Source organism: Solanum dulcamara, chromosome 6 (assembly GCF_947179165.1).
Source record: "Solanum dulcamara chromosome 6, daSolDulc1.2, whole genome shotgun sequence".
Classification (NCBI taxonomy): Eukaryota; Viridiplantae; Streptophyta; class Magnoliopsida; order Solanales; family Solanaceae; genus Solanum; species Solanum dulcamara.
The window spans coordinates 9,588,421-9,716,382 of record NC_077242.1 but is presented as its reverse complement, the minus strand read 5'-3'; the positions used below and the strand labels follow the sequence as shown (position 1 = coordinate 9,716,382).

The 127,962-nt window shown below is 33.1% G+C and overlaps 5 protein-coding genes across 6 annotated transcripts; 2 read left to right on the top strand and 3 right to left on the bottom strand.

Moving 5' to 3' along the window:
• Nucleotides 1-26,351: 26,351 nt before the first annotated feature.
• Nucleotides 26,352-30,066, bottom strand: LOC129892037 (uncharacterized). Its single transcript, XM_055967562.1, has 3 exons — nt 29,626-30,066; nt 28,543-28,566; nt 26,352-26,986 (listed from the first exon to the last, which is right to left on the bottom strand). The coding sequence occupies exons 1-3, from the start codon at nt 29,846-29,848 to the stop codon at nt 26,640-26,642; spliced, it is 594 nt and encodes a 197-aa protein (XP_055823537.1). The 5' UTR covers nt 29,849-30,066; the 3' UTR covers nt 26,352-26,639.
• Nucleotides 30,067-31,581: 1,515 nt separating this feature from the next.
• Nucleotides 31,582-39,170, top strand: LOC129892281 (probable lipid-A-disaccharide synthase, mitochondrial). Of its 2 annotated transcripts, none has more exons than XM_055967845.1 (9): nt 31,582-31,690; nt 33,467-33,714; nt 34,280-34,379; nt 34,542-34,647; nt 34,748-34,968; nt 35,489-35,567; nt 35,935-36,173; nt 37,333-37,559; nt 38,468-39,170. In XM_055967845.1, the coding sequence occupies exons 2-9, from the start codon at nt 33,479-33,481 to the stop codon at nt 38,658-38,660; spliced, it is 1,401 nt and encodes a 466-aa protein (XP_055823820.1). In that variant the 5' UTR covers nt 31,582-31,690; nt 33,467-33,478; the 3' UTR covers nt 38,661-39,170. The 2 variants fall into 2 exon arrangements, with proteins under 2 accessions (XP_055823820.1, XP_055823821.1); XM_055967846.1 differs by lacking the exon at nt 31,582-31,690 and adding an exon at nt 33,266-33,368.
• A 1,518-nt stretch (nt 39,171-40,688) lies between these two features.
• On the top strand, nt 40,689-46,639 carry LOC129892238 (uncharacterized). Its single transcript, XM_055967799.1, has 3 exons — nt 40,689-41,086; nt 42,148-43,385; nt 46,130-46,639. Exons 1-3 carry the CDS (start codon nt 40,760-40,762, stop codon nt 46,326-46,328), a joined length of 1,764 nt encoding a protein of 587 aa, XP_055823774.1. The 5' UTR covers nt 40,689-40,759; the 3' UTR covers nt 46,329-46,639.
• A 10,616-nt stretch (nt 46,640-57,255) lies between these two features.
• LOC129892450 (cell differentiation protein rcd1-like) lies at nt 57,256-68,591 on the bottom strand. Its single transcript, XM_055968019.1, has 9 exons — nt 68,382-68,591; nt 66,052-66,123; nt 65,654-65,743; nt 65,199-65,241; nt 64,791-64,897; nt 64,234-64,338; nt 58,305-58,504; nt 58,132-58,201; nt 57,256-57,504 (listed from the first exon to the last, which is right to left on the bottom strand). Exons 1-9 carry the CDS (start codon nt 68,589-68,591, stop codon nt 57,430-57,432), a joined length of 972 nt encoding a protein of 323 aa, XP_055823994.1. The 3' UTR covers nt 57,256-57,429.
• Nucleotides 68,592-74,595: 6,004 nt separating this feature from the next.
• On the bottom strand, nt 74,596-83,162 carry LOC129891917 (cellulose synthase-like protein H1). Its single transcript, XM_055967400.1, has 9 exons — nt 82,745-83,162; nt 81,795-82,119; nt 80,875-81,003; nt 79,052-79,168; nt 78,076-78,288; nt 77,765-77,876; nt 77,088-77,281; nt 75,953-76,303; nt 74,596-75,232 (listed from the first exon to the last, which is right to left on the bottom strand). Exons 1-9 carry the CDS (start codon nt 83,005-83,007, stop codon nt 74,690-74,692), a joined length of 2,247 nt encoding a protein of 748 aa, XP_055823375.1. The 5' UTR covers nt 83,008-83,162; the 3' UTR covers nt 74,596-74,689.
• Nucleotides 83,163-127,962: the final 44,800 nt, after the last annotated feature.

Here is a 127,962-nt window from a genome sequence, read left to right as displayed (position 1 = left end):
ATTTTGGACTATTCGATAACTATGGTCATTTAATTGAGGGGTGAATTTAAATAATTAATTAAATTGATGGGTTAAAGTGGTAATTTATTTAATACCCTATACCACTTATCCCATATTTACTAAACTAGAGTTAGTAGGTTTATAATTGTTAACACCACAAAACAATGCGGCAGACGTGAGTATTCCTCTTCGAAGAAAGAAGAACTCTTTCAGGTAAGATTCATCATCCAAATATTCAAATCTTAAATCTTATAATGGTGTAAAGGGATAGAGGATATTATATTATAATATTAAAGTTGAATTGTTGAAAGAAATTGGAAATTGACATACGTACTGTTATGAAAGCATTGTTGGAAATTAGGAGAATACAGTAGGTTAGTTTGTTTATTTTACTTTATTTTATTTGGTTATCATATTATAATTCAAGTTTTGACATATTGAGATAGGTAATTAAATATTAAGTGTATTATGTTATATGAATTTCATCAAATTTGTGACATTGGAGAAAATTGAAACTTAACCCTAGACTTGAATTTAGGAATATGAGACTTGAGATATTAGTTGGTATCAAAACTTAGGAATTTGATTATAAATTTGGATGAGTTGTTGGGTCTAGGTTAAACATATAAATAATATTGGTGTCTACGGACTAGTTTACTTATAAATAATATATATTGATAGATTGGAAACGGTCTGAGGCATTGAAGAAAGGAAAGACATTGGTGGATTAGCTTGCTTTACTTCGGATCTTCGATTGAGGTAGGTTATGGTTTTTATTCTACATCATAGATAGACTCTTAATAGTGATTGATATTCATCGAGTAATATGTGTGAAGTTTACTATGCATTTAATTGTTGTGGTCTGGATGGTTGATATGTTATTGTGATTGGTCTAAAATCCCGAGGCCATGAAATTCATAATCTTGAACTTGCCCTATCAAAAATGGTGCCTTGAATAAAGAAGGCTTGATGAAATATTGTTAATGAAGTGGAATATAATCATAAGGAATGATAAATTAATTATATTTGGATCGGGTGTCACGTTCCGACACGGTATATTTGGATCGGGTGTCACGTTCCGACACGGTATATTTGGATCGGGTGTCACGTTCCGACACGATATATTTGGATCGGGTGTCACGCTCCGACACGGTAATATTAAAGGGAAATAAATTAAAATTTCTTAATACTACCCAATCTCCAAAAACTCATATTTCAAAAGTGTGTGATGTGGAGGCTTGAGTCCTTATGTGTGATCTTGATATTATTGACTGGTTATGTAATTTTTCATTGGCTGCCACCTGTTAAGTGTTGTTGTTGATTTTTCACTATTATTCTATGTATATTAATTTCTATTTTGAGTTGGCCGATGATACCTACTCAGTACATGTTGTCCTGTACTGACCCCTACTTGTATTTTTTTTCTTGTTAAATTTTGTGGAGTGCAGCGAGTGTTCCACAGACTTCGACTCGACATCAGCTCTAGTCAGTCTCAAGATCATCGGATTTCAGGGTGAGCTATCCTTCTAGCTCGTGATGGATTCTCTCGGTTATGGCATAGTGTCTTTAGTTTTCGGACATATTTTGTTATTTGTTTATTTTAGTATTTGATACTTTCAGACTTAGTTTTAGAAATTAGATGTCCTTAATGTGATGACTTTCAAATTTTGGGGAAAAATATATTTATTTGAGCTTCCGCGTTATTGTTATTAGTTGGAGTTTGTATCGTTGGTTCTCCCACCCAGGAGGTTAAGTGTGGGTGCCACTCATGGCCCATTTTGGGTCGTGACAAACTTGGTATCAGAGCTTTAGGTTCGGTGATCTCATCACATAAGGACAGGTCTAGTAGAGTCTTGCGGAACGGTACGGGGACGCCTTTACTTTTCTTCGAGAGGCTACGAGACTTTAGGAAAACTCCATTCCTTCTTTCTTTCGTGCTATTACTTGAATCCAATTGGTATCTAGGTGATACAAATTGGTATCTGACCTTCTTCACTCTATTTTCGCAAATGTTCAAAACTAAAACAATAGCATCGCCTGAGCCAGCCATTAGGGTTGTAGCTAGAGGTGGTTAGTAACGAGAGATCGTGGTAGAGGTCGCAGAAGAAAGCCCACCAGGGGCAGAGATCAGGCAGCTAGGAAACATCTTCTGACTTCTTCATAGAGAAGTATATCCCCTGGACCTAGAGGGACAAGAGGGGAGATGAGTTCCAAAAGATAGAGCAAGGAAAGATATTCGTTGTAGCCTGTGAGATCAGGTTTCGTGCCTTATCCAAATATGCAACTTTGCTTCAGTCTAGAAGTGTAATGACCCTCAAGGTCATTTTTTTGAAATTTTTGTAAAATGACCATTTTACCCATCCCTTTAGATGCCCCGAGTCATTTCTAATTGTTATCGAGTGTTGATTTTTAGAAAATCCTATGAAAAGTTAAGTCCTTGGAAATTTTGAGTTTCATAAGTTTTAAGTGTTAAAAAGTGGTATTTGGGGTCAATCGGAGCTACAGATCTCAGAACGGAATTCCGTCGATTCCAGCAGCTCTGAAATGTCTAAATTGGGTTAGGAGACTTTACGGAATCAGTTTTGGAGCTGTAACGAAGATTTGAGGCCTTGAATTGAGAATTTGAGGAACTTTAAGCCAAGGTTTGACTTTGGTCAACTTTTGGAGTTTCGATGCTCGGAATGGAATTCCGACAACTCCGCTGGATTCAGGAGATGGTTTTTGGTCTAGAAGAAGTGTTGGTTGAATTTTTAGAGGTCCCGAGTCCATTTTGGTATTTTAAAGGCCTAAGTTAGTTTAGTTGCGACTTTTTAAGTTTTGGGCTAACGAAATCTCGAATTCAAATTCTGATGGTTCCATCAGCTCCGGAATGACCAAATTAGGCTAGTAGCACTGTTGGAATGACTATCGAGTCAATCAATACGAGTTTGGGGCTATTTGGCACTTTTGACTTTGAAACTTAGCCTATAGTTGACTTTGGTCAACATTCTTGGAAAATGCGCTCGAATAAAAATTCTGACAGCGCGGTTAGTTCCGGAATGTTGATTTTGGTCTAGAACGACCCTTCGTTCGCTTTTTGAGGCTTCCGGACTAATATCGAGGCCTGTTGTGGAATATGACTTAAAATGACTCTTGGGTGTGGGACCCACTTTTTATTAAAATGATCTCGTATGGAAATTCTGAATGCGCCATTGAGTCCGGAATATCGAATTTAGTAGGGTAGCATATCTGGTTTATTTTTATCGGATTCCGAACGAATTCCGAGGGTCCATTCGGAGACTTTAAATTGTGGTAAAAACCAGAAAAATCTGCAGCAGTGCAGAATATTTTCAAATTTTTCTCCTCAACTTTGAACCCTCATTTCTTGAGTTCTAGAGCTCCAAATTGGGTGATTCAAAAGGCAAAATTGTGAGGTTTTTCGTGGAGAACGCATTGGAGAGATTGAAAACTGATTTGGAGCATTTGATTCAGGTAAAAATCGTGATTTTATTTACAGCAGTATCCATTTTCGGAATGGATTTTTGAAGAACTTTGACAAGTTATTTCTTGACCAATATAAATCCGATTTGGGTGATTCCAGAGGCTATCTTGCGTGGAAATTTAAGGAGAACATTTTGGAAGTTACAGAATCTGTTTTTGGCACGTCGTTCGAGGTAATAAATTGATTTTTAGCTGCAGATTTAGTGATTTTCGGAATGAAATTTTATTGAATTTTGAAAGAGTGTATCTTGGTCAATATAACTTCGTTTTGAGTGATTCTTGAGGCTAGATTGTGGGGGTTTTCGCAAGGATCATCATAGTGCAATTTGTTTGGGTTGAAAGAGTCTCGTATTTCCAGAATCTACTGATTTCGATGCTGCCATTTTTGGTCCTTTAGTCCGAATTTATGAGTTTTGGTTGTTTGATCGTCTTGCGTAATTTCCCACCCCGAATTGTATTATAAATCTGATTTTTGAGCTTGGGGTGACGTTTAGAACCTGTTTTGGGGGTCAAATCCGGAATTTCGTATGTGGGTCCCACAATTCCCGTTTTCGACCCAAAAATTGGTCCATTTCCAAAAATTATGAAATTAGTGTCGAAACGACCGTATCGATGTTGTGGTTCTATTTTTGACAGCTTGGCAGCGTTACGAGGCCGTTCGAAAGGGAAAAGCTCCAGCATAGTGATTTGGAGCCCGCGTGTTTGGCCTACAGGTAGGCTACGGTTTACCTTTCTTTAGATTGAGTTGGAATGTGTGAAAGCATGTTGAAATAGTTGGGATTTTGGTTGGGTAGTTTAATTGTATATCTCAGGTGTTAGAAATCATGATTTAGGCTTGTTATCGGGTTTTTCGGGTATTTAGAAGCAGATGTATCTTGTCGTTATTTGTTAGTATTATAAGGAGAGTTGAATGAGCATGTTGTTGATACTGTGGAGTATGTTGGCCTTAGTATAGGTGTTAGAAATCATGCTTTAGGCTTGTTATCAGGTTTTTCAGGTATTTAGAAGCATGTGTATCTTATCGTTATTTGTTAGTATTATAAGGAGAGTTGAATGAGCATGTTGTTGATACTGTGGAGTATGTTGGCCTTAGTATAGGTGTTAGAAATCATGCTTTAGGCTTGTTATCAGGTTTTTCAGGTATTTAGAAGCATGTGTATCTTATCGTTATTTGTTAGTATTATAAGGAGAGTTGAATGAGCATGTTGTTGATACTGTGGAGTATGTTGGCCTTAGTATAGGTGTTAGAAATCATGCTTTAGGCTTGTTATCAGGTTTTTCAGGTATTTAGAAGCATGTGTATCTTATCGTTATTTGTTAGTATTATAAGGAGAGTTGAATGAGCATGTTGTTGATACTGTGGAGTATGTTGGCCTTAGTATAGGTGTTAGAAATCATGCTTTAGGCTTGTTATTAGGTTTTTCAGGTATTTAGAAGCATGTGTATCTTATCGTTATTTGTTAGTATTATAAGGAGAGTTGAATGAGCATGTTGTTGATACTATAGAGTATGTTGGCCTTAGTATAGGATGTAAACTTGCTTTATATGCCCGGCGTCGCTCCGGTGGACTTAGATCCCTGTAGAATGGTGTAGCGGGCTAGTGCCTAGTAGTTGGCCTTAGCTAGGCGATACCCTTGCTCTTAATAACACTCCCACCCATAACTCGGTATAGTCATAACTTTTGAGATGCGTTGGCAATACTAGAATTCATGATCGTTTGGCTTCGGCTCCGGTTCAAGTTTTGGCGATATATCAGTTGACACATTGTGGAGGAAATTCTCGGTACTGTTGTTGATTAGTTGGAAAGGATATATTCGAAACCATGGGATAAATTATCTATGAGCATCCGGGTACCCAGGCCCGGCCTCCGTTTTGAATTATCGGGGAGCATCCGGGTACTCAGTCCCGGCCTCCGCCGACTTGCTAGTATGACGAGCATCCGGGTATCCAGTCCTGGCCTCGATCATACCGATGTATTACGGTGAGCATTCGGGTATACAGTCCCGGCCTCGACCGCACCGATGTATTACGGCAAGCATCCGGGTATCCAGTCCCGCACTTATGTATTATGGCAAGCATCCGGGTACCCAGTCCCGGCCTTAGCCACTTTGAATATTCGGGCGAGCCTCTGGGTCCCAGTCCCGGCCTCGACCCCTAAGTCACCCCTAGATCGATTGACTCTTGGAGATTCTGGGTTTTGGAAATGATACAGTACTTCGGTTCCTGACATCGCATATTCTTGGTTCCTAGCCTTGGTAGTTGTAGCTATTCTGTGTACTCGGCGAACTTATGGGGGTTCGTTCGGGTTTTTATTTAACTTGCGTACGAGTGTCCCAGCTGGGCTTATGGGGGCCCAGTTGGGTATAGTTAGCTGTAGCTCTCGTAGATAGTACTTTTTTCACTTTAGATGCTTATGTTGATTCCTATTTAGGCTTATTCCTCTTTTTCATATTGTTTTCACCTTTTCTGCTCAGTCGGCTTATGATGCCTACTGGGTACCTGTTGTCTTGGTACTCATACTACACTCTGCATCTACTTTCGTGATGCAGGACCGAGCACCAGCTACTGTCACAAATAGATCGATCTTGTTGTAGTCAGATTCAGAGACTAGGGTGATAACTTGGCGTTTTTGGATCACTTCTGTCTCCTTCAGAATGGATGGCCCGTCTTTTGCCTTCTGAGACTAGCCAGTTGTTTTATATCTTTTTGGTCCACTTTCGGGACTTGTACTCATATTTTATTTTGTAGCAGCTCTGTACTTGTGACTTCCATGTTCTTGGAGGGATGTTTAGTTGTTTAAAACATGTTTTGGTTTACTTCCGATTATTCATTCTGTTTACTTTTATAATTCAATGCTCTTATATAGTTTTTGCCTTCAAACACATTACTTGAAGTTCTGGGTTGACGGGTTGGCTTACCTACTAGAGGGTTATAGTAGGTGCCATCATGACCTGATGAAAAGTGGGTCGTGACAAGAAGAGCGGATTTTGCCACTTTGTGAAAGGATTGTGGTCAGAATCTCTATTGCAGTTTCATAGATTGAGTGTATATCAAAAAGGGTCAGGATATGACTACTATAATGATATCGATGCTTACTTGGTTAGATTATGGATTGTGTTACTTCTGCTAGCGACCTGACCTATGAAAAAATATATATCGCTTTGGATAGAGATAGAATGGGTCGAATTTGATAATGTTTTGTAGTTATTCAATGAGTAAGAAGGTGCAGATCATTTGAGGTACGGTCTTCTCGATAGGTATAATGTGTTCTAGGGGTATATCTTAGATACGATTAATGTGTTTATGTTGTTGAGTATATTTCAAACATTCTAAATAAGGATCGGTGACTTTATTGTAAGCTCTAAGAGAGTGGATCGATATAGAAACAACAAGACTATGGGTACAGAAAGACCCAATAAGTAAACTTGGCTAAAGGCAATCGAAGATTTTAGTAAGAACGTGCATATAAAATTGGGTTAGACCTTTGGAAATGGTTGATTTTATGATAGAGGTGGAGGGGGTGAATCCAGATAGCTTCGCTACAGAGCCCATTGTTATGCTTTCTCTGGGATGTCAGAGGCAGAGACATTCGATGCTGTTATCACAGGTACTCTTCTGGTCTGCGATCGCTTGGCTTTTGTATTGTTTGATCCTAGATCCATATTTTTTTATGTATCTTCCACATTTGCTGATGGAATCAATTTACATTGTGACTTACTTAACATGTCTATTCGTGTTTCTACTACTGTTGGTAAGTCTGTGCTAGTTGAGAAAGTGTATAGGTCTTGCCTTGTGACTTTTGTGGAGAGCAGAACTTATGTAGATTTGATTATTCTGGAGATGGTTGACTTTGATGTAATCTTGGGTATGACTTGGCTCTCTCCAAATTTTGCTATCTTAGATTACAATGCTAAGACTGTGACATTACCCAAGCCTGGGATGGATCAATTGGTATGGGAGGGTGACTATCTTCCCACTCCAGGACGGATTATCTCTTTTCTTCGTGCTAAGAGGTTGGTATATCTGGGTTTGAGGTTGTCATGTCGATGACAAGGTTGACTTGTGGTGATGGTAAGAGCTATTGAGCATGATGATAACAAGAGTTCATGATAGATTGTAGTTGGGATGCAACTATATGCTAAGAATTTTCGATTTAATAAATTTGGTATAATAATAACGACTTGCGAATATCTAAGATTGTGGTTTGCTACTATTTGGTTAGTCATGTGGTCGTATGGAAAGTTATAGGATGTGTTGAAACACCGCTAGAATAGAATTGAAAGGAGCTAGAGTCATAAATGGAAGAAATTAGTGGGATGTTGTTTAACCTTTGGAAGGAGGCGAGAATGAGGATAATTACTCTGACTGCAAGGCCAAAGATGTATCTTCAGAGAGAGTGGAGAATTGAATTCAAAGACACGTGGTTTCATCTGTTTTGCTCTGGTTGTGGTGATAGTGTTACATGTCATTTATATGCGTTAAAAACTGATGGATAGAATTTGAGGGGAAAAAAATCTACATGCGTTCAACTAGAGTGTGGTGATAAGTTTTGTTTGTGTGTGTGGTTTTGAGTTTGGTAACTGGTACAGTTGGGTTTTTAACGAAGGATATATTAATATCGATAGAGAGACAATCAATGATAATCTAAGATACGTGAATTCATAAAGATCTTCAAGGTGTGAGCTAATGTTCATAGATAAGAGAATTAGGTGACACATTCCCTTAAGGACGTTAGTTAGAATATGATCATAAAAAGTAGAGCTATGTGTATATTGATTCTTGAGATGTCAGTATGTACTATAATGAGCCAATCTCAAGTGTTTAAGTGGCATGCTGATAGTATTATTTAAAAGCTATATAAAGAACATACTTAATTGAGTGATTTTTAATAGGTACTCTACCTGTTCTATTGATGTTCTGGTATAATATCCGGATTGATATTGCAGAGATCAGCAACATCTCAATCTGAGTATAGCCACATGAATCTAATCTCTTAAAATGAATTACCATACAAAATAGCTAGTGAACCTGTAGATACTCAGTTTTGGATTATTAATTACGTTGGTGTCTCATTGGACTTGGAATGATTTTTTTTTTCTTTTCCTCAAGGATCTATTTTACATTGGCATTTGACTTGTGTTTAACATAATTAGTATTTTTACCGCTATGTCGATACTAACGCTAGTCAACTGAAATGATGTGAACTTAAAGTACTTGCCAGAAAGTTCCTTTTCTCCAAACCTTGAAAGTTGATTTGGAAGATGGAGCAGTTATCTTTTTAATATTGTAAGAGGTGATGAAGATGGCAATGCATGTGGCAATTAAAGGATTTGGTGCAAGGTGTGAGTCTGTTGAGTATATGTAAGTCGTTAACACGGTTGGTATGTCCAAGAGGTTTTATGGTAGGTGCAGGGGTTGATAAGATGGTAGAGATTGACGATAAGCAAGCCTTTGATGTGGCACAAGTGAAATTTCAGAGATGAAATGCTGCTTTGAGAATACATAAAGAAAGTACGAGTTAAAGACCAAGTGACATGTGGAAATACAAAATTTTAACTAGGATCGAGAATATACCTGTGATATCCCTCCTGAGCTAAAAAAAAAACAAAAAAAAAAAACCTAGAACTAACTTACCCAAAGGGAAAAGAGAAGTACACTGCTAGCATTATGTGGTGTTTTTGGACAGAAAGGAACATCTATGGTGTATCAACTCCAAACCACTATATTAAAGTTAGATGCTTTTTGTACTTATTTAGTTGGCACAATTTGCTCCCTGTAGGTTCCCCTGAGCTTTTTATTGAATCCCTGGTCCTAGAATAGTCCCTTATGTAATGGAGCTAACTCGTTATATTTTGAAACCTCTTTTGTAGTTCTTTAAAACTTTATGATGCCTTCAATGAAGATTCTTACTTCATCAAAAAAAAATCTATCTCAAACATACGAGGTGTTAGTGAATATAAAGTGCTGTGGAACAAGATGGAATAAGGAATATGATCTGTAGAATAGTGGAGTGCATATGATTTACCAGTGTTTATTTATCATTCAGCTACCCTATTTTGTCCGGAAGTGAAAATTAACTCAAGACTCTATGTATCACACTGGGATTAAGTAGATCCAGTCCAATTATCACAATGGTGTATGGAGAGTGTCATGAATATCTGCATCTTGGCATACAGCGAAAGTTCTCTAGAGGTTGAGGTAGTAAGTTTTCATCACTCATGATATGTCCTGAACTGGTGTTCAGAGAGTTACTTAGTAGTTTACTGTGGTAGTCAAACGACTAGTTGAAAGGCGATTAAAAGGGCAATTATGAACGTAAAGGTAGACTTTAAAGTCAAAAAGGAAGAGAAAATTTGCTTGTTCAACTTGGATTTCCGTTTGAGAACCATTTACTACTTGAATGGTTAAAGATTGATGCAAAAGAATAGTAGCGAAAATGATTGATCACCAATAAGGTGGTTAGAAGGTTCAATGGAAGAATCGTCCAGTTGAGGAGTCCACTTGGGAGACTGAGGCGGATATGCGTGGAAGATATCCACATTTGTTGTCGAGTCAGGTACCCTTTTCAACCCTCGCTCTTATTTTGACCGTTCGGGGACGAACGGTGGGTAAATTGGTATCTGTTGTAACGACCCGTTAGGTCGTTTTGAGTATTAGGACTTTTTATTTCATAAATGACTCACCCCGTAAATTTTAATGGGTATTTTGGACTATTCGATAACTATGGTCATTTAATTGAGGGGTGAATTTAAATAATTAATTAAATTGATGGGTTAAAGTGGTAATTTATTTAATACCCTATACCACTTATCCCATATTTACTAAACTAGAGTTAGTAGGTTTATAATTGTTAACACCACAAAACAATGCGGCAGACGTGAGTATTCCTCTTCGAAGAAAGAAGAACTCTTTCAGGTAAGATTCATCATCCAAATATTCAAATCTTAAATCTTATAATGGTGTAAAGGGATAGAGGATATTATATTATAATATTAAAGTTGAATTGTTGAAAGAAATTGGAAATTGACATACGTACTGTTATGAAAGCATTGTTGGAAATTAGGAGAATACAGTAGGTTAGTTTGTTTATTTTACTTTATTTTATTTGGTTATCATATTATAATTCAAGTTTTGACATATTGAGATAGGTAATTAAATATTAAGTGTATTATGTTATATGAATTTCATCAAATTTGTGACATTGGAGAAAATTGAAACTTAACCCTAGACTTGAATTTAGGAATATGAGACTTGAGATATTAGTTGGTATCAAAACTTAGGAATTTGATTATAAATTTGGATGAGTTGTTGGGTCTAGGTTAAACATATAAATAATATTGGTGTCTACGGACTAGTTTACTTATAAATAATATATATTGATAGATTGGAAACGGTCTGAGGCATTGAAGAAAGGAAAGACATTGGTGGATTAGCTTGCTTTACTTCGGATCTTCGATTGAGGTAGGTTATGGTTTTTATTCTACATCATAGATAGACTCTTAATAGTGATTGATATTCATCGAGTAATATGTGTGAAGTTTACTATGCATTTAATTGTTGTGGTCTGGATGGTTGATATGTTATTGTGATTGGTCTAAAATCCCGAGGCCATGAAATTCATAATCTTGAACTTGCCCTATCAAAAATGGTGCCTTGAATAAAGAAGGCTTGATGAAATATTGTTAATGAAGTGGAATATAATCATAAGGAATGATAAATTAATTATATTTGGATCGGGTGTCACGTTCCGACACGGTATATTTGGATCGGGTGTCACGTTCCGACACGGTATATTTGGATCGGGTGTCACGTTCCGACACGATATATTTGGATCGGGTGTCACGCTCCGACACGGTAATATTAAAGGGAAATAAATTAAAATTACTTAATACTACCCAATCTCCAAAAACTCATATTTCAAAAGTGTGTGATGTGGAGGCTTGAGTCCTTATGTGTGATCTTGATATTATTGACTGGTTATGTAATTTTTCATTGGCTGCCACCTGTTAAGTGTTGTTGTTGATTTTTCACTATTATTCTATGTATATTAATTTCTATTTTGAGTTGGCCGATGATACCTACTCAGTACATGTTGTCCTGTACTGACCCCTACTTGTATTTTTTTTCTTGTTAAATTTTGTGGAGTGCAGCGAGTGTTCCACAGACTTCGACTCGACATCAGCTCTAGTCAGTCTCAAGATCATCGGATTTCAGGGTGAGCTATCCTTCTAGCTCGTGATGGATTCTCTCGGTTATGGCATAGTGTCTTTAGTTTTCGGACATATTTTGTTATTTGTTTATTTTAGTATTTGATACTTTAAGACTTAGTTTTAGAAATTAGATGTCCTTAATGTGATGACTTTCAAATTTTGGGGAAAAATATATTTATTTGAGCTTCCGCGTTATTGTTATTAGTTGGAGTTTGTATCGTTGGTTCTCCCACCCAGGAGGTTAAGTGTGGGTGCCACTCATGGCCCATTTTGGGTCGTGACAACATGACTTTTTAGGCAGTTCAAAAATGCATTTGACGAGTAAGAAAAGATGTGTATTATATAGGACATAAATGAAAGTATCATGAAGAGTGTCGGCATTGTATTTTCAAATGTTCCCCAGTATGCTTGTATATGGCATATTTGGAAGAATGTTTGTACTAACTTTAAAAGAAGTAGGACAATACTTAGTGATTTATTCTACTCAATGGCAAGGTTTATAGAAAAGAAGATTTTGATATATTGATGGCTAAAGTTGATAAGATTGATCACAGGGTTACGAATTATCTTGAGAATGCTGGGTATGAGAAGTGGTCAAGAGTTCATGCAACAATAAATAGGAGGAGAATGATGACTTCAAACATTGTAAAATGTATCAATGGTTGCCTAGTTGAGGCACGACAGCTACCGAAAATAGACTTCTTGAAGGAGGCAAGAATTCTCTTTGATATTTGGCACTGCAAAAATAGAAAAATTGCCTCTTATACAAGGAATTTGTAAAATCTTCTAATTTAAAATATTTGTTAATTTTTTCAGGTTGTTCCATCACCTGAATTTATTTTTTCAGTTTATGAAGAAGGAAGAAAATATATTATTTGTCTTGAACGAAAAATATGTAATTGTAAAAGATTTCAGCTAGACGAGATACCTTGTCCACATGCAATTGCCGTTTTAAAAAGCAATAATGTTATTGATATGCATTCATAGTGCTTAGATTACTAAAAGCCAGATGCATTAGCAAAGATTTATGAAGTTTCAATGGTCCCAATGACATATAAATCAGATTGGTCCATTCCAGATTGTATTTTAGATGAAGTAGTGTTACAATCCAAATACAAGAGAATGCCAAGTCGATCAAGGAAATGAAGGAAGAAGAATCCAGATGAAAAGATAAGCTCAAATACAAATTGTTGTGGCCGTTGCGGACAAGAAGAGCACAACTGACGTATTTGTACTTTCTTTTTCAATAAAAATTGACAATTATTTTTACATATTACAAAACTACTAATAAATATAATTTTGAATTGTTCAATTAGTTTTCAATGCACTTGCAGATTGGAGTGACATTTTTCGATAGATTAACTTTCCTTTGAATTGGAATTTGAGCATGAAACATAGACATGTAAAGTATATAAGTTTAGGTTCATGTATTATACACTGTTTCAGCTTCACAGAAGCTGAAATTTTTGTATTTTTGATACAATTAAAATTGATACAAATATAAATATAAATAAGAATGATATAAAGAATCGTACTTGATTCAACGAAAGTATAACTATAAAATTTCAGACCATTTAAAATAAACAGATTTGATACAAGAGACTTTGAAATATGAGCTTTTTCCAACTTGTTCCAATTAAACAATTTTTTAAAGAATATCGTTAGATACATGAATAATATAAGTATATACTTTAAATTGATACAAGAAAAACTAATAAATTAAAACAAAATAGAATTATACTTGATTCAAGATAACATAATTTGACATAAAAATTAAAATTTGGTACAATGGAAATTGAAGTATAAAATTGTACTTGAAACCGGGTAAACTAAGAGTTTGATACTTGATAGTTGAAATTGATACAAATAATCAAAATTGATAGAATTAACCTTGTTATAACATAATCAAATTCGATACATGGATAATATAAGTGTATAGTTGCACTTGATACAACTAAAACTAATGGTTAGAAACTTGAAAAAATTATACTTGATTCAAGAACAAAATCTGACATAAACTATAAAACTTAATACAATTAAATTTGAAATATATAGTTATACTTGATACAAGTAAATCTGAGATGTTTGAAACTTGATAAAATTAAATTTGTTTCAAAAAAATAATTTTGATATAAACAAAAAAACTTGATACGTGGATAATATAAGTATTTAGTTATACTTGATACAAAGACAACTGATAATTTGATACTTGATATAATTATACTTGACTCAATAAATGTGAGATGTTTGAAACTTGCAAAACTAACTTAGATTTAAAAAAAACTCGATACAAGCACAATAAAAGTATATATTTGTATCTAATACAATGAAAACTGAGATGTTTGTAATATAAAATCTTTTTCACATATAATAAAAGTAAATCTTTTTAAAAAAGAGTATTTATAAGCAATGAATATATTTTCATACACCAAAAGGCATCATATTACAAATTCAAAAGGTTTAAAAGTAAATTTAATGACTACATCATCATTAAAAGGATTTTCAAATAAGAAAAAAAAATCTAAACTTAAATATTACACATAACTACTCAACAAAAATCAAATTATCTTGATAGGGAGGTATTGAATCACCTTTGACCTTCGAAGATCACCATTTTCGCTAATATAGCCGCTCTTAGCCTTTTCAGAACCACAAATCCACAATAGCGTAGTGTATCTAGTACGTAAATAATCAGCAGCAATTTCAGAAGATGGGGCTTTGATATCTTCACTAAGATATTCGGCAAAAACTGCTACAAAGACACCACAATCCCTGAAAAATAACAATAAATGCATACTTTCACGTTCTAAGCAAATTTATAAGATATGAAATTTGTAAAATATTAAAATAAACATGAGATTTGTAACGAAAAACAAAATCCTTATAGGCTGTCACATTGTTGTTGAGCAATCCTTTGAACATTCTCAACTCCAAAGGGAATTCGGGATCCAATAAATTTGCCAATTGACTTATCTTTATAAGAATCAAGTAACGTCCAATCAACACGGTCTTTATATTAAAAAAATCCACTGTTTTAAAGATAGGTTGGTAACATTAAGGCTAACTTTTGCATTTCGATCGATGGATCTCTTTTTCTTGTTCCCGTTATTGAATCATAAATCCGTATAATTCTCTCTCTCAAAACAATTATTGTCAATACCCAATGTTATTCACCATCGCAGTTTAATGGAACGTATACTTCATCAACTTGATGCCAAGGTAATCCAGTAGGGATGGAATAATTTTTATTGGTATTTTTAATAGATCTCTCATTCTCGAATACAATAACAGAACGTTTGAAGTCTTCTTAGGTACTAAGACCAGCATCTTCAAAATAGTACCTTTTGTGTGCACTATTATGTAGGTTTTGAAAAGACAGTTGACAGTTGTATACCTGTATTGGTTACCAATTTGATTCTTTGATTTCTTCCGAAGATAGTAGTAAATCACATCAACGTCTGCAACAAGTATCAAATGTATAAGTTATTGTGCTATTCAAAAGCTGATACATAAGCAACTCACATGAGGTTGTATCATGTTCCCATGCCACTGATGGAGCGGTTATACAACTAATACTTAATAATAATAAATCTGATACAAACATAAATTGATACAATTTAAATGATGAATCAGGTATATAACTAATATAAACATAAATTGATACAATTTAATTGTACACATATAAACTGATGTATCAGATATACAGCTAATAATTATTAATAATAAATCTGATACACAATAATAATCCAAATACATGTAGTTAGTATAATATTAAAAAAAATATAAGTGTGAAACTATAATACTTGATACAATATATAAGTTAAAAAATTTAACTATTATAGCAGATACCCCATAATAGTGAAACTGATACATAAAATTTAAAAAACTAGAAAGAAAAAAATGAAATCAAAACAAACCTCATCGTTCCAACATCTATTGGGTTGAGACATCAAATAAAATCAATTCTTATCTTGTGGGAAGGCAACAACAAAATTCATCTTTTCAAAACCTAAAGATGAACATTTAGCTCGATAATGTTCCTCTTTTGATTTCTTGTATAGTTATTAGTTGATAAACTAAAATCGAAAAACCAAGTTATGAATTAAAAAAAATCAAACTAAATAAGTTATGAATGATCAAAGAAGACTTGTCAACTTATTTGTTTGCATGAGATCGTAACAGACCTTTATCTATCCATTGACAGTATGAAGTAATAAGGTCAGATAGACATTTATAATAGATGCCAAAACATTCGAATGGGTTGTTCAGTTATTTTTGTGGTGATTCTTTCTCCTTTTCCTTTTCACTAGAACCAACTTTGTTAAATACGGGGACCAGAGAATCCTTAACGGCATCCTACTATGTGGAGCGGGTGTCTTTGTATCATCATGCAAAGAAGATTCTTTTTTTGGAAGGCAAAGTGGTAGATAACAGACTATCGCCTCTAAGAGACTGATCATCAGCTACAATCTGTGGCTTAACAATAGTCAATGATTGTAAAATCAAGGGTAATTGACTATCTCGAAGTCCCTCTATGATTTCATCTATTTGTTGCTGAGTATCATCGGCTATTGAGGTTGAAGTTTCTGATTCCTGTATAATATACATTAGAATAATAACTAATCTAATAATTATAAATTTGTCATAGGGTAAGGTATTAAACTTCACTTGCTATTCACAAATATTTGATGCATAGTATGTATTATGTAAGACAGGTACATAAAATTTTAACTTTTAATTTACTTTTTCTGAAGTTGGGGGAACTTCATCTATTGAAACTTCAGTAACAGTTACAGCAGAGGGATTTTCTTGAACATTTTATTGACTTTTGAAATTTAGAAATTCTCAGTTATATAAATATATATGTCTCTAAAAAGTAAATAACACTCATTAATTGATTGATAAATAGAACTAAAAAAAAGAAAAAGGCAGTGCACATTAAGTGCGGTATCTGAATACATATTGAAAAATAAAAATAACTCTTAAACTTGGTGAAGTATATTACATAATGATAAATTACCAATGTATCATATTGTGAGGTATCACTTTTTCTATGTCCATTGCTACATGTTCACTGATAGTGATTGATTCAAGTGATGCAGATTTCTAAATGTGATGTTTCAAGTTATATAGGTACATATTATGGGTAGAATAAAAATAATGTAACTCACAACATCAAATGAAAAGATATTGCCTTTTTTATGCATGGAGGAACTTCTTCAATAGTCGAACAAGTGACGTCTACAGTAGATAGATTTTCCAAAATCTCATCAATAATTTGTGATTTTTTGAGTGTATCGTCAAGCTATATAAATCATAATGTATTAGTTAATAAATGTAAAAAACAAATATATTGTATATTTTTATAAGAATTAAAGAATTGATAAAAATTCTTAATAAAAATGAATCAAAGATATTGTAAATTATCAATGTATCTAGCTATAATGTATCAAGTTTATATGTGGTGATTGATACATCTTCATATACATTAAGGGAAACTGCAAAACCATACTCAAAATGGAATGTATCAGATTAGCTACTTAATATTTGAAAAATAATTAAAATTTATACAGTATCTTGTCTCCACTCATCGCAAAAACTTCCCTTTAGACATCAAAGTCTTGTACATTCAAAAGATTTGATGCTAAATTCGGCATGATTATTGTTGATATATATACATTGGTGGTGATGTTTGTTTCTTCAATCTCTACGTTTCAACAAAAAAATGAGTTTAACTATCAAAAATATAAATCAATTAACAAAAGTATCTAATGCATGATATATAAATTCATGAAATTAAATGGAGTTTGAATTTTTTTTGTACAAACAAAATGTATCAAACTACCCAATTTAAACAATATGAACATCTTCTTGTTCTTTGTGGGCATCTAAATGCTTGAGATCCTTAATTGATTGTTTAAAAAAGTATTTGTTGTTCAAAGAGAACACCATCTCTATATATGTCATTCATATCCTGCAACTACAAAAATAGTAAAATTATAATTAGTAACAACCTAGATAGATAAGTTTTATTAGAAATTACTATCTTCTGAGGAGAATGGACTTCCTTTGCAATGGCTTGCAAAATCTTCTTGTGATTGATTTTGATTAACTACTCAATTGCATTGAGCTTTTTGTCACTCATTTTGATTAACTCCTCAATTGCATTGGGCTTTTTGTCAACCTTATTAAAATAAAGAATATGTGGATTATCATATTTGGAAGATCCATAGAGAAAAATAATAAAAAAATGTCAAAAACTTACATATTTCTTGAGATATCTCTTTACTTGCCTATTAATCGATTTGACATGAGGTTCGGTCACAACTGGTGAAGGATGAGAAGGACCAGGTACACCTGCATTTGTGTTTGATTTTTTTGGTATCCGTTCAGATTGTTCTGACTTTTTAAGCTTATCCGCACTTGCTTAAATGTTTTTTTTTCTAAACAATACGCCTTTTTTAAGGGGCGGTGGAGAAGACGCTTCAGCAATGCGCTTTGACTTTCTTAAAAGATGATTATGTGGAACCGTGCTGAAATCCTCAAATCTAGTCGATTTGTTCACCACGACTTGCTTTGACTTCACATTTATCGCAGAAGGAATGAATGGTGTAGCAGCTTCATTAGGTGAATGAGGAGCAGTACCAGGAAGATCTAGTGATGCCAATTCTTCGACTGTGGAGAATATATTGGTGCAGGCATTCCGTTAAAAATAAGAATTTAGGTTATATCAAAATTCAAACCACATTATATCAATAGTTATAATTACAAGTGTAAGATAATCAAAACGTATCTGATACAATAAGAAACTAAAAAATTATGACATAACTAATTGATATAAATGTAATTACTTATTATTAATACTTGATACAAAAACTGTAATATTTGGTGCAAATAACTGATACAATAATCAAGTGTATCTGATACATTAAAAAAATAAAAATTAAAAATTATCCACATGTATCAAAAAAACTTTAAGATTTGGTGCAAGTAACTGATACAATAATTAAACATATCTGATACAATAAGAAAACAAAAAATTAAAAATTGACACAAAAAATAATACATATTACTAATTAATTATTACTAATATCTGATACAAAATACACTTCTATCCACATGTATCAGATAAACATTAATATTTGATACAAAATATTAAAATAAAACACACACACACATATATATATATATATATATATATATATATATATATAATTACCCTTATATTTATTTTGCATAAGGTACTATGAAAATAAATGATATATTCATGAACACAAATAGAAGTATCTGGCAGTTACCTATACTTTGTATCCTGTATATAGAAAAAGATGATTCATGAGATGTTGATAATAAATATATATTTTAATAACAGATTATTACCTTTGTGAACAAGGTTGCCATGAAAGTCTCATATTTTGGCCTAACACCAGTAACTTGCCAATTCAAAATCCTAGGGATGTGACTTCCAACCTTAACAGCAAGCTCTTCATCTGTCACGCCCCGAGAGGGTACCTTAGGCGTGGCCGGCACTCTGAAATCATCTCTGGCATCCGAGAGAACTACTTGGTCTCATCACTCATTCGTTCATCAGCGGAAGACTTAAGTGAAAATAAGAATACTTATGTGGGCTCGCCATCATCAACATCAAATGAAAGAAATAATCCTTAGAAGAAATAGTTTCAAAGGAGAACTACTCCAATTACATCATCAAACTCTGTCTATGAAGCCTCTAACACTATCAGACGGTGCCAATGACATGTCCATGGCTACCTCAAAGTAAATATAATACTTAACAAAAATAAAAGAATAAAGAGTTCCTCCGAATACAAGAAGGACTCACCAAATAGTTGGAAAGTAATGATCTTCAACGATGCACCTGTTGAGGATCTCTAACACCTGTATTTGCATCATAAAATGATGCAGGTCGAATGACGTCAGTACATGAAATGTACGAGTATGTAAAATGACAGAAAAGTAAGGGCAGATATCAAAAAACTCCTCTCGGGAAGACTCGACTCAAAACTTAACATCAATATGTAATGCAAGTTTAAAAATAATAATAATAAGCAATTCTTACTCAGTTGAGAGTTTTTCTAACCGACAACCATCACTTATGAGCTAGTGATGATACAACGAAGCGATGTCGTTGCTACATCCATCCAATACCTTGCTAGGGTAAAGGACATCACCATCTTGGATCCAATCATCAAAGTCCTCTTTTTGGGACTTAAGAGGTATAGCCTCCATCCTACGTTGGCTACGTAGTTCTGGGGTTTGAGTTAATTAAACTCTTACCCAACTCAGTGTTCAATACTACTCTCAAAATATGTGCTCATATTAACATCATCATCTAGTCTTATTGGAAAAAAACATCAAACTCATCTTATTACCTCTTCATCAATTATTACACTTCTCATCAAAACATCTTGCTCAAAACATCATTTACTCAAATTCATTTAAACTCAATTCTTTTGCTCTTTCAAAACTCAATAAAATACATATATCGTATTAATTCAAATCACTCTTTTTGTCAATAAATATTAAAAGCTAACATCTTTACTCAAAACACGTGTAAAAATATTCATGACATCAAATCAATTAGGGTTCATAGAAAAGTAGCCATGAACAATAATTCCAATGATATGAGAGATAAAAATAATAATAATCTCAATGCATAAATATATCTAACTTAATAGAAGAAGAATTAGCTCATTTAGAATTCAAGAATTAGGGTAAAACTCAACTATAACTCAATTATGATAAATTTAATTATTGGGCGCATGGACAAACTCAATCCAATGCTATGAATAGCCTTATATACCTAGAATTTGAAGCTTTATTCTGAATTGAAGAACTCAATGACCACTCTTGAACTCCTAGCCTTTTCTCTCCGTCGGAACTTTTTGTGTACTATCCGGAGTATAAGAATCACCGAAATAGTATTTTTACACTACTAAAAACTAAAACTATATTTGAGAATGATTAAAGAAGTGTATAGAGAGAAGAGTTGCTTGAGAAAGCTTGATGAATAAAATGAGAAAATAAGGTTGGTATTTATAGGTGTGGAGGAGGGACCTAACAATAAATAAAAATAATTACAAAGGATGATCTTGAAAATTCAACGGAGGATTGTGATCTCATGGATGATGTCAAATGGATCTAGATGTTTCCATGGTTGGTGAGATGAACCTTTTTAAATGGAATACCCTTTTTCGGAGCTGCATTTGAACAAGATAACTTCCTAATTAGGATTTGGTGTCTCATATGAATTGTAGATCTAGAAGTATACTTTTATGTCGTTCAAGAATCAACAGATTTGGAGCATCCTACCGTGAGATATGATTTTTCTTCTACAAATACTCCATTTCATCAAAGCACTATGTGTTGTAAAAATTAATTTATTTGACCTATGTATTCGCCGAATCTTAAGATATGATGTTCATAAAAGTTATAGGTAATGCCGTTGGGGTTATTCAAAAATTTGAATCACCTAATATGGACTAATTTATGAAAATTTATGCCCAAAATATAAAATTAGTATCATTTTCATCGAGAATTGAAACACCACATACAATGTTTTAGGGGGTGTTACATCATCAACTTTGAAAGCACATTCATATATCCACACATTGAGTGCGTATGCCATGCCTAATAATCGATAGAGTTGTTTAGCAACTCTAAACTCTTACCTGAAACTCTTCATCAACTTATTAAAAGCAATTTGACCTCATGGATAATCTTTGTACCGGCCATCTTCCATAATTTTGAAATCATCTATTGATATGGGTGATTCACTAATTTGGGAATAGAGAAAGGTATGGATAAAGTACAATATGCCCATCTGGACAGCATCTTCAATGTTGTCCCAATTTTCCATCTGAAAGCGCTGAACCAATCGGCCTTTTATAACACCTGAAAGGGCACCTGGAAAGTACTTTTCCAACAGCCTACTAGGAGGAGAGTTGGGATATCGAAAGACGACAGTATTTCTAGTGCATTTCAATCCTGTTATAAGAGCAAATTCCTTTATTGAAAAATGAAGGAGAGTTCCATTTGCATGACGGATATGCAAATTCATTCAGATTTTTCTGCTCTAATTCTAACAAAAGAAGGCACTTTATAATTTGTCCTTGGAAATTGCATTGAGAAATGTTTAAATAAGGACCAAAAATTATTTTTCTGAACAATACAATTCCTTCATTTTCAATAGATTTGTGTGGATCACCAATGACATTTGCATTGTATGATGAACCAAACCTTAAATAATGCTTTGGGATCTATTTGATGACATAGTTCATATCCTACATAATAAAACTTGTATCAAAGAGAGAAATGTGAATTTGATACATTAAAAAAAAAACTTCTTTGCACATGATACACTCAAATTGATACAAAGAAACTACAATAACAGACAACATGATACAAATACAAATAAACTTGATACAATGAACTATAATAACAAACAACTTGATATAAGTAAACTTTGATACAAAAATCTTGATACCATCCAACAATATACAATAAACCTTGATACACTCAACTTGATACAAATAAAACTATAATATCATACAACATGATACAATTTTGTTTTTGATACAATGAACTATAATAACATAAAACTTGATACAATAAAACTACACTAACATACAACCTAATACAAATAGAAGAAAACTTGATACAATAAGCTCTAATAACAGACAATCTCATATAAATAAACTTTGATACAATAAATTTTGATACCATCCAACAATATACAATTAAACTTGATACAATAAAACTATAATATCATACAACATGATACAAAAAAGAAAATTCGATATAATGAACTATAATAACAAATAACTAGATATAATAAAATTTGATACACTCAAATTGATACAATGAAACTACACTAACAGACAACTTGATACAAAAAAAAAACTTAATAGAGTGACCTATAATAACAACAATCGGATACAAAGAAACTTGAGAATGAGACTTGATACAATGCGATTCGAACAATGAGGTTTAAATTGATACATGAAAAATGTAACATAACTACATCATCAAAAGCACATACAGTGTCCAGAATTATGATATTACTGAATTAATAAAAATTTAGATACATTACAAAGGCAATACATTGGGTAAAGAAGAGCGCGAATTTTCCGCTTTGATTTTTTTTCCTTTCTGCTTATCTTTTTTTTTACTGATAATTTTGAACTTGTAGAAGCAGGTTTCTTCGATTCCTCTTGTTGATGTTTCAATGCTAATAATGGATCATGATTTTTTTAGATCTATTTTCATGAAACCCTAACTCAACCGAATCAAAATTGCGCCTCGGTGGGTGAACTTGAGGAACTTCTTCAACTTGAGGATGTTCATAATTTTGAGAAACTTCCTCAGTTTGTACATCTTTTTTCGATTGAAAACGAACACCAATTTTATGAACAATTTGGGATTCAGTGACTTGAGGAGGATGACCTATTTGTGTAATACCTAGACTGAACGATGGATTAGAGTTCATATTAGCACCGATATCTATGAAGATGAATCCCAAGAACTTCTACAACAGAAAAAATTGAAAAAGAAGAAATATGAAAAAGAGAAATTCTTCAGTTGTTTTCTTAGATTTCGATAATAGTGAACAAAATTTGGAAAAAGAAAGTTGTAAAACGGACGCGGGAATATAGCCTCTAATTTAGGAGTATATTTATCACGTCAGATATTTTAGAAGAGTACGAAAAGTCATGTACCAAGAGGTTGGAGAGAGAAATATAAAATAAGGGATTATTGAAATATTTTGAAACGATAGGGACAAATAGAAAATATGATTTTATAAATTGTGTATTTTGTAAAATTTCCTATAATTTAAGTGGACCCACATTTTATTGTAAGTATTAACAAAATAAATTTATTTGCAAAACAAATTTAATTTTTTATTTGCAAAACTAATTTTCAATCAAAAAAACAAGAAAGAATAATATTTCATCTTCCGCAAAAATTGAAAATTTTCTCTTGGTAATTATATGCATAATTAGTTTTTATTCTCATTAGTCTTATTTAAATTCGGGCTCTTATGAACTATCACCATCTCTATGGTACTATGGCTATACAACTACAGTACCTTGTGAAGATATTTTTCAATTTTTGTTTTGTAGAGTAGGGAGTTGTCTATTTTTGCAAATGTTCTAAGAGTTACTAGTGGAGATATGGGTAGGGATAGGGTTGCTCAAAATCGAATTAAAACTGTTAATTCAATTATTATTTTTTAAAAGTTATTGATTTATCGATAATGGATTATTGGTTTAGCAGTTTTCGTAACGACTTTTTTTTTAATTATCAGGTTATCAATTCTTAATGATTGAGGTTTTTTCTTGTTAACTGATAACCCAATAATAAATTAATACATTATATTTATATCATTCAGAATATAAAGTTCTTGACTTAGGGTTAAGTTTCATACTTTTATTTTTGGTTATCTCAAACTCTCGGTTATTCTACAATGTGTTAATGTTTGCTTTTGAACAATATGCAATTTACCACTCATGTGCATGGTTCATTTGTTTTTTCACCTTGTTTAAAAGTGATTTTCAATGATTTTTTGCGCGTCAAATCTTAATGGTGAAATCGATAACTGAATCGATAATGATCAATAACCGATAAACCTATAACTGATAATCGATAAGTCAATATTAACGATTCTATAACGATTTAGCATGTCTACAAACCAATAATCGATAAGTTGAACCGATAAACTTCAAAATCATTACTAAGGGATTGTTGAGTTGTGAACAAGTTATCTAGATTAATTTTTTCGAAATAAATTATATCGAAATAACTTATTTCATCATATATATGAGATAACTTATTCTGTCACTATAATAGATAATTAATTCAATGACTATTTAATACCTTAAACCAAACACAGAATAAAATAATCCTGCATTTTGTTTGAGCATTATTATAATACATCGCATCAAAGGACTCCAAAGGGTAATGAGGTTTAGTCTGACTCGTATAACACTACGTGAAGTGCCTGAACAAGTAGGGTCTTATGCTTGTCGCCAGGATGTATTTACTCTACAAATCATGAAGCATGTGAACTTATTGTATCTTCTCCAAATTAAATATTTTATGTACTTAAATTCTTAGCATTGATATAACATTATTTGTTGGCATCCATGCTTCTAAAAATTTAAATAATGCACTTGAATGAATGATGAGTTATTTACCCAAATGAACAGGGATCAAATCCCTCTTAATATTCTTTTTTTGTCTTTTTTATTTATTTAATGATGCACCCACATATTAAAAATCTTAAATCCTCCTCTGTTTGTCGTTAGATTCATCACCTATTGTTGTTTTTTATATCAATATCATTATAGTACTCCCAATTAAAGGTAAAATCTAACACGATTTTGGTTAAACTTTTAAGCTAAAAGAGAACTTTGAAATGCATCCTTATAATTTATAGTTGGATGGAATTTAGAAAACAGGTATTTTTATATATTTATTTTTGCTAAAAAATAGTTTTGTCTTTTCTTTTCTTATTTGAATTGTTATTTGCACTCAAATATCGCCTAACCTCTTTTAATTAGTTATCATACTACACACTTTATAATCTTAGTTGATTGTCAAAAAAATGTTTAATAACACAAATTTTAAATTGTGTTAGTGTTCAATAGGTACAAATATTAGTTAAGATATTTGTCGATGTATTTCACCTTAATCCTAAATATACATCAATACATGCCCCATGACTCTGGTTTATTGATAAGCATGCAGAGTGTGATGTGTGAGTTAGGCTCATGTCACAGGTAGAACTGTGTGCTAGACAAAAACATAATATTTAAGTGGAAAATATTAAAGGAACGTATCCATTAACCACAGTTAACCCTCAAATTGGTCGATTTTATCAAAGAAAAAAAGTACTTCAATACACACCAGTGTTGTTGTTACTTGAGCTAACAATGGATCAAATACCAAACCCTAGTTCGAGGACAAAGAATTGTGAAGTTTGTACTTGCCTAAGGGTGACCTTGGTCTTTCAAGGTAGTATAGCTTAGCAAGTGACCAGCCAAGTGGATCCAGAAATCAGTCTTTTTCTGCCTTTGTTTCTGATTTAGGAATATCGGAAATAAAAAACAACAATAATATCTAGTGAAATTCCACTAAGTGAGGTAAGTTGAAACACATGGTTGTAGACTTGTAGACACTGAATTCCAATCTTTGTATTTCATAGATGCAATGAGTGATGAAAAACTAAGACAAATTACATGTTCAGGATTACATGTTTTATAGTAAAGTATTAGTAACTCACTTGACTTGAAAGATAAGTTCCCACTCACTGTGCTCATAGGTGCTAATCTCTACTAACTTTAATCTACATTTATAATGCTTTTGTCGCCATCAGTTTCCCAGAGTTTGGGCCAGAAGTCAAGAACACAGGGACAAGGTTAAAGTCAAGTCATCTCAACTTTGTCTACTTCAGCATAGCAGGCAAATCAACAACAAGAGTGGGAATAAAAGTTATAAACTAGCCTGTAAAAGATTGCATCACCTGCCTAAAAGACACAAATAAATAGAACGAGTTGTGACACTTCACGGTTTATCTTCACCTCCATAGATATAAAAATGTTGACAAATGACACTCAGCCAGATGAAAATTTTGCAAGGCAGTTGATAGCAATCCACTCAATCTTTTACTAGAGCAATTTCAACTCAGTAGGATATATAGAAAGGCTTTGCCTTATAGTGTAATTAATGGCAATTTGTCTCAGATGACTAGGCATATAGAGAGAGATATTACAGTGGCCTCTAAACTAAAATCAGGCATATGTTCAAAACAAGTGGAATCCATTCATATGCTAACACATTTTGAGCTGGGACTCAATTATGGACAAATTTGTTGCACCAGAACCTGGCATCAGATCAAGTCGAGATAAGCTACTTGAGGCCATGCGCATTTTACATAGTCTGTACGTTCCCCCGAGACTGAGTTCGAGACTTGGCTGCCCCTTCTTTCCATCCTTTTTGACGAGCCCTCATCTCCCATGTAGCAGTCAGTTTCTTTTGTGCCAATAAAAGAACCTCAGCTTTTTCCCTTGCCTCTTCACATGTCTCCATTCCAGAATTGCACTTGTCTGCTTCTTTCATATATTGGGATGTCAACTTTTTTGCTTCAAGAAGTGCCATGTCAGCCTTCCGCTGATTTTCTGAGGCCTCAGCTTCTCGCAATTTAAGTTCCTCAGACAACAAGTCAGCAAAGTTCTTTTCCGTGTCTTCACCAACTTCTGGATCATGCTTAGCACAATCTGTAAAACATAGAATAAGAAGGGAAATCCAAGATTTTAGATCTCAAGTCACAAAATATAGATTTCAATCCTCAAAAAAAAAGAAGAGAAAATGGTTACTTCAACAAAAGAACAATAAAATATAGGAGGTTCACATTTACTCTATGATATTTTGAACATATTCAGCTTGTTAAGATGTCAAGCATCTGCAGTCTTGCAGATCATCTCGATATTTGCACAGTTTCACCTCATTACAGAATCAAAGAAATCATGCCACAAGTCCTCGAACTCAACCATCATATATGAGATGGTTGTTTATTGGATGCAACTAAAAAATGTTTTTACAACAATAAAATTCCGCAAAATATCCATTTTAAATAACAGTTGTTTCTTACCTACCAGTACTAAAAAGTCTCGTATCTGAAGTCATACAATATGCTCTACCAAATCACAGATTAGATGAATCTGACATAAACTCATAAGAACTCTTTCTTTTTCTTGTCCACTTATAGATTTCAAACCAAAAATCTCAAATTTATAACAATACATGTTATGTGTCTCCTCAGATGATTTTCACAACTAAATTAATCGCATATATGATGTGATCCTTTCGCTTCAAGAAAAAAAGAGTGGGTAATCTACTGCAGAATAAGTATGGTACCATCGTTTTAGTAGCCAAAATAAATTCATATTGAGGGAAGGAACAGAGTAACTGAGAAAAGATGGAGAGGGGGAAGGAGGAAGGCATATCCAGTAATTCTTCGAAGTTGTTATCAAGCTACCGGTGGAAATACTCAGAGAATTTGGAGGGGAGGAATACTTGTCTAAATTTTTGGATCCACTAAGTTATTGTAAGTTGTAACTTTTATATCAAGCTACTGCCTTTTTCATGTTAAAAGCAGTTGCGTCGATCAGAGGATCCATCAAAAGTCCAAAACAATGCCCATGAGGAAGGCAGGTGTCATACAAGGGAAAACCAAATCTTATATCACCACAGGTTAGTTAAGTTGTCAAAGCAAATATTTTCACGTGTCACGTAATATCTTCCAATCAAGGTATCATTCGGACAGTCACAACAGAAGAAATCAGGTTATTCAAGAAAACATAAGGGTTAGATCAGTACATAAGCAGGTTATTCAAGAGAAAATAAGTGCTCATTTTTTTATTTTTTTTTCCTTATTAAAAAAACACAAACCAAATTAGAAGCCCTTAGCCCCTTACTAATGTTTCATCTGCAGGTCTATTCACATTAAGGTACTTACGGAGTCTAAAGGAAAATCTCATGAGTTGACATAACTTTAGAAGGAGAGAGCATTTGACAACACCAACCTAGAATGCTTTAGATAACCCTGAAGCTCAAAGCTGAAATACTACCCAAACATAATTCCTATGATAATAAATTCATGAAAAAGTAGAATACTAAGTATTGATGATCTCAGTGTTAAGAAAGGTAAGGCATCAGATAACAACTAGAAGAAGAAAATGATGACTTAATGAAATCTTCCATCAGATCACAAAATAAATGAAACCTTAATCAAAGAAAACTAAAGAACTGCCAAAGATCTCATGATGCTAACCTGTCAAAGAAGCATTGCTCAAACCTGCAAGACATACAAAAATAAGAGGTCAATGGGAGCGGTTGCAATTCTTGACAAAACCAATATCCTCATGTGACCAAATACTCTAAAGTCTAAAGAAGCCTTACAAAAAGACATGGTGTCCAGATCATAGGAAATGACAACTCCACAGTACAAGCAGAGAAAGGAAGCAAGAGGAATTTTCCATGACTCTACCTATGGCCCATTCACAGGACAAAGAACCAAAAGCTATCACTAAAAATTTCTGAGTTTTAAGATAGTTGAGATCCGAATTGTTCAAGGGTTATTAGATTAGTAAAAGGAAAACCAGAAGGATTTTAATATATCTCGAGCTCACAAGAAATGTGTGAAGGTCGGCCAAATTAATTAACCATAGTAGCCTCAACCTTAAGATAATAGGCGTCATAAGAGGAAAGCTAAATAGTATGTTTAGACAATCTTTAACGTTAATAATAAAGTTTCTAACCCATACATCCTGACTCCTGTCCTTCTTCCAAATAATCCCAAACTACATATAGCAACAAGCAGGATGATTGGGGAATATTTTAATTTAGGTTAACACATTCATGAGTCAAGGCATGGAAATATTGCCAGAAATATAAAAAGGACAGACAATGATTAACAAGAGTAATAACAACTAACAATCTTCAATAATTGAACTTCAAACAGTATGAACTTCCCAATTTGGCCTGAGATTAGAAGTTAAAAAAACTATACTTTTAAATCACAGTGTCATTTCAGCAAGATTTTGACTCGATATATGCAGCATCAGAAAACAGAAAGCAAAACTGTGACAATCAATCGGATTCTGCTTCATTTAGAAAGCAGATCCAACAAAGGTACAAATCGTTGAGATCTTTCAATTAAATGACCAGATTCACAAATGAGTCTTTAAGCAAGTGAGCAAATTTAACAAAAGGGGTCTTTAAATAACCATATCCGCAAATGGGTCCTAAACCAAATTCACAAAAAGGGCATTCTTGACAGTTAATGGCACATATTACAGCAGATCAGGCAAAAATCAAAAGACGAATAATAATAATAATAAGAAGAAGTGTATACCTGGGGGAATGAAAAAGAAGGGTTCGGAATTGCAGTCACAATTACAAGGAGGACAAGTAGTAACGGAAGAAGAACGGCTAACAGCAGCTAAACCTTCCATCAAGTGCCAATACAAAGGTGGACCCAAAATATAGGCTACTAAGCTAATTGCCATGAGACCTAATACTGATTTCAACACCCTGGGACTACATGGTGATGATCTCCCTGCTTGATTCAACGCCATTGGTCGTCCTGTTTCTTTCTATAATAATGTGCAGTAAGCAGAGACAGAAAGTTGGGCCTTTTTTTTTTTTCAATTTTTTTTTTTGAGTTTAATTGTTACTTTTGTGCTTACCTATGGAGACCAATAGCAGATGCATGAAGATCAGCTATTTCTCTTTCCTGCCTTTCAACAGTCCTGACGCGTTTGGGAATCGTAGCCCAGATCCGCCGACGCACTCAGTGAACTTGAAGTTAAATTATTACTGTAATAATTTATTTTTTAAAAAATAATTATCTCGAATTATTTAGTAGCATTATTATCAGAAGTTTAAAATAAAATTTGTTATTTCTTTTCAACTTTATCCCTAGAAGAAATATATGAAGATATTCGATAAGATGAAAGTTGCGTTGGTGGAAGATAAATGTGAAAGTAAGATTGAGATGATTTGGATATGTAAAGGAGAAATGTGTGGATTGTCAAGGGCGAAAATATGATAGATTGGCCACGATTAATTTATGAGAGATAGAGGTAGGTCGAAAAAGTATTATGAGAGGTGATTAGATATGATATGTAGTAGATTCAACTTATCAGGGACATAACCTTGATATTATTAGTAAACTGTGTTTAAAAATAGTAAATCAGTAAAGTTTTATATACTCGAATTCTGAAAAAATAGAAACTTTTATTTTAGAAAATATTCAATATCATAGAAGTTACTGTGTGCTTTTAAGAAATTTAATCCCCTCTTATACCCGAGGTGATGGATTACTTCCTCCTGTAATGAAACAGATATACCCATTGCAACCCTCTTATACATAAGGTAATGGATTACTTCCTCTTGAAATGAAACAGATATACCTTTGTAAGAGTAGCACTACCTCAAACGTTTGCAATTTCGTCGAACTCAAAGACAGTCTCAAATGACACAAAGACTCTATTTTTATTGGTAAAAAAATATTCAGAAGTAACTCATAATTCGATGTATAAAAATGAGGGTAAACTAATCTATTTATAGCCATGAGTCTAAGTTGAAATTGGTGCGAAAACACTTGTTTAGAACATGTTTGGTGTCTGTTTCGAAGGGACAAGTCCTTGTAATTATTCAGTGAAATTTAAATGATATTTAGCGCGAAAATAGTATCAAAAAATGAGAAAATAAATAAATAAATTTAGTCCAAAAAATTTATCAGTCTAATCATTTTATTGAATCCAAATCCAAATTTAATTCAAAGCCGAGTGAAGACAAGTGAAAGGGACTTTCATCTCAACTCTTTATTAACTAAAAGAAGTGTTTCTATATATACGCGTACTAGTCTTACTTTCCACCACCAACAAAGAAGAAAATTTCTATCAAAAAGCGTCTAACCATGAAATTTTTGTTACTTTTTTTTTAGTTGAACTCCAAAAGACATATTTGGCCATAAAAATTTGAAAATCAACTTGAAGTTGAATTCCAAAATTTTTCAGAATTTTAAAAGCAACAAAAAAATATTTTCACTCCAAATTACTCACAATTTTTTTTAAAAAACTCCAATTTATATTCATCGCCAAACACAACTGGCCAATTTCCAAATAACATTTTTCACTTTAATTTTTTTTTCAAATTTCACAATAATACATTTTTAGTTTACCATCATAAAATCAATTTTATTTATACTTTAAATAAATAGAATAGATTATAATTTGAGAATAATTTGATTTGAACCAAATGACCATTTGGTCCTTTTGGTTAAATATCTTCTCTGGTTTCTCATAGGGATCCAAATTAAATTAGAAGAAGAAAGGATATGGCCGGTGGGGAAAAGAAGAAGGTGAAGAAGTGAACGCTGTGTCTAAATCACTCTCTCAAACTCATCCATACAAGTAATTACTCTACTCTAATAAACTCCTTAAATTTAATTGTTTGGTTAAATGTCGAACTTCAGCCCCTTCGAGTTGGCCATGGGGTTACACCCTCTAACGCCCCACAACATTGCGACAAGAGGGGGGCTTGCCCATCAGCCTAAGCGCATCTCATTTGTTTGTTGTATTTGTTGTATTATGTGGCTTTACGATAAATTAAGTACTGCCTGTCAATATTGTTTATGCAAGATTATTGCATTGATGTAATGAAGCTCCAAAATTAATGTGATAAGTTTTAGTGAAGAAACCGATTCACATCACTCAAATTGGTTACATTGTATTATCATATGTTTTCCTTTGGCTTATAATTAGCAATGAACAACGTCGAGTATACAAGTATAGAAAAACTAAAGGTTCGAGTTGGTTACAATTCAATTAGATAAGAATTTTCATGTAATCATTAAAGTTCCTACACATATGCTACTGTGGCTTATGTTTTTTACATTAATATTGATGCATAATTTAGTTTTAAAGTATAATGGTCCATTATATCAACTTTAGCGGATATTTTAATATCTTAGCATTTTAATTTAGAGATTAATTATCACTTTTTGATTAATATAGATATAAATTCATGTAGTATTTGCATAAGATCTTGATCATGACATAAAATAAAATGAAACAAAAGAAGCTAGCTCGAGTGGCAAGGGGTGGACGATTTGTGGCTTAGGTCACAAGTTCAAGCCCCACACCATGCAAAGTGAAGCTTGGTATTTAAGTGGAGAAGGGTAGAGCGGTGGGCACATTATCCACCGAGTTTAGAAGGCTATGATTGGTCCAAAGGGCGGGTCACAGATGGATTTCTCGGTTATCAAAGAAAATAATATATATACACACACACACACACATATAATACATAATTTGTCCATTTATTTTGTTTTGCCTTTAGCATCAAATTTGACAATGTATCCTCTCTTGTTTTTATGTAAATTTGTAGTATGTTACATGTATTTTGGAATTAGTCTTGGTTGGAAGATTTTGATTGCTTTTTTGACAATACATAGCATGAAGTGATGCAACAATCGAACAGACATCAACCTTGGTTGAGGAAGGTCGATAATGGAAATAAGTTTACCCAAAGTTATTTTTATGAAATTATGCAATCTGACTTTAATGATTACATGAATTCATTGATTGGACTTTCTGGCATAAGAGCCAAGGCAGAGAAAGCAGACAAGTTTATGTAATTAAGAGAGTGATCCAATCGCAACTGCTTAGAATTCTATTCAAGATAAAAGATGGAGTTTGAAGTAAAAATGATTTGATTGTGAATTTCTACACATTATTTGTTTTTCTTTGAGTGTGATAAAATCAAGTTATTCGCAGATTATCCTTCTATTGCATACATTATATAGTCCTAAACATTAATTTTGTTGGACCAAAATATTGTAGTCCTTAGTCTTAAAGATAGCGAATAATTTTTTCATATCCAAATATTGTTTATTAAGAAGTGCTTTTAGGTTCTTTACTTTAATTGACACATCATACAATGTCTTAATTTTTTTTTGAAACAATCTGCGCATTGCGCGGGAATGTATGCTAGTTAAATTAGAAAGGAAATAGCCGGTGGGGAAAAGAAGAAGGGGAAGAAGAGAGTGAGCGCTGTGTGCCCTTTTCCAGACAAAAAAAGAAGAAACAAGTTCAGTGATTTGATGAAATTCCCATTTCATTTACTACTTTAGTACTTTCCAAAATAAGGGTTTTACTAAAATTTTGCGTATATTATTTTGATGATAGGTCATCAAAGATATGATTTTTAGAAGAATTTGGAATGTGAATACTGAGATAAACATGAAGTTGATGCGGCAAATGAGAAGAGCATTCTCAGTTTCAAGTCAATCTGCACTTGATTTTGCTTCAAAAGATGGTGAACTCAGGGTCTTCATTGTTGCTGGGGAGGTTTCTGGTGATACAATTGGTTCCCGTGTAATGAATTCTCTAATAAAGCTATCTCCTTTGCCTGTCCATTTTTCTGGTGTTGGAGGGTAACTTTTCTCTTTCTTTTACTTTTCTGTGCATCACATTTTCTGCCTTTTTCTGGTCTGCCAAGAACAGTTTGCAACTTTGTATGTAACTTTTAATTTAAGTAGAAAATTTGAGGTACCCTCTTAAGATTCTGAAAGAAAACTAATATGGTGTTCATATAATTGATACCTATGCCTTGGGATGTTTTCACACTTTCTGGGTACCCTTATTTGTTGAAGAGTCCCACATGACTTTGGCAATCCTTCCCTCACGAGCTACTAACTTTTGGGTTGAGTTAGGCTCATGATCAATTTCTTTACTTGGTATCAAGCAATACCCATCCCAATTATTGTGTATCGATGTTGGGCCCCCATATTAAATTGCCCACACACCAGATGTCCATCCTTGGGTGTGACGTGGGGTGTCGAAGAGTCCTCCATTTCCTTACATTATTGATGATTAGTATCTTGTTAAAGTTACTAATTCAAAATTGGAATTATCTTATGCTTTTTACTAGTCAATAATGCAGTCAACTTGTCAACTTCTTAATTACTATCATTATTCTTTCTGTGTATATACTATTAGGAAGATGATGTCTATGCAAGGGTTGAATTCTCTGTTCCCAATGGAGGATATTGCAGTAATGGGCATTTGGGAGCTGCTGCCGTATCTTAATCAGTTTAGGGTATGAATACTTATGAATATCTGCTTAAAGAAAATCAATTTAATAGCTTTTTCAAGTCATTTAATTGAAGTGATACTTAAAAGAAAATGAAAAGATTCATGCTGTCTGAACGGTTTGATAGCTCCATGAAATTTGGACCTTATTTGGATTTTAAAATGGCAGGTTAGGCTCAAACAAACTATAGAAGCTGCTCTTTCTTTTAAGCCTCATGTCGTACTCACTGTAGACGCTAAAGGATTCTCCTTCCGTTTCCTAAAGCATTTGAGGGGTAACGCTCTGTAGCTTTTGTGAGTTCGAAAGAGATTTTCAAGTTTACCTTTGCACTGGGAAAAATAAGGTAGTAGGAATACAGGAAATACATTTTGCAGCTACTTGTGTTCAACAGGGGATGATTAATCCGCTGCACTTCCATTATGTATCACCATCATTTTGGGCCTGGAAAGGCGGTGAAGCAAGACTTAAAGGACTTCTTCAGTTTGTGGATCATGTATTATGCATTCTTCCATTTGAGGTAGAAGTCTGTAGATCAAATGGCCTAGCAGCAACCTTTGTTGGTCATCCCACCCTTGAAGATATTCCGGAATTCCAGGTAAATCAGTATTTTGATATGTGTTGTATTCAACGTGTGGTACATGACATGAAGTAATAACGACTAATGACGTGGTAGTGTATCCTTCACCACTCAAATTATGCGTTCTAAGTTCTAGTACTATAGTCTGGGTTTTTAGCTTTTGAGCATGCAGATATTCTTTCTTTTCAAGGAAAAAATTACTGAGAATTCATGTAGGATTTCACTGGTATGATAGAGATTTTCCTATCAAGAAACAATCCACTAACTATTTTGTATGATTTTCCTGTTCTGATGGAGTGGTTCCATCATAATGTCTTCAGGTCAGAGTATGGTTTTTTAACTTTTGAAATTGCATTTTACTTATTAATTCTGTATAAATCCTGATGAATCACATCAGGGGAGCAAAGAAATGAGAAATGAATGAGAAAAATGAACAAGGGAACAAATTTATTCCACCACGCAACAGTGAATTATAATCTAATGTAGTTTATGACGGAAGGATAATTTAATATTAATGTAGTTTTATATTGAATTTTAGGGGAAGGATGCCACTGAAAGAAGGTACAGAATTGAAGGAAATGCTAAAGCGTTTCTAACTGATTATGGAATATCATCGGGTATGTTAACTTGTAAGATACTGTTTGTAGAAAGCTTCTGCTGTAACTTGATAGACTATATTTCTGCATATTATTACCCATTTTTATTTTCGTGATGAACGTACAAAGGTGTTTAATGTGTGAAAAGCTTTCGATTTTTTTGAACAATATATATTTCTATGCTTTTGCTGTAATTTGTCATTTATCCAGCAATGCAAGATCTTGCTCCCCATGTTCACTCCTCATTTGTTAAAATCTGTCTCCTTCCAGTGTCTTACCTAAAAAAAATGGATATTGATTTCCTTTTCATTGGTTGGTTGTGTGCTAATCCCTCAGTTTTGATTATATTCGTCAGCTTTCTAATTATGCTTTCTTGTTTAATTTGAAGGATCCCCAGTTATTTCCTTGCTTCCTGGAAGTAGATTACAGGAGGTTACTCGAATGTTCCCCATATTCTCAAAAACTTTGGAGCAATTAAATGTTTCTTTTCCGAACTTGGTAGCAGCAGTTCATTTGGCACCTAATCAACATGTGGAAGACTACATCAGTAAAGCTGTTCGTAAGTGGCCATCATCTGTTGTATTGGTTTCTGGAGGATCACACCAGATGAAATATGATTCATTTAGTGTAAGCACTTGAGCTTGTACCTATACAGTTTATAGTTAAGTAGCTAGAACTAAAGTTATGCCTTCTGTTCTGGCTTTGGGATTTTGGGGCTCAGCAAATAGTTTGAATGTTCACTATTCTAGAATAGCTCAATTATTTTGAGACATACTGTGACCAAAGTGACCCAATTTGAAATATGGTGTAATTGGAAATGGGGCAAGTCTCTTGGTGGCCTTCATAAGGCACAAACCTCAATTATTTATGCCTTGCAACGGAGTGCTAGCATCTTTTCATTCTTCTTTGCATTGAGTTGTTCCTCACAATGCTGAGAGGATGATAGTCACTGTGAGTTGGGAAGAGCCAGCCACTTGGCCCACATTGATGGGTCTGGATGGGAGGATCTAATAGCTAAGGATGATAACCTAGTCTTTGCTACTAAAGGTTGGCCAACTGGAAACCTTGATGTCTTGTTCTAGTTTTGTCCTTGATGATAGGTAGCATATCAAGCTTTTGGCAGATTGAAGCTTATTAAAAATCCAGAACAAGAGTAAGTGAAAAGGACTTGACGCTTGGCTTACGAGCTTTTTCAATTGGTAAAATCTATCACAAAATTTATTCTTGTCTTTCTTTTTCAAGTTGTTTCATTGCTTTTAGTAATCGAAAGAGTTCTAATGTGGATTAGATTCTCAACTGGTGTAGGATGTTCAATTGGTGTAGGGTGTTTCAATAGTCAGTAGTTACACCAAGATCGGTTTTAGATAATCTTTGTTTAACCAACAAGACTTTTCCTAAATATAGTTCTTCCTGAACTCCGTGCTGAGTCAAAGTATGTCACATAATTTGAAGCGGGGGGAGTAGTTCATCTGTATGAATAAAAATGATGTTAAAAAGTTACATAGGTTAAATACTTTAACTGTGGGTATAGGTTGTGGAGTCCATATTATTATTGTTCACTTTCTGCCATTGACATCTGTACTTCTATAACTTCTCTTTTGAGTTGAGGGTCTATCAGAAATAACTTCCCTACCATGCAAAGGTAGGGGTAAGGCCAGTATACATCCTACGCTCCTCAGACTCACTTGTGGGATTACACTGAGTATGTTGTTGTCGAATATCTAAATTGTTGTGCCATGTTTCAAGGTGAAGTTGATAACTCGAACTGCGTTTCTGCATAATGCAGGCTAGCAGTGTAGCACTATGTACTTCAGGTACAGTTGCAATGGAGATGCAGCTTGCACGACTGCCATGTGTTGTTGCATATCGAGCCCATCTCCTGACGGAATGGTTCATACGTTACAAAGCTATTATACCATACATCTCTCTTCCTAATATTCTATTGGATTCAGCTGTAATTCCTGAAGCTCTATTTCAGGAATGCATACCTTCGAAATTGGCATCATTGCTCAAGTAAGCTTCCCCTAAATGGTCCTCGTCTCTTTTTGGTTTCTCGCTCTATCTGGAGCAATTTAGCTAAACTTTGATGATGTGTAAAGTGACTGTCTTGGACAATATCTTCCAATGAAATGCTTAAGCTGCTTGCCCTTATTTGGGGTACTATTACAATAACAACAACATACCCAGTGTAATACCACAAGTGGATTCTGGGGAAGGTGGTGTGTACCTGTACCATACCCCTATATTGTGAAGGAAGAGAGACTGTTTCCGACAGATCCTCGGCTCAAGTAAAACATTTCAAAGCATGTTTGAAAAAAAAAACACTAGTGAGGAAGCCACGTTGGAAATAATGGAGAAAAGAACAGTAGCAACATCAAAATAATACGATAACTGAAGCAAAAGAAACAACCGTTAACAATAAAATCGAAGAAAAAGATAATAAGAGAGTAATAACAATAATACTAATATGGAAAAGAAAGCGTAGAATTAGGAGAGAGTATTGAAGGAAAAGCTATATTTATACACAGACTGAAGTATAAGTCCTTGTATTTCCTGGAATTTTGGTGTAATCTTTTGAATGCATATGAACATGGAGTCCATGCTAGCCTTTCTCAGCTCCCTGCAATTATTAGGAACTTAGCTTTTGTACCGCACATACCCTGCACCTTCTTGGTGCATTTTTTCATCAAAAGAATATATTCTAAAGAAATGGATGAGTTGGCCATGAGGCAGGAGATTATACTTTCTTCTACCTTGAAGTTTGTTATTTTTTCCTGTGTTAGCAAATGCAGATGAAACCAATCATATGGAAAGATGAAAACTAGAGAGCTGCAATTGTGTGCCTATGTGTGTGTGTGAAAGTAAATGCTATAAATCTTTAAAATGGCTTACATTATCACTCGGGAATCTTGAAATTGCAGAGATTTAATACTTGATGAAAACCTTCGAGAAAAACAAATTATTGCTGCTGAAAAGGTCATTAAGCTGCTAAGGCCTCAAGAGATTAGCTTTGGTTGTTCAACCCAGGTGGAGATGAGTGTTCCGCTTTCTGATTGTAGACCAAGTATGGTTGCAGCATATGCAATACTGTATTATCAGAGGAAGCTGGAATAAGATCTTTGGTTCTAATTCAAGCAGTTGTCATGAGCAAAATGGAGATAAGATGCACGCTGAATGGTTTGAAGATAATGTTTTTGGAGGTTAGCAACCAAAAGGCAGTTGAATCATTTCAGTTGTGGGTTATTTTTCAACTAATGTTAATTTTGTCAGCTAATTTCCTTCGTCAGTTTTTAGTTGCATATAGATTCAATCTTGAAGAAGCTCAAGTTGTATCTGAAAGCTGTGTGAATTAGTTTATGAAAGTTTTCCGGTCTTAGTGGATCTTCCTTCTTCCTCTCTCAATTCTTGATAGCACTTATTCAGATTAAGGACTGTAACAGGTGTTTGAATTGGATTTATGAAGTGAGAAGTCCAAGGAGATGGGAAATATTTCTAGGAGATGTTGGATTTTAATAGTATTATGGTAAATCTAATATTGGTTTACTATTTCTAGTGATGTAGACTACGTCTTGGTTTATACAATCAACTGATGGAATTGGGAGGCTCCTTTAGATATTGTTGTTGTTCAAAACTTGCATTTTCTTAGTATTATGGAGGTAATTTAGGAATGATTTGAGTAATTTCGAAAACCTTTGAAATGAGATTCCCAAATTACCATAATGCTGGTGTTTTTTACTAAATTCTTTTAGTTCTCCCAAAAACTGGTGAACTATAATTTGATAACTATAAATAGTTTGAGATTCTAGTTAACAATTCTAGTTTACATAATACTTCTAGAAATGCCTAATAACAACAACATTAATAATGTTGGAAGCTCTTCGTCCTCGCACCACACATTGCCTCCATCTCTCTTTGCTTGGGCTTTTCAAGAAAATAATCACAACAAATTAATTGTAGTTTTTGGGCAAAGTATAGTGTACAACAAAAAATATGTTATCATTTGATAATTTATTGCTATAACAAGAAGAGAAATTATCACGTGAATATGTCTGAAGAAATTTGCAAGAATCTATCGCGTGACTATTTTGCAGCAAGAAGAGAATAAAAAGCTGCCCAAAAAAATTAAAAAAAAACAAAACTGTAGTTCGGACATTTTTGGGCAAACTATATAAAAAAAATTGAATTTTTGTTCGTTTGAAAATGAGCGAATCCCTAAATTTTTTTTACATTTGGAGAAGACGGACGTTAACGGTTTAAGAAACGATTCACTCATTTTTTGGGGAGGTGTCTATTTTGGACCTTTGGTGTATGTTTTTAGAGAGGATCTGTTGTGATAAGTTGTGTCAAAAAAGTATGTGTTTTGATGCTGGACTCTATTGTGAACCTCAATACTTGCATTAGTTATATATATGTTAGAAAAAGTATACCAAATTACCAAATAAAGAATTACTAATACTAATACTACATGCATTATTTTCTTTGATATTTTTTTTTGATTTTTTATCATGTGTTTGATACTCGCATTGAAATTCGACTGATACAAAAGAATCAAATTGAAAATCTCTGATTAAAACAAAAATAACTCCATCCATTACACTATATTTATTGATGGTTCTCTAGTATCTTCTGCTAAACGACAATAAGTCAAAAACTGGTCCAAAAAATTACTACTTGTAATTGTACTAAACTATTTATTTATATTGTACTGTGCTAATTGAATTGAAATAAATATAAGATTAAACTGATAAAAGTATTATCGTGATAGGAATTAGAAAAACGAGGAAATGAAAGCAGATATCTAAATTGAAAATGGAAAGAATAATATGCCAATGACAAAAATAAAAGAAAAAAAACTATATATACATCTGAAAACGGATAGTAGATTTAACTTGAGAAAATACTCAAATATGTTATCAAACTTTGAGAAAAGGCTCATTCATGCCATTATTTATAAATTAAAAATATTTTTTATTTTATAAAATTATTTTGTACACATAGTCAATTATGATTCGATCATATCATTAACTAAATTATTTTTTAAAACAAAAAAAGTTTAAATATGCCATAAAATAAAAATAGCATAGATGAACCAAAGGGATGACATAAATAACTCCTTTTCGGCATACTTGAATCTTTCCTATTTAACTTTTAAGTTTTAGGAAAATAAATAAAATCCCTAACTGAACACAACACTCTGTTCAATTTGCTCGACAATGGCGTTCGAGCTCCCAAGTGATCTGATCCAGCAAGCCAAAATCTCGACCCGAACCGAAGCGGGTCTACTCGACTTCCTCCCTGATGACTCATCACTTCCGGCTCTGCCTTCTCTTTCCGCCACCGTCGCTGCCTTCGATCCTTCTCCACCTTATCTCCGCTGTAAACGCTGCCAAGGTAGGCTTCTCAGAGGGCTCCAATCCTTGATTTGCATATATTGTGGACACAAATTGCACCAAAACCCTGACGTTGCTGCTGACCCCATTTCATTTAAGTCTACTGTTGGCTATCAATGGTTTCTCCAAGCTCTTCGCCTTGATGGATCGGTATGTTGGGTTTTTCATCCTGAAATATACCCAGTTTGCTTATTGCTTTATGTAATAGTGTTGGTTACGTCCTGTTGTGGAGTATCTATAAAATGCAAGATTAGATCTTTTCTATTATGTTTTGCAGATTAGGATTTGAATTTTATTTTGAAAATTTATTGTATTTATACTGAATTCGAACCCATTGTGAGTTGTGACCTACGATTAGTAAGTGCTGCAGTTCTTCAAATCTACTAACTTAGTATTGTTGGTTGATCGTATGGCGTGTCCCTTCTACTTTGTCTCGAAAACACAATCTGCTGCTTATTGCTTTATATGGGTATTAGTTTATACCACCAGCTTTCAGGCACTTCCACTAATTCCATGGGATACCTGCCACCTCCCTCCTACCACGTAAATCTTCTCCGCCAAGGAGAGGACAATGGAAAGAAATCACGTATTGATTTGTCTATGCTAGGATTTGACTCTGAGACCTTACAGTGCTCAACCCACTTCATTGATCACTAGGCCACACCCTTGGGTTTTATATGGGTATCCCTACCAGTTATGGGATAATGATAATGAAGATGAAGATGAGGATTTTTTTTGTTCTTTTTAGAAACTAGTATATTTACACTAAATTCTAATCCTTGGCGAAGAATTAGTTAGTGCAGTAATCCCTTGCTAGATTATCTTGGGTTTCTCTTCCTCTATCTCAAATCACAATTTACTCATTGCTCTATCTCAATGTCTTGATTGCTTCCAGATATAGAGGGCCTATAATCCAAGACTGGGTTCCTTTGTGTTTTTTTGGGTCATTACTATGATTTATGCTTCAGTCCTATGGCTCGATATATCTTTCTGTAGCTATGCAGGTGCAGATATGGGACGATCTATATAAAAAAGACTTAGTGGGTTGAATGGTACTTGAATCCACTAACTATAAAGTGTATAATCCTGCATCAGCCTCTGTTTCTCACTTTCATTATTTTTTTCTTATGCCTTCTAGTATTTCTGATAGACTTTTGTTAACTTGTTGAATTAGGAGTATGTATTAAGAACTTGTCCCATTTGGTTTCCAGGAGAAGGTTGGAGAAGCTACTGAAAAGAATCAGGTACACAAGGGGCCGAGTTCACCACACGATGAATTTCTATTATCTGATATCCTTGATCTGAAAATAAGATGGCCAACTGAGCTGGAGACAGACAACACTATCATGAACAAGAAGCTAGAGCTATGCAAAAGCTCTTACGATCCAACTGGATTTGACCTGGATAACTTTCTTTCTTTTCTAAAGAGGGAGAACATATCCAGTGTGTACAAAGAACACACAGTCATAAGCGATAATATTGGGTCTGCAGCAAATAAAACAGTTGGAAGTCACGAGGATCTTAGTTTGTTTGAGAATCTCAGATCCTCTGAACCAGCCGTGACCTCTTCTACTGTCCAAACTAGTGATGACTTTTCTGGATGGGAAGCAGATTTTCAGGGTGCTGGTTCAGGAGAGCAGAACGTGTCCAACGAATCTAGCTCTCCTATAAGTTCTGCAGCTGGTTCTGGAGGTCAGCATGCCTTTGCAGCGTTTGACACCTCTACGAGTTCCACAGTTGGTTGTGGAAACCAGCACGAGGTGTCCAAATCAACTGATGCTTTCATTGGCTCAGATATTGATCTTTCTGCTCAGTTAGACACAGTTTTTGGAACCGCAGAAGGCCCAACAGATGGGAAACTGAAGGATGTTATAGCAGTTTCTCCTGCAACTAATGACTGGCCAGCAGTTGACCTATGGGATAGTGCAAATCCGGAAGCATCACAGAAAGCTGGGGAAATTCTTCCAATTTCCAGACCCAAAGATGCTGAATTACAAAATAGTTCAAGCGACCCGTCAACTAGCATTGATTGGTTTCAAGATGACACATGGCAGACTCATAATGCACCTGCACCTAAACACGATACAGCAAATGGAGATCATGATTCTTTTGATGAGTGGAATACTTTTACCTCCTCTGCACCCACTAAAGATCCATTTGAGAATGTACCTGCACCTAAACTTGATAGAGCAAATGGAGATCATGATTCTTTTGATGAGTGGAATACTTTTACCACCTCTGCACCCAACAAAGATCCATTTGAGAATGTGCTGGTGCAAAGCAACAATGACAATAACAATAACACAGAACTAACAAATTTCAGTTCAAATCTTGAAGATATGGATTTTGGCAGTTTTTCGCAGTCAGATCCTTTTTCAGGTGCACCTGATAAAGAGGGTGTTTCTGCGGAAGTGAATGGAAATATTTTGGAAGTTCCTACCATATTCAGGTGTGCACATGTTTTTATTATTTTTGTAATATGGCCTCAACATTGACGGATTAGGAAAGACTTTGTGGAAATGTTGAAGAACATAGACATCTACTATGGCTCTTATACTGTGGTTGGGGTGAAAAGAGAAGGGGCTGGAGGATTGGAAGGAAATGTGGGGATTAGGTTAAGTTCCCTTATTTAAGAGTAAAGGAGGTGAAGTAAATTTAAAGGGGCCAGAATATCCCTCCACATAAGCTCTTCCCATATGGAAGGAAAGTAGAAATATTTTGGATTTACTTCCTTCTATACAAAATGATGGAAGTAAAATTATCAGAATCTTATCTTGGGGAAATAATCAAGTTAATTTCTCTCTTTCACCTCCCTCTCCCCTTACTAGAGCCAAACATAGAGTTAAAGTAGAAATAGAGGCATTAGATATTTCCACAAAGTGGAGTTTGGGGAGTGTAGAGTGTACACAGACTTGATCTCTACCTCAGAGGTAGAGCGGCTGTTTCCGATAGACCCTCGGCTCAAGATAAAAACAGTCTAGAAAAAGAAGTAATGGAAATAAAGGGAACAACTGACATAAATAAATCGACAGATAGTAGCAGAACAATATTACAACAACAACAACAACAACAACCCAGTGAAGTCCCACAACATGGGGTCTGGGGAGGGTAGAATGTACGCAGACCTTACTCCTACCAAGGTAGGACGGCTGTTTCCTGGAGACCCTCGGCTCAGTAAAAGCATAAATGCATAAAAAAAATGTTAGATAAGAATAGGAAATTAAAAGCTTTATGAGAAAAACAACAAACAAATAACGAATAGATAACAAATAAATACAAATAAATAAATACAAATAACAAATAACGATTAAATAAATAATCATAGCGTCACAGGTTCAATAGAGTAATCAAAGCATAGAAAGTAATAAATAATAACATAAATAACAGAAATCAGAATTCACAGCGCAAGAGATCGTAATGCACTACTACGCCTATGAATAGAGAAGAATAACGAGACTATGAACTAGCATTCTACCCTAATGTGGGTCCTCCACACCCTCCTATCTAAGGTCATGTCCTCCGTAAGCTGTAACTGTGCCATGTCCTGTCTAATCACCTCTCCCCAATACTTTTTCGGCCTACCCCTACCTCTTCTGTAACCATCCATGGCCAGCCTCTCACACCTACGCACTGGGGCATCTGTGTCTCTCCTCTTCACATGTCCATACCATCTCAGTCGCATTTCCCGCATCTTGTCTTCCACCGAGGCTACTCCTACCTTGTCCCGAATAGCCTCATTTCTAATCCTGTCGCTCCTGGTGTGCCCACACATCCCTGGTGTGCCCACACATCCAATTACAACAAAATAATACTATAATCAAACTACTCGAAACAACATACAATTACAAAAATCGAAGAACAAGAAACAAGAGTAATACTATGACTACCAGAATGGAAAGCAAGTCAATACACTCCTACGGTCCTACCTACTACCTTAATCCGTGTCCTCCATACCTTTCTATCTATGGCCATGTCCTCGGTGAGCTGCAACTGCCCCATGTCTTGTCCAATCATCTCTAATCAATATTTGTTTGGTCTATCTCCACCTCTCATGAATCTATCTATAGCCAACCTCTCGCACCTCCGCAATGGGGCATCCATACATCTCCTCATCACATGCTTGAACCATCTCAAACTCGCTTTCCACATCTTGTCTTCTATTGAAGTCACTCCCACTTTGTCTCGGATATCCTCATTTTTAATCATGTCTCTTCTAATATAACCACAGATCCGTCATAGCATCCTTGAAGAAGCTAAGCGTATAATAAGCTTAAGACAACTTTGGAAGTCTTATGGTTCAACTTTAGTGCAAATTTGAGACCGAAGTAGGAAATGGATATTGAGCGGTGAGTGTCTTACATCCTTGAGGTGCAAGGTCCGATTCTCACTAGACTCCTGTTCCTCTTTGACCTACCCAGTGCCTCCCTCACCTCCCTTACCTGAAAACAAGAATTTCAAAGAATGGAAAAAAAGATACAGCCATGTTCATAGGGTTTTACAATTTTGTAATGGCTTCGAGATTGAAAGGGAAACGCCTGGAGAAGTAAGATTATGTGTTTCCTTGTCCCAGAGGAGTAAACTCACAACAATAACAACGATGGTTCAAATCCAGAAAAAAATCGAGAGATATTATAGTGATTTCATTAGGGCAAAGTAACTCCACCCCCTGCTCACTCCCCAACAACATACCCAATATAGTCCTAAAAGTGGGGTTTGAGGAGGGTGGGGCGTACGACCCCCCACCCCCACCCCCCTGCACCCCCAAGAAAAAGAAGTTACGCATTTCTAGCTTGTCAAAAGAAGAAAAAAGGCCTGTTAGAATAGATTTGATCTCTGTCCGGTTGGTTTTTGTTAGTTTGCTGGTCAAGTCTTTCTATTGTTCTTGAGATAGATGTAACCTTGGGATGTGGCTAGAGTATCCAAGGTGAAGTTTGAGATTGTCTATTGTTCTTTGGGGGAGTCTAACTTAGGGACACTGGGCAGTAGACTACCTGAGACGAAACAGGGGAAGAAAGAGACCCAGAAATAGATGGGAAAGGGGTTTTTAACAAGTTGGCAAAATAATGATACATCTAACCTTTGAGAGTTTTACCTTGTTAAATCATGATTGAATTCATTACTGCTATTTAACTGTTATCTTCTTACACTCGATTTCAATAAACAAGTTCTTACATTCCATTTGGCATGTTTTAGTGCCGTTGATACACCAAGCAAGGTTGGTGACCATGCTGGACATGCTTCAGAGAATGCAGCCAGTTATGCTGAATCGAATCCATCGAAGAATGATATGGATATAGAAGGTATAATGTCGCAGATGCATGATCTTTCTTTTATGCTCGAGACCAGTCTATCCGTTCCCTCAAAATCCAATGTTTCTCTTCCCAAGGATTGATACATTGCTTTTCATGTGGGTTGACTTCAATATTCATGCAATCAAGTTGTACCTGTTCATGTATTTTATTATAAGAGAATATGATTGTTTTTGTAGCTTATTATCTTAAATTGCTTGAATGGCTGCAAAGGAGTGGCACGTTTGTCTCCGGATATTTTGTTGTAACTGAAGAGAGAAGTAGAAGAGCTTGCCTTTTTTATTTTCTTTGGAGAGGTAGAAATGAACTTTCTGTTTAATATGATATTCTCAATGGACCACTTTATGGGATACCTCTAGCAAAGATATATAAAAAGCAGATTATGTTCTAACAATGATTTTGTTTTGAACTCTGTATAGATAGGGTTGTGTTTCTCACAGAGATTTCATTATTGATGCACGGTTGGGAATTCATTGTGACTTAATACATAATACTACTAACTATGTTGTGAATACTTTGACATGTTTTGATAAATTACTTGGGGGTGAATATAAGGAAGAGAATAGAAGAAGGGAAGACAGGCAAAACGCAAGTTTTTGGCAATCTGGTTTACTCTTAAAACAAACTTTTTTTTTTTTTTACCAACGAAACATGAGAAAATCCACCATACCGAACACACCCTTTTAATGTTTTCTTTTAAAAAAAAAAATATTTCCCAAAACTAAAAATTACACGCACATTTGTTTTCTAGATAAAGAAGAAACAAAACCAAAAACCCTTTACCTGTCTATGGTAGTTTCTTGTGTCCTTATGGGGCTATCACACTACATGTAAGCTATATTAACATTCTGAACTAAACAGTACGAGAATTTTTTAATTTTGCCTTTTGTAGCACATATGCACAGGCGAACACATAAAACTATGAAGGTTTTCGAGATATAACAGTATCTATATATAATATAAAGCTAGATAAAAAGAAGGTGATGTGGCATTTTTCTTTGACCAAAGATTCTATTTATCTTTTTTCTTACGGACAAGGGCCTAAAATGCCCCCGAACTATTGAAAATGGTACAAAAATGTCCCTCATTCATCTATTGGGCCTAAAATGCCCTTGACATTCACCTTTACGTCCAAAAATGACCTTTTCTTTAACGGAAAAAGGCATTTTAGGCCCAATAGATGGATGAGGGCATTTTTGTACCATTTTCAAAAGTTCGAGGGCATTTTAGGCCCTTTACAGTAATTAAAATTCTGTTAAATAAATTTTGATTTATAATTAATTTTAAATAATTAAATTGTAACCAACAGATTGCCGCCACGTTTTTAAAAAAATTATTCAAATTATTTAATTAAAATTCTGTTAAATAAATTTTTTATTTATAATTAATTTCAAATAATTAAATTGTAACCAATAGATGACCACCACGTGTTTAAAATAATTATTTAATTAAAATTCTATTAAATGAATTTTAATTTATAATTAATTTTAAATAATTCAATTGTAACCAATAAATGGCCGGCACGTGTTTAAAAAATTTATTTAATTAAAATTCTGTTAAATAAATTTTCATTTATAATTAATTTTAAATAATGAAATTATAAACAATAGATGACTGCCATGTGTTTAAAAAATTATTCAAATAATTTAATTAAAATTCTGTTAAATAAATTTTGATTTATAATTAATTTTAAATAATTAAATTATAACCAATAGATGACCGCCACGTGTTTTAAAAAATCATTCAAATTATTAAATTAAAATTATGTTGAAAGAACCTAAAATGCCCTTGAACTATTAAAAATGGTACAAAAATGCCTCTCATCCATCTATTGGGCCCAAAATGCTCTTTTCCATTAAAAAAGGTTATTTTTGGACGTAAAGGTAGATGTCAAGGGCATTTTAGGCCCAATAGATGAACGAGGGACATTTTTGTACCATTTCCAATAGTTCGAGTGCATTTTTGGGCCCTTTTCTATTTTTCTTATTTTTTTGACAATTTTTTCTATTTAATTAATTTTTATTATTATACAAAAATGAATGTCTCAATTACTACTCCATTTATTCATTTTCTTCTAAAAATTTAATTGTCTTTATTTCCATTACTCCCATACTATTGATAATCATAACCCCTAAATCATATTAATAGTCATATTCATGATATCACTTGGTATTCCATATTATGTCTTATAAATAGAGGCATAAGAAAATTTTGTTATAAAAGAAATGATCAAATTTATATGTAAAGTTAGGGATTAACTAGGTGACGTCTGCTCATCTTTTTGGCCAAGAATCGTAGTTTTTTTTTATAACTTTATAAAATAAATATTTTATAGCTTATATATTGCTTTCAGATTTTTTTACTTATATGAGATTTGTTTATTTTATTGCAGATGTTTTTTTTGTTGAATGAAAAATTTTTCACCTTCTTCATGATATTCTTTTGATAAACAGATCGAACTTCAATCTAGCAATTTAGTGAGAAAAATTTAAACAGGCTCCTGCAAGATTATTGGCAAAAAGGTATAATCCTTTTCTTATTTACATGTAAGTCGTATTTTTTTATTACATGAATTTTATTGTAAGAACTTGACAAGAGTTTTAAGTGATGTGTATATTATGTCAATAAAAGTGTTGACTAAAAAATTATAAAACAGACACAAAGATAAATCCTATAAAATCAAAAAGCTTAATTAAGAAAGTTATAAAAAAAAAATACAGAAGAGGAAAGCTAGCTTTTGAATTTTTTTTTTACATAACCATGTAAGAAAAAGAGAAGCCAAATCGTTGTGCAAATAAATTTTTCCATCAAACTTTGCTAATGGCTATATTTTGACCTTTTTATAAGTTTTGGTAATTGCTTTGTAGGATAGAACGCTTATCCTATAAATTTTTATTGCTTTGTAGTATAGAAGAGGCTCTTTAAATGACCGTTATGATAAATACATTACAAGAGAACAATGATAATTTATATTTATATATAATAACAAAACTAGAAATATAAATTTTTCCATCAAATTTTCCTAATTGTTATACTTTCACCTTATATAAGAATATTGTGCGTTGATTTTATATATTTTTTTTAATGTTTAACGATTAAGATCATAATAATGATGTATTATTTATTTATTTATTTATTTTAGTTTTCAAGATTTTTCTTTCTTTTGTATTTTATATAAAGTTTTAATTGTCGTAAATTTATAATTTCTTTTAGTTCAAAATAGTAACTTATAAGTTATAACTTTGTTGCACATAATTATCCATTTTTTTGGCCTTTTACTTCCTTGAAAATGTCTAATTATAATTCTTTTTTATGAATTTTCAATTAGAAATCCTTCATTATAAGCTTTAAATAACACTAAAATCACTCTTGAGTTTATCATCTTTATTATAACTCTATATTAAGTATGTCAATTAACTGTCCATTCATCTTCTTTAATGCAAAACTTAATGGTTTTTATTTTCATAGCTCTCATAATTTTTATTATCATAACCCCTAAAATAATAAATAGTTATATTTATGACATTATTTGGTTTTCATATTATAGTCCTATAAATAGAAGCATTGTAAGACTTTGTAGAAATGAACACATTAGCCTATTAATTTCATATTTTTTATTTTTATTTTTTAATGATTAAGATGGTAAGAATAATGTTTCATTATTTATTTACTTTTTGTAGTTCTCTTAATGATTTCTCTTTATTTTGTATTTTATATAAATTATTTCCTATAAATAGAAGCATTGCAAGACTTTGTAGAAATGAGCACATTAGCCTATTAATTTTGTATTTTTTCCTTTTTTATTTTTTAATAATTATAAGAATAATGTTGCATTAATTATTTATTTTTTGTAGTTCTCTTTATGATTTCTCTTTATTTTGTCTTTTACATAAAAAAATTATTATTGTAAGTTTGTATTTTCTTTTGGTCCGTAATAGTATTTTGATCCGTATTTGTAACTTATGACTTTGTTGGAAGTCATCTAATTACTAACCAAATATTTTTCTCTATAAAATCAATTATATGTCAGGATAAATATATCTTGACATCTTATCATTTTTCATAACCGCAGGAAGCGTGGACAAATTCACTAGTTTTCTAATTATGCTTAGGATGTATGCAACATACAAAAATAACACACCTAGTGTAATCCTACAAGTGCAGTCTGAGGAGGATGATGTGTACACAAATCTTATCCCTACCTTGTAAAGACAGAGAGATTATTTCCAATAGATCCTCCTCCGCTCAAGTAAAGCATAAATGTACATTGAAAAAAAGATATTGACAAAGTTGCAATGCAGGAAAATGCTTAATTTTCAGCAACTTCATTTCAGCTGAACAAAGCTACCACTCAGTACACAGCAAAGCAACCATTCAGTACACAACAAAGCAAAAGTATCAATTTTAACGAGGCTGAAGAAGTTTTCGAGCTTTTGACAACAGTTGAACAGTTAACTTAAAACATTCTTCCCTCTACTGAGGTCATTGTTTGCGGTCTTTCCCGACAGAACAAATTCACTTCTTTCTCTTTCCCTTTCCCTTTCCCTTAACCTTTGGATTTGTTGTAGCCTTCTTTGCAATCTTTTTTCTGTCTTCACTCGGCAGAAAATGTAGAGACATCCATAAATATTGAGATGTAGCAGTCACCAACAAACAAAACCCACAATCAGCAAGCTCTAGAACTCCGAACTCTGAGCTTCTCGCGAAACCAGTCACATCTAACAACTAAAGAAAACCCAGCTCCAGTGAGGGGCTTTTAGATCCGATGAACTGGAGTAAACCATTGAAGGATGAAACAGTCCGGCCCTTCTTCCTTTTATGATTTTTTTTAACAGGTGGTTTGATTAACAACGACGAACTAGAGCTTCATCAGGCCCTCCAGTTTCAACGGACAACCCTGTCAAAAATCTATATTCGGCGAGCTCTGAGAGTCTCTACACCTCCATCACTGTTGCGCCTAGAAGGAACCAAATTTGGATGAAAAACATATCACTCCGGTATCCATAATATTTGTTCTACCACATTCATTGTTTTGATTGAAATCATCTACGATTATTTCTTAGTTGCTAAATTGTTAATTGATTTTTAATTTTCTTGTTGGTTTAAGTTAAAATTGGATAATGACATGCACTGTTTCCTTTTGTTCATTTCTGACTGTTGTTGCTTTTTGAGATTAATATTATATTTTGATTTTTTTTGTTGTTTGTCAATTACTTTCACTACTTTTTTACTTTATATTCAATTGTCCTCATGCTTTATTTAGATTGGTATTGATTGTGTTTCTGCATTAAAGTGTTTTTCATGAATATTTTGGATTCTACTCAATAGTTATGTTGATTTATTTATTTTTAATTTTGTCATCATGTTCATTAGTTATAGTGCGGAGTGTTAATTTTTGAATTGCTTTTGACCATGTTTTTTTTTTTTTTAGTTGAATGAGAAATATACAAATTAAAACTGGCCATCGAAAAAAAATCTTTTTGTTGGTTTTTGAGGACTCCTCATTTTAAAAAAACAAAAATTTTAGTTTAAATTTACATTATATATAATATTTTACTAGTTAAAATGGCTGATGAAAAAATTATTATTGATTTTCAAGACCTTTCATTTTCATAAGATGAGTTTTATTTTTGAGTTCATTATTATTAGTAGAAATAGTATTGTTAGCCATTCTTTTCCTTTTTTATACATCTGTAGTTATTTTAATATTATTGCACTTTTAACATGTTAGTACAATCTCTTTCATTTATTGTTATTTTATTATTGTTAGCCATTCTTTATATATATATATATATATATATATATATATATATATATATATATATATATAGTTATTTTAATATTATTAACCATGTTTGTTAACTTTTAACAGTACTAACTCTTTTTTATTTATTTATTGTTATCCCATGTTTCTAAGATGGATTTTTATTTATTCCTTACTAACACTTTTATTAAGTGTCTTGATAGGTATCCAGAGTTTCTCTCCGAGAAAGCTATTCGAATTAAGTTCAAATAATATTTTTAATTTACTATTGTGTATATTATTGACGTTAAGAAAAATTTAGGTTGTAAATACTTACATAAAGAAATCTAATTGATTTAACTATTTAATCAGTTAATTCATATTTTTAGACAATATTAAATAATCTTTTTTCTTTAAAATATTTTTCATAATTTATTCTCTCATTGGCATTATAAGTTTAAAATGTTATTTAAGAATACTTTTTTTTGTATAAAAAGAAGTATTTTTTCTTTTCACCCATTACAAAAGGTGTTTTTCTTTTCATATGGTAAAAAACTTCTTTTTTTTAATAAAGAACAATTCTCTTAATAATGCATAAAAGTTACTTTTTATGTATATACATTTATATCGTCTTTCTCATATTTTCATACACATAGTTGACAATAATATATATTATTTAGTTTATACATACTCTTTTATACATACATTTTTATACAATTTTAGTACATTTATATATGTGTTATACTTGCAAATAATAATTTTATTCCCTTCCTCTTTGATAAATTAAGTCTAGCCGGATATCACATTTTGTGGATTTTGAAGGATGTCTAACATCTTCCCTTTGAAATAATGTAAACTCTTACCTAAAATCTAAACTGGTTTTTCGTAGATTGAAATGTGAGTGATAAATGTCATACATCAAATAGATTTTCTTATTTTTCTTAATAAATTAGGTGGCAACTCTATACAATAATTCTTTTAGAGTCCATAAGTTGTGTTTTATTTAATCTTGGTTAAAAATGGGGCATAACAATGACCCAAAAATTGAGGTCATGATGACACACATTCCAAACCCTATCCCGATGTGTAAGTCGAAAAGTAAAATCATATGATACTCCCCAAAGGTAAGTTAGGTCACAAATAAACACTAAATAAAGGGCAACAATGAAATTATCCCACAACCTGATGTCATAAGTTTAAGCATCTAAATACAAATATGAGTCTAAATACACAGTTTAAGTCACCGAATATTGAAAAGACTGTAAATGAAAGATGGACTAGCGGCGATCTGGATCCCAAGATCTCACCAATGATTCGATGATAATGTAACCGGTGGAATCAACTACCGTGCTGGACACCATGTCTAGTATCTGCACCAGAAGTAAGGGTGAGTACAATCCACATTTACTCAGTAGGTGTAACCGACTGAGTATAAGAAATTAGTCAAAAACTATGAAATAAACTAAGGAACGCTTCCACCTGCATGCAGAAAAGTCTCATTTCAGCTACGTTTTCGCCAATTTAAATAGAACGACGTAAATAAAATAAACACGTAAATACAATTCAATATAGCAATTAATAGATGGAACAAATATCACAGGTATCAATGCAATGCAATACACTATGATGATGCAATGATATAATTGTATGGTGGGATCAAGGCTGTCACACAACCTGTCGTATACACCTGTTGAGTTGTTCTACCAAGCAACATCCACGAGGGTCTCGCAAATCATATACTTTATCACAATCTCAATGTATCAACTACCCCTCCCCCACCAAATTCGTGGCCAAGGACTCTTGATACTAATGTCTCGTCCGCTTGCCACCTACTCGTGGTCAAGGATATATAAAAAGTGTCACATTTTCTTTCTCAAAAAGGGCTTCCACAATTCTCAACTTCCCAATGATTAATGATAATATTTATGAGGATGAATGCATTTACAACATATAAATCATGGAGGTAATATTCAACTCAACATGCACCACAAGGTTCAAAGTTCTAAAAACTTAAACTGCGCATGACATTCACCCTCAATAGACAGTAATGGGAAGAAATTACATCATATTAAGTGCTCACCCCTTTCCCAATAATATCTCAATACTCAGGCATACTCAACACCCTCAACTCAATCCCTCGGGCGGGCATTACAAGTCAAATAACGTCGTCACATCTCTAACTCAATTAAGTCATGGATTACACAGTTTCAATCATAGATAAAATATCACGTAAGGCCCTAACACGGCCCCTACAACACATATAAGCTCTCACACGGGCATCACAATATAAATTATCAGTATTGAACTACACTACAACCCCATCCCAAAGTTTATAACATAAAATCTGACTAATTACCCCGACTGAGCCCCAAGAAAGATAGCCAAACCTACCTCTATAGCTGAAACCGCACTCGAACACCTCTATCGGACAATTAACTCTCGAATTCAATACCCAGAATGAAAACTCACTATCAAAAATGAAATACACGCATCATAAGGTGTTCAATGACACCCATATTGATAGGTTTTGGAATCGAGAGTAAAACAGTCCAAGAATTAATTAATTTTGAAAAGGATCAAATCTGGAATTTTATTAAAAAATCATGTTTTACTCATAATAAGGAACTCGTGGTTAAAAAACCCAAAAAGGGAGTTCAAAATGTGTTAGAAATCACCAATTTCCATAAATTTAGATTAGGGAAGAACAAGAGATTTTGGAGTTTGAAACTAAAATTCAGGAATTAAAATCATCAAATAATTAATTAAATAGGAAGGTTTTAGGTTAAAAATCACTTACCTAACGATTTTACTCGAACACCTCTTCTTAAAATCGCCCCAAGAAGCTCAAGAACTCAAAAGTGGTGAATGAGATTTCTCCCGAAGTTGAACACTATTAGGTCAAAAATGACCTTTGCGATCGCGAGTCACTAAACCTCGCGGTCGCGAAGAGTACTGGGCATAATAACTCATCACGATCGCGGAGCTCATCATTGTGATCGCAAAGCACACTAACCCCATCACATCACAATTGCGTGAACTAGGGTCGCGATCCCGATGGGTTAAGTCACCTGTACCATAAACCTGCAGAAACTCAACTCAAATTCTCCGATCAGACCCTCGAAATTCATTCGAAATCTTGTGAACACAAACCTTATATGCACTCCCACTAAATTTGACATTTTGGACTCAACAGAATCATCAAATTTTGAATTCAAGGTCTGCTTGATCCGTAATTCGATAAGTCACAACTAAACTTGTTTCGGCACTTGAAATTCTCAAATTACCCTCGGAACCTCTAAAAATTGCAATGAAGCCACTTCTAGCGTTAGAATCATCCCCAAAACTATTGGAATCATCAAAAATTCATTCCGAGTCTTCGAACTCGATTTGTTGACCAAAGTTAAACTTAACTAATTGAAAACTAACTTTCCAACTTGGGACCTCAAATTCACATGTCAACACCAAAATTGATTCCGACAACTCTCCTAGATTAATTTCCACATTTCAGAGCTGATGGAACTGATAGAATCTCGTTTCGAGACCCGTAGCTCCGATTGGTACCGAAAACCACTTTTTCACCTCTTAACTCTATAAAATTCAAGAATTGGCCCTATTCACTAACTACTAAGAATTTGACACATTCAACCATACAAACTGAATAAATAACACTAGAAAACACTAATGATAGGGGTAAAATGATAATTTTACACAAAATTTTAAAAATGACTCTCAAGGTCAGTACACTTTTTTAGACTCTTCTAGAATAACTTTTTATATGTGGTTACAACAATTCTAATATTTTACAATTTCAGTCCTTAACATACTTGTATAAGTAAATAATATGTTGTAGAGTTTTAATTTAGAGAAGAAATTATATCATTAGTTTATTAAGAGTTTTACGTTTTGTATGTAATGGAATAAAATAATTTTCCTATATGTAGATCACGATCAAATCATAGTAAATATTATGCTTCTTTTATTATAGTTTTTTTCTCATTTGATTTATCGCCACTAAGATTTGCAATTATTAATTTTTCGTGTGACGCCTTGTTACTTCAATTTCAACAAGTGGTATCAGAGTTAACGATTGAGCGAGGTCGAAGATTAATTCAAAGTGGGTTTAGATCAAGTAGTAACCAATTTGACGATAGTGAATTGAAGTGTTTTTTGTAAAAAAAAAACAAAAAAGAAAGAAAGGTTTAAATACTACACGTGGAGATAAAATTTCAATCATATGAAAATATATTCTGCTTCATTTTTTAAAAACAAAAAATAATTTTCAATTCATACATGCCCCGCTCACACATGCTTACTTTAACGCATGCGCTCGATTTTCAATTCTGCTCACTTTTGACATAGGGCTCTAATATTATTAACACATCTTTACTATTAACGCACAAGACTCCAATTTTTAATTCATATCAACTTTTAATCATAATAAGCAACAATGATATATGAAGATTGTGTGAAGAAGGATGATTAAGATTATTTTACCAGAAAATTTAAGTCAAAGGGTATACTTATTAAATTCTACCATAATTAGACCTTTAATTTTTGATGGGAAATGTTTTCTTGTTGAAAATAATATCTTTCGTGTTTGGTTGAGTTGGAGAAGTTTTGAATTTCTATAAATAGAAAATATTTTATTTTCATGCCACAACAAATAGCATGCAGTTGTTAAAGAGTTTTATTTAAGGAGAAATTATTCTCTCAATAGATTTTATGAATTTTTTATATTAGTTTTCAATAGGTAGGTAATAGACTAAACCATATTAATAATTATATCTTTTAAAGTAATTTTTTGCCACCAAATTTTATAATTATTAACTTTCACATGCCGCCATTTTATTTTGATCCAAACACTTTTAACAGTTGAAAAGTTAATTTAAAACATTTCTCTCTCTACTGAGGTGTCATTTTTTGCTGTCTTTTCCCACTATTACAGAGAAAGGTTCCTAAAAACAAGTTCACTTCTTTCCCTTAGCCTTATGAGAAAATTTAAAAATATTGTCCACCATACCAAACACACCATGATATTTTCATTTTAGAAGAAAAAAGAATCCCAAAGATCAATTTCCCAAAACTAAATGCTATGCACATTTTTCTTCCAGAAAAAGAAAAAAACCAAAACCAAAACCAAAATCAAAAACCCTTTACCTGTCAAAAATAAATATATAAAAAAAGAAAACGAAAAACCAATTCACTCAAACTCAAATGGTATTGTAAAGAAAACAACAACGACAGATAACATCATTCCAGCTGAACAAAGCTATAATGCAGTACACAACAAAGCAAAAGCATCAATTTCAACAGTTTGAAAGTTAAACTTAAAAGCTACTCAGGTCATTGTTTGTTGTCTTTTCCTACCGAACAAGTTCACTTCTTCTCCTAGTTAACCTTTGAAATTATTTTCCTGCATTGCAATCTTGTTACTGTCGTCTTCAATCGGCAGAAGATAAACATCCATAAATATTGAAATGTAGCAGCTGCAACATCCATGAAGTTTCGTGGTCGTCCTACAAAGGCGTAGGTAAAAGTTTATAATTATATACATGGAAGTTGTAACAATAGTTGAAAAGATCTATATAGACGATACAAGTTTAAGGTATTCTAATATTAGTAGAAATTGCTGTATATAAAAGCTGAAAGGTTTCAACCTTGTATTCCAATGAGTGATTGCATAAAGAAGTTTTTTCGGAGTAACAAAATTATTGCAGCCATATGGTGTGGGGGGGGGGCAATAATTTACCACACGTGGAGACTCTTAACTGGAAATTGTTTAAGGAATAAAATGTATATGAGGAGAGGGTCATCAAGCAGATAAAGGAGGAAATGATAGATAGACTAATGGTACCGTTCCTATATAAGAAGCTACATAGGTGTAGAGGATTAATGCTTAGATTAAACATGTAATTGTTTTTATGTTTTCCTGTTGAGGGCCTGTGTTCATCCTAATTTCGCAAGGTAATGTCAAGGTGCTCTTTTAGTTTGTTCTTATGCTGATTCTATTTGTCAATGGTAATATTAACAGTGTTACCCAAAAAAATATTTTTTGTAAGAGTAAAGACACTAAATGAACTATTTGTAACAACAAAGTTGCAAAATTAGTTTTTGTAACAGCAAAGAAGATCAGATGAACTCACACAAAGAATGTCCTTAAAGGTATTGTCAAATAGCTGAGGAGGAACTTGTCTTTTGAATGCATCACATGGCCTGCATTATGAAGGTGGATCAAACAATAAATCCAAGAGAGATATAGTTGATACTTGCAGAGAAATCACAATTATAAAACTCAAGGAGGGACGAGAATGTTTACCTGATGAACTTTAATACTTCTGAAAGACTTAGATAACATTGTACCACATACATTAGATGCAGCAAACAAGGTTGTTCAGTAAGTTTTTGTACCACTCGGTACAAGACCTGTACTATCGAGAAGAAGCGTTCAGGAGTAGCACAACAATAGGTCATTCCTTTCTCTTGCATCAGAATTTTCATAACTATGAGGGTTGCAACCTGTGGAGGTACAACATTCATTTCATATAAGATCGAAGAAACAACATATCACCATAAACCAGCAAAGTCATTCAGAAATACTATTTATAAAACACAATGGAAAACATATCACACGTGTCCCATTTCTCCTATAAAAGTTTGCTAGTGTTCTTCTCAAGGATGTTTTAGCACTAACCATACCATATGGCATAGATGCATGCAGTGCAGAGCCAGGGGAGCAGAAGGAAATTCATCAAAACACCATTCGCCAAATAATTATACTATATATATAAGATCAAAATTATATTTATGTATATTGTAGATATTGATGCTAGAAAAGTCAAAAGAAACGGAAAAGTAGGAAGAAAAAAGAAAAAAGTAGAGGAAGAAAAGTCGAAAAAAGGAGGTGAAAGGAAAAGGAAGACAACTGCCTTTGCGTGCTGGCTTTCTTTACGCGTTTTGATCACACAAAAATGCGTATCTCCTTCTTTTACGCGTTCTTCATTCTACTATAAATAGAGGGTCTCTTACCCTCATTTAGATCATCCCCAAAAGAGAGAGAGTAAGAATATAAAGTGAGTTATAAACCAAGATAAATATTGTAGTCTTAAGTGTCCTCTTTAGTGAGTTGTTCCTTTTACAAGAGAGGAGTGTTAATTATTGTTTTTTCTTTGTATTTGAAAGTAGTGTACTCCCATATTTTAATAATAAAATCCTTCTACCCCGTGGTTTTTTCCCTCTATCTGTTTGAGGGGTTTCCACGTAAAATTTTCGTGTCCAATTTATTTTTATTATTTATTATCATATCAAACTTTAGTTGTGGTGCTTTCTGCCCCCAACAATGATATTAGAGCCCTCGGTTATTCTGTCTATTTTATGCAAAGGTACTATCTATGAATAGTAAATTTTTGTAAATAGTAAAATTCATTGAAAAGTACTATTCACGTGAATAGTAAATTTTGGTGACGGTATATTTTATCATAATTATTTGCAAAAATATTCAGAAATAATCTAAAAGGGTGTGAAGCAAATAACAATATCGAGTACAACAAAATTTGACATTGAGAAATTCAATTGAACTAATTTCTCATTATGAAAAATGAAAATAAAAGCGATATTGAGAAAAGACAATTGCATAACTGCAATTGAAGGCAAGCCCACAGACTTCACTGATGATAGCAAATGGAACGACATAGACAACAATGTAGTTGCTGATTTACACTTGGCACTAGCTGGTCAAGTGTTATCTAGTGTGGCTGAAGAATGAATTGTGAAGGAAATATGTAATACTCTTATAGGATTATATGAGGCCAAGTCTTTGCATAATAAAATCTTCTTAAAAAAAGATTGTATACTCTTCGAATGGCAGAGTTCATGTCAATTACTCAACACATCAATACTTTGAATACTTTATTTTCGCAACTTACAACAATGGGTTACAAAATAGAGGGGACTGAATGTGCGGGACTTCTACTTCAAAGTCTGCCTGACTCTTATAATCAACTTATTATCAACCTGACGAATAATATAGACAGTCTAGTTTTCGATGAAATTACAACCGCTATCTTAGAAGAAGAAATCGACGCAAAAATAAGAAAGACAGACAAGCAAGTTCACAACAAGCTGAAACTTTGATGATGGTGAGAGGAAGACCAATGGAACGTGGCCCCAGTAGGAGTCACAATCATGGTAGATCTCAATCAAAAAGTAAGAAGAATATCAAGTGTTACAACTGTGGCAAGAAAGGACACTTCAAGAAAGATTGACGGTTTAAGAAGACGAGTAAACACCTTGAGCCATCAAATGCTCAAGGGAATATTGCAAGTACCTTGGATGATGGAGATATTTTATGTAGTGAAGCAATATCAAATCATGAAGGCAGAAAATGTTTCACTGATGTTTGGATCATGGATACAAGAGCAACATGACACATGACTTCCAGAAGAAAATGGTTCCATCAATATAATTCTATCTTAGGAGGGTTTGTGTTCATGAGAGACGATCATGCTTTGGATGTTATTGGTTTTGAATCTATCAAAATAAAGATGTATGATGGCACGATATGCACAATCCAAGAGGTACGACATGTAAAAGACTTGAGGAAGAATCTATTGTCTTTGAGATAATTAGATGATAATAGATGTTCATATAAGACTCATGGTGGAGTCAAGAAAATATTCAAAGGAGCGCTTGTAGTGATGAAAGCAGAAAAACTTGCTGCAAATCTATATGTGCTTAAAGGTGAAACACACCAAGAAGGAGAAATATCAACCGCGTTAGAAAGTTTATTTGAAGAATCAACGATGATATGACATCATAAACTTGGCCATATGTCGGAACAAGGTTTGAAAATTCTTACTGAGCTAAAGCTTCTTCCAGGTCTCAAAAAGGTTTCACTATCCTTTTGTAAACATTGTGTTACCAGTGAACAAAATAGACTGAAATTTAGCAGTTCCTTTCCTAAAAGCAAGGAAATATTAGATCTGGTTTACTCTGATATCTAGCAAGCACCGGTGGAGTCCTTAGGAGGAGCGAAATATTTCATGTCATTTATCGATAATTACTCCAAGAGAAGTTGGGTGTATCCAATCAAGAGAAAGACAGATATTTTTCTGGTTTTTAAAAAGTTCAAAGCGTGAGTGGAACTTGAATCTGAGAAAAAGATCAAGTATTTGAGGACAGATAATGGAGGAGAATACACTGGTGATGAATTTGATAACTTCTGTAAACAAGAAGGTATTAAAAGGCAGTTCACGGTGGCATATACTTCACAACAAAATAGAGTAGCAGAGCGGATCAATAGAACCTTATCGGAATGGATAAGAGCTATGCTGGCAACTGCAGGGTTAAAAAAACTATTCTGGGCAGAAGTAGTTAAAATCGCCTGTTATGTGATCAATCAGTCATCATCAACCGCAATTGATCTGAAAATGCCAATGGAGATGTGGACAAGAAAACCAGCTGATTATTCTCACCTACATATATTTGAAAGTCCTGCTTATGTTATGTACAACACCTAAGAAAAATTAAATTTGGATCTAAAATCTAGGGAATTCATTTTCTTAGGGTATGCTGATGGAGTCAAGGGGTATCGCTTGTGAGATCCCACTGCCCATAAGGTGGTAATCAGCAGGGATGTTGTATTTGTTGAAAACAAGATACAAGTAAAAGAAGATAGCACTTCAAAAGAAAAATCAGAGACTACTACAGTTGAACTTGAGGAATTAAAAGAAGTTTTAGTTCTTTCTGAAGCAGCACCAGAGCACGAAGAACAAAAGTAAGCTGATATCGAAACTCCATAAGTTTGACGGTCAACTAGGGATAGAAGAGAACCAGCTTGACACTCAGATTATTCTATGGAGAGCAATGTTGCTTCTGTCTATTAACAGAAGATGGAGAGCCTTCAACTTTTCACGAGGATATGAAAGTCCAAGAATCATCTCTATGGATGACAGCAATGCAAGAAGAAATTAAAGCTCTTCATAAAAATAAAACATGGGATCTTGTTTAATTACCACAAGAAAGGAAGATCATTGGAAACAAATGGGTCTACAAGATCAAACGCAATGGTAATGATCAAGTGGAGAAGTATCGTGCAAGATTGGTGGTGAAAGGATTCACTCAGAAAGAAGGTATAGACTTCAATGAGATATTTTCTCCGGTGTTTCGACTCACAACAATTCCATTGGTCCTGGCGATGTGTGCTATATTTGACCTATACTTGGAGCAGTTAGATGTCAAAAATGTATTCCTTCATGGAGAGCTTGAAGAAGAAATTTACATGCTCCAACCAGAAGGTTTTGAAGAACAGGGAAAAGAGGATTTGGTTTGCAGGTTGAACAAATCTCTATACGGTCTCAAACAGGCGCCAATGTGTTGGTATAAGAGATTTGATTCCTTCATTATAAGCCTTGGATACAACAGACATAGTTCAGATCCTTGTGTTTATTATAAGATATTTGGTGATGACGATTTTATTATTTTACTGTTGTATGTTGATGATATGTTGGTAGCAGGCTCCAACAAAGATTGCCTCACAAATTTAAAGGCACAGTTGGCTAGGGAGTTTGAAATGAAGGACTTGGGACCAGCAAATAAGATTCTAGGGATGCAAATTCACCGAGACAAAAATAATAGGAAGATTTGGCTTTCTCAAAAGAACTACTTAAAGAAAATCTTGCGACGCTTCAAGCTGTAAGTGTAAGTCAATTTCTACCCCACTTCCTATTAATTTCAAGTTATCCTCAAGAATGAGTCCTTGCAGTGAAGCACAGAGGATGGAGATGTCTCGAGTACCGTATGCATCAGCAGTGGAAAGTTTAATATTCGTCATGGTATGTACAAGACTTGACATTACACAAGCAGTGGGAGTGATCAGTCGATACATGGCTAATCTTGGTAGAGAGCATTGGAATATTGTTAAGAGGATCCTGAGATGCATCAAGGGTACCTCAGATGTTGCAATGTGTTATGGAGGATCAGACTTTACTGTTAAAGGTTATGTTGATTCAGATTATGCAGATAATCTTGATAAAAGCAAGTCCACCAGAGGTTATGTGTTTACACTTGTTGGAGGAGCTGTAAGATGGGTTTTAAAACTGCAATCTATCGTGGCTACATCTACGACAGGAGCAGAATATGTAGCAGCTACACAAGCTAGCAAAGAGGCAATATGGATGCAGATGTTACTGGAGGAGCTTGGGCACAAACAAGAGAAGGTTGCTCTGTTTTGTGATAGTCAGAGCACTTTGCATCTTGCAAAGAATCCGACATTTCATTCAAGGACAAATCACATACGAGTTTAGTATCTGTTCGTGAGAAGGTGGAAGAAGGCAGTGTGGATATTCAAAAAATTCACACTAATGACAACCTAGCAGATATATTTACGAAGCCGATCAACAGTAACAAGTTTAAATGGTGTCGATCTTCTATTGGCTTAGTAGAAACGTAACATTGCAGTAATTAGGTAGAAAGAATGGTGTGAAGACTTAATTGATTCTCAATTAAATCTTCAAGTGGGAGAATGCTAGAAAAGTCAAAAGAAATGAAAAAGTAGGAAGAAAAAAGAAAAAAGTAGAGGAAGAAAAGTCAAAAAAAGGAGGTGAAAGGAAAAGGAAGACAGTTGCCTTTGCGTGCTGCCTTTCTTTATGCGTTTTGATCACACAAAAATGTGTATCTCCTTCTTTTATGCGTTCTTCATTCTACTATAAATAGAGAGTCTCTTGCCCTCATTTAGATCATCCCAAAGAGAGAGAGAGTAAGAATACAAAGGGAGTTATACACCAAGATAAATATTATAGTCTTGAGTGTCCTCTTTAGTGAGTTGTTCCTTTTACAATAGAGGAGTGTTAATTGTTGTTTTCTCCTTGTATTTAACAACAATGTACTCTCATATTTTAATAGTAAAATCCTTCTACCTCGTGGTTTTTCCCCTCTATCTGTTTGAGGGGTTTCACGTAAATATTTTGTGTCCAATTTATTTTCATTATTTATTATCATATCAAACTTTAGTTGTGGTGCTTCCCCCCCCCCCCCCCCCCAACAATTGAATCTCCTTGACTTATTTCTATGTTTACTTCTTTATATTTTGAATTTCTTCTATTAAAATTCTGACTCAGTCCCATAAATTTTGTATATACACAAAATACAGATACATCCTTCTAATGAAACAATAAAACTAAAATACATCATCATGTGAATACCATAGAACCATAACTTCTAAGCCTAAAATTAGTACATAGCAGGCTAACCTTCTGTGACAGTTCATCACATAGATCCATGCACGCAAGGCACAAAGGAACCACTTCCGTTTCCATGAAAAAATGAAGGACCTTTGATCCATTTGGATCATCAAACTTCACCAGTAAACAAAATGTCAGAATCATGAAATAGCATTTCCAAAAATTAGACTAATGCTACAAATGTACACTATGTCTCGTCATGATAACATCTTTTTTTTGTCGAACGATAAACTTAATTCAAATTATAGAGCTATGACACAATCAAATCTGAATGACCAAAACATTGAATTGAATTTTACCAGTCTTACTAGGGATTACATTTTAAAGTGAGGAAGAAAAACAAAAACAAGAATAGTTATATTTTTAAGTGATAAGTAAGAAAAATAACATTTACTTTTCTTATGGATTTATAAGACACATTTAGTCTTTTGATTGATGATTTAATCAGAGATGTATAAAATTCTCTGGCATATGTAAGCAACAAAGTATAATTATTTGTTCATGAAATGAATGTAGTGACAACAGTGGAGAGAGTATGTGTATATTCGTTCAAATGGACGGTATACCTTTGCTAGGGAACCGAGAACACCCAAGCTGGTGAGCCTCAAATACTCCAAAGGCTTGTCATCTCCACTAGCCTTGAGAAATGGATACAAATAACATGGTATTTTAGCTGCAAAGAGAAGTTACAAGAAGAGTTAACTCTTTCACACACAACAGTTAAAAAAATTGCAGCTATGATCTGCATTCTCACCGCAAATTTACAACGAAATATAATTTATTTTTTTGAAAGATTGAAGATATAAAAAAGAGGACTATAGTGTGAAGAATTTGTTCCTCTACTCATTTTGAAACCTATTCACCTGAATCTTCCTATATCCATACACGTACAGGTACTTGATTTACTCATACGAGTCATTTGTCCTAGGCCTAATTTTCATTTCAATTTGTATCATTTCAAGAACTGACATTACCTTCTATAAGCTCCTCTCTTGTTTCTGAGTTTTTGGCCAAAACCTGTAGAATATAACCATAAAGGAATAAGGTGTAAACATATAACAAAGTAGCGAAAATTTGGTGTCAATAAATAAGTACTGCAATGATATCAAAAATTCATTTCATGACGGCTTTTTTTTAAACAAATTTAAATGTGTCTCTAATGCATTTCACTTTGATGCCTAGAAGTTAAGAACACAAAACCATGACATCTCAGATTTTTCTAATAGAGATTCCACAAACTATAAAATTGCAGCATAAAGTGCATAATAGAGGTGCCTTGTGAAAGACATAATTTACTAGTACATTTTGCTACTCCAATAGGAGAAAGTGTATTTGTTGATGAATATGTATACGATTATAACACACGCCATGCCATAAGTTAAGGTAACCAACAAGGGGAAGTATGCTTGTTTGATTAGATATTACTAACCTGAAACAAAGCAAGAGCATTACACGCTCGAGTTGACTCCTTCATAGATAGCATTGAGGGCGACAACTTCCAATACACTGATATGACTTCCTGAAATTCATAAGAGAAACACTATTAGTCATTGACAACTTCTTGCACATCAAAACGCGAGGTGTTTTATATGTTTCCAATTAGATTATCACATAATTTAACATGTATGGTATCAAACATGTTCTTAATGAGTAACATCTTGAGCTTTTAGATGAAAAGGTCACAAAATTTAAACATAAACTCTAAAAAAAATCAATTTAATATTAACCAACAGTATATAAGTCACAAAATTTAAACATAAACTCTAAAAAAATCAATTTAATATTAACCAACAGTATATAAATCCGCAAAAATTAAAAGAGACATACCAGCAAAAGCATGTAAACTGCATTGAAGGTGTTCCACAGTAGCAGAGCTAGATCTTCACATGTATCTCGCTTCTGATATGTATACCAAAACTCAGAATCTTACAATTACAAGCTCTTTCATAAAGTACGATAAAAGACGTAATAGTCTATTTGGCCAAACTTTTAAAATCTGCTTATTTTGAAAAGTGCTTTTTTTCGGACATGCTTATTAAATAAGTATTTTTAAAGAATAGCAGCTTGTGTTTAGCTAATTAATTTGAAAAGCACTTTTGTTAATATTGAAACAACAATGTGTGCATTACTAAGGTTTTGACGTGTTTTTTTGGAAATACTTTTTTTAGCTTCTGAAAAAAGAGCTCCGTGTCCACTCAATAATACTTATTTTTAACTAACAGCTTGACCAAACACATCAATTCTCTAGAACAAGCATTTTTATTTTATTTTAAAAAGCACTTCTGACCAAGGAGCTTGGTCAAACAACCAATTTAATAGTTACTCTATTATATATAAATTTGATATGTTTCCAATTTTAAAAATGATTTGGTAATTGGTCACCGTTAATGAAGAAAATGTTTATTTTTTCAGTTTATGATAGATAATTAATATTTACTTAGTGCTTGGTTTTGTGTTGGGAGAAGTATTTGGGATCGATTTAAGGAGGGTTGGATCGAAATTTGAAGCTGAAGAACAAAGGAATTGTAGCTAATTTTAGATATTTAAGTAAACCTTCAAATAAAAAGTGAAACTTCATATAAATATTTTGTCTGAACTCATAAGTTTTCGAAATTTAAGATTCGTGTGTCTAAAATTGAATTTGAAGTGACTATACTTATAAAAACTAAAGTTCGTCTATGCATTAAATAAGGGTCCTCAAATTGGTTATTTGTCCACTTCCGCTCAACTAGTGAGTCACACAACTCACTAGTTGGATGTTGTTAGATTAGGATAGTTTTAGGTCATTTGAAAACTGAGGCTTTTACTTCAACTCAACTAGTCCACTAATCTGATGGACTAGGCTGACCTATAAAGCCGAACAAAAAAGGGGGATTTTTTTTCCTATAGATAGAGAAATCGGACCGTCTTTATTCGGTTTAACAAGATTTTGGGGGGCTCGAAAAGTAGCGAGAATTTTTCTAATAATTTTTTTCACAAATTCGGTCAAAACGTACTACTTACATACAATGTATACAACTTTTTATCGTATAGAATCCGATCAACTTACATACAACTTGCATACAAATTTTTGTTGTATACAAGTTCGGTCAGAACATACAACTTGTATACAATTTGCATACAATTATGTTGTTGTATGTATTTTATTTGTTGTTGAATTTATTTTGTATGTCATGTGTATTTCATTGTTTACAACCTATTTATGTCTCCCTCTTCAAGTTTCACTATGAAATTTCAATGAAAACCAACTCCCTCTAATTATAATTGAGATATAAACTCCAAAGGATATCATTAATAGTTTGCAACAACAACTCAATTCGAATAAATAACAATTTTGCGAAAAATCACTTTGATTTCAAAGCTTCAAACTATTTAATGATTGTCAATGAAGCTTTTCAATAAAGTTATTGGAGCTTAAAATTGAGAAGATTGAAGTCCTATTTCTTACTTTGTACACAATTGATAAATAAAGCTATGTTTAGTAATCAAATGAGAATTTCCCTAATATTGATAATTAACTTTATAATTTTACTTGTATAACTTAAAATTCCCAAAAGTACTTGTACTCATTATTCTTACAACAATAACAATGTCTTTTTATTGAAAAGGATAGATGATTCTATTCATGTTACTCAAGAATTGCATTAAGAATCTGTCAAGAGACATATATAGAAATGACATTATTGTTATTATTGACAAAATTAAATAGATTTCTCTTTGTATAAATATTGAAATACTTATCCTTAGGCTAGCTCACGGTCCGCTTAACTAGGGCTTGTATACGCTAACACTTTACAAATATTTTCAAATAAAAGGCTGGATTGAGGTCATGTTGAACCCATTTTGGGTACATATGATATATCTAATAATATACCAAAAGAGAAAAATAATCATATCATGAGAGATTGTACAAACTGCTAGCAAAAATTCATTTTATGTGAAATCTAATGGTCATTCAAAAATAGCATATAAAAAAAATCAGTAATCGATAAACTTCTTTGTCTCTCTATCTCACCTATCGAATGAGACCACCAAGTACAAGACAAAAAATGCATAACAAACACATATATAGAAATCAACACGAACACCAAATATATACAAAAATAAATAAAAATATATATTTATAATTAAAAAAATATTTAAAACATGTTATGTACCTTGATGAGTTGATACATGACATCTTCACGAAGATTACCATCATGGAGTAATAGCACCAACTGATTTGGAGTGAGAGCATCTAAATCAAGAGAATTTTGTTGTGTATCTACATTAGAAGAAGGAGAAGAAGAAATGTTGCATAACGATAGCGATGATAACGATGATGTGAATGTGGATTTCGAAAATGGTGACTCTGGTAAATTCTCCATTAAAAATTCTTAAAGGAAAAATCGTTCCTTTCGAAATGCTTTTCAAATGAGAAAGAAGACAATAAAAAGAAGTGTTTTGACTTTTTTTGAGTGAAAGGAAAAGAGTTATTTTTTCAATTTTTGAAAGAAAATAAGTAGGGGATGGACAAATGTAATTATATTTATAGGTGGATTAGTTTTGATTTATTTTTTTTGGCTTATGCAGATTCTTGTAATTAAGGGAGAAAAATTGTTTTTACTATTCAACCCCTTTTGATTTAAATGACAATCCTTTTATTTTACATAGTTTTAAAATGGATATTATTTTACTCAGAGATTTAAATTTTGTATGTAATAGAGTAAAATAACATAATATTGTATTTTTCAAAAGCTAACTACACACAATTTTGTTTTTAGTGGCAGAGAGTGTTTGACTACTCACTTCTAAATCTTAATTATCTCTCTACTTTGTTTTTGTAACGACTCAATCCCGTAGGCTGTGACGGGTGTCCGAACTGGATACTCGCGTATACCCTTGCTAGCTATAAGCAAACATGTCCCATGTCTGAGTCACAGTATACAAATATACTAGATAACACCTCAGCCGACACGGCTATTACGACAGGGGAAAACATCCCCCAAAACATAAACCATATCAGCACAACTGTGCATACATGCGTATACAACCCATATACAACCCACATACATATCTACAGACCTCTAAGAGTACAATGATAACATAAGGTGGGACAGGGCCCCCGTCGTACGCCTGAATAAATAAAACGAGTGTACAAATGAAGAGACCAGTACCACAACTAGGCTCCGATACAATGGAGTTTTTCCCAAACTTGCTGGTAGGAGTCCTAAGTTGGTGGGTCTCCAAAACGTGCGTCTGTACATGCGGGCAGACCACAGGTACAAACACATGTTTTAGAGACCCACCAGCTTAGGACTCCTACCAGCAAGTTCGGGAAAAGCTCCATTGTATCAGAGCCTAGTTGTGGTACTGGTCTCTTGATTTGTACACTCGTTTTATTTATTCAGGCGTACGACGGGGGCCCTGTCCCGCCTTATGTTATCATTGTACTCTTAGAGGTCTGTAGATATGTATGTGGGTTGTATATGGGTTGTATACGCACGTATGCACAGTTGTGCTGATATGGTTTATGTTTTGGAGGACGTTTTCCCCTGTCGTAATAGCCGTTCCGGCTGAGGTATTATCTAGTATATTTGTATACTGTGACTCAAACAGGGGACAGGTTTGATTATAACTAGCAAGGGTATACGCGAGTGTCTAGTTTGGGCACCCGTCACAGCCTATTCAGGAGAGATTATTAGCTGCCCAAGGTCAATAGAAGCTATATGCAGACAATCGACGTCGATCTTTGAAATTTCAAGTGAGCGATTGGGTGTTTTTGAAGGTGTCGCCCATGAAAGGAGTAATGAGGTTTAGCAAGAAAGGAAAGCTGAGTCTGAGATATATGGGTACTTACCAGATCCTTCTCTGAATAAGCAAGGTTACCTATGAGCTAGACCTACCGACGGATCTGGAAGAAGTACATCCAGCCTTCCATGTATCAATGCTTCGCAAGTGAATTGGTGATCCATCCCAAGTATATTTTGTAGATGATATCTAGGTCATAAAGGAGTTATCCTACGAAGAGTAACCTATTGCCATCCTGGATCGGCAAATTAGAAGATTGCGGACTAAGGATATAGCTTCCGTCAAGGTATTGTGGCGAAGTGAGAATCGTGAAGAAATGGCCTGGGAAGCTAAAGAGGAAATGAAACACAAGTATCCGTACCTATTCCCTATGTCTATAGGCAATTCTAACTTCTGAAACTCTTAAGGTGATGAAAGTATGTGTTATTGCAATAGAGGGGAATATTCCCTATAGTTTGCGTAATATTTTGAAGAAGGTTCGTTTAACATTCGAGGACGAATGTTCTAAAGGGGGGAAGGATGTTATACCCCATACTTTTGTACCTTGAAAGGTTCTTAAGCTTCTTAAGTTTCTTGAACCTCTTAAGCTTCTTAAGTTTTATTTAAGCTTCTTAAGTTTCTTGAAAGGATAGTAAGCTTCTTATAAGTTGTCATGTGAGCCGGATAATCTATAATGCTATCAAACAACTCTAAGGAAGGGAGAATGTGACACCCCATAGAAGGGAAGATTGGAAATATGATTATGAGAATCCGAAAGGAATTGGAGGCCAAGTAATGAGTCGTAGGACTCGACTTACTTACGTAAGCTACCAATTTGGAAATCTTATATACTTAAACTACTTGAGTACATACCAAGCTTACGTGGCAAGAATTACATAGGTTCGTAAAATAAGACGAGATTATGAACCCACGAGGAGGGAAAAAAGTGACACGTGGCAGCCCATGAGAGTGCCATGTGGCAGCATGAGGAAGTGCCATGTGGCAGCAGCTGCAGCAAGGGTGGTGGATCCCCCCATGCCACATGGCAGCCTGTGATTGAGGAAAGGGGTATATTGGCCCAATGAGGGCTTGATACGTGTCACCACTTAGGGCTTGACATGTGTCACCACTTAGGGGATGACATGTGTCCCCCTTAAAGTAGCCTATATATATATATATATGTTGATGACTTTTAGTCATCCTTATCCCTTAAGTTATTACTTCATCCAAATAATCTAGAAAAGAGAAGAAGAGGAGAGAAACCCTCAAGCTAGAGAGAGTTTCAGATTTGAGGTAAAAAAAAAGGTAAGCTTCCGATTTCGTTCTGTAAATTAATTATCTAAGGTGCACCACGATGTTATGAAGGTGTTAGTAATGAAAATTTATGGTTTGGACCAGCACAAAACGTTATCAAATAACCAAAAAGTTTTAGGCACGCTAAAGGAACTTCTGAGGCAAGTTTCGACGAGGTTGACGAGTTTCGGGCAAGGTAAGAGTTTCTCTTTCGAACTGGAGTTTATGATGATTTTATGAGGTATATTACATGTATTAAATGACGCTGGAAGTGGAAAAATTTTACAAGGATGTTTGACGTTAAAAACAAGCTAAATTAAAGTCGTAGTAGCTAAATCGAAGTCGCGTAGTGTGTTGTCGTTGTGGTGCTATGGGTGCAGCTAGTGGGGTTGCGTATTGCAGGGATTTAAAGTATTTTAAAAAGGGTGTGGCTGCTGGTTGCTGCCACACGATCCTCCATTTGGTATGGTTAAAGATTTTGCGAAATAAAGATTAAAAACTCTATTTTGGTACCGTATTCTGAAGCTAGTTGTTTGGAGCTTGTATTGTGCAATGTTGAAGTGATTTACTTGTAAATATGTTGTTGGTTGTTGTTTTTGGTATTTTTGTTGATATTTTGGCCGAGTCAAAATCTCGAGGACATTGAAGTTACAGGGGAAATGCTGCCCGATTTTTGGTAGCTTTAGAATTAATAACAAACTAGTCGAGGGTAATGGATAGGAAATGACTCCTATTAGTACTTGGTTGTAGAGTGGGATATTGGAAAGTGAAAAGCTATTAACCTTAGTATTACTTTCATTTCAAATAGGTTAAGGAGGTATCAAGACAAGACGGATTTCAATTAATTCCTAAACAGGTATGTGAAGCCCTTCTTTCTCTTGGCATGTTTTTGGTAGAGTTTGGTAAAGCTACCCTTCTTTTCTCTTGAAATGTCTTTGACATAAGTATGATGTTATAATGCTATGATTACTCAACGAGTCCCATCATAGGTCGGGTACGTTATGTGATGGTATGGTAAAGCAATGAGAAGGTTTGATACCTAGCTCATGACGGACCGGGTACGATATTTGTATATAATGACTCTATGAGGGAAAGTAGAGAGTATGTAAAGCTTATTCTATTCCTTCTTTTGGCATGACCCATAGAAATCCAATGGACAAAGAATGTGCAAAGTCTACAAGAAGCTCCTATTCTTAAGTACACTAGGATGACCAACGTTTTTAATTTTCTAGAACGTATGTCCTTTTTCCTCGATTCATGTGAAAATGTCCGACCATCCTAAGTTGGTATAATTTATGTTGTGGTATAAGGCATGACTCTCATTCACTCCTTTAAGCTAGAACTCTTCCAATAATTGAACTATGGCTTCTCAAGTTTTTCTATACCTTGGGAAGGAGTAAGTAGGTAAAGTAAATCTTTTTTTTTTGGCATGAACTTTATGAAACGAATAGACGAAGTATATGTGATCCCAAGGAAGTCCCCATTCTCAAAGTTACTAAGATGGCCATTTTCTTGACTTTCAAAAGATATTTTATTACGCCTTGATACAAGTAGATGATTTCAAAAGTGCTACCTTGATGTAAACCGTAATGACACTCCAAAGGTACTTGTTATGGCTATTGTCCTAATTTTCGAACGATAGTTCATTTTGATTATTTCAACAAGTCTCCAATGATGGTTTAAATTACATATGGTTACTCACTACTCTACTCGTGTATACTGTAACCCTTCTTTCACCAAGTCTCGGGTCGGGAACGTAATCGTGCGCATTTCACTGCATTATCCACCGAGTCCCTCACTAAAGGGCCGAGTACGCTATATGAGAAAATGATAATGCAATGACATGAACAACTCACCGAGTCCTTCACTAGAGGGCCAGGAACGTATGTGTATATATATGATGATGTGATGTAATGTGATAAGGTGATGATGACGCCGGGCACTATGATGGTCCTACAGATATATGTTTCACTGAGTCCCTGAAGGGGCCGGCTATATTGTATAATATGAGCATGCATGTTTTATGATTCACAAGGTACAGTTACAGTTTTTTCTTAAGTAACGAATTTATCCCCCTGGCTCTTTTTATTTCCGATATGTTTTTAGTTATGCTTTACATACTCAGTACATATGTCGTACTGAACCTCCTTTCTTCGGGGGGCTGCATTCATGCCCGCAGGTACAGACGCACGTTTTGGAGACCCACCAGCTTAGGACTCCTACCAGCAAGTTCGGAAAAAGCTCCATTGTATCGGAGCCTAGTTGTGGTACTGGTCTCTTGATTTGTACACTCGTTTTGTTTATTCAGGGGTACGACGGGGGCTATGTCCCGCCTTATGTTATCATTGTACTCTTAGAGGTATGTAGATATGTATGTGGATTGTATACGCACGTATGCACAGTTATGCTGATATGGTTTATGTTTTGGGGGACGTTTTCCCCTGTCGTGGTAGTCGTACCGGCTGAGGTGTGATCTGGTATATTTGTATACTGTGACTCAAATAGGGGACAAGTTTGCTTATAGCTAGCAAGGGTATACGCGAGTGTCCAGTTCGGACACCCGTCACGGCCTACGGGATTGGGTTGTGACAGTTTTTCACTATAAAAAATAAATTAGCTATGAACTTCCGGCCAATCAGGCTTTCTACTAAAGGAAATTGTCAAAGCACCTCTTACTTCGGTCTCTTTAATCCATTGCTAAACTACTCAAAGCTAACACATTCTTATGATAATCTATTGTTAAATAGGATTAACAATAAATTTTATTGTTAAGCTATCAAATTTGTTTTTAGCTAAATTCTGTTTTTAGTAGTGTTTATTATTCGTCCCTTTTTATATAAATTAATTTTAAATGTATGTTTTTTTGGGAAAATATTCGCCATTGTAATCAAAAAAGTGTTCGTCAACACCTTTTTACCAAACACATTAATTGCGTAGTATTTATTAACTTCTGCACATTTATTCAAACACATAGCTATTTATTTTTAAAAGCAATTTCAATACTTAATACATATTAGCTACTTTTAATTGGCTATCCAAGCAGACTCATAGTACATAGCTATATGTATTTTGGAAAAATTAAAATGTATAATTTTTAATTATACCAGACAACAGACAGCAAAGAAAAAGTCATTAGTCAAAATAATATTAATGTTAGTACAAAAAGTGTTTTAAAGAGAGTAAATGTAGTAGTTTACTGTGTAGTTACATGTGTAACATAGTTATTAGATAATCATACCATGTAATTATTACTATTTTCTTTTCGCCAGAGAACTGCAAAATATAATTACTATCCTCAACTACACTAATATAATTTTAACCAAATAAATATTTGACTAGACAAAGAATTAAATTACATAAGATACACTCAAATTCAATTACAAGATGCTCTTCAAAACAACCGTTAATTAAATTTCTTACAATTTATTGTTAATATGAAAAGATGGACTAACAACAATGCCAATGCCCCTGACTTGAGAATAGTTGATGTTGGAATCCCATACTTTCCTTTAGCAAACAAGCCCTTCAAGAATGTCCAAAATACAAAAACAATCCACATTATGCATATAATTTCTCCTAGTCCCCATTCAACATTCCCTTTCTTAAAATCCAACACTCCAATGACCAAGGCACTAAGGTTCAATAAGAGAATTGCAAGGCCAGGCACAAAAATTGGGGAATCATCAAATGTGAACCTTCCAATATTAGTATTTGTGTCATCTTGGTCCTTTTTTGTAATTTCAAATACAGTCTCAGAAAATCCAAGTAATTTAATTGTAGCGCTTAAAATTCCAAATAGCCATGCTGTCATGGCATTAACCCTCCACATTCTTTGATTGTTTAACCATGCTATTATTGGTTCATTTGCTCTAACATACTCAGATAAAACATATAGATTGTAGATGATAAAGATTAATGCTGGTATAACTATACTTGATTCATTTGCCTGCATATATATGTAGCAAAATGAAGTTGGTAGAGAATAACTTTGAGATACTAAAGAATTGAAAAAAGAAAAGCATAAAAAATAGGGATCTTAACATTTTTAGTCAGTCAGATAAAAAAAGTTTTTGCCCCCCTAACTGTAATAGTTTGTAGTCATTGACTCATCATTGGTATATACTCAATATATAGCATATGTATAATCATGTACACCTTATTTATACACAAATTATACAATAATTATATATTAGTTATACACTACATGCTAGCTAAAGAAAAAAAACTAAAGTTATTTTTTATGGCTTTTAACACATTTGGCTAGTAAACCAAAAATAAGTACAGCCGCTAACCAAATATACAAAAACATATATTAATTATTTATAAATATGTATAATTATGTTAATATAAAAATTATATATATTTATCAGCTATTATTAGGTAATGGCTATACACCGTAAAAAAACTCAATTTTCTAGTGTGAGTTTTGTTGGGATGTTATGTAGTGTAAAATATCGTGCAAGATATGGGGTGATTTATAAGAATGGTGTTAGAGGGGAATAGTCTGGAACTTTTGACATTACTTACCCTATAGGAAAAACTTCAATTTTAATAAGTTATGACTTTTGAACTTAACTATTTGCACATGCAACAAGGTTCAAAAGTTCAAGACCATCCATTTTCAACGTCTATGAGTTTCTAAAAACATATGTACCAATATTCTCACCTTGGGTAAAAAGTGGGAGTTGGTGATGAGGCAATATGCAGGCAGAATAGCATAACAAACTTCAAAAATGGATCTCAAGGGCCATAGTTGGACATACAAATAAGCCATGCATTGTCTCAATTGAAGCCTCCCAAAAAGGGTTCCGATAAGTGGGCTTTTACTGTGGAAGAGAATTTCAAAGAGCCCAGTAGACCATCTCTTCTGTTGGATCATTGAGGCAGGCCCACCTGAAGGTGCACATCCAAGAAAGGCAGGCGGGTCGGGTAAGCAGTAAGCGGATCTCCAGCCTCTTGATTGGATAAAGAGTCCAGTTAGGATATCTTCTGTTGCAGTACCATATAGCCAGCCCATCTGACAAATTTTGACCCAAATGAGAAATTGTATACTAAGCTAGCCAAGTATGATTAGATTTTCAAAATCTGATATTCAAATATTTTTCAATTTTGCAAAAATAAGTTCAGATCAGTTTTTGGAGTTTTGAGATTTCCACTAACAACATTTCAACTAAATTGTATGTCCAAACATAATTTCAAATTTCAAAAATCACAACTTAAAAATTCAAATTTTTAAATTTCAACTTCAAAATCAATAGTCAAACGAAAGCTAAAACAATTCAGTCAAAACTTGTTTTATCATTTTTTTCATAAAATGTATATGAATTTGACTTGTATACATGAATTGAGAGTTGTTCAAATCATATACTTCTAATGATATTGAAAATGGGTCAAAAGTTTAAGACCATCCGTCTTCAAGATCATTCTTGTAAATCACCTGATAATAAAAGAATGTTGAGTTTAACTCAACTCCAAACTTGTTTATTAAGTAAGAATTGCCTGATACTAAAGAGACCATTTTTTCCTCGTATAACCAATGTGGGACTCCAAAATATATATCAATTAATTATTTTTAAGAGTAAATTAAATAATATTTGATTATTTAGAAAAGAGTTAATGATAAATTTCAGTAATTTTATTATTATTATTTGTGATTCTTAGAAGGCGTGTGAAAGAAAAATATTACCACAAATATAAAATAAAGATAATAACATGTAGCAGATTATCTGTCTTATTTTTCAAATTACTAATTCATTTGTTACGATTAGTTAAACACTCACTTAAAATGAATCATTAATTACCTTTTGACCCCAGGCAGTGCCAAATTCAAATCCACAGCTTCCAACTTGATGTGCAATCTCAATGGAACTTGAGGGAGAATCAGAATTAAATTGCTCAATAATATTTGATCCTCCTGAGAGTGTCTTAGCAACTGATGTTGATAACTTCTCTGACTTTCCATAAGTTTTCTGTATATACTCATCCTTCAATTCTCCTAATTATAATTATGAAACATGTCTTATTAAATTAAGCAGCATTTTATCTTGTTACACGTTTGTGAAATTTTAAAAAATATACCATTCAATATAAATTATTAATCCGCATAGTTTAATATAAAATATTATACCTGTCGGAAAGTATTATACATATATAATGTGTCAATCTTATATAAAAATATTTATACACAAATATAAGCTAAATCGGGTATAATGTTAAACAATGTTTTTTTTTTGGGAAATATTTTCTCCCACTGGACATAAAGAGTAATATTTCCATTTTTTTCAAATACACTCGTTTGAAAATTTATATACTGAAAAACTAAATAAGAAAATCTTATAAGTTATAATAGTTGACAAATTAAATTATTTAAAATGTATTTCAAAAATTCCCGATAATGTTTTTTGTATTTGACTCTCCAAATTGTGTCACATAAAGTAGAGCGGATAATATTTAAAAAAGAAGAAGTTAGTTTGCATACCAGCAGTTATTTTTTCATGTGGTGACAAGCCATATATAACTTTTCGTCTGTGGAAACATCCTGTTCCTTGATAAAATGGCCCTTGAATACCACAAATTCCTCTTCCCAAATACTATAATTAGCAGAAGATAAATATAAAAAAAATGAAAAAATTGAATAATGAAGAAAACATATAATGACCCATGAAAGTTTACATATAATGACCCATGAAAGTTTAGTCTTATAATCTAATTAATAAATAAATGATTCATGTTTTTATTGTTTGAATGAATGCATATTGTGTATGCATGCTATAACAAATTAGAATTTACCTCGTGTAACACTTTTAATTGATTTCCATAAGGATCTTCTTTCAATCCATCGTAGAAGAATTGTGGAAATTGAACAAATCCGCAGTCTTTTTCATCCTTAGCACCAAAAAAATAACACATGGCATGTAGAACAACTTGTGGGTTATTTGCGTACATGTCACAATCCACATTTAGCATGAATGGTGCATTGGTCATCACTCCAGATACTCTAGTCTGTTTATAATGCACAAAATAAAATATACAAAATTAATAAATAGCAAAAGAAAGAAAGAAAGAAAATGATCACCTTTTCAAGAGGGAGTAGAGAAAATCATAAGTAACATTCTAAGGCGTCGTTTGGGTTGAGGAATAAAAAAAAATAGTTTTGAGATAAAAAAATAGTTCTGGAATAAAATTTTGGTATTTTGTTTGGTTGTCACGTTTGAGATAACTTATTCCAATATTTATACTATAGTGATGGGATAAGTTATGTAGTCCCATACACATGATGAGATAAGTTATTCCAAAATAGCTAATCCCAAGATAATTAATCATGGGATAACTTGTTTCCAACCAAATGACTCCTAAGATTATTATTGTCTTCACCCCACCTCATAAGTCGCGGAACCAAGATTTCTACTAGGGGTTTAAAATAACATACGAAGAAATCAAGGGTTTAAAATAACATATGAAGAAATCAAAGGGAGTTCAACGTTTATTATTTATACATAAGAATTTAAGTATAAATAATGTAATTTCGTGCTGAAAGAGGTTCGGATGAACGCTTCGATCCTATCTAGCTCCTCACTAGTCATAACCACCCCCACTACTAACGTCATCAAAACAGATTCAGAATTTAAAATTTATAAATTCCCAAAATGAACTTAAGTTAATATAAAATAATAACTGAGTTCACGGTCATTTTTTTACCGAAAATACCCTTTGAGGATCCTTTTATCTTTGAAGGTAGCTAGCTAGTAGGGTTTTGGGGTCTAACCAGAACATTCATGGCACCGGCTTTAAATTGATGTGGATGCTTTGGACGCTTCTCTCTGGATATGTACACAAGATGAGGCAACCCATCAACAACACCCTCCTTGTTCTCCCATATTACCTTCATCATACAACAAACAATTTCAAATTATATATTATGCACTTATATATTGAAAAATATTTAGTAATTTAACCTGTTATAATAAATTATCTACTTTATTTGAGGATAATCTAGATAGGACCAAGAAAAGATATATCTACTCATCAAAACGAGTATTGTTGTGAAAGTTCAAAAGATAATTAAAAATATTATTGAATTTTTAAGAATATTTAAAAATTGTATTTGGTTATGAATTCATTTGAAAAAATATTGAAACTTGAAATACTTCTCAAGCCAGTTTTCAACTACAAATTCTCCCCAAGTAAAGTTGATACAACGGAGAAAATTGTAAAACAAATATTCATTTGTAAATAAATACTAATTCCGTTTCAATTTGTTTGTCTTACGGTCTCTTTTAGTTTAGAAAAGAATGTTTTTTTCTTTTTTGACAATTATTTAATTTTAACTTTCCACGTGACATGTTTAAGACCGTAAGACTAAAGGATATTTTAGTACATTCTACATAAACATCTTTAGCTTAAGACCACAAGATTTTGAAATATCTTTTATTTTCTAAAATTTCATGTCAAGTGAAAACACGACAAACAAATTGTAATGGAAGGAGTGCAATCCATGTTTAACTGTTATAATCGAAAACCTATTGGACATTGTTTAGGTAGCGTTTGGCCCCAAGTAGTTTTTGAAAAAAACTTGAAAAATATTAGGGAACTTGTGTTTGTCCATACAATTTGCCATTACTTAGCAAATATTTTTGGCAAAATCCCCAAGTTTTCAAGTTCTAAAAAAAAGTAGAACTTGGTAAGTTTTAAAAATATAAAAATAACAACAAATTTTTATATTTTATAAAAATACCAATCATTTATTAATTCCAATTAAATATTTATCTACCAATTTACTCCATTAATATGATCAATCAATACCATTAATCCCTCTTAAATAAAATGGTATTGGTTAAAATGGTATTGGTCTCAAATAGTTTTTGGAAACAATAATTTGTTTTTAATTTGATTAATATATTTTATATAATGTTATTTTATTATTGTTGATTGTTATTAATTATGCTATAAAGTTTTTTTTAACGAAATATATTCATTATAAAATGATAACACAAACTTATGAGTATTTTTAATAATTTTTAGAGCTTACAGGTACAAAATAATATTTTTTTAAATTTCACCAAAACTTGAGAAAACTTGGAGGCCAAATGCATGGTGCAATTTCACCAAAATTTCTCCCAAGAATAACTTGTCAAGAATATTTGGAAACTTGGGACCAAACGGGGTTAGTTTAAATTTGAGATTGGTGGATACGAAAAATAGAAGGAATTATTTTCCTAGGATGTCAATATAAAACAGAAATTAAAATGAATTCTTGTAATCGAAGTTGACTGAAAATGACATAGCAGAAGGTGATATATACGTTAAAGATACTAAATTTAGACCTTTCCTTATATATCAAGAGTCTTGTAAGGTTCGATGGGACAATAATATCATGACCATATATCTTCAAACTTTAGTTGAATTTATATGATGAAATAGGAATATATATTTGAAATTAAATTGAATTACAGTATATTTTATAGTCGCAACTTTAAGGTGTAATGTCTAATTTTTGTTTTTCTTGTGATATTAAATTAAGGAAGAGGAAATGAAAACTTGTTCTAAGAAGAAGAAAATAACAGAAGACATAAATAAGTAGTGAAAAACCTTTATAATGGTTGGATGATTTTTGGTTTCGATATTTGAGAAGACAGCAAAATCTCCAGTAAAATCACATGCCTCTTTTCTATGAGTACTTGCGTCTTCTATCTTTTCACACAGCTGTTTATATTCATCCTGCAATTTCCCAACAAAAAAGTATTTTATATTCATTATTGGTTACTACTATGTATGTCCAAAGTGTCAAAATGAGCGGGTCATATTAAATTTGAGCATGTGAAAAGTTACTTAGGCTGAAATAAATTAGATAAAAATAGACTGAAATATGAATCATAAGTTAATTCGTTCAATATTTATCAAAAAATTATTTTATTATTTTATAAATTTTAATATCTAATTAAATTATTATTTTTCTTTATTGTGACGATATGAAACATATTAGATAAAAAGATATTTTGACAAAATTCGTAATGAGTCAATTTGGTGTAATCCAATTTTTTATCTACTGAAGGGTTGAGTTGAAAGAAGTTGGGCTAATAACCTGTACAATTTCTATACGTAAATATCAATGCATTCCAAGTTTGACAAGCAAAAAATTGATATTGTCAATTATGCCCATAGTAATTCCAAATAGTTTATTTAAGCGTTAATATAGTAATAATATAATGTAAAAAACTTTTGAGAAGAGAAAATAAGTCGGACAAGTTTATCGTTATTATAACCACTAATTAAATCTTTGAAAATGATTTTTCATGCTCACTTATAATTTTAAATAGAAAAAAATATGATGTTTTCAATTAAATTTCTAAAACTTCGAAACGAGAAAAATTAACCATAGGATATGTAGTAAAACTATAAATATGAAACAGTGAAAGCATTAAATAGTAAAGTGATAAAATTATATTTAAATATCTTCTTTATATTGGCTTGTGTAGAAACTATAATATAGTATAAAACAATTTACATACCTTCATTCTTTTCCAGTCTTGTAGGAACTCTTGTGAGCTATCTTGTGGTGGTGGTGAGTTAACACTAAAATATCTAAAAGGGGCTCTAAGAACAATATTATACTTCTTACAAAAAGGAACCCAAAGCTTAGCAAATTTTGATGCTTCAACAAGTGAATAATACGTAACAATTGATGCACCATCGTCGGAGACATAACAAGCTAGCTTATTAGCCGGATAATTCACCGCTAACAACGATAACACGGTGTTTATCGTTATGAGAGGCGGTTCTAGAACGGGATCTGCTGTGGTAACAAATATATCCACTGCTGGAAACTCTGAAATCCTATATAAGATTATACAAAATAAGAGCAAAAAAATTGATTAACTTCTATATATGGAGAGTACGTAATACAATACAGGATCTTACACTATCACATAGACATAGCAGAGCCAAAAATTCTGGAAAATTGTTAAGAGTGCAACATTTTACATTTATTAAGGAGATCCAACAATATATACATATAAATTTTTTTTATCTTATGCGACATATTTTTAAATAAAGAGGTCTCAATTGGAACCCTTCCCATTAGGTAGCTCCAATTGCTATCAAATACTTCATAATTATCTATAATAAGTGGAATTAGTAATCTGAAACAAGAGACGTGACCTAGGTAGAATTCAATAGCTTTAATTACTCATTTCCTTTTAACAAATCACTTAATATATATAAATGACGTTATCAGCTAGCTAGAATTAACCTCGGAAAGATCCAAAACTCATCAACTCAAAATTCTAACTCCGCAACAATAGTATCTGAAAATGGAACAATTGAGTTTGCTAAGAGGTTTTGGATACGAGATATGCAAAAAGATATCTCTCCCATCTCTCTCAAAGCTTTAACCTCCTGTAGAACAGATTAAATTTGCTACAAAGAATTAGAAAAGGGTGAGGAAGTTTGATTGTGGTACCGTTCCAAAAGGCGTAGAGGATATGTTTTTGGTTCAATTTGACTCCATTTTGTGCTGACGATGAGAATCCAAATGAGAGTGAACCATGACTCACATATAAGAGCCAAGAGCCATTGGAAAGCATGGTATTTTAGAGTGAGGAATCTATAGGCCATGAGTGAGAACAAAAGGAAAAGAATGAAGAGTTCTATTCCTTTTGATATAATGTTTTTTCGATACTTAACTTCATAAAGAGGAAGAGAAGAAGGTGTTCTGGGCGCCATTAATATTGGAGAAATGTAGTATAAACAAAAACTGTTTATTGGCAATGAGTTTTTCCTTTATATGCATCTCAATGTTTACATATTTATAGCTACGAGTACACCCGTATTTTAGATGTTGGGCTAGAGCTGTACCCTAAGCTTGTATTTGGACATGCAATTTCATATCATAATTTTGAATCATCATTTGGAATGTGATTTGAAACAATGATTTCAAATCATACCCCAAATTCTTTAAAAAGCACAATTTGAGATTTTAAATCATAATTTCAATTTTTAAAAAATAATGTAAAGATTGACCCATACGTTTATATTTTGTTTTTTGTTTTTTTTTTTAAAAAAAGACTCATTGTTTAAACAGTGTAAAAAAATGTGTACTCATGCTCAGTGTGAAGAGATTGTCGATTGACCACCCTTCGATAGACATAGTTATACCCCTAATGGTTTGATCATTTGGTAAGATTATATAAAATTAGGAAAATTTTAATAATTTTCACAAACTTGTGCGTTTTTCATGTTTCAAAAAAAAATATTTTTAAAAAATTCAAAGTACATGTCCAAACAAAACTTCAACTTCAAATCAATATAATTTCAAATCATGATTTCATGTTGCATTTTCAAATGGGTCCTAAGTATCCATCCACTCTTAATTAATCAGAAATTTAGTTCGAGTTTTAATAAGAAAATCATTTTTGAAAGAAAATCTTTACTTTAAAGGTGAAATTTTTCAATGGGAATTCGAAATACACGAGTTTCTTTCAAAGAAAATATCAAATATCAGATGAAAATATTTATAGTGTTTATATAATTTCTCAGGAAATTTTGAAACTATATAAGGATGTGTTCAATATGAAGAAAAAATTTTAAAAAATATTTCTCACAAAAATAAGTGAATTTCTAATTATTTTCTTATGTTCAATATGCAAACAAAAATATTATTTTAAAATATTTATATATAATCTAATTAAATAAATATTATGGAAAGTGGAGTGGGGATAGGAGTACGATTTACGATTTACGATTTACGAAGTGATGGAGATGGAGCTACGGACGTGGAAGTGAAGACGAAGTCATGTGTTAGAGGGAGGGGAGGATACTATTACGCAGAATATCACTTGTGAAACTTATTTTCAATATTTCTTTAGGAATGTTATTTTTTTTATTTTTAATTTATTTTGTTAGCAAAAACGTGAAAATATAACGAATAAGGAAGAATAACAATACTTAACATGGTTCGGATCAGAATGATCCTACGTCCACCAGAGAACAATTGTCTTTATATTAACAAAGAAAGGGGAGAGATCCCAAATACAACTAAGAAAATTGATCTGTCAATTCTCTACTCTTCTAATGTATTTTGCAAATGTCTTAGAATATGAGAAGATAAGAGAGAAATGTTTTGGAGATGTGTTTCAAATGAATCAAGATCTACCTATTTATAGGAATAAATTCTGGCTCTTGATGTCATTCATGACATCACATTTTATCAAGATGTCAAAGTTTACCAAACTTTCACCTAACTTTCATCTACTAAGTTGCTACATTAAGACTATCTAGAATCTTGTCAATTTTAACAAATCTCCACCTTGGTTTCAACAACTTTTGATTGTGTCTTCAACCTCAACTCTTTCAATCTCCACCATGGTTTGCATTCCAAGCATGCGTATGAACTCCAGCCAAAACTTCTAAGCTTACTGGGCAATCCCGTTGTAAGAAATAAGAAGAATCAAACGTTTGTTGAACACACTAGCTCCACCTAGCAGTTGTTCTCCCAGAGTTTGCATCAGTTGATGCATACTCCCGCCAAGTCCTTGCAGTGTGAAAACTTAGCAAGTGGGACTATCTTTGTCAGCATATCAGCAGCGTTATCGTCTGTGATAACCTTCTCGACCTTGATAGTTCCCTCTTCAACGACATCTCGAATGAAATAGAATCTGATATCAATATATTTGGTGCGTTCATGAAATCTTTAATTTTTAATCAAATGAATAGCACTCTGACTATCACATCTTAGAATTGATTCCAACTGAACCAAACTCAATTTTGGCACCAAACCTTTTAACCAGATAGCTTATTTCATTGCCTCTATTGCTGCCATATATTCTACCTCTGTTGTTGACAAAGCGACAATCGATTGTAAAGTCGATTTTCAACTAACGACACTGCCAACGAGAGTAAAGATGTATCTAGTTGTGGACCTTCTTCTATCAAGATCTCCTGCATAGTCAGAATCCACATAACCGAGAACTGAAATACCTTCACTTTTTCGAAAGGTTAGGCCAACATTAGAAGCTCTTTTACAATATCTCAATATCCACTTAACAGCTTTCCAATGCTCTTTTCCTGGATTGACCATGTACCTACTTACCACACTTACAGATTGAGCAATATCTGGACGTGTGCACACCATAGCATACATAATGCTACCAACTGCGTTAGCATAAGGAACTTTTGACATATGATCCACCTCATCCCCAAATTGAGGCGCTTGTAACTCTGAAAGCCTAATATGAGAAGCTAATAGTATACTTACATGCTTGATCATTTGCATATTAAATCTCTCAAGAACCTTTTCGATGTACCTTTTCTGAGAAAGATGTACAATACCATCTTTTCTTGAAATCTCCATTCCAAGAATTTTCTTTGCAACTCCTAAATCCTTCATGTCAAATTTTTTGCTCAACAGTTTCTTCACAATATTTATCTTTGTGATGTTGTTAGCAGCAATAATCATATCATCAACATACAATAGTAAATAAATCATAGAGTTACTAGACATTTTCTTGTGATACACATATCTATCAAATGTACTCCTCGAGAATCCATGTGTAGTAATGAATGCATCAAACCTTTTATACCACTGTCTAGGGAATTGCTTCAAACCATACAAAGACTTCTTCAGTTGGCATACATGATCTTATTTTCCCTCAGCTAGAAAACCTTCAGGTTGTTCCATATAGATTGTCTCTTCTAGATCACCGTGTAAGAAAGCAGTTTTGACATCAAGTTGTTGAAGCTCCAAATCAAATTATGCAACCAATGCTAGTAGCATGTGAATTGAGCTATGTTTCATGACTAGAGAGAAGATCTCATTATAGTCAATTCCCTCCTTCTGACTAAAATCCTTTGTAACCAATCTTGCCTTGAACCTAACATCTTCCACTTCTAGAATACCTTCTTTCTTTCTGTAGATCCATTTGCATCCAACTATCTTCTTCCCCTTTGACCTTTCAACTAAGACTCATGTCTCATTTTTGTGAAGAGACTTCATTTATTCCATTATGGTTAACCGCCATTATGCAGCATCTTTTCAAGAAGTTGTTTCAATATACGAAGAGGGATCGAGGTCTTTAATCACTTCTTCTATAGCTATGAACGCATATGCAATCCGATTTGCTTGCTTTATAAGACGTTCCAATTTTCGTATCTGCCTTTTATCTCTTCCCTTCGCAATTGTGTATGATTTATTAAAAACATGTTCTTCACTCATCACCTTAAGTCGCTTGATCATTTTCCTTGGTATGCTCCACCGGTAGCTCCACCTGCTTGTTGTTCTTGTTTTTTGATAACTCCACATAAACATTACGAGGATCAAGTATAGAGGATTCATCAAAAGTAACATCTCTACTAACTACAAGTTTGAGTAAAGATAAACACCAAAGTTTATACCCATTTACTCTATCTACATACCCTACGAATATAGCCTTTTTAGCCCTTGGTTCAAGCTTTTCTTCATTAACATAATAATAATCCGGACACCCAAATATTCGCAGGTATGAATAGTTAGAGGGTTCACCTAACCATACCTCATTCGGAGTCTTAAAGTCAATCGCTAATGTTGGAGATCGATTGACAATATGAGAAGTAGTGTGAACTGCTTCAGCCCAAAACACTTTGGACATTTTTGGCTTGTAAGAGCATACAACGAGCCTTCTCAAGAAGAGTTCTGTTCATTCTCTCGGCAACTCCAATCTGTTGTGGTGTGTGTCTGACCGTCTTATGTATTGCGATCCCAAGAACCTTGTAGAAATTATTGAACTCTTCACTGCAAAACTCCAAGCCATTATTTGTGCGAAGATACTTGATTTTTCTCTCCATTTTATTCTCAACTAAAATCTTCCATTCTTTAAATGCTTCAAAAGCATCACTTTTTGCCTTCAAGAAACGCACCCAAACCTTTCGTGAAAAATCATCAATGAATGTGAGAAGATACCTCTTTCCTCCATTTGATGGAAGTTAAGAGGGATCCCATAAATCTGAATGGATGTAGTCTAGCACTCCTCCCTTCTTGTGCTTGACAGTGCTGAAACTGGCCTTCTTCTGTTTCCCTAGGACGCAATGCTCATAAAATTCAAGTGTGCTGATCTTCTCGCTATTCAAAAGGTTGCATTTTCTCAATATCTCCAGTCCTCATGCCCACATATGGCCTAGTCGCATGTGCCATAATCTTGCCTTGTTATCATCAAATAACTGTTGCACTGTAGATGCATTAACAAAGCCAACAATGGTGCTTCTTGCTAGTTTGTAGAGGCCATCCTCTAGCTTGGCCTTCAGCATGACTAAAGAACCTTTAGCCACCTTCCTCGCTCATGTACTTGTAGCTTGATTATCTAGATTATCTAGGAATATCAAATTCTTCTTCAGATCAGGAACATGACGGAATTCTGTAATAGTCCTCATGAGTCCATCATGGCAGCAAATCCGAATTGAACCAATGCATATTATTTTACAAGTTACATTATTGCCCATTACTACAGTTTCTCCACTTTTCTCATAGCTGCTGAACCAATCTCTTCGGAATGTCATATGTAGAGTACAACCAGAGTCTAACACCCATTTGTTGTCATAGACTCCACTATTGCATGATGTTGTTAGTATATATTCATCATCAGAATTCTGTACCTTCTCAATAATGGATGCACTCGCCTTTTCTTTGGACTTTGACATAGGACAATCTCGTTTAAAGTGTCCCTTCTTGTGACAGTCCAACACTCCGCATTCTTCTTATTCACGCGAGATTTTGATCTATGCTTTGATTTGATCCTTTTTTGTTGGCTAGTACGACCTCTTACAAAGAGCCCACTAGCTTCATTGTCTTTGTCTCCTTTAAAATGTCTTCGCACATCACAAGAGTTAAGTGCTTACCGAACTTTCTCAAGAGTGATAGGCATCTTGCTATACATTATTGAATTCTCAATATCACGATATTTTGAAGTCAATGAAAATAATAAAGCACATACAAACGTCTCTTCATCCTTCTTAATTCCAGCAATCTGTAAGTCCATCACAAGTTTATTGAATGCATCGAGATGGTCTTGCAACAAAGTACCTGACTCCATCTCAAATGTGTGAAGACGCTGTTGTAACAACATCCTTGTTGAAATCAACCGCTCTCGGTAAAGCCCTTCCAGCCTATACCATAACTGTTTGGTCATCTCCTCGGTACTTGTACTCACTTCACAGAGCACGTTAGGTGCAAGAGATAGTTGGATTACACTTAATGCATCTCCTTCAATCTTGGACTTGTCGGAAACCGATGTGTTATCAGGGTACTTTCCGTCAATAGCGTGGATTGAACCTTTCCTCCGTGGTAACGCCATCATTTAGAGTTTCCAGATATTGAAGTTGTTGTGCTCGCTAAATCTATCAATTTCAAATTTAATGGAACTCATTTTTACATGTTCTTCCTCTTCTACTATAAAGTATTTGGAAATACAGAAAACAAAAGTAATTCATTTTTGATGTGGAAGTTCAGACTGTGCTGCAACCACAGAGCATACTCAGACAGAACCTTGACTCTAATACCAATTGTTAGCGAAAACGTGAAAATATAAAGAACAAGAAAGAATAACAATATTTAACATGGTTCAGATCAGAATGATCCTATGTTCACTAGAGAACAACTGTCTTTATATTAACAAAGAAAGGGGAGAGATCCCAAATATAACTAAGAGAATTGCTCTATCAATTCTCTACTTTTCTAATGTATTTTGCAAATGCCTTAGAATATGAGAAGACAAGATAGAAATGTTTTTGAGGTGTGTTTCAAATGATTAAGAGCTACCTATTTATAAGAATAAATTCTTGCTCTTAATGTCATCCATGACATCATATTTTGTCAAAATATCAAAGTTTACCAAACTTTCACCTAACTTTCACCTACCAAGTTGCTACATTAAGACTATGTAGAATTTTGTCAATTTTAACAATTTTCTTAGAGATATATTTTGCAGAAATTTAGTTCAATTTTTGAAAAAAATAAATAAAAATACTTTGGTCAGAACCATACACACCCTAATATTTTGTTTTTTCCTGAGTAATTAATACTAGCCACTTAAAAAGCTTGCAGTGTCGCAATTTGTTTGTATCGCGATATATTTGATAATTCAAGTCCATTTCGATGACGGATTTCTCTTGTTTTGCTCAGAGATATTTGGCATACTATTACGAAAATTCCTATTTTGCCACTGAAAATTTTGAGTATTTTAAGGGGCGTTTAATTCGAAGACATGTTATGTTTGATATTAAATTGATAGGGATTAATTGTGTTGATTGGTTATTTTCTTCCCAGATTCACTTTGCTACCTTTAAATTATTATTTGATTTGTTATATTAAAAATAATATGTATTGTTTAATTTTTAAGTAAAGGTTATTTGCTTACAAAAATATTCTCACCTTAATTAGTAGGAAAAGAGTTTATTTCAAGGGACTTAGGGGCATTGTTTTTTGGGTATTTTACTTAAATCCTATAATAAAAAAGTCTAATTCTAATTTTTTCCGATTTTTTTGATAATTACCCGAATTCCTTTTTTTCAGATTTCTGATACATACGAATGACGCTGATACATCGCGATTTGATACATAAGTCTTTTTCATGATACATTGTTAGTTGATACAAACTAAATATTGTAATATCAATAAAACTTATGAATCAGCTTATAACATCTAATATATCATGAACACAATAAAAATAACAGTAAAACTTATGTTTTACTGATACATTTTGTGTTTGATTTGTATCAACTAGAGATGTATCATGAAAATGACTTATGTATCAAATCGCGATATATCAGCATCATTCCTATGTATCAGAAGAGGGATGTTTGAAATTTTTACAAATGATAGAGAATAATTGAAAATATAAAAATACAAGATGTATAATTTGATAATGTTTCCTTGTTTTTTTTCATTTTCATTCTTTATCCAAAAATAATTAATCTCAATATCATTATTTCATGATTTGACAAGTATAAAATAGTCCGGACTTTATTATAATTAGCTACCAAACAAAGATAAAACAGTATTATTATTTTTTCCCCTAAAACTATTTATTATGCTTGTACAACGCACTAAACATTCCCTCAGTAATTGATACATGTTGATTTAATACATAGTTTTCGTAATAGCAAGTACATTCTAACTAATTACCAATGTACATTTTAAACAAGGCTCAAATCTTAAAGTCTATTTGGATGAACTTATAGCTTATTATTGTCATTTTGTCTTAAAAACATATACTTAAAAGTACTTTTATTTTATTTAAATACTATAAAAATATTAAAAACTTATTTTGACTTAAAATTACCTAAAAATAAATAAATACAAACAACGCTTTTGCATTTGCAAATCACATTCAAAGGAACTATATCACTATACTCTATAAAAATAATTGATTTTCATGTATATGAGTGATATATATGGCAATATCATTTTGTAATATAATTGTATAATTAAAAATCTTAGTGTCGATTCAGTTATTACTTCCCTGTGTAGTTGTTGATTTTCTCTCTTTTCACTTAGCTATGACCAAAAAAAGAAAAACTTCTATATCACTCTAGTTTCTTCTAGATGTTCACTTTTTTCACAATATTATAATTTTTTTACAAAACTTAGCTCTCCTAAATTAAACCACCATATTATTGATATTGTCAAACATTTAAATTTTCACAAAAAAACAAACAATTACACTTGTTTCTAGTGTGTCACGAATAGTGGCTTTTATACAGCCACCAATATTAATATATGGTTGATTTTTTTTTATTGTTTTTTGAAAAAAAAGGTGGAGTGGGTGGCATAAAAGTGAGGGACCATGAATGAGAGACTGCAAAGAATACAACAAAATTTTCATGAGAATCCAGTTAAAGGAAACTCTGACCATTCAAATTTAACTGAAAAACAAAAATCTTTTTATGCTCATTTTGTTAGAAAAATGGATGTTATTTTCTCAAGTGGGGTCCACTTAAAATGGGCAAGTTGCCCACTTGGCTGCTTTTTAGTATCATGTTGCTTATCTTTTATATATATAAATATATATATATATATATATATATATATGCCAACCTTGGCATTAAGATGTACACGGACAAAAAATAAAAACGTATAACAATTTTCTCTCTTTGTTCTCCTTTCTTTTTCTCACTCTCTCCATTTTATTTTATTAAGACAATATATTGTATAACACGTTATTAGCACGAAGTTCTATCGCTTTGAGATTTATTTTTAAGAAGGTAACGAAAAGGGTAAGAATTTTATTTTCTTAAAATGTCTAATATTTCCAAACTTGAATTTGTTGCTCTTGATATTTCTGAAAAGGCTACTCATCATGGGCACTTGATGCCGAAATTCGTCTAGAATCGATGGGTCTGGTAGACACCATCAAAGATGACAATACGGCATCTAATCAAGACCGTGCCAAAGCCATGATCTTTCTCCGCCACCATCTTGACGAGAGGCTAAAATTACAATATATCAAATTAAAAGATCCCCTTGAATTGTGAAAAAAATTAAAAGAAAGATATGACCACCTAAAGTTGGTCATGCTTCCACAAGCACGTCATGATTGGCTAAATCTGAGATTAACGGACTTCAAAAATATAACTGAATATAATTCTGCCTTGTTTAGAATTATAGCTCAATTAAATTTATGTGGAGAAGAGATCACTGAGCAAGATAAATTTGAAAAGACATACTCCACATTTTCACCTGCGAATATGCTCCTGCAACAGTAATATCGCGAAAAAGGGTTTAAAAAATATTCTGAATTACTTTCTCACCTTCTGATTGCTGAACGCCACAATGAATTATTAATGAAAAATCATGATAGTCGGCCTGTTGGTTCTTTGTCACTCCCTGAAGTGAATCAGGCAAATTATAACCAACGAGAAAGAGGCCATGGCCCCAGTCGTGGTCATGGTCATCGTCGAAGAAGAAATTATAATCATGATACTCGGTTGGCACCAAAAAATAATCAGCATTATAAAAAGAAAAGTGAAAAGCTTAAAGCTTTACCAAAGAAAAATTCAGAAAGCATATGTCATAGATGTGGAGGTATGGGGCACTGATCGCGGACTTACCGATAGTTAAAATGTCTGGTTCAGCTATATCAGACATCATTAAAGAGGGCAGAAAATAATTCAGAGACAAACTTTATCTCTGAAGATAATATAGAGCCTATGCACATTGATGTAGTTGACTTCTTTAATTATCCAGATGAAAATATAAATATTGATAAGACTAATAATATGTAATTTTCTTTTATTTATTTGTACTAAATATTATGTTTGTATTTTCAATCCAAGTAAAATTTATATAATGAACCATGTATTAATGATAATATTTATTTTATTTTCTTCTTTTTTTTTTGAAGAAAAATATGGATATGCCTCAAATTTTGTTTGGATCAATGATCAATAATGAGGATATTTGTGTAATTGATAGTGGAACAACTCATGCTATTTTTAAATACGAGAAATATTTTTCTAACTTGCTAAGAAGAAAAGCAAATGTTACTAAAATTTCTGATAATTCAAAAATGACAAAAGGCTCCGGAAGAGCTACTATAATTCTGCCTAAGAGGACAAAAATTGTTATAGAAGATACACAATTCTCTTCTAAATCTCCAAGAAATTTGTTAAATTTTAAAGATATCCGCCGAAATGGATATCATGTTGAAACACTAAATGAAATGAATATTGAATACTTTGGTATAACCAAGAATGTCTCAGGCCAGAAATATATTTTGAAAAAATTGTCAACTTTGTCGTCTGACATATATTATGCAAAAATTAGTGTAATTGAAGCACATATGATCCTAAACCAAAAGTTTACTGATCTAAATACATTTGTGCTATGACATGATCCAATAGGTCATCCTGGATCAATAATGATGAGACAAATTCTTGAAAATTCACATGAACATCCGTTAAAGAACCAGAAGATTTTTACGAATGATGAATTTTTATGTGCTTCTTGTTATCATGGCAAATTAATTGCCAGACCATCGACCCTGAAGATTGGCATCGAATCTCCTGGCCTTTTAGAGCGTATACATGGAGATATATGTGGATCTATTCATCCACATAGTGGATTGTTTAGATATTTTATGGTCCTAATAGATACATCATCTAGATGGTCTCATGTGTGTTAGTTATCATCTCGCAACCTGGCGTTTGCAAAGTTGTTAGTACAATAATAAGATTAAGGGCGCAATTCCCAGATTATTCAATTAAGGCCATTCGCCTTGATAATGCTGGAGAATTTACATCCCAAACTTTTGATGATTATTGTTTATCAAGTGGGATACAAATTGAACATCCTGTTGCTCATGTTCATACTTAAAATTGCCTTGCAGAGTCATTTATTAAGTGCCTACAATTGATAGCAAGACCTCTACTAATGAAAATAAAATTGTCAATTACTGTTTGGGGTCATGTTGTCTTACATGCAGCAGCACTTGTACGTCTCAGACCGACACATTATAATAAATACTCTCCGTCACAATTAGTATTTGGCCATGAGCCAAATATAGCCCATTTAAGAATTTTTAGTTGTGCGGTATACGTGCCTGTAGCACCACCACAACGTACAAAAATGGGCCTTCAACGAAGGTTGGGCATCTATGTTGGGTTTGACTAACCCTCCATAATTCGCCTTGAACCGTTGACTGGAGACTTATTCACTACTCGATTTGCAGATTATCGGTTTTATGAAATAATTTTTCTGTCATTAGGGGAAGAAAAAAAGGAACTCGAAAAAAAAAGAAATTACGTGAAAAGTTTTATCACTATCACATTTTGATCGCGTATCCGCACATGTGAGCAAGAGGTCCAGAAGTTCATCCACTTACATAAAATAGCAAATCAAATGCGAGATACATTTACTGATTTGCAACTGATAACTAACTCACATATCCCTGCAGTAAATGTACCTATTCGAATTAATTTTCCAAAAGGTCCATCTGCTAGTATCATAGCCTCTGAATCTCAAACACCTCTGAAGCATGGTAGACCATTGGGTTCAAAAGATAAAAATCCTATAAAGAAAAGCATAAGAAATAATAAAGATGATACTACAAAAGAACCTCCTGAAGAAGGTCAACATTTGAGTAATCCTGATATTCCTGAAGAAATTAGTGAAACCGAGACTCAAGTGAATGAAGAACTTTCAATAAGTTCTACCGGTGATGAGATAAATTTAGATCGATTGAAAATTACGGTGGATAATATTTTTGCATATAATATTGCAATTAACCTCATGCAAGATAGTGAAAGTCTTGAGTATAAATCTGTGAAAGAATGTCGACGTAGATGTGATTGACCAGAATGGCAAAAGGTGATTCAATCAGAATTAGACTCACTTGCTAAACGTGAGGTTTTTGGACCTGTAGTCCAAACCCTTGAAGGTGTAAAACCAGTTGACTATAAATGGGTTTTTGTGCGAAAACGAAATGAGAGAAATGAAATTGTAAGATACAAAGCACACCTTGTTGCACGAGGATTCTCTCAAAGACTCGGGGTCAACTATGAAGAAACATATTCACCCGTTATGGATGGAATAATATTTTGATATCTTATCAGTTTAGCTGTACATAAAAATCTTGATATATATCTAATGGATGTAGTTACAGCTTACCTTTATGGTTCACTTGATAATGAAATTTACATGAAAATCCCAAAAGAATTAAAATTGCCTGAAACATGTAATAAATCTCGGGAGATGTACTCAATGAAATCGCAAAGATCATTATATGGTCTGAAATAATCAGGGCGTCTGTGGTATAATCGCCTTAGTGAGTACTTAATAAATGAAGGCTATATAAATGATGTCATTTGTCCATGCATTTTTATTAAGAAAACGAAATCAGAGTTTGTTATACTCGCCGTTTATGTTGATGACATAAATCTCATTAGAAACCCTAAAGAGGTCCAAAAGGCGATTGAATGTCTAAAGAAAGAATTTGAAATGAAAGACCTTGGAAAGACAAAACTTTATCTAGGTCTGCAAATTGAACATTTAGCAGACGGAGTTTTTGTCCATCAATCTGCCTACACTGAGAAAATCTTAAAAAGATTTTACATGGACAAAGCACATCCATTAAGTACTCCAATGGTTGTTCGATCACTTGAAGTGGAAAAAGATCCATTTCGACCACCAGAAGAGGACGAAGAACTTCTTGGTCCTGAAGTATCATATCTTAGTGCAATTGGTGCACTTATATATCTTGCTAACGCAACCAGACCTGATATAACATTTTTTGTTAATTTGCTGGCAAGGTATAGTTCATCCCCAACGCAAAGGCATTGAAACGGTATCAAGTATATTTTGCGATAGCTAAAGGGTACTATTGATATGAGTTTGTTTTATACTAACAAAGGTTGTGAAAACCTTATTGGTTATGAAGATGCAGGTTATTTATTAGACCCACATAAATCTCGATCTCAGACAAACTATCTATTTACACACGGAGGAACTGCTATATCATGACGATTTACAAAGCAGTCTATTGTTGCTACTTCTTTAAATTATGCTGAAATAATAGCAATTCATGAAGCAAGTAGAGAATGTGTGTGGTTGAGATCGATGATACAGTTCATCAAAGAAATATGTGGCCTGAAAAGTGATGTCAAAGTACCCACAATTATATTCGAACACAATGCCGCGTGCATAGCTCAATTGAAAGGTGACTTCATAAAAGGAGACAGAACGAAACATATTTCACCAAAATTATTATTTACACATGATCTTCAGAACAATGGTGATATTGATGTACAACAAGTTCGTTCAAGTGATAATCTTGCAAATTTATTCACAAAGGCATTACCAACATCAACTTTTGAGAAGCTAAGATATAAAATTGGAATGCGCCGTCTCCAAAATATCAAATGAAGTTTTCATCAGGAGAGTAAAATACGCGCTGCACTCTTTTTCCCTTATACAAGATTTTGTTCCACTGGGTTTTCCTGATAAGATTTTTAATGAGGCAGCATTCAAGGCGTATTATCAGATGTGTGTACTCTTTTTCCTTCACTAGGCTTTTTTCCACTGGGTTTTCTTAGTAAGGTTTTAACGAGACACATCTATGAATATTGAAAATAACTATGTATATTATTTCTTGTAAAGTTTATTTTTACGTAAATATCCAAGGGGGAGTATTAAAAAAATGGATGTTATTGAAGAATCTCCACATTAAAGAATAAATTAATAATCTGCTTATATATATCTAACCCGTTTCTTATAATATTGAAATCATATATAAAAAATTATATATTATATATGTTTTTTATACATATGTATATTAAACCTTGGATTCTTTTGGCAATTGTTTTTAATTTCACTACTAGTCTACTACCCTCAACCATATTGTCCTGTATAAATATGATGACAGAAAAATAGAATGATAAATGTCACTACAAACAAAAAAATGTTTACTTTCCCAAGAGGAGTGGCAAAATTAGAGTTTGAGCCTCCATATATTTTTAATTTCATGTGCACCTAAATTGATGAATGAAAAGAAAGGTTACGTAATTAGATAAAATATTCTGCAACATCACTTGACAATACCCAAACACGTTAAAGATCTATCATCACATGTGTAAGTTATTGCGATTAAAAAGCCGCACTTAAATAATAAATTTGACCAAATTTATATCTATATATAATAAGAGGGGTGATAGCGTGTACTATAAAATAAAATTTTTAAATAATTAAAATTAATTATATATATAATAGAATTAAATAATAAATTATTATTTTATTTTTAAAATCTATATATCTACATTTATATTATATTAAAAATGTGAAAATTTAATAATGTTGTTTGAATTTTTTGCCCTTTTAATAAAGAATTATTTTCACCATTTCTTTTACAAACATTATGCTATTATTTTTATCAACTAAAATTTGTATTTAAATTTGCCGAATACTAGTATGCTAGGACTTTGAAGTCTACAACTTGTATACTACAAATTGTGACGTAATGTCTTTTCTTTTATTTGTATAGATTTAGGATATTTTTTACAGAAAAAAAGACCCAAAAATTAATACACCTTTTACGAGAATTGTTATACCGTGTAAGATGGTACAATTGATAAAAAAGACCCAACAATTTTACTAATATCAAGCAAAATTTTACTGAAGTAAATATTTCCTTATATATTTGGGTTGTAATTTTTACAAAAGAATAAAATATCAGTCTGTTTGTATTATTATACCTGATAATATTATCTACAAATTAAAGTCAATAACTATGATTTTGATTTAAAAGACATCATAGCAAAAAACATTTAAACACCATCATTATTAATTTATTAAAGGAGACATCAATTTTTAAAAATATTTAAGCACCATCATTATTAATTTTTTATTTTTTTATTTATTTATTTATTATTATTATTATTATTATTATTATTATTATTATTATTATTATTATTATTATTATTATTATTATTATTATTATTATTATTATTATTATTATTATTATTATTATTATTATTATTATTATTATTATTATTATTATTATTATTATTATTATTATTATTATTATTATTATTATTATTATTATTATTATTATTATTATTATTATTATTATTATTATTATTATTATTATTATTATTATTATTATTATTATTATTATTATTATTATTATTATTATTATTATTATTATTATTATTATTATTATTATTATTATTATTATTATTATTATTATTATTATTATTATTATTATTATTATTATTATTATTATTATTATTATTATTATTATTATTATTATTATTATTATTATTATTATTATTATTATTATTATTATTATTATTATTATTATTATTATTATTATTATTATTATTATTATTATTATTATTATTATTATTATTATTATTATTATTATTATTATTATTATTATTATTATTATTATTATTATTATTATTATTATTATTATTATTATTATTATTATTATTATTATTATTATTATTATTATTATTATTATTATTATTATTATTATTATTATTATTATTATTATTATTATTATTATTATTATTATTATTATTATTATTATTATTATTATTATTATTATTATTATTATTATTATTATTATTATTATTATTATTATTATTATTATTATTATTATTATTATTATTATTATTATTATTATTATTATTATTATTATTATTATTATTATTATTATTATTATTATTATTATTATTATTATTATTATTATTATTATTATTATTATTATTATTATTATTATTATTATTATTATTATTATTATTATTATTATTATTATTATTATTATTATTATTATTATTATTATTATTATTATTATTATTATTATTATTATTATTATTATTATTATTATTATTATTATTATTATTATTATTATTATTATTATTATTATTATTATTATTATTATTATTATTATTATTATTATTATTATTATTATTATTATTATTATTATTATTATTATTATTATTATTATTATTATTATTATTATTATTATTATTATTATTATTATTATTATTATTATTATTATTATTATTATTATTATTATTATTATTATTATTATTATTATTATTATTATTATTATTATTATTATTATTATTATTATTATTATTATTATTATTATTATTATTATTATTATTATTATTATTATTATTATTATTATTATTATTATTATTATTATTATTATTATTATTATTATTATTATTATTATTATTATTATTATTATTATTATTATTATTATTATTATTATTATTATTATTATTATTATTATTATTATTATTATTATTATTATTATTATTATTATTATTATTATTATTATTATTATTATTATTATTATTATTATTATTATTATTATTATTATTATTATTATTATTATTATTATTATTATTATTATTATTATTATTATTATTATTATTATTATTATTATTATTATTATTATTATTATTATTATTATTATTATTATTATTATTATTATTATTATTATTATTATTATTATTATTATTATTATTATTATTTGGATACCAATGAATTGAATTGCAAATCAGTTGTTTCGTTGTGAGTGTTCCGAAATATTTGCACAAATTATTATTATTATTATTATTATTATTATTATTTGGATACCAATTTTATTTTATTTTGGCTTATAAGCTGCTTTAGATAAGCTAATTCAAACAGACTCATTTTTTTGAGCTTATTTTAAGCACAAAATGGCTTTATGTTGATCAATCAAACACTCAAAAAAGTTAAAAACAACTTATAAGTCAATCCAAACAAGCACTAAAAGGTGGAAGGAGAGGTATTCTTGAATCTATAACAAAGGTTGAGAGTATTTTTAGATGAACATATAGCGGAAGAACATTTTTAACTCATTTCAAAAAGGTTAGGAATATTATTGAGTCTGTTATAAATATACTATCTTAACAATTAATTAGACAGAGAGAGTAAGAAAAATAAAAGAGAACAGAAGAGAGAATGATTGCAGTATGAATTTCTGCGAATATGTTTTTTTTGTGCACATTCAGAAATGGCAAAGCATTGCCATATTTATAGCAAAGAAAGCTAAGCAAGTTGTCCAATTTACCTAGTGGGCCCCACCTTATCAAATTGGTAGTGGGTCCCACTGAAAATAACATTCATTACTTAATACTCTCCCTTGGATGTCTACAAAAAAAAATTAAAGAATAAATATACATATAGTTATTCTGAACCTCCATAGATGTTGTGCCTCGTTAAAACCTTACTTAGGAAAAACCCAGTGGGAAAAAGCCTAGTGAAGGAAAAAAGAGTACACACATATGGTAATACGCCTTGAATATTGCCTCATTAAAAACCTTACAAGAAAAACCCAGTGGGACAAAACCTTGGTTAAGGAAAAAAGAGTGCAGTGCGTATTTTACTCCCCCTGATGAAAACTTTATTTGATATTTTGAAGACGACGCATTCCAACCTTATATCTTAATTTCTCAAAAGTTGATGTTGATAATGCCTTTGTGAATAAATCTGCAGGATTATCACTTGAACGAATTTGTTGTACATCAATATCACCATTCTTTTGGAGATCATGCTGAAGAATAATTTTGGTGAAATATGTTTCGTTCTGTCTCCTTTTATGAAGCTACCTTTCAATTGAGCTATGCACGCAGCATTGTCTTCGAATATAACTATGGGTACTTTAACATCATTTTCCAGACCACATCTTTCTTGGATGAACTGTATCATCGATCTCAACTACACACATTCTCTACTTGCTTCGTGAATTGCTATTATTTCAACATGATTTGAAGAAGTAGCAACAATGGACTGCTTTGTAGATTGCCATGATATAGCAGTTCCTCCATGTGTAAATAGATAGTCTGTCTGAGATCGAGCTTTATGTGAGTCTGATAAATAACCTGCATCTGCATAACCAATAAGGTCTGCATAACCTTTGTTAGTATAAAAAAAACCATATCAATAGTACCCTTGAGGTATCGCAAAATATGTTTGATACCGTTCCAATGCCTTCGCGTTGGGGATGAACTATACCTTGCTAGCAAATTAACAGAAAATGTTATATCAGGCCTGGTTGCATTAGCAAGGTACATAAGTGCACCAATAGCGCTGAGATATGGTACTTCAGGACCAAGCAGTTCTTCACCCTCTTCTTGAGGTTGAAATTGATCTTTTTCCACTTTAAGTGATCGAACAATCATTGGAGTACTTAATGGATGTGCTTTGTCCATGTAAAATCTTTTTAAGATTTTCTTAGTGTAGGCAAATTGATGGACAAAAACTCTGTCTGCTAAATGTTCAATTTGCAGACCTAGACAAAGTTTTGTCTTTCCAAGGTCTTTCATTTCAAATTCTTTCTTTAGATATTCAATTGCCTTTTGGACCTCTTCAGGAGTTCCAATGAGATTTATGTCATCAACATAAACGACGAGTATAACAAACTCTGATTCCGTTTTCTTAATAAAAACACATGGACAAATAATATCATTAATATAGCCTTCATTTATTAAGTACTCACTTAGGCGATTATACCACATGCGCCCTGATTGTTTCAGACCATATAATGATCTTTGCAGTTTTATTGAGTACATCTCCCGAGATTTATTACATGCTTCAAGCAATTTTAGTCCTTCTGGATTTTCATGTAAATTTCAATATCAAGTGAACCATAAAGGTAAGCTGTAACTACACCCATTAGATGTAACTACAGCCAGACTGATGAGATATCGAAATGTTATTCCATTCATAACAGGTGAATATGTTTCTTCATAGTTGACCCCGGGTATTTGAGAGAATCCTTGTGCAACAAGGCGTGCTTTGTATGTTACAATTTCATTTCTCTCATTTCGTTTTCGTATAAAAACCCATTTTTAGCCAACTGGTTTTACACCTTCAGGGGTTTGGACTACAGGTCCAAAGACCTCACGTTTAGCAAGCGAGTCTAATTCTGATTGAATTGTCTTTTGCCATTTTGGCCAATCACATCTACATCGACATTCTTGGATGAATTTAGGTTCAAGACTTTCACTATCTTGCATGAGGTTAATTGCAACATTATATGCAAAAATATTATCCACCGTAATTTTTGATCGATCTAGATTTATCTCATCACCGGTAGAACTTATTAAAAGTTCTTCATTCACTTGAGTCTCCGGCTCACTGATTTCTTCAGGAATATCAGGATTACTCAAATTTTGACCTTCTTCAGGAGGTTCTTGTGTAGTATCATTTTTATGGTTTCTCACGCTTCTCTTTCTAGGATTTTTATCTTTTGAACCCAATGGTCTACCACGCTTCAGGCGTGTTTGAGATTCAGAAGCTATGATACTAGTAGATGGTTTTTTGGGCCATCAATTCGGATAGGCACATTCACTACAGGGATATGTGACTTAGTTATCCGTTTCAAATCAGTATATGCATCTGGCATTTGATTTGCTATTTTCTGCAAGTGGATGATCTTCTGGACCTCCTGCTCACATGTGCGAGTATGTGGATCAAAATGTGATAGTGATGAAACTTTCCTTGCAATTTCTTTTTCTTTTTAAGGTTTCTTTTTCTCTCCCCCGTATAGCGGAAAGAATATTTTATCAAACCGACAATCTGCAAATCGAGCAGTGAATAAGTCTCTAGTCAACGGTTCAAGGTACCGAATTATGAAGGATGACTCAAACCCAACATATATGCCCAATCTTCGTTGAGGGCCCATTTTTATACGTTGTGGTGGTGCTACAGGCACGTATACCGCACAACCAAAAAATCTTAAATAGGCTATATTTGGTTCATGACCAAATACTAATTGCGACGGAGAGTATTTATTAAAATATGTCGGTCTGAGATGTACAAGTGCTGCTGTATATAAGATATCATGACCCCAAACAGTAATTGGCAATTTTGTTTTCATTAGTAGAGGTCTTGCTATCAATTATAGGCGCTTTATAAATGACTCTGCAAGACCATTTTGAGTATGAACATGAGCAACAGGATGTTCAATTTTTATTCCAATTGATAAGCAATAATCATTAAATGCTTGGGATGTAAATTCTCCAGCATTATCAAGGCGAATGGTCTTAATTGAATAATCTGAGAATTGCACTCTCAATCTTATTATTTGTGCTAACAACTTCGCTGTTGTAATATCCCCTAAAAACGTTGTATACGATATTTCAAATTTTGCCTAAACATGATACAGTCTCTGTATTTTGGTCATAACTTTTCATAGAAATATCCAAATTGAGTGATTCAAATTTCTGAGTAACCACAAGATCATTACCTACAACTTTTATGAAGACCATATTTTAAGATTCGGAGGTTAAGTAGGTCAAATAAATTAATCTTTGTAAGGTAGGATGCTGTTACGGAAATGAGTGTTTATAGAAGAAAAATCATATCTCACTGTAGGTTTATCCAAATTGGTTGATTCTTGAACGATATGAAACTAGACTTCCATATCTACAATTCTTATGAAGACACCAAATCCTAATAAGGAATTTATCTTATTCAAACGCAGCTCCCAAAAAGAGTATTCTGTCAAAGATAACTCATTTCACCTACCATAGAAAGATCTAGATACATTTGACATCACTCATGACATAAATTGTCCTCCATTTAACATCATCCATGACATCAATATATTCCACTAAATTTTCAGATTTTTATTTATAATTATTTTATTTATTGTTAGGTCATCTTTCCCACCTATAAATACCCACCTTATTTCTTCATTTTATTCATCAAGCTTTCTCAAGCAAATCTTCTCTCTATACACATTCTCAAATATAGTTTTAGTTCTTAGTAGTGAAGAAATACTATTCCGGTGATTCATATATTCCGGGTAGTACACAAAACGTTCCGGCAAGGAGAGAAGCTAGGACTCAAGAGTGTTCATTAAGTCTTCCGGTACCAACTAAAGCTTCGGTTTCCAGGTATGTAAGGCTTCAATGAGAGTATTCCTTCCACTCTCATGTCTAAATTATTTTGATTATATGATAAATTATATTTATTTTCTTTAAGCTTTACTCTAAGTTATGTTGGTGTTTATCCATGAGTTCTTCCATCCATATAGTCCAAAAACTCTTTCAATTAAGTCTCTTGATTTCAAGTAATTATTTTCTTATAGTAATTCTTATTTTTTACTTAATAGCATGAATTATGGTTAAATTAATGATTATTGATCTATTTTGATGCAACATAATTTCATATATATGAATTGATAGTTTGCAAGTAATTCCTCTATTTATCTATTTAAAGGTTCTTGAAATTCATGGTGGGTTGTTTAAAGCATGATTTTTAATGGATTTCAAAGTATTTATGTATATTCATTTACATATATATTTGCAAGTTGAAGTGATTTGAACCCACCTAGTTTTACTATATTTTTAATAAAGTTTGACTTGAAAGCTTTGACTCCAAATAAATGTTTATGAAATCAATATCTATGATCAAAAAGGGAGTCTTATGAAATGAAAGAATGATGAAATGATATGAATGATGGATTCTTTATGCAATAAGGACAATTCTTGCATATTTGAATTATCAAATGTTTTAATGAGCTATTCTACCGAATATGATGTTTGAATTCTCAAGTTATATACTACGAATATTTTGAAGTATTAAACTATTCCATGGGATTGACTTAGCACCGAATGAGGCATTGAGGTGGGATTCGGTAAGGGAATCCTAGTAGCAACCCCTTGTCTCATTAACTATGTGCCAACATAGGAGCCCTTGTAGGCTTAGGCTAATGGATCCATAAATAGCCCTTAAAGTTAAAGTTAAAGAAATGAATGAAATTGACGGAGTTCTACCTGGCAAGTAGTCTCCCCGGCCAACGTAGGGGGTTATGTTGGATTCCATGTAATAGCTCGCATGGTCTTAAATGTCGGTTATGGTTAGCTTCCCACAAAAATAAATGTTTTAAAGGATATCCATATGATTTATTATGCATGTATTACATTATGTTCCATATTACATAAATGTTATAATATTTTCTCAATGTTCATGCATCCTTACATACTTAGTACATTCAAAGTACTAACGCATACTCTTTTGCCTACATGATATCACCATGTAGGGATCGTTGCTCCTCCTCGTTCTCCTCCACGTGGCTAGTTGATATTCCATTGAAGACTACTTTTGGTGAGTTCCTATGTTCCGGGAACAATACTCCTTTGTCTTTCTAGCTTATGATATGTTAAGATATTTTATTATGGCATTTCTTCTATTATGATTGAGGGTGAGCTAGGAACTTGTCTTAGCCCCATTAAATCTAATAGTTAGAGGTATTGTTGGACATATGTAAGTTGAAGATTTATTATTATGATTTCCGCTTGTCTATTTATCATCATTACCTATGAAAGGCTAAAAGAATGCTAAGAGGCTTGTTTGAGGTACTTTCGGGTTCCTCATTCGCCATGTCACGTCTAGGCCCTAGGCTTGGGTCGTGACAGCTGTCACGCCCCGAGAGGGTACCCTAGGCGTGGCCGGCACTCAGAAACCATATCTGGCTTCCGAGAGAACCAATTGGTCTCATTACTCATTTGTTCATCAGCGGAAGACTTAATAATACTAATGTGGGCTTATCATAATCAAAGAAAAAATAGATAATTCTTAGAAGAAGTAGTTTCTAAGGAGAACTACTCCGATTACATCATCAAACTCTGTCTATGAAGCCTCTAATACTCTTAGATGGTGCCAATGACATGTCCATGGCTACCTCAAAAGAAACATCACACTCAACAATAATAAAAGGATAAGGAGTTCCTTCGAATACAAGAAGGACTCACCAAATAGTCGAAAAGAAATGATCTTCAACGATGCGCCTGTTGAGGATCTCTAATACCTGTATCTGCATCATAAAACGATGCAGGTCGAATGACGTCAGTACGTGGAATGTACGAGTATGTAAAATGGAAGGAAGGTAAGGACAGATATCAAGAAACTCCTCTCAATAAAACTCAGCTCAGAACTCAACATCATCTCAACATCAATATGTAATGCAAGTTTAAAATATAATAATAAAAATAATAGTAATAAGCAATGCTTACTCAGTTGGGAGTTTCTCTAACCGACAACCATCACTTATGAGCTAGCGATGATACAACGAAGTGATGTCGTTGCCACATCCATCCAATACCTTGCCAGGGTAAAGGACATCACCATCTTGGATCCACTCATCAAAGTCCTCTTTTTGGGACTTAAGAGGCATAGCCTCCATCCTACGCTGGCTACGTAGTTCTGGAGTTTGAGTTAATTAAACTCTTACCCAACTCGGTGCTCAATACTACTTCTAAAATATGTGCTCATATTAAACTCATCATCTAGTCTCATTGGACTTTAATTTAAATCATCAAACTCATCTCATTTCATATTCATCAATCATTATACTTCCAAAAACATCATTTACATCTCATCAAAACATCTTGCTCAAAATATCATTTGCTCAAATTCATTCAAACTCAACTCTTTTGCTTTTTAAAAACTCAATAAAATACATATATAGTATTAATTCATATAACTTTTTTTTTATTAATGAAAATAATAAAAAGCCAACATCTTTACTCAAAACATGTATAAAAATATTCATGAACATCAAATCAATTAGGATTCATGGGAAAGTAGCCATGAATAATAATTCCAATAATATGAGAGATAACAATAATAATATTAATGCATAAATATATCAAACTCAATAGAAGAAGAATTAATTTATTTAGAATTCAAGATTTGGATAAAACTCAACTATAACTCAATTATAATGAATTTAAATATTGGGCGCATGGACGAACTCAATCCAATGCTATGAAAGCCTTACATACCTTAAATCCGAAGGTTTACTCCGAATTGGAACACTCTTGGACCTCTAGCCTTTTCTTCTCTCCGGAGCGTTTTGTGTACTACCCGGAGTATAAGAATCACCGGAGTAGTATTTTTATACTACTAAAACTAAAACTATATTTGAGAAGAAGTATATAGAGAGAAGAAATGCTTAAGAAAGCTTGATGAATAAAATGAGGAAATAAGGTGGGTATTTATAGGTGGAAAAGAGGGACCTAACAATAAATAAAATAATTATAAAGAAAATCTGAAAATTTAATAGAATATATTGATGTCATGGATGATGTTAAATGGAGGACAATTTATGTCATGCATGATGTCAAATGTATCTAGATCTTTCCATGGTAGGTAAGATGAGTTCTTTTTAACAGACTACTCTTTTTCGAATCTGCGTTTGAATAAGATAAATTCCTTATTAGGATTTGGTGTCTTCATAAGAATTGTATATATGGAAGTCTAGTTTCATATCGTTCAAGAATCAACCAATTTGGATCAACCTACAGTGAGATATGAATTTTCTTCTATAAACACTCAATTCCGTCACAGTACTATATCTTGCAAAGATTAATTTATTTGCCCTATTTATACTTCGAATCTTAAGATATGTCCTTCATGAAAGTTGTAGGTAAGGATGTTGTGGTTACCCAGAAATTTGAATCACCTAATTTGAACCAACCTATGAAAAGTTATGCCCAAAATATAGAGGCTGTATTATTTTCGTCGAGAATTGAAATACCAACATACAACATTTTAGGGGTTGTTACATTCGCAAATGCCAGGTTGCGAGATGATAATAAGCACACATGAGACCATCTAGATGATGCATCTATTAGGACCATAAAATATCTAAACAATCCACTAGGTGGATGAATAGGTCCACATATATCTCCATGTATATGCTCTAAAAAGCTATGAGATTCGATGCCAACCTTCAGGGTTGATGGTCTGACAATTAATTTGCCTTTATAACAAGCAGCACATAAAAATTCATCATTTGTAAGAATCTCCGGGTTCTTTAACGGATGTCTAGTTGAATTTTCAAAAAATTATCTCATCATTATTGATCCAGAATGACCTATTCGATCATGCCATAGCACAAATATATTTGGATTAGTAAACTTCTGGTTTACGATCATATGTGCTTCAATTGCACTAATTTTTGCATAATATAGGCCAGATGACAGAGTTGATAATTTTTCCAAAATATATTTCTAACCTAAGACACTCTTGGTTATACCAAGATATTCAATATTCATTTCATTTAGTGTCTCAACATGATATTCATTTCTGCGGATATCTTTAAAACTTACCAAGTTTCTTGGGGATTTAGAAGAAAATAGTGCATCTTCTATAACAATTTTTGTCCCCTTAGGCAGAATTATAGTAGCTCTTCCGGAGCCTTCAATCATTTTTGAATTACCAGATATTGTAGTAATATTAGCTTTTCTGTTAAGCAAATTGAAAAAATATTTCTCGTCTTTAAAAATAGCATGAGTTGTTCCACTATCAATTACACAAATATCCTCGTGATTGGTCATTGATCCAAATAAAATTTGAGGCATTTCCATATTTTCTTCAATAAGAAATAAAATAAGTATTAACACATGGTACATTACACAAATTTTATTTATTTACATTGACTAGGAAAATACAAACATCATATTTAATACAGATAAGAAAAAAAATATTTACATATTATTAGTCCTATCAATATTCATATTTTCATCTGAAAAATTAAAGAAATCAGCTACATCCAAATGTATGGGCTCAATATTATCTTCAGAGATAAAATTTGTCTCTGGATTATTTTCTGCCCTCTTTAATAATGCTTGATATAGCTGAACCAGACGTTTTGACGACCGGAAAGTCCGCGACCAGTGCCCCACACCTCCACATCTATGACATACACTTTCTGAATTATTCTTCGGTAAAGCTTCTGGCTTTTTACCCTGCCTTTTATATTGCTGATCATTTTTCGGTGTCAGCCGAGTATCATGATTAAAATTTCTTCTTTGACCACGACCACGACCACGACCACGACTGGGGCCATGGCCTCTTTCTCGTTGATTATAATTTGTCTGATTCACTTTAGGGAGTGTCAAAGAATCAACGGGCCGACGATCATGATTTTTCATTAATAGTTCATTGTGGCGTTCAGCAATCAGAATGTGAGAAAGTAATTCAAAATATTTTTTAAATTCTTTTTTGCGATATTGCTGCTGCAGGAGCATATTCGCGGGTGAAAATGTGGAGTATGTCTCTTCAAGTTTATCTTGCTCAGTGATCTCTTCTCCGCATAAATTTAACTGAGCTATAATTCTAAACAGAGCAGAATTATATTCAGTTATATTTTTGAAATCCATTAATCTCAGATTTAGCCAATCATGACAAACTTGTGGAAGCATGACCAACTTGAGGTGGTCATATCTTTCTTTTAAATTTTTCCACAATTTAAGGGGGTCTTTTAATGTGAGATATTGTAATTTTAGCCTCTCGTCAAGATGGTGGCGGAGAAATATCATAGCTTTAGCACGGTCTTGATTGGATGCCGTATTGTCATCTTTAATGGTGTCTGCCAGACCCATTGTTTCTAAATGAATTTCAGCATCAAGTGCCTATGATGAGTAGTCTTTTCCAGAGATATCAAGAGCAGTAAATTCAAGTTTTGAAATATTTGCCATTTTATGAAAATAAAATTAAATGAAATTCTTTTCGCTTTTTAATGAAACTCTTACCGCTTTTTGTTACCTTGAAAAAAATAGCCGAAGCTTCGTGCTGATAACGTGTTATAAATATACTATCTTAACAATTAATTAGACGGAAAGAGTAAGAAAAATAAAAGAGAACAGAAGAGAGAATGATTGCAGTATGTATTTCTGCGGATATGTTTTTTTTGTGCACATTCAGAAATGGCAAAGCATTGCCATATTTATAGCAAAGAAAGCCAAGCAAGTTGTCCAACTTGCCTAGTGGTCCCATCTTATCAAATTGGTAGTGGGTTCCACTGAAAATAACATTCATTACTTATCAGAGTCAAACTTATTTATGACTTTTTTTTTATAGATATGGATATTTATAAACTTTTTTCAAAATAAAATACACTATTTTATTAAAAAGATAATAAGTGAATTGATCATCTCAATCATCATTCAAATTATTGTTGGAAGCTTCCTACTTTTTATTTCTTTTTAGGTTTAACCCTACTTTTAAGTTGATCCTACCTACTTTAGTTTCAATCTAAAAAAGATCTCTTCCTTTTACATGAAATAGTACCTTTTTAGAAAAGTCTGCTAGTTCAGTTATTTTTAGAAAGTGGAGCCCCCAAAATTTGGGGGGCTTAGGGCAATATTTTTTTTTCTAAAGCTTAATAGTTAGTCCTGACTATGTGAGTCTTTGAAAAAGATTGTTGCTTTGCGTTTGCTGTCTAAAGTAAAGGAAGGGGCCGGCTGATATCTAGTAAATAGACAACTTCTTCACTTGCTTTATATCTTAATTTATCTTACACAGTTCAAATTTTGAAAATTAAATTATTTTATAAGAAAAGAATTTAAAATATTTTTGAAGTATTGAAATTTGTACAAAAATATCATTTGTTAATCTATTGACCTCAAAATACTTTAGGGGCTAACTTTTGTGGCACTTTTATATTCTTTTCACAAACAGCCTGATTAGTTTATTTAATTAACATTCACACTTAATATGTGTTACTATCTGATTCATCGTAAAAATCAATTAACTAAAACAAAATTAATCCAACCCAAACCAGAATTCAAAAAAAAAAGCACCCAACCGACGGACCAACTAAAACCCAATTATTCTAAAGGGGGGAAACGTAAAGCATTAGATTCTTATATAAAAGAACGGAAATTATAATAATTCAAGTAGCTAGAACCATAATTTCTCCCTTTTTAAATAGTAATTGATTTATATAAAATTCAGAAACATGAAAAAAGAAAAAGAAAAAAATCTGTATTATGAATATTATTCCAACTTGTTCATCTTCTTTCACCACACTTTTGGGTACATGAACATTTCAGAACAGAGCATTCAAAAATACCCAAAAAGACTCGATCCAAGACTAGAAATTCGCAACATTTGAAGCACTAATAGTTCCAAGTCCAAAAAAATGCACTACCAAGAGATGTAACATAGAAAAAAAGAAGTTCAGGAAGCATCATGAATGGTGATGATGATGATGATGGTTATGGGGATTTTCCTTAGCAATCAATCTCTGAACATAGCGAAACTGCTCAATGTGACAAGGGATATTACTTGGTCCTTTATGATCGAATCCAAATTCTATCTCTGCTTCTTTAAGTATCTGCAAAAATAGGGGACCATTGATATAATGGATAGGGACGACAAATCTCTGTTGTTCTTCTCCTTGATCGACTGTAACTGTTGATATAAAGGGCAAATATTTTAGGTTTTTCGCCTTTAGAATAATTGATTTTAGTTGGGTCGGGTAGTTCTTTTTTGGGTGGATCCGGGTTTAATTGGGTTAATTTAGTTTCAATTAATTAACTTTTGCAACAAATCAAATAGTGCCACGGATTAAATGTGAATTCTAATTAAATGAACTAACCAACTGTTTGTGAAAAGGATATAAAAGGGCCACAAAGGTTAGTCCCAAGAGTATTTTGAGGCCAATAGATTAACAAATGATATTTTTGTACAAATTTCAATAATTCAAAAGTATTTTAGACCCTTCTCCGATTATTTTATTGATCATAAATTTGAATATGAATATCTTTAAGTCTTTTAAAATTTTGGATGTGAAATCTTAAATCTTTTATGAATCCTTTCATATTGCGACTTATAGTACTTTTAAGATAATTTTCAACTAAGTAAAAATTTCATATCTCAAATTTATGATCAAAATTAAAAGATTTGACTGCTTTTACTTCTGAATCTTTTCTTTTTCTTCAATTTCTCTTGTGTCATTCAAATATTTATATCATAGATATAGATGTAAAGCATGATGTATCTATGTTGATGGAATCTACATGTGCCTGATACACAAATGTATAAAGGGACAGGGGCGAGGGAAGGTCAGTGTATACACAGAGAGAGAAGGACGAGGGAGGGAGTGATACATAGATAAACATAGGGAAAGAAATCAGAGAATGAGACATACACAAATACACAGAGGGAGAGGGATGAGAAAATGAGAGATCCACATATACACAAGGGAGAGAGACGAGAGAAGTAGAGAGGCGAGCGAGATAGAAGGAGCAAAAAAACTGTTGCTAAGTTTAGTAAATGTGAAAAGTATCACTGAGTTTAGTTATTATGCACCAAAGTACCATGGTTTGTGAAATTTTCTCTTTTATTAAATTCCCTTCGTTACAATTTATTTATTTTAGTTTTTTTAAAAATTGTTTAAAAATAATATCTTTTTCGTATAATTTTTTAATTCAAACTTTTCACATGACATATATATTTAAGAACCACAAAATTAAGAGTGTGTTTGGTATGAATCTCAAGTTTGGTTGGTGTAAATGTTCTCGAAAATATTTTTCAAATCAACTTATTTTCCTCATATTTAAGAAAAATGATTTACTTCCAAAAAATAAGGAAAATATTTTTCAAATCTCTTTTTCAAACTCACACCTCAACTTTTTATCCTAACTCAAGTCTCGGGTATCAATTTTCGATATTATTTGGGGATCTGACTTCTGATTCTTGATTTGGGACCCAACTTCCGACCTCGATTTGAGGCTTAGCTCCCAAATCTCCAATTGGATCGGGTTGGGGTTGGATCCCATTTTGAATTTTAGGTCCTAAATCAAGATTCGAGGTCGAATCCCAAATTAAGTGTCGGAGTTGGATCTCAAGTTAGGTGTTAGGGTGGGGTTCGAAGTCGGGTGTCAGGTTTTGAGTCAAGAGTCAAGTTCCAGTTTCGGTATTGAATTCAAATATCGAATAAATCGTTAGGTCGGATCTTGATTTGAAAATTAGGTCATAAATCGGGCGTCGAGATCGGATCCAGAATTGAGAATCGGGGTAGAATCTCGAGTTAAGATTGGGTCCTGGTAGGAAGTCAGGGTTGGGTCTGATTTGGAAGTGGGGTCCTAGATCAGGAGTCAGGATTGTGTTTCGAATTAGGTTTCGGGGTCAGGTTCTGATTCAAAAGTCGGATCACGCATTAGGTGTTGAGGTCGGTTCAGAATCGGGATTGAGTCTTAGATAAATCATCAGAGTCGGGTCCCGAGTTAGATGTCGAAATAGGATTTCAAATTAGGTGTCAAAGTCAAATTTTGAGTTAAGAGTCGAGATCGGGCCCAGATTAGATATCGGGTTACGATCCCAAATTGATCATTGGAGTCGAATATCGAGGTTGGATCTCAATTCTAATGTCGAGTCTCAATTCCAATGTTAAGTCACGATTCATGTATCAGTGTTAGGGTCGGATCAAGGTTCGAAAGTCGAATCCCAAGTCGTGTGTCAGGATCGGGTTTCATTTCAAAAATAAAATTTTGAATAGGCAGTCAGGGTCATATCTTAGATTGAATGTCTGGGTCGGGTCCCATTAACACCGGCCCAGTAGATGCCCGAAATGGAAGCCTTCCCACGTCCTTAATAGACTGGGCTGGTTCGGTGAATTTTTTGCTCTAGCTCGGTAAGACAGGCCTAGTAAGCGACTGGTAGCGTAGCCATCGGTCCATCGGCCCGGTAGATTTTTTTTAATTGGCTAATATGTCCGTTGGGAAGAACCACTTTTTGAAAAGTTGCCAAAAATGTTTTTTTTTTTAAAAACTTATTAATCATTTTTTTTCTATAAATACCTACAACATTTAATTATTTTTCAACAATCATTTAATTCTCTCTCAGTTTCTCAATTGTCTCTTAAAGTGATATCAAACTTGTTTTATGATTTGCAATTAACAACATCAAATGAAAGTTTTCAACTTTCAAGTGTTCAATATTTCATCAATTTTATGATTCTTTGTTTGATTCCGATAATTTGGTATAATCGTTTCTTCTCTTACTTTTATTTAGTAAATTAATTCTAGTATATTTAAATATTTAATTTTTTATGTTTATAATTTTTATTATTTTAATTTGCATAATGAATAGATTAAAAATATATGTAAAATATTTTAAAATTTGTGTCCTGAAGGTAGTGGTAGTAAGAAAAAAAGTTCTTCCCGGTAGAGGTATTACAAGTAGAAATTATTCTCGTATGCATGAAGTATCACCTAGTGAATTTGGAGAAATAGGTGTAGGTGCACATGATATGAATGAAAATGAATATCAAGAAACCTACGGTATCGAAGAACCAAATGAATTTGCAGTAGAAATAAAATAAGATAATAATGATGATGAGGATGTTACACTAACTACTCCTGATGTATATATTGGTAATGCTCAATCTAGAACTGTTAATATTCTTCCATAACCTGTAAAAGAAAGAAAAAAACTAGTTTAGTATGACATTATTTTGAACGCATTGCCGGAATAACTAAAGTTCAATATAAAGAATGTCAAAAAATATTCGAGCATAAGACCGGGGGTAATAAAGGTGGGACGGGTCAATTGACTAGACATCTAGAGAATGATCATCTTGGTTGGAAAGAACGAATAGGGGGTGCTACTGGGCCAGTTCAAGGTAGATTAAATCTACAGACCAAATTAATGGGGACGTATAATAAAATGAGAGACCGTGAAGAGATAGTGAAAATGATAGCTGTGGGTTGTCTAACTTTTTCATTTGCTTCTTCTGAGGCTTTTATTCATTATATACAATCAACTTATAATCTCATATTTAAAGGTATTACTAGAAATACTTGTAGATCAAATACTTTTAGACTTAATGGACAATATGCATATTATTTACGTTGGATATTAACAAATCTTCCATGTAGAGTTTCAATTACTTCTGATCTTGGTCGTGCTATAAATAAAAATAATTATTTAATTGTTACTTGTCATTGGATAGATAGTGATTTTTTCATGCAAGAACATATTTTAACATTTCAATATGATGAAAACCGAAAACATAGTGCACAATTTATTTTTGATTCTATATTAATGGTTGCAAAATATTATGGTCTTCAACACAGTTTTATGTATTTCTTTTGATAATGCATCTAACAACACCGCTGCTATTAATTCCTTGAAAACTGAGGGGATTTTTCATATTAGATGTGCTTGTCATATATATAATTTAATTGTAAAAGATGAACTTTATTTTTTTGAGTCAACAATTGAAAAAATTAGGCATGCAGTTGATTTTATTCAAGGAAATAATAGAAAAACTAGACTTAAAAGAAAATGCGAGGAAAATAATCTTATACCAAGACTAATGCCCGAACAAAATTGAGACTAGATGAAATTCTACTTATGATTTTTTAAAGACTTGCAATATTTATAAAGCCCCTATAACTACAACTATTAATCAATATGCATATAAATTTTCCGAAGTCAATGTTGCAAACATCAAGTTAGATTAATGAAACTATGTCTAACAATGTCATTATTAAGCTTATTGTTGCGGTGGTAAAATGCTTTTGGAGTTTGAAACTGGCTGGATATCCTCTTATGAGATGGCATTTATAGCTAGTTTCTTTCCCTAGTGAGTTGCACTACATATCACTGGGATTTCCCCATGCATCATAGGATAATTTTTTTATGAGCAATACATGTGAAAATGTGATTTTTAATTTTTCAATGTTTTTTATTTACAACAATAACAAACTCAGTGAAATCACACATTTTAATGTTCTTTATTTAATTTTTTGAAATATTGATCAGGTTAACTTATGCACACCTTGACTAATCTACTCAGAGAACTGTTCAGCCCACAAGCACATGTTGCCAAGGTAGCCGTGACACTCTATGGCTGAGTTATATCCCTTCCCCGCCCCATCAAGAAATAGCCATCCCTACTAAGGTTATAGCAGATTGGGTCAAACCAAGTGTTGTAGAATGACTTCAAACCTGAAACTGCCAAGTTGTTTCTCCTTTGCCTCATATCACCAGACCAATCCCTTGGGGAGGTTTGAGAACAAGGTTTATGTATTCACCATGTGGTGAAAATGAATAAAAGCAAATTCAATTAGAGTAGTAGTTATTTAGCTTCCAGCTCAGCCTTCTCACTAAACCCGACAAATAGACAATGCAGGATCGGATTTGTAAGTGGAAAATATGCTGATTTGCCTTTCAGTATATTGTGTTATCATTTTTAGATGAATTTTCTTGGAACACGTCATTGTGCCGAATACAGTTGAAAATCCAAAGCTGTGAATTGGATAAATAAGAACATTTTGAGATTTTATTGGAAGTGCCTCAATTAGTATCCAAATTCTGGAAAGGTGCCTGGACGTTTGGCAGCTTACTTCTGTGGCAATTAAAGCCTTTAACTTGACGGGCCATTTTGGTAGTATTAAAGCTCCAAATCAATCCCTTGATCAATCTTTTATAGAAAATATACACAGCCTTAACTCTTACTAGGTATAACTCGAGCCTATGGTCTTTTGGAAACAATCTCTCTACCTTCACGAGGTAGAGGTAATGTCTATGTACACTCTATCCTCCCTATACACCACTTGTGGAATTTCACTGGGCTATTGTTGTTGTTATGTAGCTCGAAGAAGTGTGTGAACCTATGCTCTATATAGTAGCAGTTAGATGCAAACGTGGTGATGGATTAGAATGCTCAATGCATGCTCTATATGGGCATTTTTTTTACTTGTGATATTTGATCAAGGAAAAAATAATAATAGTAATATATATAGACTACAGTATAGCACAACTTCTTCATCTGCTTAATAAGAAAATATATACTGCCTCTACAGCTATCTCACTCTCTATGACTATATTTGATTGAGCATGAAATTTAAGAAAGAATCTTTTTAGCACGTACCAAAGGTAATATCTGCACTTGTGATTTTAAACTTGACACGACTCCATTATTGAGATATCACTTGTCTGTCATTGTGCAGAAGTTCAGCGGCAATAAATTGCTTGGCAGTCGAATTTACTGATAATAATAATAATAATGTGGAGTGATCATGATGGGGAAGACGGGCACATGAAGAACTAATTCATCGTTCAGCTTCATAAGGCAAAAAACACATGAGTTAGAAGTACATGCGCCTTGCAGCTGCTTCTCCATCTTGTTCAAACCTCACCTTAATTTTCCTTGTACAAGATAGTGGTTATTTGATGTTTGATGTTTCAAGTATTGGGTGTGGAATATTTAAGCCTACATTTATAGTTGATGAGAAAAAGTTTAATTAAGTGTAATGATACTCTTAAATGGTGTAAGTGCTATGAATTTTAGAGGGCTTTACCCAATAATACCCACATAACAATGATGATGAGCACTTCTAGATCATTGCAATGAGTAGTAGATATAATTGAGCAAGACATAGAAATTACCAAGATGAAACAAGTCTAGTGTACTAAGTTCTTGCTTGTTATAGATGGGTCCGGAGAAGAGCCAATCAGATAGGGTCTTATGTTTGTAAATCGTAACCTTATCTTATAAAATATCTTCCAATAAAAGTCTTGATCATGATTTTCTTGATTGCCAGTTTCTTCTTTCATGTTGGAATTCAAGGTGATATGGAAGACCAATTGTTTGTAATCGTATTCAAGAGAAGGGCCAGGAGATCTGGTATATGAAGAAATGTCCATCGTTGTTATCACAAATGACCATTATAGGGTCAAGCCCAAGCCAGTATTGTGGTTACATATTCGACAAAATGCAGTAGCTTAAGCTCAAAAAGTTCATTTAATATGTATAAATAATTTATCGAGAATCTAATAAGTAAAAAACATTTGTAATTAATTCATAATTCATAAACTAAAAATATTGACTCTGCTTCTATCATTCACACTGCTTTCTCTTTTATGGTTAATAATTAATGAGTTATTATATAGTTGCAACAGAATATGCATCTTCCTAAAATGTCATATTCTAAGCTGTTATTGTCCAAATATCACTACATTTATTTGAAAGAGTCACCTTAAAAAGGGAGGTAAAAATGTTTTGTGGCAAGGAAGAATTGAAACAGAACTGAATTACTATTGTGGACCTCTCTTTGATTTGAAATAAACATGAAGTTTATTTTAGGATATAATTTGAGATTATTACAAATTGTGTTTTGTTCCCACATCGGCTAAGTAGGGATGAGAAAGTCACTTTATATGGTTTTAGAATAGATTTAGATACAATTTTTTTTTATTGTGGTATTCGAATTAAGCCTATCTCAGTAGCCTATTCCATAACCACTACAGTTCTTTGACACTTTTGATTTTCCATTCGTTGTTAGACTTTTTGAAGTTTAATTAATATAAATTTGTGCCAAAAAGTTCCCCCCTCAAAAGTAAATCACTTTACAAAAATAATTTTATTCCAGAGCTCGAATTTATAATAAATGGATCAAATGATAGAAAGATTAGCCCCTCTATGGTTCTATTTTGCTCTTTTTTTTTTCCAGGGAGCAGATACTTATGACCTTTAGTTCAAATGTGAGACATCATAGAGAAGTTCTATTTGATCAACCGCGTTGTAGCATATTACAATCTGAGGGGTACGTTAATTGAATGCTCAGTCAATTTTTCGAGATAATAAAGTCATATTTTTTATAACAAAAAAATCATTAAATATATCTCTATCATTAAGAAAGTCACTCAACTAATTAAATACGTGTTTTATCCTCTAAATTATCATTTACTTTCTTAATATTGTGATATTTTTTCTTTTTAATCTAAATTACTTTCTCTTTTTCAATTTATTTATATGATTGATCTGGATATAGTTTAAGAAATTCAAGTATAATTTTTGAATCTTTAATCTTAAATAAAAATATATAGAATGTATATCCTTTAATCTTGTGATCACAAACATATTTAGAATTAAAAAATTATTAAAAATAAATAAATACTTCTTTAAAATGTATTAAAAATAAATAAGACCAATAAAATAAATTAAAAAGACAAATATGGCTCTAAATGAAATCATGATTATCCCAACGAAGAGAGTAGCGACGACGAGCGAAAGAAGAAAATTACTGCAGAAGAAATTGCTTTATATATGGCTAAAAAAGCACAGAAGAAGGTAGCGAAAGTAGCGAAGAAGTTGAAAACGCAGAATGTTTCTGGTTACTCAAACGATTCAAATCCATTTGGAGATTCGAATCTGAACGAAAATTTCTTCTGGCGGAAAAAAATTGAACGAGATGTTACTCGAGGTGTACCGCTCGATACCATCTCGATGAAGGCAAAGAGAAAGAATGGCTGAAATTGAAAAGGTAAAGGAAAGGAGAGAAGAAAAAACAATTGAAAAAGCTCAACGAGAAGAAGAATTACAGATGCTAGCTAGACAACGGGCTTGGGCCGAGTTCCAAAATTGGGAGAAGAAGGAAGAAGAGTTTCATTTCGATCAGAGCAAAGCACGAACCGAAATTCGTCTTCATCAAGGTCGTGTTCAGCCTATTGATGTTCTTATCAAGCCTTCATAAATGTAATGTTTTTAGGCAGTATAATGGAACCATATAAAATTTGCTGGGAGCATTATAATGGCAAGAAAACATGTCACTTACAGATACTTTAAACCCCTTTTCTAGGATAGACTTTCAGATCACTGGGGGTAATTGATACAGAATCAACACAGAGCCCGCCTTTGGAATGTGTGCAGTCAATCTGTTTCATTGAAAATCTAACTTCCGTCACAGGATCTGATGTACTGACGATAAATTCACCCACCTTGTACTCAATCCAGCTCCCACGCACGCCTGATATATATTCCCATTTAATTTGGATCGTCTTGCCCAATGTCATCTAGAAAGGACTCATTAACTGCATGTTGCCCATAATCAGAAGTAGACAGTTCATAACGTATGTACTGGCCCCAAATCCCATCCATGCCCCAAATCACACACACAGATAGAGGATAACATGAACAGTTCCGAGAGAAGAAAACTCGGACTAGCACACATTGCAACAAAGTGAATAGAAAGGACAAATGTCTCATATCCATAAGATTACCACCCTATAATTAAATTAGCATACTGTTGCAAGCAGCACCACAATCTGATACCAGTGGTTCAGTTTCATACTCTCAAAAAAGAAAGTTCATTGTCACAAGGCTGAGACAGAGAAGCCAACTGTTGTCACTACTCAATCAGCACCACCAGGATAAAATCCTCTTGGATAGCCTCCATAATATCCTCGTCCACCACCAGGGTATCCACCACGATATCCACCATATCCTCTTAGCTTCTGGGATTAATCCTCCAAATTAAATACGCCTCCTCCGTATCCTGGTTGTACACCTCCTCCTATAAATTTGGGGCCGTCATTTGGTGTATCGGATACTATTGGATGATAGTAAACATGTGTAAATAATGGGTTGTAAATGTAATGTTAGTTAGATGTTAGTTAGCAATATTAGTTAGCTATGGGCCCCACACTAATTAAGGTAGTTAGGTGGTTAAATGTAATTAGAAGATATAAGATAGGGGCATGTGTAGATATTTTGACGCTTGCTCTCATATTCTGAATATACCACATTTTCATCTTCCAAATCCTCTCTAAGTCATCTTCCAAATCCTCTTCAATCCTCCTTCTAGAAGCCTTCCCATGGCAGTTTCTACATGGTATCAGAGCGGGATCGAGGGGCTCACCGACTATTGAAGAACGACAGCAGAAGATCGAAGAAGATCGAAGTTGAGACAGAGCTTGAGCTGAAGAACATAGAAAGGAACAATGGTGGAAGGTCAACGCTTGGCAACACCAGGAAACTCCTCGCAATCGCACTCTCTGCGTGAAATGATGGTGGTAGAGCATGGGCATCCCTTATATGTACACCGATCGGACACCTCGGGGTGCGTGCTTACACCGGTGAAACTCACCGAATCTGAGAACTATGGAGTTTGGAGCAGGGCCATGAGAATCTCACTGTTGGCTAAGAAGAAATTGGGCTTTGTGACAGGCACATGCACAAAGGACTCATTTGATGAGTCGCTTCATGAACAGTGGGAGACGGTGAATGCGATAGTTCTCTCATGGATCATGAACACAGTGTCGGAGAATCTACTCAGTGGAATTGTTTATGCATCAGATGCACATCTAGTTTGGGAAGACCTAAGAGAGAGTTTTGATAAGGTGAATCGTGTGAGAATCTATCAAATACACGCAGCAACTACGAATCTTAAGCAAGGAACTGATCCAGTGTCTGTATATTTCTCAAGGTTGAAGGAACTATGGAATGAATCTGATGTAATAGCCCCTTCTCCAAACTGTGGTTGTCCAAAATCAAAGGATTACATTGAGTACCTACAACAGCAAAGGCTAATGCATTTTTTAAGCGGATTGAATGAGTCATATGATCAGGCCAAGAGGCAAATCTTAATGAAGTCCACTGCACCAACTGTGAATCAGGCATATGCCTTGATAGTGCAGGATGAGAGCCAGCAGGCAAACACTGAAAAATCTAGTCCGATGGCAATGCAGGCTAAGAAAAGGGACAATTACAAGGGAAGTTCCATGTACTGTGAACACTGTCACATGAGAAACCACACAAAGAATGACTGCTACAAGATCATTGGGTATCCTACAGAAAGAGATGGTAAGTTCAACAGAAAAATGAGAGGTAACTATGAAGGCTGGAGGAAGGACTCATACAAAGAAAGATACAGAAGAGACAATGGTGAAGGTTGGAGAAGAGACACACACAATACAGTTGCTAACAATGTAGGTTTATCTCAGGAGAAACACTCAACCACAACTGATAACCGAAGTCAGAGTGCTGAAGATAACAGAAGAGAAGATGGCAAGAGTGGCCACTATGCTTCAGATGGCAAGGGCTCTGAAGAGTATCAAGCTCATATGACAGGTACTATAACCTGCTTGCTATCTCGATTGGCAAAGTGTGAGTGGATAGTTGACTCTGGTGCATCCCACCATGTTACTGCAAATGAGAAGTTGCTAAAGAACATATTCAGTACACATACCAGTAGAGGCTTAAGGATGCATTTGCCAAATGGAGATACAGTACCAATCACACACACAGGATGCATTGAATTATTTGGAAAAGAAAAAATCTCAAATGTGCTGTTTGTACCAGATTTTAAATACAATCTTTTATCAGTGTCAAAGTTGACTAAGGAGCTATGTTGTTCAGTCAATTTCTTCCCTGATCATTGTGTCTTTCAGGATCTATACAGTGGCAGGGTGAAGGGGATTGGTAGATTGCAAGGAGGCTTATACATTTTTCAAGGGTCAGATGAATATGCAGGGCACAAAGGAAGTGTGATGCAAGCCCACCTAGCAGCTGTTGTTGAGAGATGCAACCTATGGCATATGAGACTGGGGCATCCCTCTATTTCTACTATGAAACACATGCCAGAATTCAGAAATATGATAGATGTTAATACTCATAACCATTGTAAGATTTGTCCCATGGCAAAACAAACTAGACTACAGTTTCCCTTAAGCACTTCTAGAGCTGATAAGCCTTTTGAATTGATACATTTAGACCTATGGGGTCCTTACAAAACCCTTACATTAGATAAGAAAAACTATTTTCTCACTATTATTGATGATCAAACAAGGTACACTTGGATCTATCTGTTACAGTTGAAGACTGAAGTAATTGTTGTCTTGAAACAATTTGTTGCTTATGTTGACACTCAGTTCAATTGTAGGATCAAGATTATTAGATCTGATAATGGTACTGAATTTTTCAACTCACAATGCTATGAATTGTTTCATAACTTGGGCATAGTTCATCAAAGCAGTTGTCCATACACTCCTCAACAGAATGGAGTAGTTGAAAGGAAACATAGATAAATTCTGGAAATGGCCAGGGCAGTCAAATTCCAGGCCCATTTTCCTACTAAATACTGGGGTTTTTGTGTCAAGGCTGCAGTATATCTCATGAATAGATTACCATCAGCTGTTTTGCAGGGTCAGGCCCCTTATGCACTCTTGTTTCACAAGAAGCCTAATATTGATCATCTTAGAGTTGTTGGCTGCTTATGTTTTGTAACCACACTACCAAGATCTGACAAACTTGCCTCCAGAGCCACAGCAGCAGTTCTCATGGGATTCTCAGAAACACAAAAGGGTTACATTGTTCTTGATTTAACTACTAATAAGTTCTTTGTTAGCAGGGATGTGGTCTTCAGAGAGGCTGAATTTCCTTTTCTCAACACCTCAGCATCAGATCCTGACATGTTTCTCTCATCAGGCCAAACTGCCACATACTCTGATTCTCCAGCCAACACTCTTCCTCCCACATTCACACCAGCAGGAGCAAGGGGGCCACCAGCATCTGCAAATGATAGTGATGATGTAAATGATAGTGATGATGCTGCACCTGCACCTGCATTTGCAAATGATAGTGGTGATGCTGCACCTGCACCTGCATATGCAGGTGATGATGATGTTGGTGATGATGTTGTACCTATTGCTCCTCCAGTTGTGAATGCAAGGCCAGCTAGAATTACTAAGAGGCCTGGATGGTTGAATGACTACATCTCCAACACTAGTCATGATGGAACCAGCAACTATCCCATAAGTAGATATGTGTCATATGCAGCAACATCAAATCAATACAAGAGTTATTTAGCAAAATTCACAGATTCAGTTGAACCAAAAACCTTCAAGGAAGCCTCAACAGACAGCAGATGGATAGAAGCCATGAAGCAAGAAATCAAAGCTTTGGAAGAAAACCATACTTGGAAGATTGTTGACCTCCCAAGTGGGAAGAATGCTGTAGGCTCCAAATGGGTGTACAAGGTCAAGTATAAAGCAAATGGAGATGTTGAAAGATTCAAGGCAAGATTAGTGGCAAAAGGGTATAGCCAAAAGGAAGGCCTCGACTATCATGAGACCTTCTCTCCAGTGGCAAAGATGATCACTGTGAGGTCTGTGATTGTACTGGCAGCATCAAAGGGCTGGAATCTTCATCAAATGGATGTGTATAATGCATTTCTGCAGGGAGACTTATATGAGGAAGTATATATGGAGATGCCAGAAGGTTTCAAGAGACAGGGGGAGACCAAAGTATGCAAGCTGTTGAAGTCTCTATATGGCCTGAAACAGGCTTCAAGGCAATGGAACATAAAGTTGACTGATGCTTTGGTAGCTGCAGGATTCACACAGAGTGCACATGATTATTCCCTCTTCACAAAGAAATCAGGTATTGATATTGTGATTATTCTAGTGTATGTAGATGATCTATTCATCACTGGAAACAGCAGTAGCCTCATAGATGAAGCCAAGAGGATTCTGCATCATGACTTCAAGGTCAAGGACCTGGGGGAACTCAAATACTTCCTTGGGATTGAAATCCTAAGATCACAGCCTGGGATCATCCTCAATCAAAGGAAGTACACATTGGAACTCATATCAGAAATGGGCCTAGCAGGCACAAGACCTGCTGCCACACCATTAGAAACTGGAAACAAGCTGACCACTGTGGAGTATGATAGGATTGTTGGAGCCAAAGGTGATGAAGTGTTAGAGGATGCTTCAAAATATCAAAGATTGATAGGTAAGCTTCTCTACATCACCATTACAAGATCTGATATCAGTTTTGCTGTCCAGACACTGAGTCAATTTATGCAAGAACCAAAACAGTCACACTGGGAGGCAGCCATTAGAGTGGTTAAATATCTCAAAACTGCACCAGGACAGGGCCTCATCTTCAGATCAAGACAGACACAGGAGCTGACTTGTTGGTGTGATTCAGACTGGGCAGCATGCCCAAACACAAGGAGGTCCATTACAGGCTATGCAGTGAAATTTGGAGAATCTCTGATCTCCTGGAAATCAAAGAAAAAACAAACTGTATCAAAGAGTTCAGCTGAAGCTGAATATAGGAGCATGGCAGCAGTAGCAGCAGAAGTCACATGGCTGCTAGGACTATTCAAGGAGCTAGGAGTACAACTACATCAGCCAGTAAAGATTTGGAGTGATAGTAAGGCAGCCATCCAATTGGCTGCGAACCCTGTGTATCATGAACGCACTAAACACATAAAAATCGACTGCCACTTCATAAGGGATAAAATAAAGGAAGGCACAATCAGAGCTGAGTTTGTGAGCACAAACGATCAGCAAGCAGATCTATTGACGAAAGGGCTTAGCAGGCAGCAACACTCATATTTGATGGCCAAGTTAGGAGTGCTGGATATTCTACACCCTCCAACTTGAGGGGGAGTATTGGATGATAGTAAACATGTGTAAATAATGGGTTGTAAATGTAATGTTAGTTAGATGTTAGTTAGCAATATTAGTTAGCTATGGGCCCCACACTAATTAAGGTAGTTAGGTGGTTAAATGTAATTAGAAGATATAAGATAGGGGCATGTGTAGATATTTTGACGCTTGCTCTCATATTCTGAATATACCACATTTTCATCTTCCAAATCCTCTCTAAGTCATCTTCCAAATCCTCTTCAATCCTCCTTCTAGAAGCCTTCCCATGGCAGTTTCTACAGATACCTTTGCTACATGCACCAATAATCAAACATATATGCATGTTAGCTTGTTTGTACTATTTTGTTTTGAAAGCTAATATACTATCAGACAACGGACCTTGATAACTTATTTTATTAATAATATACAAAAATCACAGTAAGAAAGGTACAAGTAAGAGGAGTCGAACCTTACCATCGCGTAGAGAACAAGAAATAGAGATGATCAAATATGTTGTGATCATCACAGAGTAAATAGTACATATATATACTCTATGTTGATATTACCGTTTATATGTAATATCAATATAGAAAATATATATACGTACAATTAATTTTCTAATGATCATAACATTTAATAGTACGTATGCTATTTATCTTTTTTGGGTAAACAAGACAATATATTATAACTTAATATGCATCAATATAGGTAAGTGACAGACAATAAGCTTACATTCAGACAACTCCCTAGCTGCAGCCTTTGATGTTATCACAAGTAAAATAGCCAAAACAATTAGCAAAAATGCCTTTGATCCCATTTTTTTTCTTGTTTCAAATTTAAAACTACATATATATCTTTTATAACTACTACTTGAGTTGTGATATTTTATAACGAGGATGAGGAAACTAATGAACTGTTTGCCTCTATTTATAGAATAATCATCTGAATATTTTGTATATATTGGAGTAATGAAGTTATGGACTAATCACTAGTCAAGTTGGCAGATTAATTGATAAGACTTTTTTAGATTCAAGACTTTTCAATAAAGCACCTACAAAATGATTTATATTATAATTAGTATATATATGACATTTTCATCCTAGCCAAGCTGTTAGTATGGATGATTTTTTTTTCCTACTTGGTTTCAGGTATTTGAATTAGAATCCGATTAAATTTAGATCGCGCATTGCATGGCTTATTTTTCGAGGCGACACTCCCAACCAATTAAATTCTCTTCATTCCTAGATGCTCGAATCTGAGACCTCTGATTAAGAGCAGAGGAATTTCCAAGTTCCAATCATTCCATCATAACCCATGTTGGTATGTGTGAGTTGTTTATATCTTTCTACCTATATACTCTAACAGTGTCTTGAGTTATTTAATGTCCAAAATGTTATAATGGTCTTGAGCTACTAGTAAGCAGGAGATATATCTTAATTAAGATTGATTGAAGTGTGGTGTTCTTTCAAACAATTGTTTTTAGAATTTAAACTTTTAAACGTACCACTAACAGCAAATTATGTTTGTAATTTTATTTGAAGAAAATAGACAAGAAAAATGAACAGAGAATGCACATGATTTTTTCTTTACATAATTTTCTCAACCTTATACATACAATATAATGTTCTAGCAAAGAGGGTGTGATAAAATTAAAAGAGTATAAAAGGGTATAAGGAACTTGTTTTATTGATGAGGTAAGAAATTAAATTTCCCAAAATAAAGATGGAATAAAGAAGGAATGAAAACTTAACAAAAGAACACAAACAAACAATAGGTAGAAGAGAACTAAAATTAATCAGATTGGAATCAAAATAAGATGTAAAAATTGATGTTAAAATCGTGTGAATGTATACAATTTTTTTGGGTTCCGTGCAGACGTATGCCAAGTGGTGAAGACATGACTTTTATCAAGAGGTTCAAAATCAATTATATTATGTTTAAAAATTATTAACATTATATATATAATATAATTTTTCGAGATTAGCTCTGCCCCACCTATGAGAGTTATGATACTAGCTATAATATCAATCATCTTAATTATCTAGCCCAAGCTAATACAACATTTTCTAATTACCAGCCCACTAATTCTAGCCTATTACGAGTTAGGACATGTCTATGTTTATTCTATAGTTGCAAAGTTGTTAGAGTTTAGTTTGCTTTGAACATTTTTTAAGGAATAGTTGTTGGAATTAATGATTCTCTTTTAAATGAGGAATCATCTTAATTAGGAATTTAGTTTCTCTAGCATGTGTTTAGATTTTAGAGTTAAGACTAATTAGTTTCTCATTTAATAAAAGCAAGATCTCTTTTCATCTCATATTGAGTCTATATATCATGGAAGAGGTCAACTCACACAAATTTATCAACTTGCACTTGAGTCGAGGGATTTTTGGAAACAATTTATTTGCCTTCACGAACTAAAAGTAAAGTCTGTGTATACTCTATCCTCTCCAAGCTCCACTAGTGAAATCACACTAAATATATTGTTATTATCGTCATCTCTCATCACGCGTTGGCCGCACCTATATATTGTCCTTTTCCGTGGCGTGTTGGCTGGACACCTGGCCACATGCACACTAATTCATTGGGTGTTGGACGCAAGGGAAGGAACTGACCAGATCCTGCCCTTGCAGCTAACCAGGCAAGACAAGCAGCCTATATTATCATTTATTTTAAAATTTTCATCATTATCTGTGTTATTTTGCTCAAGCTAGCTATTTAATTGATTTCAAATTAATTACTTTGTTATATACTGCATAAATACGTCCTCCTACTAGCCCATATCATAGTCTAGAATTAAAATGAAATTTCTTAGTATGTTTTGAAGTATTAAATTCTAATTTTAATTTTCGTGTAGTGCTACACTAAAAGTGAAAGAAAGCTCAAATTGAAAAGGATTAATGGAGAATTGTATCATGTTGTGGCGGGTCATATTATGACCCATTATATGCTCATCTTAATTCAACACATTTTGATTTAATTTGCGGGGTTGGGTCAAGAAGCGTTTATTTATGGAAAAACTATAGAATATAGCAAACATCAATATATATTTAAGATAAATAGCAATAGTTTTTCTTTTTTATATTATATGAATACAACTAAATATTAAATAGCAAAGTTAACTATATACAAATAATAATTTATTTTATATACATAATTAAATAATAATTTAATTGAAGATAATTAATGCATTCCTAATTCTAATC

What these genes read in the sequence shown, in the direction of transcription:
- LOC129892037 (XM_055967562.1), bottom strand. Translation starts at nt 29,848, where the DNA reads ATGGCGTTGAATCAAGCAGGGAGATCATCACCATGTAGTCCCAGGGTG. An exon ending in CTTCTTTTTCATTCCCCCAG is followed by an intron (nt 28,567 to 29,625) that starts GTATACACTTCT and finishes TATGTCTTGCAG; the next exon opens with GTTTGAGCAATGCTTCTTTG. An exon ending in GAGCAATGCTTCTTTGACAG is followed by an intron (nt 26,987 to 28,542) that starts GTTAGCATCATG and finishes TATGTTTTACAG; the next exon opens with ATTGTGCTAAGCATGATCCA.
- LOC129892281 (XM_055967845.1), top strand. Translation starts at nt 33,479, where the DNA reads ATGATTTTTAGAAGAATTTGGAATGTGAATACTGAGATAAACATGAAG. An exon ending in TGAAATATGATTCATTTAGT is followed by an intron (nt 36,174 to 37,332) that starts GTAAGCACTTGA and finishes TGCATAATGCAG; the next exon opens with GCTAGCAGTGTAGCACTATG. An exon ending in AAATTGGCATCATTGCTCAA is followed by an intron (nt 37,560 to 38,467) that starts GTAAGCTTCCCC and finishes TTGAAATTGCAG; the next exon opens with AGATTTAATACTTGATGAAA.
- LOC129892238 (XM_055967799.1), top strand. Translation starts at nt 40,760, where the DNA reads ATGGCGTTCGAGCTCCCAAGTGATCTGATCCAGCAAGCCAAAATCTCG. An exon ending in CTCTTCGCCTTGATGGATCG is followed by an intron (nt 41,087 to 42,147) that starts GTATGTTGGGTT and finishes TTTGGTTTCCAG; the next exon opens with GAGAAGGTTGGAGAAGCTAC. An exon ending in GAAGTTCCTACCATATTCAG is followed by an intron (nt 43,386 to 46,129) that starts GTGTGCACATGT and finishes GGCATGTTTTAG; the next exon opens with TGCCGTTGATACACCAAGCA.
- LOC129892450 (XM_055968019.1), bottom strand. Translation starts at nt 68,591, where the DNA reads ATGGAGAATTTACCAGAGTCACCATTTTCGAAATCCACATTCACATCA. An exon ending in TCATGTATCAACTCATCAAG is followed by an intron (nt 66,124 to 68,381) that starts GTACATAACATG and finishes TATACATATCAG; the next exon opens with AAGCGAGATACATGTGAAGA. An exon ending in GAAGTATTAAAGTTCATCAG is followed by an intron (nt 58,202 to 58,304) that starts GTAAACATTCTC and finishes TTCATAATGCAG; the next exon opens with GCCATGTGATGCATTCAAAA.
- LOC129891917 (XM_055967400.1), bottom strand. Translation starts at nt 83,007, where the DNA reads ATGGCGCCCAGAACACCTTCTTCTCTTCCTCTTTATGAAGTTAAGTAT. An exon ending in CCTCTACGCCTTTTGGAACG is followed by an intron (nt 82,120 to 82,744) that starts GTACCACAATCA and finishes AATCTTATATAG; the next exon opens with GATTTCAGAGTTTCCAGCAG. An exon ending in CCGGTGCCATGAATGTTCTG is followed by an intron (nt 78,289 to 79,051) that starts GTTAGACCCCAA and finishes CATTATAAACAG; the next exon opens with ACTAGAGTATCTGGAGTGAT.